General features: G+C 44.1%; 4 protein-coding genes across 8 annotated transcripts; 1 reads left to right on the forward strand and 3 right to left on the reverse strand.

Moving 5' to 3' along the window:
• Window positions 1-310: 310 nt before the first annotated feature.
• On the reverse strand, window positions 311-38650 carry mapk14b (mitogen-activated protein kinase 14b). Of its 2 annotated transcripts, none has more exons than XM_088640217.1 (12): window positions 37984-38650; window positions 23687-23816; window positions 20807-20865; window positions 14980-15091; window positions 14211-14240; window positions 13564-13611; window positions 13150-13264; window positions 12531-12602; window positions 9010-9089; window positions 6512-6590; window positions 5063-5236; window positions 311-3910 (listed from the first exon to the last, which is right to left on the reverse strand). In XM_088640217.1, exons 1-12 carry the CDS (start codon window positions 38100-38102, stop codon window positions 3843-3845), a joined length of 1086 nt encoding a protein of 361 aa, XP_088496343.1. In that variant the 5' UTR covers window positions 38103-38650; the 3' UTR covers window positions 311-3842. The 2 variants fall into 2 exon arrangements, with proteins under 2 accessions (XP_088496343.1, XP_088496342.1); XM_088640216.1 differs by lacking the exon at window positions 9010-9089 and adding an exon at window positions 8311-8390 and having other exon boundaries at window positions 37984-38649.
• A 5702-nt stretch (window positions 38651-44352) lies between these two features.
• LOC148658690 (colipase-like) lies at window positions 44353-47030 on the reverse strand. Its single transcript, XM_088640221.1, has 3 exons — window positions 46872-47030; window positions 46508-46630; window positions 44353-44675 (listed from the first exon to the last, which is right to left on the reverse strand). Exons 1-3 carry the CDS (start codon window positions 46956-46958, stop codon window positions 44520-44522), a joined length of 366 nt encoding a protein of 121 aa, XP_088496347.1. The 5' UTR covers window positions 46959-47030; the 3' UTR covers window positions 44353-44519.
• A 1115-nt stretch (window positions 47031-48145) lies between these two features.
• Window positions 48146-64906, forward strand: lhfpl5a (LHFPL tetraspan subfamily member 5a). 2 transcript variants are annotated; one of them, XM_088640219.1, is made up of 3 exons: window positions 48146-49539; window positions 60457-60690; window positions 62731-64906. In XM_088640219.1, the coding sequence occupies exons 1-3, from the start codon at window positions 49128-49130 to the stop codon at window positions 62745-62747; spliced, it is 663 nt and encodes a 220-aa protein (XP_088496345.1). In that variant the 5' UTR covers window positions 48146-49127; the 3' UTR covers window positions 62748-64906. The 2 variants fall into 2 exon arrangements, with proteins under 2 accessions (XP_088496345.1, XP_088496344.1); XM_088640218.1 differs by having other exon boundaries at window positions 48157-49539; window positions 60454-60690.
• Window positions 64907-65746: 840 nt separating this feature from the next.
• LOC148658692 (SRSF protein kinase 1-like) lies at window positions 65747-104587 on the reverse strand. 3 transcript variants are annotated; one of them, XM_088640215.1, is made up of 16 exons: window positions 104453-104587; window positions 103759-103813; window positions 84974-85092; window positions 83015-83123; window positions 82018-82105; window positions 81174-81261; window positions 79296-79402; window positions 78807-78972; window positions 77743-77768; window positions 77160-77388; window positions 75537-75956; window positions 74653-74753; window positions 74151-74258; window positions 72195-72264; window positions 68326-68418; window positions 65747-67583 (listed from the first exon to the last, which is right to left on the reverse strand). In XM_088640215.1, exons 1-16 carry the CDS (start codon window positions 104463-104465, stop codon window positions 67399-67401), a joined length of 1977 nt encoding a protein of 658 aa, XP_088496341.1. In that variant the 5' UTR covers window positions 104466-104587; the 3' UTR covers window positions 65747-67398. The 3 variants fall into 3 exon arrangements, with proteins under 3 accessions (XP_088496341.1, XP_088496339.1, XP_088496340.1); XM_088640213.1 differs by lacking the exons at window positions 103759-103813; window positions 104453-104587 and adding an exon at window positions 97162-97309; XM_088640214.1 differs by lacking the exons at window positions 103759-103813; window positions 104453-104587 and adding an exon at window positions 90951-91103.
• Window positions 104588-107078: the final 2491 nt, after the last annotated feature.

The following is a 107078-nucleotide window of genomic DNA, read 5'->3' on the forward strand; positions in this document are numbered from 1 at the left end:
GTGTGTGCATCACCAAGCCGAGGACTGGGAACCACTGGCTCAAGTAGTGCATGGAAAGCATGCTTTCTAGACCTGGAATGATTACAACTGCTCTTCTCTTGAGCTCTCCAAAATAAAAAAAACAATTGCAGTAATGTATGTATTGTAGCAAGGCGGACCAGAACTGCCTAACATCACAAATGAAGTCATCCCTAGTGCATTGCATAACTTTACTGTTTTTTTATTTTTATTCAACACTTATTGCTTCAAGAGCAGGGCAATTTTCATGTTGGAAAGCATAAAAGTTATAAAAAATGAGAAAGACAACAGATTGAAAAATAATAGCCTTTATTTTTAAACAGTGGTACGTTATGGTTACTCTACCGTGCTTTCACAGTTCAATATGGTGAATTGTTTAAGTACACAAAATAATGCGAGTTTTTACTTCTGTACAGTGGAGGTCTATCCCTTCCTCAGAACAAACAAAAACTACATATTGAACTCCAGAGCTTGTTGGCGCACCAGGATATAAATATCTGAATCTAACGTTCTCACCTTTTTAATTATGAATTTACAATTTGTGGTTTCAACATTCCCCTTCAAATTCCTGAAAACACACACACATACACGCACACACAAACGGGCACACACTGAAAGACATGCCTGTTACAGATATTGCTTTTATGAGATCAAGTAATACTATATCATGAAAACACAGTAATAAGTTTTTTTTTTAAAGAAAAAAAATGCTATTATTGATATATTTATGTACATCCTGAATTATTTTATATTTATAAAACATGTTCTGGGCTGAGTTTTGCTGGTTTGGGCATGTTTTGAGGTGGTGAAGGAGAAGCACCTTAATCCTCACTAAGCTCGGGCCCCAGTCCAAACACGAGTGGGTCACATGAGCATTACACCAGGAACAAAGGTTATCCCACTATTTTAACACGACTGCTAAAAATCTGAACTCCCAGAATTCAGTACCAAGTTAATGTAATTAACAGGTCTTCAGAACTGTATGGCCACAGCATCTGCAAGATTTATACGTCTCTTTAAAACAGAAGCACCGAAAGTTTTGGAAGATGTTGTTGAGCTGATCCAATAATGAGCTCATCAAGAACTCAGGTGGACTGACAACGTACAGACACATCAGCCTTCTAGGCCCCGAGTTGGATCATTGTGCTTTACATTACGCATCTTTACAATCTCTCTTTAAGGGACAGAGGTCTGCCCCCATAATCTCCTCCTGTCTTCATTCCAACTGAGACCTGAATAGCTTAACTGAACCAAGCCTTTGCTTAATTAGGAGGAGCTGACAAACTTAACTAAAGCGCAGCTGTGCAATTTACTGGAGTGAATTATCATGCATATAAGAACGTAACCCAGTCCCACACCCTCAACCTTCTATTTTCAACACTATAGTCCTAAGAGTTTACTCCACCTTGTGAGATCTGGATGCCTTCTTTATCTCTGCTTGTCATCCGTTGAAGGCAAGGGGAACGACTCCACTTTTCTCCGCAGCTCTCGCGTTGCTAATGATTCAGAACGAGCTAGAGAGCCCGCTGGACTGCGCGGCCTGGTCCCCAGAGGGGAGAGCACCTCTGAGCGGGACGGTGCTGTAGTGCAGTGGGTACCGGCCCTCTGGAGCCCTTGCACCGGGGGGAAGCAGGGAGCTGGAAGAGAGCTTCTGGATGACCAGGGCTCGCACCTTTCCTCCCACGGCGGCTCACTGCCCATGCGAATGGAAAGACACGACTGACAGCAACAAGAGGCCGTCAAGCTGAGAGCTCTGGGAACAATAACCTCCTCCCCACGCGCTTAAAATAACCTCCCCGAGCGAACGTCTAGCACAGGCTAGGACAACAGCTCTTCAGGCTGGCGGCTTTAACGTTCACGCAGATTTCTCAACTTCAATCCTGGCAAAAGAGAAGGGATTGAAGGGAAACAATCAGGAGGAAGGGCACCTCCGCCCAACCAGGGGAGATTCCTCACCACTAAGGCCAGGCTGTTGTTCAGTAACCCAGAACCAAATCCCGAAAAAACTACTTGTTTCAGCATAATTGTAGTTTTTCAAACTGCCAATCATACCAGGTGTAAAATGGGAAAAAAAAGATGAAAGCTAAGATGCTTCTCCTCAGGCCTTGTGCACAGGTCAGTATGCGATGCAATGTACATTAAGACAAACTAACAGAGTGCTTGCAGAAGCCTGAAGGGGGCGGGGGGATTACATGCCTAAAACTCATAGTGGAAAGCTACAATAAATAAGGTACTGTGACAAACTGAATTGGTAAGTTATCAAAGGCTTCTCTTTAACACAAGGTCACACCAAAAACAGAAGGTAAAACAAAAATAATAACAAATAAACATGACCACCCTGCCACCTACACTGGAGCTGGTACCAAGTCTTGGCCATGAAAGTCCCACCTGCCGGTGACCAGGCTGTCCAAAGCTATCGCCACTCCAGCTGCTGTTCAACGGGCTTCAGGTGAACTCGAAATGACCCAGCAGCTTAAAGAGGAGGACCTGTGGCTAATGGCTCAGCTGGGTAACTCGTTAGTTCACTCAAGCAATTAAGAGTAGGGATGGGAGACCAAAGCAGGCAGGGCTCTGGGGCACAACCACTGAGATTCAACCAAGAGAAGTTGCCTCTCGGCCTTCCCTACTCACCTGTGCCGCTCTCAGGCAGTGCAGGCACGCCTTCCCCCCTCCTCTCTCGGGAGTCCTCCGCTCCGGTTACTGGAGGAAGGGGAAACCCCAGGCTATAACAATGCCGTCTTTTAACAACCCCCCTTATTCACGGATGCAATGTAAAAACAAAGGCAGAGGGGGTACACTTTATAACAAGGGACAAGTTAAACACAGGCAAAAGCCTTTGCGCTAGCCTTGGTTGAGAGGTGGAAAATTGGCACAATGAACTAATAACCATTCAAGCTATGTATCGCATTGTATTCAATAAAACAAGACAAAGCATCCTGGGAGCCCCTTATAATGACAGAAATAAGCACGCACCAAAAAACTGAGGTTCTTCTCCTCAAAGAAGAGCTGACAGGCGAGCTCTGGTAACAGCAGAATCGGTCAGGAGAAGCCCGTTTCTGTCAAGGCACCGCTGTGTCACTGAAGGTCACGGTCTGGAATCAGCGCTATGGCTTGAAACAGGAAAACTTTGCTGAATTCCATCGGTGACTCGCCATTGCAGAGCGACTGCCGACAGCACAGTGCTCACCCGTGTTGCATAAAGATCTCCCTGGGTACAAAATGAGCCTTTCCTTTCATTTAAAACGAGGAACACCAGCTCCGGGCAGTAAGCTGATCAATGCACACTGTCAACTTGCACAGCCTCATGGGAAACCACCGCTGACTACCGCACTGGCTCACAGGTCTGCGCCTGTTAATTGAACAATTCTCAGCAGCAGAAATGGACAAGTCATGCAACAGATACAAACTGTTGGGAGCTTTTTTTTTTCCTCCCGTTTTCTTTAGAAATACTAAATTTCTCCCAACTCTAAAAAAAAAAAGACTACCTTATTATTAAGTCTGCATTATAAATGGCATGTCTGCTTTTAAACTATAGCTTTAAAAACAGGCAATCCGGCAACTGCTTTTCCTTTTCCTTTAACTGATTATATAAAGGGAAGTCTTGGACTCAGTTCTGAGACCTATCCAGAGTGTTTCCACACAACACAATACTGCAAGCAGGAGAGAAAATAAAACAGTTAAAAGTACAAAAAGAATCGCCTTTGCCCCTTTGCAACCCCCAAGGGGAACCCAGCACTGAGCTACAACAGGCACTTGAATGACGGTGGTTTCAGAAAGTCCGGAGAGCAGCCAGGCGCTAACGGACTGGATGTCCCCCTAAAGCCTCATGACTCCATTTCGTCACCATCGAAGACCGGCGGCTCGAAGCTGATCACCTCTTCATAGGTCAGGCCTGGGGGAGACAGAAGATAGCACCCCAGTGAGCCCATCTCTACTACAGGGGCACAGTCGCCCTTCTGGAGACAGCATTCTCTAGACGGCCGTTTCGCCTTCAGACTGCGCAGCAAACAGAACAGGAAATTGGATCACCGGTTAAGCTCCTGGAGACTGTTTTTCTCTGCAGGAAGGTTGGCAATATTTTAAGACGTCTTTGATTTCGCAGCTTGAACACGACTGCCACCAGTGACTCTGCAGTACATCAGTAGAAGTGTGAGCCTCACCACCCCTGCTTAAGCTGTGCACAACTCCACTCACTTTTCCCAACGAGCTAGTTACTACTCCTCTGTTCTGTAAGGACTTCTAGATGCACTATACTGTCAATCTCATTCTGCAATTAGACACGTTTGCAAGATTTTACAATGCACTTAGTTTTCTGTTGTTTTCCATTCTTTGTAACATGCGCTTCTCAAAGCCTCTGTGATATTACCATGCTTTATCACCTTGATCAACTTTTACAGCAGTATGCCACAGTAAATCATTATAAGAAAACCTTTAGTTAAGTATTTAATTACCATGTTCACACCAATACCCGAAACTACTGCAGAAAACATGAAGAGAGTGATCTATTCCGAGATAAAGCTGATAGCCTACCGAGTGGCTCAACCACCGGAATGCAGGCTGAACTCTGAAGTTACTGAGATTCGAGCCTGGATCATGTGACCAGCATAACCCAGACAGCAGTGCTCAGCCAGCTGTGTGTAGGAACAGGACTGGAGTAAGGATGACAACGTGGAAATTAGTCGGCCAGGGCAACACAGCAACCCCCTGTGGCCTTCCAGGCACTTGCAGGCATGTGGTGATGTCAGCAAGCACATGCCTCTCCTCCAGTCAGTGCTGAACCTCCTGTATGAGGCTGCGATTTCTGCAATGTGTTAAAAGACAAGAGGCTCGAAGGTGGGTGGATCCAAGAAGTCTGCCTACACTTCCTCAGTCTCTAGGGTGCAAAGTCTTGGGATTCATAGCTGCAAACAGCAAATTGGGTTTGCAAATGATTGGCGAGTCTAAATTAGAAGAACAAGCAGTCTGAGCACAGGTGGAAAAATTCTGCGTTAATGCCCCCAACAGGGGAACAGTGGAGAGGGACGGATGAGTGAGAGATACTCACGTTTCCACTCCTCGATCTCCAGCTCCCGGCTCTCAAAGCTCTGGTCGTAGGGTTCAGCTTCAGGCTCGTCGTCTGGGTCGTGGTACTGAGCAAAGTAAGGGTGGGCCAGCGCCTCTGCTGCGGTGATCCGCTTGTCTGTGTCCAGAACCAGCATCTTCTCTAGCAGGTCCACCGCTGAGAGAGAAGAAAACAGTGCAGCCTTGAGAAACTCATGCTCCCAGTGAACAGCACACACCTCCAAGCTCAATTTGGGCATTTCTGCACAGAGCAAGAAACACTCACGCATGCTTCATAAAAAGTGGTGCGCAACCTGTTGATCCACATGAAACTGTAACAGGAAAGCAGTTCATCCTCTAGGCCAGCAGAGTGTAGTGGAGGAACCTCTAGCTCCAATTGAAAAATTAATAGGAAATATTTCTATTACAAATTTGTTTTGTGTTTAAACTGGGGGTCCTTAAATACTTGGACAAAGGAACCGGTGACAGCTCCTCTCAAGGGTGCAGGACAGACTGTTGTACATTGTGCTTAGCAATGATTCTACGTTCAAGCACACCATTGGTGCCGTGCAGCTCCAGTCTGCTGGCAGTTAGGTTTGGAGCAGTTGTCTCCTGCCGACAGCACAGGCGAGTTGGTTAGACACATTCGACAGGACTCAGATTAGGACAAACGCCCGGCCAGAGTCACGCTAGTGTTACAAGAAGAACCAGTGTAACTCAGCACTGAGTGATCTTGTACCGTGCTGCTGGAAACTTAGCATTTTTGGATTTTCCACTTGCAGGAGTGGAAAAACTGTTGCCAATACCTGTGAAGCATTCATGACTCAAGAAGGTTGGCTGTGTCTTTCCATGTTCTTGTCATTAATATGAAGATCAAAATAAATACATGCACTTGGGCAGGGCTGTCCCCCCCCCAAAGAATCTAAAGATTTAAATTGAGAGGGAAAGAAGACAATCATAAGTAATTAAAACTTTAAAAAATTGCATCCATCAAAACACGATCGCCGTAGAATTCTACAACTACTGTATGTAACAAAAATGTGAGAAAGTTCCAGTAACATCTGCCACCAATTAAGTGGAAACCACATAGAAGCTTGTAGTTTGTTTTTCCACTTTCAATGCCTGTTTTTTAGGTTTCGTAGCAATTCATGTTGACACTTTTAACATGCCAAACACCGGGCTTTGTTTTTGATGAAATGACATGCGTTTAGTTTTTTTCTATCCTGAAAAATATCACTGTTCAACTGGAAAACCCATCTCTCTACTATCAAAAACATGGCCCACTGCCCAAGAAGCAAACGATGAGTTGTCTTTGCATATCAGAATACCTCAGCAGTGCCTTGGACAATCACACCCAGGCTGCAGTCACACAGGCTGGTTGGTATCGGCAAAGCTTTCACCCAAGTCACCCGATTCCTTACAGGAACCAGTCCCTCTCCGCCCCTGTCCTTACCCAGAGGGTTGGCTCCGATGAAAACGTCAGCAAAGTTCCTCTTTGGCATGTGTGGCAAGGAGTTGATGTAGTTCCTCGCCTGTCAGAAAAGTTAAACAAAACTCAGACGTGGGGCAAAAACCTTTAAAAAAAAAACACTTTCTCCAGAATCATACAGTATCAGTAAATGTCACCCAAACCCTGCTCACAGTGTTCAAGTCAGGAAAACGTGTGATTTTAAGCATCATCCCTGCACTTAAAGCAAGGTGCGTTCACATTTGAAAAATTTCAGCGTGCAATTCTGCAGTCACAATCCTATCAGACACAGCACGGTCACTCTTTAATCACCAAAAATTGTAATGCTGAGGCATTCATAAATTAAAGCCCTCCCACTGACAGAAAGTCATTCAAATACTGGCAAAGAGACTAGTTTTAAACAGGGGTGCAGTGCCCGTTGTTCTGCTGTGCAATTTCAGCATGACGTGTGACCACAGTGTCCTGGGTAGAGACTGACCCAGATAGAAGAGAGAGAGGGGGAGAAGTGTGCAGCTAGAGAGGAGAAAGGCAGAGCATGTTGCCAGAATGGAGATCGCCGATGCGAAGGGCAGGTCGTCAGGAGAAATCATTTTTCTTCACTTCAGTTTTACCAGAGGGAAAGCCAGTTCAATGAAACTAGACAATCTCTCCGCCTATAACTGGGAGTTGCCTCAGGACAAGTTCTTCGCCTGCTTATTTAGCATTAGTAATGAGCTATTTCTTCACCCTTGGGGAAATGTGCCTCTGACATCTGCCCTAGCTATTGTTCAGCTGTGCTGTTGCATGTTGGAACCGATGTAAACTTGTATTGCTCAAGTTCCAAATGTATTTTGAAAACCAACCTACTTTCCTCAATTCCTTCTAAACTGAAATGCATCTTAAAACTAACATGTTAAAAATGACTTTTCCTAAAACATCTTTGCGCAGTGGTTGTTCTATTAATAACATTTTCCTCATTTATGCGACTTTGAAATGGAAAATTTGAAATTAAGTGTAAAGGAACTTGCATTTAATGGCAATTTTAAAGTTAAAATAGATTAAATCAGCAAATTAGATTTCTGGGTAACCGTGCTATGCAAATCATGGCATTGCAAGATCCAATCAAAATGTGGGTGCATCTCCTGCAGTGCTATAATTTGCCTGTATTGTGCAACAATACCTTCATCCGTTAGATACTCACACAAACAATGGAGCATCTCATGTTTAACCACTGCCAGCACATCAACGAGGTGAGATGGTGAAGATTAAGTGCTGCTCACTGCTCCTTGTAAACATGCCAGTGCAAGTTTGCAAACATGCCGTCGAGGTTTTCTGTGTTGCCTGGCTAGTCAAAAACCCCGAACGCCAGCAGTCCCAAAATGCCCTGGAACCCGTCCAGCCAAAGAATCAGCTCTGTTCTGTTCTCATTTCTCTGAATGGCACAGGAACCCTCAGTGTACGCCAAAGTCTCCAGCACAGAAGATTTAGAATGTGCATTCACATGTCTGAAGGACAGCCCGGCCCATGTTCAGCAAACGAAACCAGAACCGCTCCCTTTTTACCAAGGCCATCTAGTCGCTGGGGTTTAAAAAAATAAAGGCAGGCTCTGGGCTTATCCGTACAACAAACGCATGAAGTGTGAAGTGTGAACTCAGCCGCTGTTTTGTTCCCCAAGACTAGTTCTACAGCAGCAGTACAAGAGTCTTTTGTGTCCCTTCCCAGCAAGGCCGCAGTGCCAGCCTGCCCCGTGTGCCTGGTGTGTGGTAACGTGGTGCATCTCTCTCGGGGAGGAGGGACTGGCTCACCTCATGACTTGGCATCCTGCTTATTAGAGAGGCAGGAGGGGTTCCTGTCAGCCGCATTATCTGTTGAAGCTGGTTTATATCTTTAAAACCCAGGTCAAGGGGGTTGTCGGCAAACACACAAGTTAAAACAAAACGCAGAACGATTTCTCTTTCGCTCCCCCACCCCTCCACGGTCACCACGATGGGGTGAGGTCCTATATAAAAGGGGGTATCAACCACTCTCAAGACAATGGGGGTGGGGAAAGAGAGAGGGGGCAGAAAGGAGGAGGAAAAAGCTCAGACCATGCAGGGTTAGAATAGCAAGTGTTAGGAGGAGACATGCGTTAACAGAGAGCAAGGTGCAGAAGAGAAAAAACAAACGTGAATGAATTTATTCTTCGGGGAAAAAAGTCTGAAGAGATCACTGCCAAATACGTTTAAGTAGTAATGGCAAGAAACACCAATGCGATTTTTAGTTTTATTCCCACTCCCCTGCTGGCTTTGCATATCAGGGGTCTTCTCGATTCTGTTACTTCTTTGCAAACAAAGTGCCTATCTATACAACCAATAAAAACGCACAGACGCCGCTAGACATGCTACATAGGCACACAGACTGATAAGATGATCAATGAATCAAATAAGTAGTATTAAATCACCAGGCCTTTCACTACATGAGAAAAACAATGCAGGCAAAAGTGACAAAAACACAAAAAAACTCACAGACTCTGAAGATATTTTCATCAAGAGCTCTGGCCCTGGTGTCCCGACGAGCATCATAATTAGCTTCAACTGATCAATATCTATCACACCAACATAAAGGAAAACGCAGGGGGAGTGGCTCCGGGGGTGTGGCAGAACCAATACTGGGATGAAGACAGGCGTGAGGCGCACACGGTGAAGCAGATTGGACTGGTGCATTCACATTATTCTTACTGATGCGGTCGCCCTTTAATCAAATCGTATCTTTATGCAACTGTGTCAGGCTTTAAAACAAAAACACTCATGCTGTCCCACTACCACAAACGCCAAGCTGTCACTGGCGAGTGCTGCAGAGAAAGTCTGTGGAGAAGAACACAAAGAAGGCTTAGCTGAAGCTTGTTTCTCACCTCCCCCCCCAAAAAAATCACCTTGCAAACTAAAAAGAAAATCTACAGTTGGGTTAAACGTCAAAGGTGGCAGTTAAGGAAGCAGTAAACAAAGCCAAAAAAGCTAAAATGCCGACAAGAAAGCACTGCAATGGATCCCTGCCCACCATCGCCTGCAGAGAATAGCTCTCCTTTCCCTTGGCTTCAGCTTCCCTTAGCTCTCCTTTCCCTTGGCTTCAGTTTCCCTTAGCTCTCCTTTCCCTTGGCCTCAGCTTCCCTTAGCTCTCCTTTCCCTTGGCCTCAGCTTCCCTTAGCTCTCCTTTCCCTTGGCCTCAGCTTCCCTTAGCTCTCCTTTCCCTTGGCCTCAGCTTCCCTTACTCGCGCTCTGGGAGTCTGATATCGGCACGTGCTTGCTGTGTAAAGAATAAACTACGAACTCCGAGGTGTCTTCCTTCAACACAGGACAAGGTGCAGGAGAAAGGTGTTTGGAATCCCTGAATGCATGAAGCGGGAGAGATACTGGGAGCCTTTGGGAAAAACTAGACAAGACTGCCGAAAGAACTGGCGACAGTACTCTTGATGACGGGGACAGCCTAGGTGAACAACTTCCCTGCACAGGGAAGACGGACGAGTCGAATGTACAGAAGACACAACAGCCGCTCTTTTTTAAAAAAATGCATCTGTCATGAAGAAGCCACATTGTGTCGTGTCTGCTTTTACGAGTTTAATTTAGAGCACATGTACTACTGTGGAAATGCAAAGCTGACATCAGCACACAGTGGGGTAAAAAAAAACATTTTAAATAAAAATTCTTCTACAGAGTGATTTTATTTTAACTGTGCACAGCTGCTGCTACCATCAGAAAGTCACTTGAGAATCAAGAATTCTAGCATCTACATTTAAATTTCTAAAAAAATTGCTCAATACATGCCTTTTCACACACACTAAAAGCCACCTAACATTAAAAACAGCTCGAACAAACATCTTGGCATGCTGAACGCTCAGTTCAGTTTTTCATTCATATTTCAAGCCTTTGAGAAAGAAAAAATAATTATGGGAGATGAGAGAGCGGTTAGGCACAGTGGGTGTTAGAGGCGGGTCAGGAAGCAGGATTAGTGCCACACAGAGGTGAAAGGTGAGAGGTGAGAGGTGAGAGGTGAGAGAGCAGGCAGGCCCATGTGATTGTACTGGCATCTTCACTCCTGGCTGCAGGCAGCGCAAGCTGTGCCTCCGGTGTGCCCAGGCACAACCTTCTGCTAGGGCGTGCACAGCTACAGCACAAAACACAGGGGCACAGCGATCCAGGAGTTCACACAACCATGCATGGCACCACCAAACAAAATCAACAAAACACCACACAGAGGTGTGCACCCAGATCACAGCTGAGGAGGTGAAAGCACTACCTGGCCTGGGAGGTTCGCTGACTAACCTTGTTCCTGTGCATTTCCTGTGTGGTTGATTTTTTAACTTTTAGAATAGCCAATGACTGTTATATATGGAATCTATTCAGATTTTGTGATGGTGTGTTCAAATCAGGGATCATAGGAGTGACTCCTGTGCCAGCAATGGCAGGAAGAGGAATTGCAGAAAGAAAGGCTCAGAGCTGCCCACTGGATGAGCTGCCTTCTGACACTACGAGCTCTGTAGGGACCTACAGGAGGTTTGGCACCATCCAGAGATGGGGCAAACACCTTACATCTCAAGGCCCCAGTGTTGTTTTTGAAAGAACAGCTCGTTTGCCAAAAAGACTTGATTTATTTCCCCGTTACAGGACCACTCCTGACAAACGCAGCAGCTTCTTGCTGGACTGCACTTTACCATTGAATACAGAATGAACCTGCCTCGTGATCTCAGCTGGGGAACGTAACATGTGGGGTCCCGAAGCAGACAGGTGTCCTCGAGAAGTGAGTGGCACAGCCACTGCAGGGCAATTGCAAGTGCTGTCCTCGCTCCCAGGCTGTGATCTGAGCTACTCAACCCAAAATCATAAGGCTGGGAGAAACATCCCATCATTTCACCCCAAAAGAACACTTAACAGGATCCTTTCTGGTTGTATTTGCACAATTCCCGATTCCCCAAATCACAACACTGTCATTTTGCTCATCAACACATTAAATTAAGCTGCTTCTTTTAATCTTAAAAACACCAAAGCAATCGCTGATGTAGAGGGAACTCTTTACCTGAAGTATGAACCCCTGACACCACATCCCAGCAGAAAGGATTCCATTTGAATAGTTTAAACCTGCTGTTTTTAAATTAACAACTATAGTATGTACACAAATTGCTTACATACACTACAAAAAAAAACTAGTAACACCGTTCTCAGGTTCAGCCTGTGGGGAAAACGCACATTAAAAATCATATAGATGGAAATTTTCCATAGCTCTGTCAGTTCAAAAAACCAATAAACCATCTATTTCAGGTTTACATTGACAACTTGCAGAGAATTTACTATATTTTACATTACAGGCTGTAAGCCAAGAGGGGCTGCGCCCTCCCCAGATCATCCTGGCATGTTCAGTTCAGCCTGAGTTCACAAGGGCACATAGGCAAGTCAGAGCTTCTTCAACACCCTCCTTCAGAGCTCTTCAGTAAGGTACAAAAACACACGGCACAAGGCATCAGCCTCTGAAAGCAGGCCTGGGGGACAGTTTGCAGACTCAACATGTAGTGTAGTCCGCACAGTGGCACACCACACGCCTAACAGGCTACAGGGAGCAGTCAGAACAGCGCTTAGGTTTGGGTTTCAATGGAGGTGACCCACCTGCCAAACAGAAGGCAATGAATTAAGCACCTTAACCTGCACAATTCACATTAACCAGCAGGCCATACTGTAAAACTGCTCCTCTTGTTTGCGCACTGAACTAGCTGTGCCACAGACCGTTCCTACAAAAGACGGTCAAGGGTGGGTGGCGAGAGAACAATTCGGGTTCAGCTTGCGTGACGGTTTTCATGCTGGGAGGTGGCATACTGTCCCAGAAACAGAAGCCCAGGACAAGCCCAAGAAGAGCTGCTTTTCATCAGGAGCACATTCAAGAGACCCCGTCTGTAAGGCCCGAGGCACTGACCTGGGCCAATACAGCAAGAAAAAAACTCAGCGACATGAAGGAATAGCTTTTAAAGCCTTGAGGTACTGATATATGATTGAAAGGATACGATCTGTGCCAGGAAACAATGTCCTTCCAGTCAGCAACTCAGCCATTATGCATCCCACAGACCAAATGTCCACTGCAAGAGAAGAACACACACAGTGGACACAAATCTTAAGTCACGGCTGAGCCAATCCAATCCCATGGTGATGCCACCTGGAGCCCAGCTGATTTCGAGGTGGAAAGTTTGCAGTGCCACACAGCGCCTGCTCTAAACCAGAAGTGTGAACCTTGACAACCACACAGAAGAAACTCCCTGTGTTGACTAGATTAGATATTCAAATTGCACTTGTCAGTCATAGTCTGTGAAGGACATTATACCCTCCCGGCTCCACTTACTGGACTTTGAGGTGAGCCTGTATGGGGAAGTAGAATAGAGCACTGCTCTGCAAATCTGAGGGCCCAATTCAACATCAACTTTTTAAATTAGAACCAATGACATTCAGCTTAATCAGTCAATGAGGTGTTGCCAGCCTTTAATAACAAGGTAATGTTTGGAAGGAGACTCGGGAAGGGATAACTAGATGTGTAGTGTATTACTTTGAAAAGGCTTATTTTGTAAGCCGCTCTGATTAAAAGCGGGCAGGCTCCACTGCCCCCTGTGGATGCATCTGTGTGAGCCCCACCTGTCATGTTGTAGTGCATCCAGTTGAGCATGATCTCGGGAGCCCTGTACCAGCGCGTCGCCACGTAGCCCGTCATCTCGTCGTCTGTGTGGCGGGCCAGCCCGAAGTCCAGGATCTGGTGGGGGGGGGGACAGAAAGCCCAGTCGTTCAGGCTGCGCGATTCCACAAAGAAAAGGCAATTTCCTGTTCTTTTCTGACCGCTCAGCAGCACGTTCTCGCTCCAAAGGCCCGGTCTGGAAACAGACACGGTCACAGCGCCGATGCCTGGGCTCCAGATCCTACACCCACACGCTCCCCATCTACCTTCACGGCGTCCCCCTGCCTTAGCCAGAGTGGGAAAACGCAGGACTACGAGCGTCTCTCAGGTTGCCGGCAGAAAGGAAGTAGCTTCAAACACAACCGCTGCTCTCTCACCTTCAGCTCACAGTCCTCGTTGACCGCTAGGTTGCTGGGTTTCAGATCCTGCGGAGGAAAGCAAAGCGCACGTCATGTCTGTGCAGAGCAGCACTGATTTTTCCGCCCCACCTCCCCCCACCCAAAATAAACAGTATCTTTCGGGCTCCCGCACACAGGGAGGAAATGAGCTCCACTTTGTGTGTTTGTAAATGGGGTTAAAGCTCCTTCCATGGCCTGAGCTCAGTACCAGTGCAGGTAACAGGGCGGCATGCAAGAGTCAGGGCCGTGCCCGTTGGCTTAATTACCTGGGACAATATTGACAGAGGGAGGACTGGCAGAGGTACCGAGCCGACAGCCAGGGCAAGCCGGTCCAAGCCACTCTGTCCCTTCCACAGGAATCGAATGCCAATTAAATCACATCATGCAGATGGCAAAAAAAAAAAAACACCACCAGCTTGGCTAGCCAAGACAACAGCCAGCCCTGATGGGGGAGAGGGGGAGGAAGGCCTAAAATAAAAAAAAACTGTTTGCTTTTAGATAAGAATGTGGTTTTGAAATTGCCTCTCATCTCCACTGGAGTAATTACCAGGTTTAAAAAAAAAAAGCTGTAAGTGCTTTCATAATGTGCACATGGCTATTGTAAAACTGAAAAGTAAGACACTTACTCTGTGAATGATATCCGCTGAATGGATGTACTAAAAGAGAAAAAATAAAATAGGCAAGTTGTGCATCAAAAATACAAGAGCGTCTTTCAACTGCTGAGTCCAGTGAGCATTAACCGTGATGACTCAAAGGGCAGACTTTTTCCTGCATTACACATTTTAATATATTTCTGCAGTGAGCCTGTTCTTAAAATTCTCTCTCTTGTGATGCCGAGCACGGTACAGCACTGACATACCACACTGCTGCTCCAGGCAGATAACCCCCAGAGGGCTGCCAGGGCAGAAACAGTGCTGCTTCTGCAGAGCTCCCTCTGCGGTTAAAGATCACATCATTAAAATATAATTTGTGTTTGCTACCATATGATTATAATAATGGACTGCATGATCCCATTCTCATGCACGTATCCCACTCACCAGAGAGTGAAATGATAAAACCTAGTTAGATTTTTGCACAAACTGTGGACAGTTTTGGACTGGCCCTACAACAACTTCAGCTAAGGTCCGGCAAGGTGCTGTACCTGCCTGAAGTATGAACCCCATCATATCTGAAATCTGCTTATTGACTGGGTGGTCAGTCTCTATGGCTTGCAGATTCAACTATTCAAAATCAAACTGGAAAGTATGTGGAAGTGCATTCCTTCAAGACAACTGGATGAGTAACTAATAATTCTAATAATAGCAACTAATAATAACTATCAAACTATATGGGCTGAAAGGCTTCCTGTCATTGGCAACTGCTTCTGTCCTTCCTGTATGTATCAGGAGTCTGTACCTTCAGGCCACGCAGAATCTGGTAGATGAGGAACTGCACATGGTCGTCTGTGAGCTTCTGACACTTGACGATGTTGTTGAGGTCGGCACCCATCAGGTGAGTCACCAGGTACCTTCAATGACAAACACAGAGTTCAAGAACCAGCACTAAATCTCTATGCTCATTTACTTTTGATGTTTTCTGAAAAAACAGATGTCTGACAAACAACAATACAATGAAGTGGACTGTAAACACAAGAGGATAATTAACGCCTTGCATTTATGGTGCACGTTTCCCAGAGTGCTTTGCGTATGGAAGAGGACCCACTTCATCGACCTCCATTATTTCAAGGGAAGGATTAACCTTCTTGGTCTGGGTGAATTCCATATACAGGACTTCAATAGATCAAGTAGTGCAGCCAGACACAAATTTCATAGACAAAAAAGGAGAAAAGTACACCATGTCAGCCCCAGTGTACTACAGCATATTCCAATACATTATGCACAACAAACTGGTACTCTCTGAACTGAGCTGCCGGCCTCTTGCTTTATTTCCTGTCCTTTCCAACTGCCCTTCAAAGCTTTGATGAGCATTCTTGATTTAAGAGATAAGATCACTTTAATGGCCATATACAATTTCTTGCATTAGGAATTTGTCTTTTCGCATACCCAAGCTTACTCTCCATGAGACACACAGACAGGGAGAGAAGCTTGGGGTCAGAGCGCAGGGTCAGCCATCTATACGGCTGCTCAGGGGCCCAACAGAATGGGATTCCTCCGCCGGCTCCGGGATACAAACCGGCAACCTTCCAGCCACAGTCGCAGATCCTCAGCCACAGAGCCACCCACCGCCATATAGTAATTGACTATTAGACGAATTACTTCACCAAACACTCATTAGTGAAAAACTAGCTCAGAGCGGTTAGCAATACTCTGCACTTTTCTGAAAATGGAAGATTTCCGTCTCCTTCCTTTAAGCCCTTCCTTCTTCAACAATCTGAAGCCCCAGTTTTCAATGAACAGCCCCCTTTGCTGTATTTTAAGCTGCACCTTTTCTGAAGTTGTTTTCCCAAGACAAAACGATTCCTGCCTTCCTTCTTCTCTCTGGTCTTAATTCTCCGACACATGTTTGAGTTTAGTACAAGTATAACCGTAGGTGATGTACATCGAGAGTCTTGTAATCAAGAGTGGCATGCAGGAGTGCTTTACTGTATTTGTGCATCAGGTCTGTAGACAAGAATTTATTCCCAACTGCATCAGGGCTGTTGCTTTTCCTCGCTTGTGTGCTTCAATTTGAAAACAAAATGCTAAAAGGTCAAATATTTTCCCAGCTAAGTATCCACCAAAGTCAACAATTTTATTACAACTGCAGTTACCAATCAGCACTTATTTTATAGAACAGATGTTCCTGTCTGACGCTACATTTATTGCTAAACATCCCGAACAACAACATCAACAAAACAGAAATGGAAATGAAAAAAATCATGTGCTTGCTTTAAAAAAATGAATTTGGTTTAAACTGAGATTCAACATTAATTGTTGAAGCTTTTTGGTCAGCTCTGCACCTTTCTTATATTCAGAAACCATATAGAGAACAGAGGCTCTCTGAAGTCACTGTTAATTTCTTTTGGTCGTATCAGCAAAAGCGTCGCTTCAAAGCAAGCAAAGTTTTGCAAAGGTAAAGACTATTTATGCCTACAAAAACTGGAAGAGAAACACTTTCATTTACCCATTTCCATCTGGGAGTAAAGACTTCCAGGAACAGAGTGGTTTCTCAACTCAGCCCAACCTTTGTCTCTCGTGCCTGTTCCCACTCCATTAACAGCACCTATCAGTGTCCCCATCGCAGAAGGAATGCCATTAGGTACACAATGTACACCTATACACTGAACAGCTGTGACTGCTCGTAACTGAAGCCTTGTGAAACAACTCATTACTTGGTCATTTGTCTTCCCCAGAAAAAAAACTACTTTGCAAAAGTAGAAAAACTGTGGTCTACATACAACAACAAAAACTTGCCTAGCTGTTGCACTGAAAGAGGCCAGGAAGTAATATCACCTTGCACACGCAATATTAGATTTGTGGTTCTATCTTAAAGGGCACAAGCTAGCAAGGTTTACTGTAACAAACGACCAGACTGCTGCATAGTGTGCTTGAAGCAGTTGTACTTTCCTGTTCCTAAATAGTATAGCTCTAAATACCCTCTGTCCCAGCATCCCCCGGGTGGGGTCCAGAGGTCTCCAAGAAATTTAGATAGATTATTCTTAGCTGTCGTTTCCGGGCAGTTCCCACACCGGCACAGACTCCACGACAGGCCTGGCTTCTCCTCCACCTTCATAATTCTCCCTTCACTCCAGTTAGCTGAGCTGCAGCCGAGTAGTCAGCACACAGAAACCACACCACTAACACCTCCTGTAACTTAAATGACACCCAACTGATCAGTAGCTCCCTAGGCCTGAACACTATGGTTTCAGATTCCTTCTGTGCACACAGCTGTCTTCCTGCTTTGACCTCAGATGCCCTAATATTGTGTTGCATTAGTCTGAGACAGTAGGACACTCAGTTTCTATTCTCCCCCTTAGGGCCCAGGGCAACAGTTCAAGGGGAGAGCAAAGCAGAGGGCAAATCAAGGCAGTCTGAAAACAAGTGCCGCTTTTCGTCACATTTTCTTAACCCATTAATGTCTGACCTCCACCGGTAGAAGGAGAAGAATCTCTTTCTCCCCCACTACAAGTTCACTAATGGGAGTCCACGAAGTGAATGTAGGCTGACCACAGCAGACATGGCCAAGTCCGACTCTTTGATAAACCGCCTCACCTGGTAAAACATAAGTGATATCCTGATTTCAGAAACAAGCTAGGAACAATCATACGTCACTTCACACCGCCCGTACGTGTAACTTTGGCTCACAGCACGAGCTCTACAGCACAGGGGTATCACGGGATCAAGCCCAGGCTGCATCATTAATCACACGGGACAGGGATTCCCAAATGGCGCAGGGCTGGCCGCTTCCTCCAGTTGGAGAAGGCTCTCCTTTAAGGCACTGCCGAGAATGCTACCCGTCACATGACGAATGGCTTGCACGCTGTGTAAGCCAAGGCCAATAGTAAACGATCATACCATACTGTGAAGGTACAAAAGAGCTGTGGGAGTCTGTAACAAGCTATGCAGCCATGTTGCTGTATCAAAGACCCTGGCTTCCTTCAACAAACTAGATCCTTGGACAGATTAACTACCGAACAGACTAAAAACAAATGGCCTCCTCTCGTTTGTGGATGTGCTTTAAAAACAGATTAATAATTTCATAGTGCTACTCTTTGTCCAAGTAAATGTATTTTGGCACCAAACTGGAGGTCAGCATCAATCGTTGCAGGTTCAGAATGCTGCCAACTGGATGAGTTTGTTTCCATGGAGACCGTAGAAGAATGGATGCAGTTTTCCTGTGTAGGTGCAGCTCCTCGTCCACACTGCGGACACCCACACGTGCTTTACACTGCTAGCATCCCGAGACTGAAGCGGCACAGAAACCAAATCAACCAGCCTGCCGCAGGGAATAACGCTGAGCATCTCCCTAACAGCAGAATCATTCTTGCACCACTCCTGCAAACAAGATACAAACAAGGCCCCAACAAAAGAAAATTAAAAAGTTATCTGCAGAAGTCACTTAACTGAAAGCCTAACAATGTACAGGTGAGGTGCGAGACACTTTCCTGAGGAGTTTAGGGTGGAGATTAAATTTCTAGGCTTACCTTGCCCCTATAAATATATACAATATACAGAGCCCTAGCCAAGACACACGCAAGAAACCTGTGGGACTGTTCGGCTTTATCGCTCCCCGCTGCAGTGTTATCACAAGCCTTCTGCGGGAGCATCTAGCTCAGGCCCTGCAGGAAGCACAAAGCTGGGTTGCCAAAAACTGCAGTGATGGTGCCTTCTCCCCTTTCTGCTTGGTGCTGCATGCCAGATTCATTACCTGTGCCTGTTTTATAATAACAGGAGGGTTCTATCGAACAGTTTTAACCAGGGGCTAACGAAGGTCCTGGCGCTTATGTCCACAGTCCCACAGTCCTGCCGAAAGGCGTCCGTGGAGAAGGTCCCAAGTGTGCGAGCATCGTGCATTCTGCCTCAGAGTGGGCGGCACTGAAACCTGAGTCATCTCTACTGCTGCATGACCGCGATTAGAGCTTCCTGTTAACACTAACACAGAACGCGGCACGCTCGGCCACAAGCAAGGAGACCAGAAGAAAAACAAAAACCACACAACTTTCTTGTCTCCACTCCAGTGCCCAAGCGCACGCACATGCTCAACAGGCAATCCTGGATATAACTTTCAAACACAAAATCTGCACTGCACAGCCTGGCATGATGCGCAAACCACTCGCACCTGGAGACTTCTAGAGTTTCACATGGAAATCAGGACCAGAATATAAAATAAATGAGTATCGGGTCCAGGTTCACAAACTGGGCCCATCAGGCTTAACAGTGACTGGAGTCCAGACACCCAGAGCTCAGGAAAAGCAGGCAATTAGGAATAAGGTCACTGCTGAAGCTAGTCCATGGGACAATACAGTATATGAGATCACAAGAATTCTGACCTCAAAACTCCTAACCATCAACCTTCTTAAATTTCCTTAAGTTCAACACTCAACTTGAAGTTCACAGAGTGCACCTGACCCCTCGTAGAGGGAAGCACATGAAGCTGGTTCTGAGTCCCCTGTGGGCACCTCCTCACACTGATAGTGGCAGGTGCCACTGATAGTGGTCATGTTCTCCTCTCGTTTGTGCATTATCCTCAAGAGGGATCATCCCTGTCCACCTGTACTGTTAGTAGGGGCCGGTCCCCTGGGCCTGGGCCTCCGACAGCAGCAGGAACAGATCTGGCTGGGTGGTCTGACTGCTCCAGATCCCCTCTCCTGGCGTCACGGCCTCCTGGCCTGTCTTGAGATCACCGATGGGAGGATTGCGACTGTGGGAATCAATGGTGCCAGTGTGGGCTGGCAGAGGCTTGGAGTGCTGCTGCTGGCACAACCAAACCTTGCTGCAAGGAGGCCCTGCTGTAGCTTCAACCACAATTAGTTTAGAGTCTTGCTGTTGCTCCTCAAAGTCAGGCTGAACCTACTCTTGTCGTCACTACAGGTAGCCCAATTTACAAAAGGTGCATCACGCTATTTAAAATGGAGCTAGAAAACTGAAACCCTCAACATTTAATTTAAAAACACATCCATATTGTCTTATAAAAAACACTCAAATCAAGATAAAGAATGAAGGGGCGTTGGTGGACTAGGAAGGGGCCCTGCTTGTAAGTAAAGGGATGTTAACCTCAGTCTCCTGGCTCAATTCCACTCTGGGCTTGTACCATCTTGCCTCCCGAAATTTCTCCCTTCATTTTATCTGCTGGTACATAAATACAGCCACACCTGCACTTCAGGGGTGGATGAAGTGGATCCCCTCCTGTAAGTAAAGCTATTATTTACCTATTATTTCTTACCGTTATCGTACATGGAACTGGAAGGCAAAGGACAAAACAGGTCCCAGGAAAAGGTAAGAACTGTGAAGGCAGCTGTTACAGGAGGGCACGTCTAAAGATAACTGGGCTGAGGCAAACCACCTGCGTGTCAAGACCATGAGAAACATAGGGCCACAGCAGAGGTGACCAAGCTCGACGCCTGTGCAAGCCATCGTGAACACAGACAGCGAGCACACTGAACCAATAGAGCATCTCCTGAAGAGCCCACGTCACTTTTCAAGCACCTTGTGCCGGAAATGGCATACCTGCTACCAAATCCACATTTTCTAAAAGAAGAATGAGTAGAAAAGCAACTCTCGCAGTCTGGCACATTCGGACTTACACATCATTGAACTCCTCCAAGCTCGTTGCAGGAGTGAAAACATCCAGGAGCCCAATCACCTGAAAGACAGAGAGACACAGTAAGATCTCGAGTACAGCACATAGTGCACCAAGATCTAAAGTGTAGAAGGTCAAGCAATTTTGGATTAATAGAAAACTTGCAGCCAAGTACGTTGTTTCTGCACGTGGACTATAAACAATGAACACTGTATACTACACTTTTTCCTTCTGTACAGGAGAGACGTGCAGTAAAGAAACAAAAGTTACCCAAATTCAAATGCAAGAAAATGCAAGCACTGAATTGTTAGCTGAAGCAGAAAGCATAGTTTAATTTCATTTCTCCAGGGTACTGCTTTCCTGAAAGGTGAATTAATGCTTTTTCGTGCAATGGCATCTTCTGCTCTACTACATTTTAAATTGCACTGCTGGTCAAAAGAAAATGTGTGAGTAGTCTTATCAGTCCTGACGCTGGTGTTTCTGCATGGAATTAAAAGGAAACAGTGCCAGAAGTCTGACATTTTTCAGGAGTACTCTGAAAAACAGACAGAGACACTTAAGAGAAACAAAGAATCTGACAGAAATGTAAGTGGGGTAAATTTCAGAAACCACCACTTGATGCGGTTATTCTTTGTCCTGTGTGAATCAGGCTTTATGAGACCACGTGTTATCTTTATAGTGGTTTGCAGGCTTGACATAACTACAAGACCTCAGTGTGTGGTCTTGGTCCAGTGCTGTTCTAAGTAGGTTCTTCCTCCAACTGTATTTCACTAAGCAGGACAGAAAATCTGGGTTAAGCCCTCTAAAACACTATGCCAACAAACTTTTAAACCCAATGTGGACAAGCACTTAAGTAATTTAATTTTAGGAAACATTACAGCACTGTTTAAAGGCACTTCTCTCTAAAACAAAAGTTACAAACAAGAGTTGGTTATATGAGCCTTCTTGCTTATCTGCTTACTGTTTGCTTATGAATTTGTAGATTCCACACTGCCATTTAAAGGATCCATGGCTATCAACATGCAACTGAACAGTTTACTCAAGACCCCCACAACCCTTTGTGTAAAGAAATTCCCCATTACTTGTTGTCCTTCAAACAAAAGTAGAAAATAAAAGTTGAACAATGAGCACTTACAAAATTTTAAACTATTCTTTACTGTGCGAAATCCTTCAAAGCAAGACACTTCACGAGACAGACAATTTGGAGACTGTAACTGCCTTGCAACAATTACTCTAATTACCAGAAAAGTTTATAAGCTGATGACTTGCGTTTATCGATAACCGAAACTCTCAGTATTTATTAAACCTCCTCACGTAAACTGTTCCAAAACAAGCAAAGGATCACGATACACACTCTTAAATCTCTGAAGAATCTCTGTAACACTTCTAAACGCTTGGTGAACATGACCTTTTGTGTTCGCATGTTTCTTGATGTTCAGAAGAAAGGGAAATTAGCTCAACTTGTGGCTTCTGAACATCCTTTAATTTCAGATGCGTAGGTGGGCATTCTTGAAGGTAATTTGTTTTAATTACTTGACAGAGGGCACAACTGAATGATATATAATTTGAAACTTTAGCAACTCAACTGGGCATGGATCTTCAGAAGGCATTTTCTTTGTTTTCAGGTTGTGGTGTCCTGTTTCAAGACCTCTCTTCTCAAAATTGTAAACAAATTGAGAGCTTTTTAGGCAAAAACAATTACACAGCCTGGCAAAGGGATTAAACAAACTAAAATAAATTCAATGCAAAGGCCCACTATTTTGAGAGTTGTTTAAATAAATGATGTTTGGGATAAAGACTGCCTTCAATTTGTACTTATTTGCTAGTGTCCAAACATCTGCATTGCTATTGAATCTCTGGCTCCATCTCAATGTAGGGAGTTTGACAACAAGAAATGCAATGCTGAGAGTGGCTGACACAGCACTCCATAAAGCCTTCCTCTTCTGCTCCAGACAGCTCAGTCTTGCATTGGGGCGATAAACATCTATCAGTTGTGCTGTTTGTACGTTAAGCAGCCATCAAGCCTGCTCGTGACTCAACAACAACATTCAGTTTCCCAGTGCTGTCACTGTTCAAAGACAAGCTTTCAGGTGTGCAGGAGGCACCCTATTTTCAACACTACCTTAACAAAAAACAAAAGATTTTTCTAGACCACGAGTGTAATATAAAAGCGTGAAATAAAATATTTTTTAAATGTATTTTTAACAAGTATTTTGCAGACTTAACTGAACAGCGTTCAAGGTTTCTCAAGTTTTCATTTTTTTTTACAAGTTGATAAAGCAAAAAAGCATATATACCGGTAGACGAATAAAAAAGATTTATAAGATGCTTGTTATTCAAAGCGGCTTAGACACGAGTCAATGGCTGCGGCTGTAGATACAATCACAATAAGGAGGCCGCAGGAAGCTTGTTGCTCTTTACAAATTAACATTTTCAGTCAGTGGCAGAGTCAAAGCTTCAATCAGGATTACAGGCTTTGACCCCTGTATCCCATCAGCCTCAGGCAGCACAGCTCTCCAGTTTTCAAGACCTGACGAGTACGCAAAATCCTCTAAGGCACTGGCAAAGTCCAGCGGACTTCTTCAGAATCAAAAGTGAAACACAAACCAGAGGACACAAGAGTGAACGATGTGAAAAGTGCACTTAAAACTAAGAACAGGAGGTGCGTCTTTACACAAAGGGCTGTGGGAGTCTGGAACAAGCGACGCACGCAATGTTGATGGGGATACTCTAGCTTCCTTCTAGAAACAACTGGGTGGATTCTGCTCACTGGAATGGCCGAATGGCCTCCTCTAGTATGTAACCTGTCTGGTGTTAGGGAGAGGGGTGTTGGCAGGTGACCGGCACCGAGCTGCCCGGGGGGTTCTCCTCAAGCAGGACTCACGTTCTCGTGCTTCATGTGCTTGAGCAGCCGCAGCTCCCGGTATGTCCTCTTGGCGTGAATGATGGACTGGAAAGGCCTGGACAGCTTCTTCACGGCCACCCGCAGGCCCGACTTCACATCGACGGCTGAGCTGCAGGGAAAAGGAAGGCACACCGACAACGTTATGTCATGATCAGAGAGAGGGCCTCGCAGCTCTGCGTGCCGCGTTCTGAATCACTTCCATTTCCCCAAGGGGTTCTTCTTCCTGTATTCACTACAGAGCAGCAGCACGGTCTTCAATTACAACGGATGCACTGGTTGGACTTCCCACAACGGGTCAATTCTTGTTGTCAGGAGCCATCAGAAATTTCTCCTGACATGAGACCGAGAAGCAGAAACATTTATTCCACTTCAATTGCCAAATTCCAGTAAACCGCTTTCCTAAAAATAGGCATCTCCCTCAAGACAAAGAATCTTTCTTGTAAGAATCCCTGCGTGCGCTTTTTTGGCCTTTCAAATACATTCAGTTGCACAACTTCAGCACAAACTGTTCCTCTCCTGACAAAAATAACATATTAAAAAAAAGGCGAAAGGCAAAGCTGTTCTGAAGTTTCCATAGCAGCCTGGCTGGTTTGTCATGGTAGGGTTTGAGCTCCGGCGACGGACAGGCTGGGGGAGGCTGGGAGAAACACGCGGACCCCACAGCACCAAATCTGGGGTACAGTCTCCCGCAAGAAACACAGACCCAAACATGTGCTCCTCACCAACTTTCACACAGGGCTGTACAATTGGAAAACAAAATCCCAGTACACTTCAATAAAAATCAGCCACAGCATGCAAGTGTCACGGGCCTTCTGTTTACACAAAGACGTCTCTTACTCAGACCTGGGTGCAGCAACAGACCACTGCAGGAGAATATTAGAGTGAGACACATTGGGAACAATCTGCTCAGCACAGGTTTTACAAAGGACAAAGTGGTGTGACGGCCCACAGCCCATTTTTCCACTTGGCCTTGAAAGGTCATGATAAAATCTTGAATGCCGTGACCCACGCAATGACATCTGCCAAGATACTGAAAGCAGAGAGAAAGCTGCAAGGCAGGTAATGACAAAAAGGTTAAAACCCATGACCATATGCTTTCAACAATATACATTACTGACTGAAATTTAAGGTGGCCTTGTATTTTAGGGGCATTTCCAAAAAGGAAAAGTTCATAAAATAAAAAATATACATACAGTAAACAAAAGCATTTTTGTTACCGTAATAGTTTCAGCCTGGAATGTGGGAGACTCTCTTGGCAGCGACACCTCAGGTGAGCTTGACCACCTGATACCGCAACAGGGTCAAAGGTCGCAGTGGGTGAACCCAGGAGGATTGACGATGCGACCTTTGGCTGTCTCATGGATGGGCGTTTGGTAAATACACCAGAAGGCACCTTTGCCAACAAGCAGTCTCGTCCCAGGTTGGAAGCCTCCTCATTGTGGAAAAACGACTAAGTCTTATAAGAAGTCAGCTGTCATGACTAGCAAAGAGTTGTGGAGCCAAATACACCCATCTCTCGATTCACATACGCAACTCGCTCCTCGAAAACAGTTGCTAACATGAAATATTGGAAAGCGTCTATTTCCACGACTTTTCCTGTCGAAACGTATGATTTGTTCCTGACGTCTAGAACATAATCCATAGCTGTTAACTGCCAAGGCAAGAACACTATTGCTTGTGATGATTCCTGTATTCCCCCTAGTACAGACAGATAAAGTGTGCAAGCACTGCAGGAGCACAGAGACAGCGAGGAAGCGTTTTGCTTGATGTCCTGCTGGGAGAATGGCATCCTGGTTCAGCTATAAAGGACATGTCTTTGCTGTAACAAAAATTGCTCCAAGTGTGAAAAACAGATATAGAAATGTGTACAGTTGTCGCTGTAGCAAAACAGGTGAACCGGGCGTTAGTAAATCAAGGGCTGGCTGAGGAAATGGGACAAGTGGTATGCGTCAGATCTTACCCCAAACACCACAGAAAGAGGCAGACACAGACTTCAGCTAATCCTTTAAATGTTCCGCTGTTGCTCGCCATTTCAAAATGAGAGAGAGAGGGGCTGGACTCTGGTTGCCACTGCCGTATTCGTCTGGGGCACGAGAACTTTATTTTCGCAGTTTCTGAGTGGAGAACATGGAGGTGCTTCTCTCAGTGATACAACACGATTCTCCACACCCTGGAAGGCAGTGCACTGTGCCCTGGTGCTCCAACGACATGGAATGATCTGCCAGCCCTTATCAGATATTACAAGTCAGTCAGCACTTTCAAATCCTGTCTTAACAGTCAACATTCATTTATGTACAGCCTCTGTTGGATTTCTTGTTTCCAGTCCAGTTGAGATGTCACGAAAGGTGAGATATAAAAAATTATCTTACATAAAAGTTATACTTTCAAACCTCTTCTGTTTACAAGTGCATTCTATGACGTTTCTGACAAGCACACAATACAACGATGTGCAAATAACTTCTGGGCTGTGTACTTACCGATTCTCTGTTTAATCTATTCCCATCGCTTTATGATCATTTAATTGAACAGGAAATTAAAACTCTAAAGAAATAAACCTTGTGTCCCTGCTGATCCTGGCTCCAATGGGTTATTAACAGTGTTGCTTTGCTGCGGTGCCATAATCCAAGCAGGTAAACAGATCCAGGGAGGCAAACAGATGCGCTCACACCACAAAGACCTGTCACATCAGAGTGAGCGATCCTGACACAGACAATACACGCACCGGGCAAAGTATCAGGAACCTTCAGCAAATAATCTTAACTACAGATGTGCTGTGCCTCTGCACAGGCCAACAAGGTGAGAGGAGTTTGTGACTAAAACGGCCATCTCCTAAGAAAGTCAGAAGAAGACGCACACAAGATGGATTTCCCACAGAGCCCTGAATTACAACAGCGTTACAGAGGGTTTTATAGTCCAGGTACAGCCATGGTCATCCTATGCTATTAATAACATGCACCTATATACTGTATAAACATGTGTTCACAAGTGACCATCACCAATTGTACTTAACTCATAGAAAATGGTTCCACTTATGACACAGTGGTTATTCCTGATGTTATTCCCACCTTTCATTACTCCTTAGGTGCCATGTACAATAGCAGGTGCCTATTTAAAATGCACTCAAGCCTGAAGCCTCAAGAGTAATGACCCCAGGCCAGAGTCAGATTTCTATAGCCTGCCGACAAGACATTCTATTCATTATTGCCAGCAGCCATATCACCCTTCAACTCACAACTAGCAACCTGCTGAAGCTCAGCAGGTGTGAGCCTGTCCAGTAACAGGATGGGAGACCTCCTGGGAAAAACAAAGTTTGCTGCGCGAAGTGGTGTTAGTGAGACCAGTAGGGGGCACTCACCCTGTGTTTTGTGAGGGTCCATATGTACCAGTATAGTGATGGGGACACTATATTGTCATCTTCGGATGAGATGTAAAAGCAAGGTCCTGGGGTTATTTAAAAACCTAGGACGTTTCTCGAAAAGAGTAGGAGTGTAACCCTGGTGTCCTGGACAAAATTTCCCATTGGCCCTTACCAATCATGGCCTCCTAATAATCCCCATCTATGAACTGGCTTCATTACTCTGTTCTCCTCCCCACTGATAGCTGATGTGTGGTGAGCGTACTGGTGCACTATGGCTGCCATCATATCATGCACGTGGATGTAGTGGTGGAGGGGAATCACCATTACCTGTAAAGCGCTTTGAGTGGAGTGTCCAGAAAAGCACTATATACGTGTAGGCTGGGGGTCCTAACAGTCTGGCCTGTCAGTCCGTATATGCAACACAAACACCAAGCACATGAGAGGAGGTACAAACCCTGCAGCACCTGGCAGTTTGCCAAGCCTGACACACTCCCGCAAGGGGTTCAAGCTGTAATGAGCTCAGCCAGTGTTGCTTAACTCCTTCAGACCCAGCACTCCAGTCATGATGACTGCAAGCAACTCTGTAACTGATCCCTGAACCCAGCTCCCAGCCAGACAAAAGAACAAGTGAAATGAGTTCATATCCTAGTGCACCAGCTCTCATTAACTTCTCTGGCTCTCCCGATGAACAGCCAGATCTCATCTCAGCAACAAAAGTAACGGTTGCCACATGCAAAGTCAAAAGGCCAGCTGGTGTTCTTTTTTTAGGGAACGTTCTTTTTAGGCCGCCATTTGTTTCCATGAATGAGTGCAAAGCGATGCTCCCAAATCACAAGGCTCCCAATTCCAAGCTACAAAAGGTGACAGAAAGTGTATTCTAAAAACTGCCTGTGGGGGATAAGGAGCAACTGAAGGAGGGCTACTTGTCCTGCTAGGTGTCGTCATCTTTAGAGCTCCATGCATTCTGATTTGTCACCTACACACAGCTCTCTGGCACAAGCACAAGTGTCAACTGATACAGAAGGAGCTGTACACGGAGAGCTACAACAATCAGTATTTAAGTTCCAGTTATCCTGGCTGAACAAATTCTGCTGATTCCATTATTCTAAAGGCAATAACATCATGAATTGTGTGTTCTGACTTTGAAATTTGCTTGTAAAAATCCTAACGGGTGGAAAGACAATAATAATAATAATAATAATAATAATAATAATAATAATAATAATAATTGCTTACACTTATATAGCGCTTTTCTGGACACTCCACTCAAAGCGCTTTACAGGTAATGGGGACTCCCCTCCACCACCACCAATGTGCAGCATCCACCTGGATGATGCGACGGCAGCCATAGTGCGCCAGAACGCTCACCACACACCAGCTATCAGTGGGGAGGAGAGCAGAGTAATGTAGCCGATTCATAGAGGGGGATTATTAGGAGGCCATGATTGGTAAGGGCCAATGGGAAATGTGGCCAGGACACCGGGGTTACACCCCTACTCTTTTCGAGAAATGCCCTGGGATTTTTAATAACCACAGAGAGTCAGGACCTCAGTTTTACATCTCATCCGAAGTCACTATACTAGGGCATTAGGACCCACACAGAGTTTTAATCCCACTAAAACCTCTTCCAGCAGCAACCTTAGTTTTTCCCAGGAGGTCTCCCATCCATGTACTGACCAGGCTCACACCTGCTTAGCTTCAGTGGGTTGCCAGTTGTGAGTTGCAGGGTGATATGGATGCTGGCATAAAATTGTAAAATTGTACTCATTTTCTTTTAGATGTGAACCTAACTTCAGTTACTAGAAATCAGAAGCTGGCTTTTTTCTTTGCTGTGGCTGTCGTCTTTTGCACTTAACAGCCACTGAACGCCAAGCTTGGAAGGCTGAATTAAAATGATATGCAAGCAGTATTCAGGAAGATCCCTACCAGCTAAATGGTGTTAAAAAAAAAAATCTGCAGAAAAATATTTCCTCAGCAGAAAAAAAAAAAAGATCATATTCAGCACACTTGCACAATGGAACTTTTTTAGAGGCTTTTTAACTGCAGAGACTGAAGTTCTGCTTTCTCTTTATTTCGTTCCACCTCGTCAACCTCATAAACAAGTACCATAAATCTCTGCCTCAATCCCAGTTTTCATTTTCATCGGCTTCCTCTTCAGTTAGAAACGATAAGCAGCGAGGAAACCGAAACGTCCATACCTCAGGGCCAACAGGCAAAAAACCTCCCAAACTTACAAAACCCAAAAATACCAACTGAAGGCTTAAAACTGACATTGAATTGAGCAGTGCGTGAGCTGCAGAATATTTGCCACACCCAAATCCAGCAGCCTAAGATTATGAAATCCTGAAAACAATTCCAATATTAGTCACCTATAGCAGGAACTACATGAGGAATTAACCTTTGGACTCTATTATCTGTGCTCAGCAACTCTCTGGCTCTGAAGAGTACAGAGTACTTTGCTCAATATCTTGTTATAGAGGGCAGAGTTGGATACAAACATCTGGAAAACAAAACACGCCATTCTTTTAACTTTGTTTTTGTTTTCTGGAGACTTTCTTAGAGACGGGACATTGCTCTTCAAAGCATATTAGGGTGAGGTTTTCTACATCAAGCTAGCTCAGAGCTCAGATTTCTGCAGAACATATCAAAGATGAACACAAGATTATTCAGAGACGCACACCGAAACGGAAAAATACTTAAAAGAGAGCTATTGGCTAAACAATGTTCCTGGAAGGAGCCTGTGTCTGCACATGCACGTGCACAGTGGATCAGCTTCACCTGGAATTTGCGGGAGAATTTCTGCAGCCAATCACCTGGAACTGGTGTCGAGTCATAAGAGGCCTCCAGTTTAGCTCACTGTCATCGCTGTGCAAAAGCAATCAATCTTGGTCTCAACTCCCGTTCGCAGGAAACGAGGAATGTTTCGAGAAAGTCTACTTGCTTGCTCCAGAGGCACCAACAAGTTTGTCGACAAAAGCACTGAAGGCGTTCCAGGAAAAGCTTGTCCGAATGCAAAGGGAGTGGATGTTACAGTCAAAATACCATTTCCTGTCACCACAAACCAGTTGGGCATCACCAAGCTCTATCTACTTCCGTGTTGCACAGCAGAATATGGCTTTAAAACATAATAACAACAACAACAACAACAACAACAACAACAACAACAACAACAACACTGTATTAACCCTATACAATTTCTTGCATTAGGAATTTGTCTTTTCGCATACCCCAGCTTTTTCTCCATGAGACACACAGACACACAGATAGAGAGAGAGCCTGGGGTCAGAGCGCAGGGTCTGCCATTGTACAGCGCCCCTGGAGCAGTTGGGGTTAAGGGCCTTGCTCAGGGGCCCAATAGAGTAGGATTCCTCTGCTGGCTATGGGATTTGAACCGGCAACCTTCCAGCCACAGGCGCAGATCCTTAGCCACAGAGCCACCGGTCCAGCCCCACATGAACTGTTCTTGAAACAGTGAAAGCTGTGCGTTAATTAGCACTTAACATCCCTGCATGGCTAGACTTTTAACATCCCTTGCTACACTGTCTACCGAACACAACAGTATTGGTATCCTGTCCCGATACAATGTTCCACACTTAGTTTGTATTTGCAGTGAATCACTGTTTGGCGAGCTGTACTTGCTTCACGATGATCGGGTCAAGTGAACAAGACGAGACAAATACGATGCTGGTCAAGTGAACTAATCCAATGCAGGGTGCCAGGGTCTGCTACTGTAGATATCTAAGTGTTCCGGCAAAACCCTTGAAATTCTGTATGTTTGACATACCGGGCGGTAATCATGCCCCACCTTGAGAACATTCATGGTTACAGGGCAACAGGAAGAGCCTGCTAAAAAAAGGGCAGAGCACTCACTGTTGGCTCCCATTATTACAAACAAGTAAAAAAACACAAAAAATTCTTGATGGCATGCCAAACAAGCAGCTTGATTCCAGACTGCCAGGAGATCATAATTCTCTCGCTCCGGCATTGTTTCAAAAGGCCCAGTTTTTGCAGAGTGGGGCAGAAACTCTTAGTGGCCAAAGCAAGGCAGGAAGGACAAGGCCAGTAGTTCCTAAGCCAGAAAGAGCTGCAGAGATCACAGCAGTCCGAAACAATCTTCTGAAAACAGGCAACATTTCCAATGGTCCCTTGCTCTGAACAGTCTGCTTATAAATCTTTGCCTCACATCCTCAATGCCGCCTTCAGCAGCTCAAGCAGAAATTTAAAAGCTTAGGGTCTGAGCATGCATTAGATTCAAAACACTGACATTTCAAGAACAGACGATTCGCTGGAAAAACTCCCATCTCTGCACATCCCCAGAGCCCTGTGACATCAGAAACATTCCTGGAGGAACAGTTTGGATCACAGGGGCAGATGATCCGAGCCCATCTTTCCAACCACGAGGAGCTCCGTGCCTTCCAGGACAGGCTGCTGTTAAAAGTCCCGAAACACCTTCCCGGGACATGACAAGCTGAAATCCTCTCCCGCTCTCAGAACGCAAACTGAACTTCCTGCGCAAAAATAAACAGGCCCTTCCTTTTCCCACTCTTCATCTCCAGCCTTGTTTGTGTTTACATAGAATAACCTAATTTATGGAAAAACCAGGAAGGAAAACTTTGGGGAAAACACATTTAGTTTCAAACCTGACTGATCTATGCTTCAGATATTATGAGGTCCACAAAATCCGCTACGTGAAAGTACAATAACATTCATGCTCAGTGCTGAGAATGTATAGATTTGAACACCCGAATTCTCTCAGGAGCTCTGAACTGCCCTCCCTCCAGAGGAGGCTCAGAGCTGAACCTTCTCCCGGGAGCACTACGATTGAGCTCCCCTGGCAAGACTTCATCAAGCTATGCTTGAGCGACGCTGTGCCAACACAAGCAATAAAACACTCCGCCTTCTAGAGAATGGAAGGATTTCATTTACAATCTCCCAGAACTTGGCAGCTAAAGGAAAACTTGATGGCGTTGGGGTGGGAAGGCAATGGGCTAACGCCCCAGGGCGTTAAAAACAAGGTTGTAAGTTTTCTTCTGTTCAAAAGTTTATTTATGAAATGCAACAGTTAAAAGTTGTTCCAACGTGTTTAAGAGCTCAAAACAATCACACAGCTCTAATTTATCCTACTATTAAATCAATTAAAGGTTCAATTGTCTAACAGCGCTCAGCTGGAACACAAACTGGCAGGCATGTGGGCCCTCTAGCACCAAAACTCGAAACACATGGACTACGCTAATGATGAACAGTATTATATATAATCTGCATCATTGTCCCAAATGGCTTTATATGTCATGTGGGATGTGATCATATTTCTGTTTTATTTTTATTAAGGATTTTTTCTCTCCAAGGTGGCAAAAATGTAAACTGATAACTTGCTCAAATCTGTTTTTTTGGTACTGAGTAGCACAAACACTAATTCATAAAGAGGTGTTTAACAATTTTTCCATCAGCTATGCATCACCCTTGTAACCTTCAGAGCCTCGCATAACACAGGGCTTTGCTGCAGCATTTTATGATACACCATTTTCTGTAAATCATGCAGCATGTTCTTATATCCCATGTTTCTGACGACTTAACAGAAGGGCAGAAATAAGCATTCAGACCCTGTGTATTCAATCTGATTCACTACGACATCCAACTGCTTCATTCTAAAATGAATGGGTATTCACTAAACCTAGAAGAGGCATCATTACCGCAAAAGGATCATTTAACGAATTATTAAACTTAATGACAAAGATTAACGTGGCAGATGGGTTTCTATTTCACCTTGCCAAATGCACATGCTAAATCCTATACTAAAAAAAATGATGCATGGTTTCAGGAACAGTAAATCATGACTGAGCCAAATACACAGTGCTGCTTTTAATGCACTGACTGCTTATGTGAAATAAAGCATGACTAACCACGTTGCTTAGCAGTGCATTATGAAGGCAATTTTTTCTATGCACAATACAAATGAAGCTTTAATAGAAAGCAATTTAGTGGAAGCTACATGGTCACAAACACTGATATAATCAGGATCAGCCCCAAGGCCTGAGCATACTCAATTTATTAACAGAGATTGATAAAGCTGTATGATTTAAATGTTCTTTCATTTGTCTTCCAACACAAAACAGAAGGGAAAAGGATATACTATCAGAAAGCACTTTGCCTTCTTTGAGGCTTTATTTATCACATACAGTAACTGATTGATTGGCAGTAATAATGCATCAATAGGAACTAAATGGAATACCTCCAGATCAAGGAGCCCATGCTCTGATATTTAGAGATTTTACAAGCATAACCATGCTACTAAGATCAATGGATTTGACAATAATAGGTTTGGTTTTAACATGGGGGATAGGTTTGGTGATGGAAGAATATATAAGCTTTTTGCTGGATTGGATGTTAAAACAGGCATTGCCAAGAGAAACTAAAACATCAAACCCTTAAAAGTAACAAGCCCTCTCCTGCCCTGAACAGAAATGAACGTTGCCAACAAGTGTCTGCAGATCCCCAGATTACGTAAGCTTTCCAGTATGTGAAGATTCTCTTTCTGTTCCTTGCCCAGGAAATGAAGGAAGTGCTCAGAAAGCTGTGATCACAGAGTGTGCACTTCCCCCTTCAAAGGCAGGACACTCTTCTCCTTACAAACCTTCAAGGTATGTTCACAGCTCAGCTTTTTGACCATTCCAAAACGGCCACCCCAGTGCAGTTAATTATCCTCCCATTCAGTTCAATAGTTTTTCTTTCTGTGTTCAGCTGCCTCAATCGACTTCAGCATGACTTGCAAATCTGCAACTGTGTCAGCTGTGAATCTCCGTCACCGTCACCCCGACTGCCACACCCCTGAGTGGGATCCCACGTTACTGCGAGTTTCGCTGCAGCTCTCCAGCCCACCAGAAGGCTGCGTTTTCATGTCGCTGTTATTTTCAGGTACTGACAGTTCAGGAGCACAGAGGTCTCTTAGCCAGTTGTCAGCCTCTCTTGCACAATGCTCTGGCAATGGGTCACTCGAGAATGAAGAACTGAGCAGTTTGTCCTTTTTTTGTTTGGGGAAATGAGCAAGGACGGCAGAAATACAGCGGGAGGAAAACAGACCTAGACATCTGTGGCAGAAATAGCACGTGACTGAAAAAAAACCACCAAACAATTGAATGCACAGCATCAGTCCCATGGAAAGCTTTTATGCTCCTGATTTCCATAAGCAGGTAGATGCCTTTCCCAGCTGGAGTGCTGCAACCTCACATTTTTGCAAAAAAAATGTCAAGGAAGTATTGCCAGTAACAGCTGCCTTTTGCTAAAGGGCAAAAAATCAACTTCATTTTTTATCCTTTCCATATCTGATCTTTAAACTTCCTACTGTGGTGTAAAAATTGGTGAAAACAGAGCAAAAGTGTGTGTGTTGAGGGGACAGATGAAAGATTTTGCCTTGCAGAGAACGAAGAGCTCAGTACAGAAGTATCTGTAACACAGATGTAGCCTATTACTTCCTTCCTGGGTGACTTTTAGCATTTATTCAAATCCTTCTTTGAAACATCTCCAGTGGATCCTTGCTGGCCACAATACTCCCACACCCTGCCGGACTGCCGTGCAGCCCTGAGGCCTGCTGGAAACGTGTGCAGCACTGCCCAGGGGTGCCAGCCGCCCTCAGCCACGCTCTCTCTACTTCCAGTCAGGCTGGGCCTGCCGCTCGGCAAATGGTTTCCTGTAAACCTGTTACGCCATCAAAACGGATAAGCTCCAAATAAATGCAATTAGCTTCCACACACCTCCCGCACATAGCAGCACAGAATGTCACAAAGCCAGGTTTGTCCCCCACCCTCATTAGACACACAAAGCAACAAGTGAATTGTACTATTATTGGTACATGTGTTGACCCTCCTTAGGCCTGTTTAAGAAAAACAGGTGCAGTCGTGCTGCTTGGTACAGAAACTAGTTCTTTAATGTACCGTAAGCAATGGCCTTAAGCTACCAACTGCCTGGTTTTGAAATGACAGCAGGACTGGGCGGGGGGGGGGGGGGATTTCTTGAAAATCACATGAATCAAAGACTGCTCCTAGAGGGGTTCTCCTGACCCCAAGCACAGGTTCTCCCACAGTGCTTTGATACTTTCCTCGAACAAGCCCAGCTCTGCTTAACCTTGTGCGAAGGGCTGAGGCTAAAAAAACCTCAACGATAGCACCTGCTGTGAGCTCTCTGGTGGCACCAGCTGGGGTTCTCCGCTGCGTTGCTTCCACACACAGTGCCTGGCACAGGCTAGAAAACTCCCACGGTTCCACACAATATAGCCCTCGCATCCATCAGCACTGAAGCACGAGCTTCCTTGCTAGGAAAACCTGCAGCAGCTCAAACTACTATGCAACAGGAGCCTTACCGGTTTCTGTGCAGATATTGGCCATGTCCCTTCTTCAGCACTGCTTAAAACAGGGCAGAGTTCAAGCGACAGAAGATACACTTTTAGTCACTAGCTGAGATAAGGTTTTCACTGCAGCAGTTTAGGACTGCGTCCACTTTGACAGAGCCCAGGATCGGAACAAGACTCTCTGCTGACGCAAGACAGCCTTTGAGAAAACGGAGACGAATGGAAGCGAAGACCACCAACAGGAATGTTGCTGGTTTTATTCTGCTACAGAAAAGGGACAGCTAAGTCATGTGAACAGCAGAAAGGATACAAGTGAGAAATAGGCCAGTCGGGTCCTCTGGCCCATATGGTAGTGCTTGGCTAACTGCACTAAGAATCTCATCCAGCAGTTTCTTGAAAGAAGCCAGAGTATCGGCTTCACCCACGTGGCTGGGTAGCTTGTTCCACACCGCCACATTCCCACAAGCTTCACAAACATAAATCCTGCTCGGTCTCCTCAGGCTGCCACACAGCTGCTAACACTACCACGAGGAATGCGTGCACTCCTATTCTCTCACTTGCGTCAAGGCACACTTTGCATGTCATTGCAGCGGGACCCACAGCACACCCGTCCTCTCAGTGAAGGCTGGGAACAGCAGGAGAGAGAAAGAATTCGAGGTGCCCCTTCTCACACACAAGCAAGGAGGTATGCGCGCCTCGGCTGGCAGATCCCTTTCCCGGGGAAACCAAAGATAAAACGATGCTTTCCATCACTCCACGGCAAACTAACTGGCGCGACATCTGCAATTCATTTCGGAAAGGAGACGAGGTCTTGCGCTGTACGTGACGCGCCGAGCAGTCAGTCAGCCGGATGGTTCCAACTAATCCTCCAGCCGGTGACTCATACCAGCAGGCAATTCCGAGGCGACTTCATTATGCAGTCTTACCTCAACCGACGACTGCTGCATACAATACGATCAGGCTACAGAAAATAAAAGCACATGGAGTCTCAGGATTGGAAACCCTGAAGAATGGAGAGGGACAAACGCTTGAAAATTCCTCAGGCATCTGTCAGGCTCTGAACTGTACGCGCACGCCGCGTCATAATATACAAGTCAAAGGCTATGTCGAGGTTTTGGTCATGTGTACACGGTCAATATGTCTTATGCAATGGCCGAGGTAAACCTCAGTATAATTCAAAACATGGGCGGTGCGGTTCAGGAATTCGCGAACTTGACGTTTCATTCCCGGAGAGCGACGTTAACCCAGACTTAGGAAATGAGTTTCGACGCAGTAAAAAAAAAAAGAAGTTGATCGTGTTCCTTTGCCAAGAAAGATGATGAAACCGTCATGTCTACTTGAAAGATATTAGAAAATGCACTGAACAGAACCAACGATGCGCAGTGTCACAATGTTTTTTATAACAACACTGCCTTGAAGCCCCCTCTACATTATAAACCGATTACTCCTAATATGTTGCGTAAAAACATGAAACTACATTTGTGCACTTCAGTGAGAGGCGCATCCTGTTCTTGACAGAATCGCAATGCTAATACTGCTATCTGTAAACAACAGTCATTCTCAAGTGAATGAGAAGAAACCCCGTCGCGTTACTTTTCCAGCTGAGCTGATGCTTTCCGTTACCCAGCCCTGGGAAAGATATGAAAATATCTGGCAACAGAAAGCGGCCTGTCGCTGGGGGTCATGTGCGAGTCACATTTCAGCCCCCAACACGACACAGCTTATCACTCCCGGGTGGTTGGTTTTGTTTGTCCATGATAAAGCGTCTCTTCGGGTCAGTAGACGGGTGCAAATCGTTCTGTACTGAAAGATTAACTAGGGGCTGCAACTGCAACAACAATAAATGACGGGGCTTCAACAAAAAGTCTCCAGAAAGCAATCGTGCTCAACTCAACGTTCTGCAATTGCACCACGACATACAAAGGGCTACTTCTGTCCTGCGCAACAAAATAAAAATAAAAACGATCCGACACAGATACAATCTAGTCAAAAGAAAATACTCCAGACAAGCCCCATTCAACCACTAGGGAGTTACAATTGAGAAACCCTATGCAAAACACTTAAGATTTGGCAGAACTGCAAAAGGCGCGTCAGTGCTTCCCGGAAACTGCATTTTTTTTAACAAAAAGTTTAACGAAACTGGGGATTTGAAGGAGAGCACAGGAAATTCACAACGGGTTATGAGAAAACTCTGACCAGCCGCAGGTTAAAATAAAAAGTGAGACGTGCGATTCACGGATCTCGTGTAAATAACACACGCCATTCAAACGGATAGGGAGCAACACAGTTGCACACCGAGCCCCCAGAAACAACGGGCTGCGGAAAAAAAAGTGCAGAAATCTTTCACTGGGTCAGGGTCCTGAACCTATTTTGCGTAACTCGCGAAACCACGATCTCTCCATGCAGAGAAGGGCCTGCCTGCCTGCCTGTGATTCGTTGCTTTGATTGAGCAAGAATGTACCATCAGGCCTGCAATAAGCGATGCCAAACATAACGCAATGAGTTGTGCAATTACACTACGCTCGAAACACATTAAAATGCAATAATAACACGAAGTGATAAAAGTAAGTAATTTACCACACTGATCCGTAAGCCCCAGAGCCGACTGGGCTAAGACTTTGGTACCGTTCCGGGACCTCCCATATCGTCTTGTTCAGCTCCTGTCGATAGAAAGTGGGTCTTTCTTTCTGCGACATTCCTGCAGAACAGCCAGTCCCGCTGCACCACGCAGTCAATCAAGTTAACTTCTCCTTCCCCCACTTAAATCAAAAGGTGTAAGATGAAGTAAAAATCTAAAAAAAAACAACGTCAACCCAGGAATTAAAGGACCGCACCGGGTTGAGCTCGAATATAAAGGACAAGCAAACAAAAGTCTGGTTGCAAATGCAAATTTGAGCCCGCTGCAATGTTGAAACGATTTGCCCTCTACACTTTCTCTTTTTTTTTTCCCCCTTCAGTCCTCAAGTTTGAGTGGAGTAAAGACTCGTCCGCCGTGGGCTTTCTCTCACAGTCTCCTCCTGCAGTGGCGCGCTCCCGTCACTACCCACAGCTCGGCCCAGACACGCAAGTCTCGCGTCTCGCGCGAGGAGGCCGAGCCGGCGCAGGGGTGCTCAAGATGAGGGCTTCACGCTTTGAAACAAACAAAAAAAAAAAGCGAAAAACGTACTTAATCCCGGAATTTCCCCGCTACACAGAAAAAAAATAACGGTGCTGATGTAGTTATTCGCTTTTGTTTTCGGTGCTTGTTTTAAGCTTCCAATTCTTTTTTAGGTACAGCCAAGTTTCCGACACGAATACCTTCCAGAAAGATCGAGTTGCCAGCCTCTCTCTGCTCGACTACATTTTCTGCGAGGTCAAAGCATGTAGTTTTGTCCTATTGTCATTACTATAATGGCAACGAAAAACGGAACGCGAGTACAAAAACTAATATACCTTCAGATTTCCCCGTGCTTGTGGAAAATTAATCCATACGAAATTACTTTTGACTCATCGTTGCACAGCATTGATTTAAAGATTTAAGAGTAACCGAAGCCGGGAGTCCACATTTGCTTGTTTTCCAGATGTATAAAAAGTGTGTTCCAGAACGATTACTAAGAGATTACTTTTCCGTTAGTCTGTCTAGAGCAGAATTATTCTTAACATTTTTAGGAAAACACGGAGAACGATTTAAATTACATGTTTACAGCCACCAGGGATTGAAGCTGGGGCTCATTCCCTGACGTCAGTTTTAAACTGTGAAGGGGGTTGCAAGTTCAAAAAGGCTCAAGAAACACCAAAGCTCGCAGTTAAGCTTGACTTGGATGGAGGACAGACTGCAACACTTCATGTGTCTTTTCAGTGGGCTGCTAAAATACTCACTGGAGGTCTTGGTTCACTCTTTGCCAGCAGCCATATCACCCTGCAAGCCCCAACTGGTAAACCAGTGACGGTATGCAGGTGTGAGCGTGGTCAGTACCTGGATAGGGGATCTCCTGGGAAAACTAAGGTTGCTGCTGGAACGGGTGCTAATGGGACCAGTAGGGGGCGCCCACCCTGTGGTCTCAGTGGGTCCTAATGCCCCAGTATAGTGATTGGGACACTACTGTAATATAGGTGCTGTCCTTCACCGTCCTATATGAGACATAAAACCAGGGTCTCGTCTCTTCGTGGTAAGTAAAAATCCCAGGGTGTTTCTTGAAAAGAGTAGGGGTGTTACCCCAGTGTCCTGGCCAAAGTCCCCCCTCGCCTTTACCAATCATGGACTCCTAATAATACCCATCTATGAATTGCTTTCTTGCTGATAGCTGATGTGTGGTGAGTGTACTGGTGCACTTTGACTGCCGTTGCATCATCCAGGTGGGGCTACACATTGGTGGTGGTAAAGGGGAGTCCCCATTACATCGAAGAGCTTTAAGTTGAGTTTGCAGAAGAGTGCTATATAAGTGTAAGGAATTATTATTCCTTCTTCATCGGTGTCATCCTGCTGGCCATGAATGTAATTTAACTGTCAGTTGTATTTAATTTTAATTCCAAAGTTTCCATTTGTAACTACAATCAATGTAAAACATTTTGAACAGTGTAAATAGCCCTGAAAAGGGTGTGAACTAATAAGCACTGGCCCATAATAAAATAGTAATAATAATACAGTAATGATTCCAGTTAATATTGGGAGGAGGTCGAAAATTCCTTTCTCATTCTTTAGACTTCACAGATGTTTCCTATGGGATGATCGTTACACGCACAGCCCGTGGGATAAGATCGTGTTAATTTATTTGTTCAAAAAAACATTCCTCCCGACGCACAAAGGATGTGTGCGTCCCACAACGGAAAGGAAGGAAATGGATAACCTGGGAAATTAAAAAAGACGACGACTTCGGTTCACCTGAAGACTTCAGTGAAGCCGTTCGGGGCGCAACTTCGCCCAGCTTTGTCTGTGAGAGACAGAAGCACGCCCGCCAGTTACAGATTCACCGGAGGTCCGGGGGACATTCCGAACATGCCTTGAAATGTACTGATGGAAAAAAAAATGATCTTTTGGCTTCGTATTTTGAGCGTGTTATTAAATATTACTCAGGGGTGGTTCGGCACAGCGAAATTGCAAGTCTGCCGCAATTTGAAAGCTTTTTTCTGTTTGCTCATTTTACTTTAGTTCACCACGTTTCTCCACATTTTTATCATGGTTGATCAAATCTCTCTGTTTTACCTTGTTTTTTTCAGTATGAGCTCACAGTGTTTTCTTCCTTTCACTTTTTTCCCATACGCGTATTTCCTAAGGAATCTTATAAATGACACGAAAAGGTTTACGCAACTATACGATTGGTGGTTGGCACTTTTCGTTGCACGTTTATGGGGAACATAATGATAGTGGAAATGGAATTCAGTAACTGGATGCAAACAGTCGAGTGAAGTTGCAGCTAGACAGCACAGCCCGAAATCCGCCAGTTTGTAAATAATCTTGTTTGCTGAAGAGTTCTTTTACCGCCACTTGAAGAATGAAATTAATTGTGATGAAAACGTCAAAACCTATGACATGTATATCACACAACAGGGAACGGTCTCCGAAACATTTGATGAGACATCTGATTCTCCGTCTCATCGTCTGGGATACACGTCCTGCAGATTCCTGTTATGTTAAAGGTGACGTCTTCGAATACCTGGAGAATCAGGAGTACAGTATGTTAAAGCTAATACTCACAACAACAATAGAGTCTACTGCCATCTGCTGACGAGACATTACACTCTTCCCAATTCTGACAATATCTGATTCAATTCACGCTTTATTATCCTCTGGGGAAAATTTGTTTTAGGGCACAGTACAATACAACAAGGAAGACAAACGTTTAACTAACAGAAAAGAATACAATAGTGTTACAGGAGATAAGATAAATCATTTACCTTGTTTCAAAGAGATATTGTATCGGGGATAAAATATTTCCTGCTACAGTATTAATTTTCCTCAGTACTATTAAGATGGCTTTTGCAGGTAAACTGGCAGTTAGTGTCACCTACCATGTGAAATAACTGATTTACTTTGATGTTTTCTTATCCGTTTATAAGTATAATATGCCGGCAAATGTAGCACTGTGGTGAAACGCATCAGCGCTAGTTTAAACTTTGTAAGTGTAAACTAGCACAAAACTAGAAGCACAAATATGTGTTGTGCCTGAATGGATACTTCATTCTTGAAGTGCAACAGACACATACTCCATAATGCTCTTGGCCTTCTTTACAACCTGTTTTTTTTATTTCCCTAAATTATTTTGCTACTTATTTTCACTAATTTTACAAACCTGTTACAAGTTACAGATGGTGCCAAACCAACAAGACCGACAGCATATCTTTCATAAAGCAGATTACAGTATGAAAGGCATTCTTGGGGTATCACCACATGGAGAAACATCTATTGCTTCATCATCGCTAACAGGCAATCAAGTGCAATAAATATCATACTGACAGCATATGTAAAACCAGACCCGTATTAAAGTCTGGAAATGCAACATGTCATTAGTTCCAATACACCCAAAGGCTGAGACTATGAATTGGAAGGGTAGACTCCTAATTTGTTTCTACAGGGAAGTGCATTTAAAACTGAGAACTTCTTTACACAGTGCTTAGTGGGAGTGTGGAACATACTTATTTTAACAAACAGTGGGTAAAAAAGCTTTTAAAAAATGTAATGGACCGAATGTGCTGAGTAGCTACTGCTCATTTGTTGACATTGTTATGTTATTTAAGGTTAAATTCTGTTTAACTTTTTTATTTACGTACTGTACCAGCATGGAAGGGGTGATTTCAGTAAGACAGAAGAAAAGAGCAGCTCATAGATATTTAAATTTGTCTACGCCCAGTTCACTATCTTTCAGTCCTGTGAACAGCAAGCTAGCACATTCAAATATGGTTCTCATGGAGTAGATACATAAACCAGGCAAATAAAAGACAGTATTGAAGTTTTCGTATCAGGGAGTGATCAGCACCTGGTGGTGTTGCTGGATGGCCACGACTCAGAGGTCAAGCCCAGGGGTAGCCAGACCCTTAACTGTCTAGCTGGACACAGGCTGAGCTAAGCTGAAATACAGGTAAGAACTGCCCTCAGTCCTCTCCCCATCTGATTCTATGCCTCTTAATCTCCCAGTCCTAGCAGTACTGCCCATCACCATCATGATGCTAGAAAAGAAGAGATCTGGTTTTCCACTGTGGACAAGCCACACTCTCCATGTTAAATTCATTTGATGTGGGGGATTTTAACCTTGTTACTGTATTACATATGGACTGTGGAGGCTCCATTGTTCCAGGAGTAATTAACACACCTATTCTAGAAGCCTCACTTGCCTAGAAAGCAAGTCACAGAGGTACTTCAGTTCTTTAATACTTTTCAATGGACACTGAGAGCTACTGAGAGCTTCCACAGGTTCCACACGGTCGGTGTATTTTTCTCAAATCAGAACAGTTCTTAAATATTTTTCTGTTATCACGCTTTCGTGTGCTCACAAGATTACCTGCGTTTGTAGCACGTATTTCTATGCATTCCTGTGTTTACAACGTTGGCATTGTTGCAAAATCACGCACATTCTCCTTTCTCCCTATTTGCTGGAGATACAGTAGCTTTTTTTAAATACAATTGGTCACTTGCATCCATAGCACGCATTCCTATAGAGTGGTATAGAATTACAGAGTATCTCTTGTGTCTACTGAAGTATTAGCGCACACTGTATAGTAGTACGTAGGCTGCGTATTCGACACGTATTAAAATAGAAAATATGAAAACCCGTCCCAATTTTTCAATGCACATGACACAGTTCCAGGGTCATTTGGCGTACCACCTGGCGGCACTCCACGTACCACTGCCGGTACGCGTACCACAGTTTGAGAACCACTGCTGTAGCAGAACTGTGTCATCTTCTTTTACTGAGGCAGACAAATCTTTTTGACTAATAGTTTTGGACTAATTTCCTGAATGACGGCTTTAATTTCTAGATATGCCTGATGTTTACGTTCAGAAGGGATGAAGGCAAAGAGATCCCCTTACCCAGGTGTTTATCTTTCGTCCTTTAGATGTTACCTGCATACTTTTATCTCCAAGTAGGTGGCTGCGTCAGCATGCGTAGGCTGCAAAGGAACATTTAAAGGTTTATTCCATGCTGAAAAGAGAAGAAAGGAAACACAAAAAGAAGGCTCCACGGCCAAAACGTTGTGTTTCCTTTCTTCTCTTTTCAGCATGGAATAAACCTATTACATGTTACTTTTATCTCCAGTCATGCAGTGCTTTCATCCACAGTTGTGCAGTTTGAGGGGCTCCATACCCTCTTTGAGGTCGTTAAAAGAGGGTGCTTGTTGTTTTTCTGTTGTAGCTGCCCGAGGAGCATTGCACTCCTCCTGCGTGAAAACAGGCGCCTGACGCTCGGTCTGCCGAACTGCCCAGCCGGAGCAACGGCCGGCCGGCAGGGAGCGCGCCCAGCAGCGCTGTCAGTACAGCGAAGAGTCCTGCGTGTCTCCAGCTCGCAGCCCCACAGACCGTCGCGGCTCGCATCGCCTGCAGGTCCGCTCTTTAGCAAATACTAAAGTACTGGCAGAGGGGTAACAGCTTTTACTTATACACATGCCAGCCTAGGCAAACAATTAGGCCTTTAATCGGATCGTCCTTTTCTGGGAATGTTTTTTAAAATGTTCATAACCCTTGCTTTCAGCAATCGTTCAACGGAAAAACCTGCACAGTCTCTTTTTCAAAATCTCTTCAATGCTATATGGTATTTACAAGCATGGGTAAGTAATGTGTAGATCATCAACCCCTCTAAACCTCGCATGGAGCACCTTTGATCAGGTACAGTCATAAATGCACTGGGAGAAGACTAAACACACAATTCTTTCCTTATAAAATGCTACAAAAAACAGCTGTGATTCCCTTCTCCCCAGCTGCTGTAAAACTACCGACTGGAAAAACAAATGTTGTTTCCGGCTAAAGAAAACATCTGAGTTCTGAAAGCTTTATTTAAACGTCATTACAACATAACAACGACATGCTTTTAAAACAGTCTAGACAGGAACAAATGTCATTGCGCTAAGAAGGTAAGATGCTGTTTTATTATCGTTGTTTCTCGTATAGGGAACTCATGATTTTGTAAGCGAGTTTTTTTTCTTCAGTTGCTGTCTTCGAGGCTGCCGGAAGTCTTCTTCGCGTTGGGGTCCACGCAGATGCCAAAATTGCTGTTGGTGATTGATCCGCCGATGTTGAAGTTCACGTCACACTTCAGCCCGCTTTCACACGTGCACCGGTAGTAGGTTCCGTACAAGGACTGTGAAAGAAATTCCCGAGTGCCCTTGTAATTAAAACTCCTTTACGTTTTAATGAATACATTTAATATTTAGCTTAAATGTTAAAATAATTTAGGAGTAAAATTCTAAGCCCGGCGATGCATGCTTTCAAAGGTTTAATTAAAGAGGTGGTTTAACTGACCCCTCTTTGCCAGCAGCCATATCACCCTGCAACTCACAACTGGCAACCCACTGAAGCTAAGCAGCTGTGAGCCTGGTCAATACCTGGATGGGAGACCTCCTGGGAAAGAGCTTATTGCTGTAAGAGGTGTTAGTGGGGCCAGCAGGGAGCGCACACCCTGCAGTCCATATGGGTCCTAATGCCCCAGTATAGTGACGGGGACACTATACTGTAAACAGGCGCTGTCCTTCGGATGAGATGTAAAACTGAGGTCCTGACTCTCTGTGGTCATTAAAAATCCCAGGGCGTTTCTCAAAAAGACCAGGGGTTTAACCCTGGTGTCCTGTCCAGGTGGGGCTGCACATTGGTGGTGGTGGAGGGGAGTCCCCATTACCTGTAAAGCGCTTTGAGTGGAGTGTCCAGAAAAGTGCTATATAAGTGTAAGCAATTATTATTAATATCTGAAACTTCTCCATGCTTTATTTAATACCAGCCACTGGGTGGCGGTGTTGTCTGTAACACGTGGTTTTAGTCGCACCTCTGCTGAACATATTGCTGCTTTGGATAAAATTATTGTGGGGGTGGGAGATTTTTGTAGATCCTTAGTTATTTTAACGATGCAGTTTGATGAAGTTTACATATTTCGCTACCAACAGCAGAAATGCTGCTATAACATCAACCTCATAATGATTATCAGCACAGATTTAATTGCTAGCTCTAGGACCTCTGCTGGTGATATTTAAAATACCAACAGAATAAACCCAAGTAGCAAAGCGATCACGTATTCAAGTGACCCAATTTTCCTAATACTAATGGCTCCTGATCAAACACTGCGTTTTACAGCCTTTTGATTGCGCAATGTGAGATTTACTTTAGCTGACTCACATGAAGTATTTAACTGCCCTTAACATGAGGCAGAACCAATTACAGAGTACTGCTGCTCTTATCTCCTGGTAACACCTATCAAACCTGCTCTGTGTGTTTTTCATCGCCTCTAACAGGACTGCAGGTTATCTACTGGGACAGCAGACAGAAGCTCAGCTGCTTGGCTGTCTCTTGTTTCACACGGCTCACTGTGAGAGGAGTGTTGATTAGTGGCACCTCTTCTTAAAGGAGCTGGAGTGGCACACTGCTTTCTCCTCACCTCAGCCCTAATTTGGAGCTAAAGAGTTGTGGCAAAAAAAAGTTTTGCGGCATCCATAGCAAAGTGAGAGACAGAAGGAAAGTTAAAGATGAATACAGACCCTCTGCTTCAGGCAGCTGGTTGGGTATTATTGCTATTATTTTTAATCCATTCATGCATTTCCTAACACACTTTATCCAATATAGGGCTGCAGGGAAGCAAATCAGGTCATTGCAAATTTCCCCAGAAGCTAATTATCCTACCAGGTTGTCTTCGGACTGTGGGGGGAAAACCCACTGGAACATGGAACGAATATACAAACAGATATCACCCCAGGTCCAGAACTGATCCCTGGCCCCCAGCCATGTGAGGCAACAATGCTAACTCCTGCTCCACCGTGCTGTCCTGTTTTAATCCCAACCTCTTGAAGATGTTTTGGAATGTGCATTTGAGAATAGACCATGCTGTTTTTCTTATGTGTATTTTGTTCTTAACGTTTTGCCACCTGTCCGGCCCCATGGTAATGGTGGTACTGCCTCAGCGAAGGCGGGTCTGTAAGTGGGACCTACCTTTGGGGAGCACTCCTCGTTCTCAGCCGCCCGGGGGGCACAGCGCGCCAGACTCAGCCCGTCACGGCGGTGACAGCAGGAGCTCTTGCACTGCATGCTGATGAAGCACAGCTCGTTATTGTCCTGGGGCAGGAACACAGCCACAGGTATGCAGAGGGGAAGGGAGAGAGAGGACAGAGACACGCTGTTAATGCCAAATCAAAGCCCCCAAAACTCCATCAGCTGTCCCATTAGCCCCAAAGTATTAGCAAACACTGAGAAGAAATGCCGGCTTGTTTTAAAGAGAAGTTGTATGAAAGCTGAAAGCTGCAAGAAAATGAGGAGCAAATCAAATTTTAAAGACAATCTAATAATATTTTTGCACCAGGTTTGTGATCAGCCCCTTTCCCTGTGGGGGTGCTGCCAGTGCCACAGATAGCACACACACGCCAATCAGCAGCAGGGTCCTCATCCTGGCTCTCCGATACACTCTTCTGCGCTGGCACCCAGGGCCCAGCGGCACTGTCTTATATAGCCTCACTACACCCTATTACACAACATCACTCCCTTATCACAGGAACTCCCCCTTCACAGAGGAAACAGAACAGCACTCCAGACAGTACAGCTCACACCAGCTGCACCTGCTCCAGTCTCACAGCAGGAACGCACCTGTTTCACTGGTTAGGAAAGTCACAGTGCATGTGTCTCAGTGCGTTCACCAGTTCCTAGATTCCTGAACTACCTCCTTTCGCCGTAGTGTAAAAGTCCCAACCTGTACTAACCTTTGTTTGTTTTTCAACCCCAACCACAGAGGACACTTGTTTTAGAAAGTGGCCCTTGAATAATGCTTGTTTTTCTTCACAATTGTATTTGCTATGGGCATATAATATTTAACCGCAGGGATAGGAAAGACTCCTGTTTGGAGAAACACTTCCCACAAACAACATTTTTTTTTGCCTTAAGGAAAACAGATGCATTCCATATCATCTGCTTCCTGACCTGCAGTATTAATACTGCACACCAGTACTTTTTGCTAGTGGACGAGTAGAAAGCACTCTTTGCACTGGAGAAGAATTTCCAAACCAATTTCCAACAAAGTAACAGGGAACATTGTATAGCAGAGAGTGTCATCCTTTGAATGACGTTTTAGAGGTCTTGATTAAAATAATCATCAAAGATCCCTCTTTGTGAGAATAGGAGATTTAACCCCGGTGTTCTGACTAAGCCCGTCTATAGGCCCACACACTGAGGCTTCCCTACACTTCCCCCTTCATTCAGACAGCAAAACACTTCTCCACCTGATCTACTGTGCTGGTGCACAATGGTTAGCAGCTGTCACCAGTGTGGTTGCTCCATTCCAGTTTTAAAAGTGACATACAGATGTTATTCTTATTATTAATAGTGTGCACTCATTAATTTCATAATTAGAAGGCAGTGCACGAGCTCATTCTTTCTTCCAAAAATATACTTGTATCAATGAGATGATAAAATATAGAACATGTAATTTATTGCATTACTTGGGATAATTAGGAATCTTTCTAAATTCATTGGAAATCCTGCAGTGCTGAATGTTTCTTTTATGTGATGGTGAATGAATAGCTAAGCTAAAAGCACTTACTAAGCTAAGCATGCTCACCATCACTTGCAGTGTTTCCTAGAAGAATGAGATCATATTCAGTGGTAATTATAATTCATAGGTATGGTTACCATTGATTATGTATTTTTTGTAAAGGAGTCTGTTAACTCTGACAGGATTCTAGTACATTTCTAAAGTCAGATACCACCACCATGGCAGACAGACGGACACAGTATTAACTGTGACTGTATCTGTTCATGTCCATTTAATACACTACTTACCTGTTCATACACATGTACGTCTGTGCTTACAACACACTAGATTGATAGGCTTCCTTTTCACCGAGAATGTACCGTCTACAGTGTGCACACGTGTCTGGAAAGATGCGAAGACAGCCAGTTCCTGGCCTTGCCCAAACGTTCGAGTACAAGCGCCACGTCACGAAGACGTCAGCAGTCCGGGGAAAGAGCTGTCCGCGGTGCTGAATCCCTGGGCAGCTCGTTGACAGGAGCCGAGAGGAGGGGCAGAGCCGCAAGAGTAACAGCACGCCAGCAACAGATGGCCTCCGGTATTACCAAAGTGGATAAGGCGGCGTGCATAGCCTGCTTCTGTCAGCTTCGAGTAAAAGGAAGTAGCGTCTTCGGTGTCTATGCATAGGCACTGTGCAAACTGTTGTCGGAACGATGAAATGAAGAACGGACAGTCAGGTTGGAATAAAAGGCTATTTTTTTTACTGTTCTTGAAGACCCGCAAGACTAATGAGAGAGAGAGAGGGAAACAAAAGAGTGACGGATCAAACAAGCAGAGCCAAGATAATTCAATCTTGCACCGATCTGCCGTAATAAGCTCTGCCTTCACCTTCTTGCAGTAGTAGCGTACAGACCGGCGGATGGGTAGCTCGGGGACTCGACACCACAGAAGAAGAAATAGCGAGTGACTCTCGACCACCTGGGCGCGCTGTGTTCGCTTTTGTGAAGGGGTTGGGGGAGTTAATTGTGCGTACTTGTGTGTATTTCTTTCTTGTTTCCAACTGTGTCTGAGCCCCCGCTCCCCCAAGGTGCCGAGATGGAGAAAATGCTACCTGCCCAAGAAGCTGCTAAAATCTACCACACTAACTATGTCAGGAACTCTCGGGCGATCGGAGTGCTGTGGGCGATCTTCACGATCTGCTTTGCCATTATCACTGTGGTCTGTTTCATCCAGCCCTACTGGATTGGGGACAGCGTGAACACACCACAAGCAGGGTACTTCGGGCTGTTCCATTACTGCATCGGCAACGCCCTAACGTCCGAGCTCACCTGCAAGGGGAGCGCTCTGGACTTCGGCTCCATCCCGTCGGGGGCTTTCAAGACAGCAATGTTCTTCGTAGGGGTCTCGATGCTGCTGATCGTGGGCTGCATCGTCTGCTTCTCCCTCTTCTTCTTCTGCAACGCCGCGACAGTGTATAAGATATGCGCCTGGATGCAGCTCGCATCAGGTAAGTAACTTTGCGTCTTTCAGCCTTACGAAGAGCCCAACGGCACATGCGGAATTGAAACGATTCTTAATTCGCATTCGAAAGTTCAGCCTGAGGTTTCTCAGAAACGCGTTGGGAGAGTGCTGTCGTAATTTGAGACGATGGCAGAGGTTAAATAAATTATTCGCTCATTTATAATGCATCCTTATCTTGAACTTCGTTTTAAGTTCCAGAAGTTACCCGAGTAAATGTGTTCCAAAATACTGAAAAACGTTCTCACTGTGGCTGATGCGTTTTGTTTTTAGTCACTCATAATAATGTTCTAAAAGTACACGTTGTAGACAGACACTGCGCACAGAACAGCGTTCTTAATTCTCCTTTATTGCAGTGCGTCGTGCTTCTTCCCAGAACACTTTAATACTCGTGTCATCAATATGCTTGTGCATTTCAACAGCACAGAGATGACTAGCAGGATCCGACAACAGCGAGAACAGCATCCGAGTCTTACATGAGGTCCTGCAGGGCCCAACACGGGAACCAGAAAACTAGGGACGATCAGAGCGCATTCCCAACAACATTGGGAAATACGGTTTGATAAGCAAGAGGCCACTATTATTTTATAAAGGTAATTCACCACTAACAAAATTTGTACACTTTGAAAACTCAAACCTCAACATCTCACGTCTTGACTAATATTCAACTAACAAAATGCTGAAAACTAACATAGGTTACTGTGCTCTATCATATTAAAATTATTTGCCTTGATAGAGACCATTTCTATGGGGCACAACACAAAGCACAAAATGGAGCACACACACTGGTTATATGCTATTTTTTCCTTTGAACCGTATATAGAACATTCGAGCGGGCTGATATTTAGGGGTCACTCAATTATTTGTAAAAAATAAACAGTTGCGCAATGGTATATGCAATTTTCTCTTTAGGATGTCAAAACATGTAACGTGTCTGCACACTAGTTTCTCCACTTAGAACACATAACTGTTTGATTTGGCATATTCAAAAGCATTATTTTCTTCAGAATAAGATTATCTTGTTTATGGATGACCATGTGTTGTACCTTTCAAGCTTGTATTTGCCACACTGTTCAGTTTGGGTTCCATTCAGTCTGCAATCCACACATCACCAAGCCTAATCTTCTCACACCTCGGCCTGCTAAAAGCAGCTTGCTCTCTTAACTGCCAGGTCAAAGATTTCAGCATTATGACGCTGAAAATATGCACGAGTGAACGATAAAAATGTAGGTAGTAGGCACAGTATATCGATATGATACAAGCGTAAAACACATGCACACACACTGACTGTTCTATGTCCACTGCCCACAAAAGCAATCCACTGTGTAACAGAATTTTTATAGCAAGACCATGGTCAAATTCTCCTCTATGTGCACTTCATGGCTTTGTATTTTAAATTATTTATCAACTGACTATGCCTGACTATCTTCTTAGCTATACAAGGATACACTGTCTTTATTAATATTCCACTTCAAAGCACAGAAGACATCATCAAAGCTCCCAATTAGCTGTACTATTTTTTGGTCTGCTTTGTTCCAAAACTGAGAATTAATTACACTTCCCCCTCTGTTGGAAAAAAAAGAGAGATACGAAAGAAGCCTGAAAACGCAGGCAGCATGAGAACTGTTGTTTTGGGAAAAATGATTTCATCTGCAGCTCTGGGATATATGCCGATTAGCTCTGTTGGTAGCGCATGAGATTCATAATCTCAGGGTAGTGGGCTCGTGTCCCACGTCGGGTGCCAGATCCTCCATGTTGGAGTTTGGGCACAAGACTAACAACCCTTTCCTGGAAAAAACAAATGGAAAAAACAGGATGTTGCTGCCCCTACATGCTGAAAGGCATAACGGACAAACATCCATCATTCTGGGATATATTACATCTTTTAAATATTGAGAACTGTGAGCCTTAGATGTTTCTATCTTAAGAATGGTTACAAAAGACCAAAATGACTGTTTGATCCATCTAGCTCTTTTGGTTTTTTAGTAGTTTATTTATGAAGGGGTACCATCCTGATGTTTTCTGAAAGAAGCCAGGGTATCAGCTTCAACAGCATAGCTGGGCAGGTTATTCTATATACCTACAACTCTTTGTGTAAAGATAGTTGTACACAGTTTAAATGTACTTGAGTAGTCTCCACTCATGTCGTCCGATTCCTGTTTGAATGATGATTTTGAAGAAAAACACTGCCAATAAATAATAATAATAATAATAATAATAATAATAATAATTGCTTACACTTATACACTTATATAGCACTTTTCTGGACACTCCACTCAAAGCGCTTTACAAGTAATGGGGACTCCCCTCCACCACCACCAATGTGCAGCATCCAAGATTCTGAATCAGCTGCCCTCAGAGTCTTCTCAGGTATGAGACAAAAATGTTCAGCTATTCTGGCCTGGCAGAGCAGGCCATTCCTACAAGCACTGTAATGTATCTAGTTACTCTTCTCTGGACTGATTCCAGTGCTGCACTATGCTTTATTGTTACATGGTGACCAAAATTGTACCCAATATTGTAAATGACATTTTACTAGTACATTACACAATTTGAACTTAACACCCTTTGATTTAAATTCTGTGCTTTTAACTTTACATCCTTCCATTCTGTTTGCCTATTTTATTGCTTTGCCACATAATTTAGAAAATGAATATAATGTTCTCAAATAGCCTCTTGAAATTCTAATATGCAAGTACAGTATATATTAGACTGAGCTACCAAGACTTAAATATTTGATGGCCTTATAGAGTGTTTACTGTGGTAATTCAGGTTTAACATACACAAATTGTTCTAAAAGCACAGTGAAAGATAAAAAAGGATAAGGGGATAAGAAAGCACCACAGTGGTTAGATGTTTTGACAAGAATAAAGTCATAAAGTAAGTATGGAGTGCAGTGAAAAGACCAAGTACATTCAGTGCAGTACTGTACACTCACACACGTACAGAAACAGCACACCAATACTCAAGCACCGAACTGCATTGCACTGATCAAAATCTAACCTGTGTGCCTAGCATTGACAGCCAGCTGCAGCAAACAGCTGCCTTTGGGAATGTGAAGGTGGCCATAGTGTTAATTAGGTCCCGAAATGTGTCACCTGCCTGTCTGGAAGAGTGTGCTGAGACATCCAGGAACTGGTCTCTGGGCACATCTGGGTGTAATCGCTGGTTACGACGTTTTAATTAAAGGCGATGAGCTGCTCCATTAAAGTGCTGTGAGAAATTCATGGTCCATGATGGGAAACAGAAGGGTTTCAGTTCAAAGGTGTTGGGCTGAAAGTTCACAATTTGTAAAGATTTTAGAAAGAAATTATTCACCTATGGAGGGATGTGTGAACCCTTTTTAAGGATTATCTTGAGGGAGATGTACTGTACCTGTAAAAGGAATATCTTCACGTATATACATTTTTATATTTTGTGGTTGTTTTAAGTGGCGGTCACACTGTTATCCTAAGAGGTTGATTTTAAACTCCCAGCGTGGTGACTTAAGGGGTTTTCTAAAAAATATTTTTATAGGGTGAAAAGATGTAGTGCAGATGGAGCAGTTGGGACTCTGACGGTGATATTTTTCATTCTTATACCTGACATACCCTGTGTGGCTGTGATTTCAGTACCTGTAAGAACAGTTGTGAACATACAGTACTGTATTTTGTATAGTTCACACAACACACAAAAATGCTTTAAGTGCAAATGTCCGTATGGGACCAATATGTGAGTGATCATGTAAAATCTCATCTGACAACATCCATATTTGAAGGTAGGCTATAGTCCTTTCAAAGAAATTATTAATAAAGACGGACTTGTGTCAGGCCCAGGGTGTAGTTCGGCCTTGAAACCTCTTCTTTCTTATGCTATCTTCACCAATTCAGAGAGATGGAAATTTCGTTTCATTTTTAACACTTGTCATAGAAAAGATAATCCATAAAAAGTGTTCAAAGAGTTCTTCGCATTCGGACACTACATGTAACAATAGTCACAGTGGAACATGCAAGATGATATCCTCTAGGGAGGCCTAATTTAATGGACTTCAGAATCCTCCTCACTCCACACACTGCTCTAACAACACAAAGAGAAACTGTGTCGGAAAGCTAACTCCTCTGAGAGCCTAACTCTGCAGAAGGAAGACACCATTTTCTGCTTTGAATTGCTCGATTAATTATTTAACCTCGGAGCTTATCATGGAGATGACAGCCTTCTTACTAGACCATCCCACTGTTACCTAATGCCTTTGGAAGGAATTGTAAGTTCTAACTTCTAAGAATTTCAGAAGACAATGTTGAGCCTCTGTGACTATTATTCTGCACATCTCAGTTGGTAAAAGCCTGCAGAATGAGTATGGACAAATAATATATAAGAATGTCAGCAGCAGATTTAAGATTAAATGGATTATCTACATCTAGATCTCACAAATTCATTCTTTTAGAACCATGCTTTTCCAATTATTCTGAAATTAAACAATAATTCAAAGCTCTGGTGTGAGCATAATAGCACTGTAATTACGTTTATAGTAAGTGAAGGCCCTAATTATAATTCCAGGTAAAGAATTAACATTACGCACTGTGCAAAGTAATTCCACAGTGGAAACCTTGCTCAGTTTATGTGATGTCTTGGTCAGAATCATAATAGAAATAGGATGACTGACAGTGCAGACAGCTCTGTGTGAATGGGTTTCAGATGGTGAATGAGAATTGTCTCTCTGGGAGGTTTGCCACCTGTTAATTAACACTAAATGCCTTCCCAAGTGGCTAATCGTCCTGTCATAATGCCTATAAGCAATTTAATACTTTTAAAAGCACATATGGCAAATAATTACATTCTCAGAAGACTTCATCTGAAAATGTAGATGCCTCTATGGAAATCTAATGGAACCTGTAAAATGTACAGATGGTGAATGAAAGAACCTTTTATTTCAAGCTCAGCTACAAGTGGGTGGGGTCTATAGGGAAAAATATATAACAATCAATACAATAATCAATGCCCTGGATGGTAACTGTGGTGAAAAACTCTGCTTTTAAAACTTTGCTCTGTATTTAACATGTTTCTGGCACCTGAGGAGTAAGAATGGAGGATTATCCTCTCTCTCTTCATATTTACATACTCACCTAACCTCTCTCTTTCTCTAAAAGCTCCCTGTTTGCATATATAAAGTTAGTTGGCCGATTCAAACAGCTGTCATTAAAACGTCTCACTGAGGGACAGCGATATTTTCTGCAAATTCAAATGAGACCCTGTGGGGATATGTTACTCCTTCACAGCCACAGTACACGCCATTAAGGAAACATTGACTCTAGCTAGTTAGTCTGTGATGGCTAACATGTATTGTCTGGTTTCTGGATTCCAGTAACATTAGAGGCCTCTGGTGTGCCCTATTGTCACACTGTCATTTATACACACACCAAATGTGCAGATCACTGGTTACAGATGTGACCAGTTTTGAATAGACAAAATGCCTAACTTTGTAAGATAAGATAACTTTATTGTCCATATACAATTTCTTGTATGAGATATTTGTCTTTTCGCATACCCCAGCTTGCTCTCCATGAGACACACAGACAGGGAGAGAAGCTTGGGGTCAGAGCGCAGGGTCAGCCATTTATACAGCACCCCTGGAACAGCTGGGGTTAAGGGCCTTGCTCAGGGGCCCAACAGAGTAGGATTCCTCTGCCGGCCGCAGGATACGAACTGGCAACCTTCCAGCCACAGGCACAGATCCTTAGCCACAGAGCCACTGTTTGGAGGAAAAGTGTTTTATTTAAAATAAAATCCTAGTTCCTTTGAAACTGGTTACTTTTGTAAACATTTGGAACAAGTGGGCACAATTAATTCTATGACTGAACACTAGATATTGGTTATCACAGGAGTGTTCCAGGACTATTTTTCTTTTCTATTCATTGCCACCGGTGCTTGTGACCAACCTCTTACAGTGAGAGCAAGGAGTGTATTCACCTTCCCTATAAAACAAGATCATGCACAAATAAAAGCCCCTTGAAGTTGGACATTCTTCAATGAATTCCAATCTCTTCTTGCAGGGGTGTCCAACCCTAAACCTGGTCCAGGTTTTCTAAGTCTCTTTAAAGTTACTGTCTTGTAAAATCCCACCTGAATTATACAACAGCAGCCAGAATACACCAGTATGCTCACCACACATCAGCCATCAGTGGGAAGGAGAACATGGTAATGAAGCCAGTTCATAGATGGGGATTATTAGGCCATTAGAGTTAGGACCTGTTTTACAGTGCCTTGCGAAAGTATTCGGCCCCCTTGAACTTTTCAACCTTTTGCCACATTTCAGGCTTCAAACATAAAGATATACATTTTTTATTTTATGTGAAGAATCACCAACAATTGGGACACAATTGTGAAGTGGAACGAAATCTATTGGATTTTTGAAACTTTTTTAACTAATAAAAAAATGAAAAGTGGGGCGTGCAAAATTATTCGGCCCCTTTACTTTCAGTGCAGCAAACTCACTCCAGAAGTTCAGCGAGGATCTCTGAATGATCCAATGTTGTCCTAAATGACTGATGGTGATAAATAGAATCCACCTGTGTGTAATCAAGTCTCTGTATAAATGCACCTGCTCTGTGATAGTCTCAAGGTTCTGTCGAAAGCGCAGAGAGCATCATGAAGACCAAGGAACACACCAGGCAGGTCCATAATACTGTTGTGGAGAAGTTTAAAGCCGGATTTGGATACAAAAAGATTTCCCAAGCTTCAAACATCCCAAGGAGCACTGTGCAAGCGATCATCTTGAAATGGAAGGAGTATCAGACCACTGCAAATCTACCAAGACCTGGCCGTCCCTCTAAACTTTCAGCTCAGACAAGGAGAAGACTGATCAGAGATGCAGCCAAGAGGCCCATGATCACTCTGGATGAACTGCAGAGAACTACAGCTGAGGTGGGAGAGTCTGTCCATAGGACAACAATCAGTCTTACACTGCACAAATCTGGCCTTTATGGAAGAGTGGCAAGAAGAAAGCCATTTCTCAAAGATATCCATAAAAAGTCTCGTCTAAAGTTTGCCACAAGCCACCTGGGAGACACCCCAAACATGTGGAAGAAGGTGCTCTGGTCAGATGAAACCAAAATCGAACTTTTTGGCCACAATGCAAAACGATATGTTTGGCGTAAAAGCAACACAGCTCATCACCCTCAACACACCATCCCCACTGTCAAACATGGTGGTGGCAGCATCATGGTTTGGGCCTGCTTTTCTTCAGCAGGGACAGGGAAGATGGTTAAAATTGAGGGGAAGATGGATGCAGCCAAATACAGGACCATTCTGGATGAAAACCTGTTGGAGTCTGCAAAAGACCTGAAACTGGGACGGAGATTTATCTTCCAACAAGACAATGATCCCAAACATACAGCAAAATCTACAAAGGAATGGTTCACAAATAAACGTATCCAGGTGTTTGAATGGCCAAGTCAAAGTCCAGACCTGAATCCAATCGAGAATCTGTGGAAAGAGCTGAAAACTGCTGTTCACAAACGCTCTCCATCCAACCTCACTGAGCTCGAGCTGTTTTGCAAGGAAGAATGGGCAAGAATTTCAGTCTCTCGATGTGCAAAACTGATAGAGACATACCCCAAGCGACTTGCAGCTGTAATCGCAGCAAAAGGTGGCTCTACAAAGTATTAACGCAAGGGGGCCGAATAATTTTGCACGCCCCACTTTTCATTTTTTTATTAGTTAAAAAAGTTTCAAAAATCCAATAGATTTCGTTCCACTTCACAATTGTGTCCCACTTGTTGGTGATTCTTCACATAAAATAAAAAAATTATATCTTTATGTTTGAAGCCTGAAATGTGGCAAAAGGTTGAAAAGTTCAAGGGGGCCGAATACTTTCGCAAGGCACTGTACATCTTATCCAAATGACAACGCCTTTTTACAGCATACTGTCCCCATCACTATACTGGAGCATTAGGACTCACACAGACTGCAGGGTGAGCGCCCCCCTACTGGTTCCACTAACACCTCTTCCACCAGCAACCTTAGTTTTTCCCAAGAGTTCTCTTATCCAGGTATTGACCAGGCTCACACCTGCTTAGCTTCAGTGGGTGCCAGTTGTGAGTTACAGGGTGATATGGCTGCTGGCAAAAGTTAAAGTAGTAACACCTGAACTCAGAGGAGCTGTTACATTTGTCTAGTTAAGCCATTAACAATGTTTAACTTGTTAACAGTTGAGTTAGAATGAAAACCTGCACACACAGGACCTCCAGGACCAAATCTGGACACAGCTGGCATGAATATTCATTTCTTTTGACATAGCAATAAACCAGTTGCACGTTCCTTTTGCGCAGCAGTGTTTAACAGCCAGCCTTATCGAGTGAAAAGATACTTGAAATAAAGCGTCTTAATCTGTGGGAAGCCAGTCACCTGTCTGTTGCAGCGGAGATGTTTTCATTAAAAAGCTGTGTCAACAGGAGTGGCGTAGCCGGGGGGGAGGGGGGGGGGACTTTTTTTTATTGCAACAACACAAGAGTATCTGGGAGGGAACTGTTAGCCAGCTGCGCTCTTCCCACAGTTCCCTGCTCCGCGCGTCCAACTACAATCCGTTAATGACCAGGGAGACTGAGCGGCCAACGGAGCAACAGCTTAGAAACCTAAGTGGGGACTCTGCCCTCTCAGGCCCCTCTAATTACAGAGAAGATCAGCAGCGCTAGAAGCGGTTGCCTGGCAACCACAGCCTTAAGTGAGACGGAGTTTTGCATAGTTTCGCTGTGCTGGAACGAGATGAAACCCATCCCTTATGCACCCGGGAGTTTCCTCTGTCGGCCTCTGGAAGCGCAGGGAACAACTCCAGAACAAACCCGAGAAGTCGACTGGTTCCCACTTTGAATTTTAGCTAGGAGGTTCAGATTTAAGGTGTTTGTATGCAATTGAATGTGGGTCCACATTCATGTAGATTTTATTTGTAGTTGCCTTGTTTGCTAAAACGCATTTTCACCAGAGTGTATGAACATAAACATCCTTTTTCTGCTTCTATTCGCTCTGATCCTGTTACTGCCCGGCTAGGTTTTACGTACAACACAGTACAAAGGCTTGCCATATAAAAATAGAAACCTTGGCACAGATCAAGATGCAGCTGACACGTCATCAGACATAAAACGGAACACATTCAAACACTGCTGACTTCTTAGCAGCTTTCTCGTCCACCACAAAGTGCTTAACATAAGATTTATACAAGTGGAAGTGGTTCCGGAAATCCTTTCCAAGTTGACATACGCTATACGTTTGGGAACTTCTAATATCATAGGGTGCTGTACAATTTCCTCAAAAACAGACTCCAAACACCAGCATATATCAACACGTCTACTTAAATCCCCTAAGCGAGGTTAAATGACGTTAAGGAAGCAGCTGACAAAACGAAATCTGGATGTAATGTTTTTTTAATTACCCATTAAGATCAAAACAGTGCGTCTTTAAGAGTGTTGCCCGGGAAAAGTCGGCGTGAGATTTATCGTCGCAGTGTCTGGGGTTTCCGTGGGCAGCCCTGCTGTGAGGAACTAATGATACCCGTGCTTCTGGAGCAAACCCATCCGCAGAACAGGACGACACGTTTGCTTTCGCTGCTCCGCACTGGCTCGGAGAGGGGATTCGAGCGAGCGCGGTGCGTGTCAAAAAACGCTTCACCAGTCCGCGTCTCGAATGAAAGCGGTCCCCAGCGAACGGCTTGGTTTGTAGCTGAAATGTAAAACGTTAACCAGCTGGATTATCGTGCTGGCTAATTCAGTTAAAAAGATATAAGTGTCCATCAGGATAATTGCTCCCAATTTCCACGCCGGGGGGAATCACGCGGTGTGCATAATAAAACAACAAATTGCCATTATGAAAAGCCTGGAGCTTTCTAGTCAAATAAGTAGCTGTTGTTAATAATGACTTGCCATCGAATGGCTAATACACTTGAAAATCACTGCGGCCCCCAAATTGGTGAATTAGCAGCGCTGCCGCCATTTGAGTAAATAACTGTTCTCCGGGATAAAACAGATATCAGGCAAAGGTGGTGAGGAGTTACGAGTTGTCATGGAAACAAATCGTGCTTCTCCTCGAGGCTTGTCAAAGATGTCCATATATATTTTTTTTACTTTAAAATTTGGAAAAAAAGTGAACACTCATCAAGGATAGTTCTCGTTATGAGCAGTGCGCAAGCACACAGCAGCAAGACAGGAATTAGTAAATGACGCAAAAGCTTTTTTCATTTTCAGCTCTCCTCTTAAAAGAAGTTTCGGCATCTCCTCGAGATGCTTTATTTATCTTATATTCCTGGGGGTACAGGGTTATGTTACAAACCTGTTGGGTTTAGACAACGAAGGAAAGAGTAGAAGAAATAAGAATACAGTAACGTCTTCAGAGGAAGTGGGGAAAAGCGCAGACAGCAAGAAGTTATCATGATGTTTTCTTCAGGTTGGTCTGGGTGTAGGAAGTTAATTACTTTCGTGATCTTGTGGTGCTGAAATTGAGATACATCAGCTAATGGGTCTTACTGAACGCATCACCGCGCACCGTGGTATCACCTTTGTAAACTGACCTTCTGTGTGCAATTCAGCTTCAACTGAAAGGCAACATAATACTTCCAAACAATTTAGATTAATGTCAAAGAATCGCGCTGCGCATTAAAGGTTTTCCTAGACGAGGTTCTGAAGAGAAGGGCAGTTTATCAAGGTGTCAAAATAAAGATGGCGAGTTTAGTAAGGAGTATTTTTAAGAAAGTAACAGCAGAGTCGTAATAAAAAGGCACTTGCGACTTGAGGTATTCCACAGCGAATTGTATGCAGCGTCAGTCGCTGTGGATTTGCCCCACAAATTGAGTAAGGGGGACGCCACAGTAATACGGTATGCAAGGAAGACTCTAATGCACATTAACCGAAGGGTTGTGCTTGCCTCCGTATGTCCCCAGCAGCTGGGCTGGTGATGGGCTGCATGATCTACCCGGACGGCTGGGACTCGGCCGAAGTGAAGCGGATGTGCGGCGACAAGACGGACAAGTACACCCTGGGCGCCTGCACCGTGCGCTGGGCCTACATCCTGGCCATTATCGCCATCCTGGACGCCCTCATCCTCTCCTTCTTGGCCTTCGTGCTGGGCAACCGACAGGACAGCCTGCTCCCGGAGGACTTCCAGGTGGAGAGCAAAGGTAAGACGAGTCCCCGGGGAAGGCGTTGTCACAGTGCTGCGGCGTGCTCTATGCTGGCCGGAAGCTACAGTATGTCCCTATCCACGCTGAGCTGCACCGCTCGTAATGCACAGACTTCAAGCTCTGATTTAGATTGAAGATGAAGTCTCGCTACGCAAGGCAAACATTTTCAACAAAGTAAAGTAAAGCCAGGGCACTATGAAAGCAAGAGAAAAACACCCAAGAGCAAATTCACATCGTATGGCCAAGCCACCCCCGGTGACACGGCGATCGAGACGGACAAGATTGACGCCACGTTGGCGTCAGTCCGTCATCTTCATTAGCTCAACGCAGCAGTGTCTCGGAGATTACGGGCATGTTCCTAATGAGACTGTATGCTAACTTCAAAAGACTGCCGCTATAAAAATAAATCACAGTAAAAAAAAAAGAATAAAGAGGATGAAATGAAAGCGGCCAGGACCTTGAAGTGACGCAGGTTTAATTATTGAACTCGGGCTAGTGTTCCCTCGGCAATGAAAAATGTAAGAGCAGGAAAGGGAATGGGTGGAAAGCACAGTCAAGCCGGGTAATTACTCCCTGCCAGGTCATGTGGAAATACGTGGCCTTAGAAATAAAAGCGGTCATTACCGTGCGCTTGTTTCTTCCCGTCAGCTATAGAGGGAGCCGTAAGATTAAGATATAAAGTAAACAATACAGGAGAGTTCCACTCGAGCCCCGCAGACGTGGTAGTTGCGGTGAACCAGGCAATAACCCCCAGGGGTGAAAACTATGTGCATTTGTACATAAACCCCAACCAGGTGATGTCAGCATAATTTAAATAAATTCAGCTCATTACATGAAAAAGATCAAACTACGGCGGAATGGACGCTATTCTTAAACCTGTAAATATGTCTACAAAACTGGCAAGTAAGAACATTTAAAAATGTTAAATATTATTCGAGGTTCCAGTGATTGCTGCCCTTGGTTACCATTTACTTATTCAGTATCAGTAGGAGTACATGGTGTAGCCAGGAAAAGACGCCCTCTAGTGGCCACTGCAATCCCATCACTAAGAACACGAAGGCAGCGAGAGCTCAGGCTGGCTCTTTTGTCCATCTGTTTATTTACGAACTGCTTCTCCCAGTTCAGGGCTGTGGGGGAGCTGGAGCTTATCTCGGCAAGAAAGGGGTGCAAGGTGGGGTACCCCCTGGGATGGGATGCACACGCCAGAGCCAGTTTTCCCAGTCGACAACTAACAGCACCCCAGGTGTGGCGCTCAACCCAGGGCCCCAGCACTGCGAGGCAGGAATGCTTACCACTGCATCACCCTGCCTCTCAGCCCATTTATCATTACTGTTAATCTAGTGTCATTACACTAAGTTAACCCATTTAATGGGCTGCCACCGATTCTTGGAATCCAAATCCCCCGGCTGTTATAAATGTACCCTGTGGTGTACAATAGCAATCGCACAGTGAACTGTGTAACAATGACATCATGGTAAAAAATAAAGATGTATGATGAAGCACAGCAAATTGTGTGGAACCATAACGATGTAAGTATGCTGCATAAACATGGTAACACCACAGGGCAAACTGCAATGATACAGTGCACATTTACTGCAATAACGTTTCCTAAAGGCCTTGCCCAGAGATTAGCTCAGATAAGCAGTTATGTTACTTGGGGAGTGTTTTTCTAATATACAGTAGTAAAGTAATTTAAAGTATATAATCCTCATGGTGTCCAGCAGTTAAAATTCAGTTCTACGCCCAGTCTGTCTCATGACATAGAGCGACAACACTACAGGAACATGGTACCTCTGGTATAGAAATCTTTTTGTTGGTGGAACAGGTGTGACTTCACCAGAAGAACAGCAAAAAGAAATCAGTCAGAACTGACATTAGGTGGTGGATATGAACAGAGGACACTAGACAACAGTACATGTACTGTACATCAGGTTCTTTACTAACTGCTTATTGTTACAGAAAATTTAAGGTTAAATGTCTTTTTAAAATTATTTACAGCTATTAAAGATTATACTAATTCATTATTTTTTTTTACAGAGGGAGGGCACGCTTAAGTTTGGAAAGCTCTGCGACTTTGTAGCACTTGTCTCCTGCAATATGACCCTGAATCTTGGGCTCAGCTGAAGGGTGCAAATCTTTGAACTGTTTTTATTCACTGCAGGGTGAAAGGTTGTTTTTCATTTTAAGGGTAATTTGAGTTACAAGAACAAAGACCCCAAAACCCCCCCAAAAAAGGAGGTCAGTTTAGAAGATAAATACATTTTTCAAGATCACCAAGACAGCGCAGTGACTGGAGGATTCCTGGAGACTACATCAAAGCATCCTGGGAGTATTTCACAAAACTGCTTTTATGGCTAAGAAGGTCCCAGTGGGTGAATCCCAGAATAGGGTGATCTGACAACCAGAATGAACCCTTTAAAAATTCAAAAGACTCCACCTTGCTGCACACTTCCACACAGAGACAGAAGGGGGGAACAGGGCAGTAGCTCTGAACGTCAACCTCAAAACTTCCCATCTAAAAGCAAGACATGAAAACTGCAGTTGTCACCTTCAGAATTTGCTGTTGTGAAGAAAAAATAATAGAAAAGATCCTGAAAACATTCAATGTGTTTATACCTGGAACCTATTTATTTAATGTGAAGGGGTCAGTGGAAATGATAAAAGGTTTGGTTTTGTGCCTGCCTGGGTGCCCGGGCTATAGGGAGAGTCCACCACCTATACATAGCAGGAACTTAATCAGAACTTCTAAACCAGTGTTCAGTTGTGTGAGCGGGGATGCTGAAGGAGGCGTCATCCTTCAGATGGAATCTTAAACTGAGGTCCTGACTCCTTTATCATGAAAAATTCCTAAAACACCCTTTATAAGAGTAGTGGTGTTAACTTACTCAATTCCCTTCTGGGCTTGTACTGTCCGGACTTTGTAAAGCTTCTTAAGTTAGCCGGTGAAGTAATTTCTCACTTCTCCCCTTGCGGTGGAGTGGGGCAACTGTAGCAGAACAAGAGCCACAGGTGCCCCAGGTGGGTACTGTAACTTAGTGGTTCCTCTCCTAACCCACTTAAATTTCTAGTGTGTAAACACTGTGATTATAAGGCTTATACTGTAGCTCGGGAGTCTTTAGTTCCAGTTCTGGTGTGCGTGTTCGTTTTCTAAGCCTCTTCAAAACACATCTAGAACTGGAAAACATTGTTTAATTAGTTCAATCAAACGAATTACAAGATAATGTAAGCCCTTGAGAATGGATTAGGAATGAAAATCTGGGTTGAGACTGGAATTCCAACTGAGGAGAATAAATGCTCCTAATTATTTTAGAATATTTATCCACAGTTTTTAAACATTTTAGTAGACTCAGTTTCTGTTAGTCCTTTCGTTATTAAAATGACTGTGTGTTACTCGTTTGACTTTTCCAACAGTGATATTGTTATATTGATCCTCTAGTCCCAACCAATAGTCTATTTTCAATAAAGGCTCAGATGTAATAACACGCTTGAGATCAGGAAATATGTATATTTTCTCCAGTCAAGCAAACCAAACTATTCAAACAGGTTGAGCCTTGAGGTTGTGGGTTCAAGGCTGCTAACTGTGAGCAGATCTGCCAAGCAGCAGTTGTCAACAGGTGGATGTGACCGAGCTACAGTATCTTTGTACGACTGGGCCTGCGACTTCAGGCTCAGTCTGAACACCCCTGCTTGAGGGAAACAAAGCTGTCTGCCTGCACCTGTCAAGATGCACAAAACTGGCTCCATAGTGAAGAGGCCATTGGGTCCTTAGAATGCAAATGTCCAGCAAATGTGCTAACCACTCCCTCTACTGACCATCCTTGGCATGAAATAGTACAGACTATTGTGATTTGATCCACAGAAAATTTAGAATATATTACATTTGTGCATAATTTACTGGAAATTGTGTAAAAGACCATGTCCCACATTGTACAACTTAAGGTTAGCACTGCCAGATGTTACAAACGAGTAGTAGACACTTGTACTTGTATTGTAGACTCATAACATTGATCATATTTGCTTACCTTTGTAAATTAATCATAAACATTAAATTTAATAAACACTTTTCAAAATTGCAGCCTTTGATGCCGAAGCCCACTCAACACTTGACCTAGTTCAGGCTGCTCACTATTCCTACACAGCATTATAAAAAAAGGATCAAACCTTTTTATACTTAAATGTTCACGCTGGTTTGATTAAACTGTATAAACACAAAGCTACAATCTCATGTGTTACATTATTAAAATTCAGTTTCTCTCCAAGTTTTAACTTACCGGTAATCCTGCCAATGAAAGAACCCCTGGCATTCAGCTGTTACTCACCAGGTCTGCCACAGGACTGACTGAACTTCATCCGGTGCGCTTAACGTCCGGACTGGGACATGGAAACCAGGTGCTCTCCATGTGGAAAAAATAAACCAATGCCATTTCAGGTAACATGACGAAAACCATAACTGTATACACACTCACTGCAGAAACATGCTGCACTCTGGACTTTGCTTATTCGGAGGAAACGCAACGCCTCCATATCTGAAAAATAAAGTCGCACGAACCTTTGAAACAAAAATGAAATTGAGGCAAGTATGTTTGTAGTCTTCACTCCCTTCTTTAGTGTCAAAACCGTTCCTTACTTGCTTTCCCAGAAGTCAAACATTTTTAAGTAGCAGCCTTTTTTTGTAATGATCAAACAAGAGCTCCAAAAATGACAGCAGCACTCTGGGTTCCTGGATCCAGATACCACGAGCTCAAGAGTGGAAACTGCTCACTGGGGTCAGTGCCGTCAGTGGTAGGGCTCCGTCTCACACCTGACCCCCCTGTCACTCCTTGAGCGGGCTCTCGAGCAGGAAGCAGAGATCGCAGTGCATTACAAAGCAAATGGCTCAATGGGAAGTCCCCTCTGGGAAGAGGATTCGTTGCCGTGGGACAACTCATACAGCCACACCTGGCAGTTTCAAACGGGCTGTGCACAAACACAACTGCAGATTACGCAAAAGTACATTTCTAAAGACAAACTGAGGCAAAGTAAACAGAACACTAAAGCTCCAGACTCAGCCAGCTTTTCATTTCAAAATCCTCTTTATTATTTGGGAATAAAGGAAAAGTAATTTCTATCATTTAGATTAGCAGTGAACAATCAAACGCATGAAGAGAGACCGAGCGCGCTGCTGCAGACGAAAAGATGTGCACACTGAAAAGGCTGTCAAGTGCAGACGTCTTCGCCAGAGGAACAAGAGAGAGCTCCATTGAGATTCACAGCATGATCACAACCTGCTCCTTGTTTCTTTTTCTCAGTTTTCCTTTCATTCTGACACCTACCGAACTGTAAGCAACTGCATCGGTGTGAAGAAATCTTCAAAAGCAACTAGACAGATAGCTGACAGATCCACAAGGCATTTTCAGATTAAAACAAACCACTATCCAGCTAAATATTATAGCTAATACATACCAAATGTGGAATTTCTTACTGTACATGGCTGTAATATACAGAACAAGGCCAACTCTTTGGTACGAGTATATATATGTATACATCTCTATACATTTTCACTTTTTTTTTTAACTTTGTCTCATCGATTCTGACAGGCGCCCGCTTAAATACGATCACTTTTTCCCCACGGCAAAACAGAACATACTCAGTCAACAATGTTTTATACTCGCACCCAGGCAATACAATGAAACACAGAAACGTCACAGGAATAAAAGATCTTGACAGATTTAAATGTGGTTCTTTATCAGGAGCCTATGTACTGCAGGACAGAGGACAGTCAATGAACGGGCTGTCGATATCACCCAAGATATTTCCAAAGACGAACAGTGTGGAACCTGTGCTGAGGGGCACTTGATGTTTGTGAAGGATCTTAAGCTGCTTCCAGATGGAGACACTTTCCAGAACAACTAGCTTTCAGAGAGGCACTGAGAAGCAGTAGCCGCACGCAAGAGTCTTTGGCTACTGACAAAAAATCTGGTCATCCCTCTTTTCCAGAGGTGGGAGATAACATGCCACCCAACCCAAAACTGACCCAAAAGTAACTGCTAATTTTCTTCAGCACAGCTGCAAAAGTATTTAAGACAAAACAAACAAACAGAACAAATTATTTGGGGGAAATCACATCACCCCACAGCCCTCCTCCAAGATAAAACAATGGTTTAAAAAATCTTGCAATAGTGTTCTTAAATACTTTTTACTTGTGCAGCAGCAACGACCCCACACACCCCAGTAGTCCGGTGAACCAACCAGACAATATACAAAACATATGGAATTCATATTACAAAGATATTAAGAGAGATCCTTTCAATGTGGAACTGGAAGGTTTTGAGTAAACTGGATGTGTCCTCCTTTCCCCTCTCCCCATTCGTTTGGGCCCACAAGATCAGAAAACGAGCACGGATGCCTTCAAGCAGGAGACCTGACCAAATCCACAAATCCTTCTGACACTACGCTATTTCAGCGGAAAGGAAATCTAATGGAAAAAAAAGTCAAGTAACATCCAGTAAGTAAAATAAAAAAAGAAATAAATAGGTGGTAAATCAGCTAGATTGGACCGCGGTTTCTCCTCCTGTGCCGTCTCCAGCATGCTCCGGGCCTGGACAGCGGCGCCAGGTGCTGCGCGGGGTCGAGTCCTGTCGCTCGGGGCGCCTGGTCTGAAGGGGCCTGTGGTGAGGTGCGGATGGTGGTGGGGGCGGAGGGGGGGGCGTGGGACGCCGCGCCCCGTCAGGGGCTGAGCCAGGCGTGGCGCAGGCACTCTGCCGCTGTGGCCCTCTTCTCCGGGATGAGGTCCAGCATGGGCAGCAGGAAGTCCGCGAAGCTCTGCGCCTCCTCGCGGGGCCACTCGTACTTCTCCACCAGCACCTCCAGCAGGCCCCAGGGCTTCAGTTTGGTGATGTGTCGCAGGTCCCCTGCAGGGCCACAGCACAGGTGTGGGCAGTCAGGAGGGGGCAGGGGAGAGCAGGGGGGCTCAGCCAGAGAGGCAGAACTACAGAAACTCAGCCTCGCCTGTCAGCACTAGGCTACTGAAAGCCACAGGAACAATATGTAGAGCTGGAAGCTGTGCAAGTTAACAGTCAGCAGAATAGCAGTTCATCTGAACTACAAAACGACCTGCTATGAGACAGTGGTGCTCTAAACACTGATACACTTTTGAACAAAATATTTAGTTTATGAACTCTCTGCACAGAGAATGAAAAATGTCAGATTTTTATCAGTTGTGCTCCCCCCAGTAAAAAAATCTATTTGCCTCAGATATGAAGTAAGAGGGATTATGATCTACACAGTAACAATTTCACAATAAAAAAAGACAGCAACTGTGAGCTTCTAAGGTTTCCAGAGTGGCAGGAAATCTTCCATTCAATCTTCAGAGCTACTGCAACAGTTTTAAGCACAGAGACATCTGACTCATCAAAGTTTTGTTTAGAGCTACATCTTCAGCTGTAAAACTGCAGGGATCAAATTAATCCCGGGTTGCACCACACACAATAATTATGATTTCCACGTTTTTTTCAGTCCTAGCAATAATAAACTATACTGCATGAACGTCTACCAAGTCTACCAAGATTTAAACTGGTTTTTAATCTGAAGTTTAGAAGTCAAATTACATTTTCATCTTGGCAAAACTACCAAAAAAAACCTTAAACTCTTTACCTTTCTTGGTGAAAAACTCCTTGGAGTATTTGCCAGCAGCAATGAGCTTGCGTGGTACTTTCCCGAGCAATTCAATGATCAACGCAATGTGATCTGTACGTTAAAGACACCCAGAGAAAGGGGAGGGCAGGGGAGGTGGGCGACAGGAGAGGAGAAAAGACAAGACAGACAACAATTTCATCAACACAACAAAGCCAGGAGAAACAGCACCGCCCTGCTGGCCAGACCAGCAGCAGAGAGACACGAAGAGCTGGCTGAGAGAGCAGGACATGGCAGCTGCCTGCTGGAGGCAGGATCTGACCTCAAATGGGTATAAATAATGCTTTTTTCACTCCCTCACTAAGGCCAAATTGTAAAGCACACTCAATTCAGGGGTGTCACCTCATGAAACTTCGTGAAGTTATAGGATTGGGTGACTCCCCCTCCCCTCCATAATGTTTGTTCTACTTTCAGAAATGCACAGGGGGAGGATGTGAAATTAGACCTATGTCACCACATTCTGTTTGTGGATTCATCTGGGCTGACAAAATGCAATAATGTTCAGTGTCAAGCCAGGTGCTGCTGCACTGAGCTCTATGAAATCTGTATGAGATCAGATTCCAGGGGCGGCAGCCCAGCACACCAGAGAACAAACCTCCAGCACTCCTCCTCGTTTTCAATTCCCAAATGAGACAGACCTGGTGGACAACATTTATCAATTCATCGTATGACATGGGTGGAACCCCACCATGAGAGTATAATCCCAGCACCTTTTCTATTCATAGGCTGGAGAGGTTGATCTACTTTCTATTTTCTCTTACTTTAATTCTCCTCTCTACAATCTATTTCTGTCTCCTTTCCATCCTACATGTGATGCAGCCCAAAATCAGATAATCTGCTGAAAAAAGGCATGTATTATTTCCTTGCACCAGATGTACAGAACAGCACCACACTTCTATAAACAGTCCTTATGTTCTGTGGGCCCGAGATTGGACAGACTACAGATTTTGCCTACAGGGAAGTGGTATTTCAGAAGTGCCCTGGGTGTGTGTGTGTGTGGGGGGAGGGGTGGCCTCTTTACTGCAGCTCTTCAAGCACTCCCATGTGCTGCTGGGAGCGAACCTTCAGCTCCAGTGTGTGCGGCTCTTCTTAAGGCCCAGCTTGTGTCAATCTCTGCTGCCTGCTGTCTCAATGCCAGGTCGGGGCTTGGCAATAGACACCAGTACTGTACCTCTACGAGTGAAGTATTCCTGTGAGTATTTCCCACACAGAGCAAGGTGTCTGGGGATTTTGCCCATGAGTTCTATAATGAGAGCGAGGTGGTCTGGAGAATGGAGGGGGCAGAGAGATGGAGAGAGAGAAATATAGGCAAAGCACTGAAGTGAGTGAAAGATTGATGTACCAGCAGTATCTGAAATCCTAAATCAATCAAAATAATCCTTAATCTGAAGACTGAATACAAGCCCCTAGCCGACTACAGTCTAGTTCTGAAGTCTTATTACTTGCATCCATGTTGATCTGACTAAAAACCAAACTGTGTTTCCAGAAAGGACACATTCAAAGCAAGTTAGGCTACAACAAAGCTTCGCAGCTAAGGAAATGGAAACCTGTCCATCTGATTTGGGTGTTTTCTGAAAACCTTTTGCTTTTAGAAAAATAAAATCCCCTGTCTCGCAATAATGCTTTCTTAACCTACAATCCTGGAAGTCATAAGGCCCTGTGAAGCACAAAACTAATAATAAAAGCTGCAGGATCCAAACCCCAAAAGAAAAATGAATACTGAAAGGTTAGCAGCAAACCTTAGGGAAAATAATTAGAAAAGCACACCAAAGTTACTTGGGCTCATGCACTTTTAAATGGCACCTTGCCTGATTAGTAACCCAGGTGAATAAATCAGACTGTATCCAACTGTTACTGGAGCAAAACTAGTCAATCCACACAAGCACAGCTCATACTGGATGGTGTGCATTGGCGGTGTTGTGCAACCCAGAGCTTTTGCTCTTTCACGCCACGACCTCTGAAGCTTCTCTATGATTGAGACAAATCAGATGTGGGGCTCAGGTGGCAGAGTGTTGAAAGCACCATGGCATTCTGGAAGCTATAATTTCATCTCCATTCGCAGCACAACCCTAACCTTTACAAATACAACTGCTGCAGTCACAGCAATCTGCAATCTGAAATATCATCGGGTACTTTTACGGAACTTTCTCTTTATTATATGGCCAGTTTGCACAATCCTGTAAGTGGAGACTTACAGAATTTGTTTAAAACTATCTAGGTTAAGAGAAGCTTCCAGAAGTGTGACTGTTTTTCTTGGTCAAGGTGCTATTAATCACACTTCTAGTCCCTAAATAAGAATAGCGTCAAAACTGACAAGCTCAAGTAATAGCAGTTATCATTCTGAAATAACCAAGTTGCTTTGCACACCTTGACACAAACTCCAACATTAATGTATCTGGTACTGTAATAATTCCAAGAGTGTGCAATTGGATTACAGCCCTCTGGCATGCACTTTTAAAAGGGCCTAATTAGCACAAATGGACAGCTTGGGTCAGGTCCAGAGTCATAAGCTTATCAAGCCAGGCTTCCAGTGGCGACGGGCTGAGATAAGGATCTCATTTTATCAGAGGGAGGGATAAAATGTCTGTTTAGTCTATCCTGAGTTAAAGAAGAAGCAGGTCAGCTGAGAAGCAGCCATGATGGAGAAATAGAACGGGTACAGTTGCTTTAGAGCAATAGCACGAAGTAAAGAGGGGGTTGATGTTTTAGTTCTACTCAAATACAAAAATATGCATAACCTGTGAACTCCTGTACTTACAAGAGACCTATGAGAGAAACCCTAGATTTCCCCGCTAGACAACAGTCCCCACAGGGAGGAGGGAACTCTGTGAGCTTCAGGTCGATTCAACCCTTATAAAAACAGCCAGCTCTGAGAAAGGCCACACAGCAGGTCGAGCAGGAAAGCAGCTGGGATCAGTGAAACATGGCTGGAAAAGTGAAGGAAGGCTGGGGGAGGTGTGTGAAGACAGTGTAGTTTCAGTGGAGCTGTAGAGAGATTTGTTTGCTGTTTAAGAAAACGAATTATCCAAGGTTGGAGAAATACACACAGGAACAGAGAGTGTGAAATACTGGGTAAATGTTACTGTACATGACATTCGAATGGAGCAGTACACCACAGAAACACAGGCTTCAGTGTTGTCATCAAATATTAACAGCTCAGAGAGGTAATGAAGTAGGGCCAAGCTTTCCCATAGATTAATATTTATCAAGTTCAAATATTCATATGGAATAGTGAAGGGAAGCATTTACATAACTAGGGTGGAAAGACAGTTTTCCCACAGAGTCAGAATCTGGGTCTTCGTCTGATGCACTGTTTGTAAAGCCTGTGTATCGGTGATCTAGTACAACAAGCTCCACGTTTTAAAAACATACTAAAGAACACAGACTGCGCCAAAAGGGACACTTTTGAGTCTAAATTTTTCAATTTCAAATCTGAGTAAGGGCTGACAGTCTGTATTTTACTTTAGTTTCTACCCCACCAGCTTAAGCCTTCTGTCCACTGAAGCAAGAGTAAAATATCACATTCTTTAAAATCACTCATGACCTACACTCAAAGACCTTGGAAACGTCCACAGTCTTGGTTGTCTCTGCAATACTTTAAATTCAGCTGGAGCAAACCAAGTGGACTGCCTAACATGAGACTTGCAGAAGGCATTTTTGACATTTGGCACAATATCGATACCTCCCAGGCTAACTGTAGTCCTCTTTTGAGTTGATAAGATTACAAAGACCTCCAAGACAGCCTTTCAATACTGCTTTAAGCAAAACAGAACTTAAGTTCAGCTTCCATACACTAGAGAAGGTGCGTAACAGGCAGAGGCCCTCCCTACCTTCATCTCTTGAGTAATCTTCTCCAGAATGTGGTTCAAACAAGTAATCACCCGTCGCCAGTTCAAATGCCTGAAACGATACAAGACCCACACACCCCCCAATCAGTGTACCACAGCCACAACCCTTGACCATCAATCAATTTGACCAGCCATCAATTTCCCTTAGGGATCAATAAAGTCTTATCTATCTATCTTGACCCCAACATCTTACAGTGTGCCAATATGACAAGTGTCATGGTTTCAGGGGGTGGGGTCAGAGGATGCTTGGGTCAACCTCAAACCCACCCACATGCCTGACCTACTGCGTGCAGCCCCAGCTGGACCACTGCTCACAGGTGGATAATGATGGATCCAAACCTGCAACATATTCTCTCCGTGACAGAGGAAAGCCTTTTCCAGGAAGGGCAACTCTGGAGTCTCTTATTTTAGCTGATGCTTTCATTTGATCTGGAACTTTCATTTTAAGTTCAAGTTCCAGTTTATTGTCATTATACTCATATAGAGGTATATGGTATAACGAAATGCTATTTAGCTAGCTCTCAGACGATAAGTAGTACATAAAAAACAACAATACAACTGTATGATAAAAGAAGACAGAGACAACAGGCAGTGTTCAAAACAACAACAGATGTGCAAAAACATGCATCAACAGAATTAAATAAAGGATAGAAAATTATGGGGAGTGAGCTTTTTGACCTGTAAGGTAGAGGTAGATTTCAATGTGTGTTTGTGTTTTTGGTAAGAAAGAAGGCACGGTGTTAAGTGAAAGGACTCAAAGTTAATCAAGTCAGGCAGAAATTCTCCACCTTTCTTCTGGTCCTCTTATCAATCATTTAAAAAAATATTTGGATACTTGATGTCTTTATAAAGATTTGGAGACACGCATTCAATAGAGAAACAGCGCATTGAATCTTCGCCTTTTCATGCTTACTGTTAATCAGTGTTTGGGGAGAAGGGAGTTGCTTTTTGATCTGCTGGACAGGTTGGGCTTGGTAAAGATTGTCCATATAGGTTATGTCTCTCTCACACCTGAAGAAGGCTCCACGGCCGAAACGTTGTGTTCTCTTTCTTCTTTTTTTCAGCATGGAATAAACCTATTACTTGTTCCTTTGCAGCCTACGCATGCTGACGCAGCTACCCACATGAACTACATATAGGTTATGTATTAGGAAAAGATCACAGTTACTAAACCCAAACAAAGAAACCAATCCGATTAGGGTAATTCCTGAGTGATGGTCTGTTGGAAGTACTGCAGTCTATTGCCTTGTCCACACTCCATGATTGATCTTGAAAACCACACTTGGAAACACATGTCCACAGTGGAGTACTAGATCCATCTAGTGGCTTACTTTGGGCAAAGTAGGATCATGCGAAGGCTGCAGTTCACATTGGTGCAAGATGTTGAGATTGAGTACAATGGTATATGTACGTTCATCATTACAGCCCTGCAAATAGAGTCAATTTAAAAGGAAGATGTAGGACTAATAGGCCTATTTCAGGAAAAACAAGACCACTTGAGAAACTAGGAATAAAATTGCAAAATCCCACATCAGCAATTTCACTGATCCATTTACTGCTGACGGGCATGACTGCCATCTGACCACCCTGCTTCTCAAAGCCTCACCACTTAGGCCTACAAATTGTGAACAGAAAGAGAAGATGACCATCAATATTTTCACATATTGGTAACAAACCAAGTGTACAATATGATATAAGCAGCACTTGGAAATGTAAGAGTATACACTCAAGGATCCCAGCTGGACTCAGTCTGTCTCTCCAGGCCATCTAATGCCTGGTTCTTTACCTTAATACAGTTTTAAATCTGGTCATGAACCACAATTGACGCCTTCAGACCAGTTTTAAGACCATTTTGAGACTTAAAAGTGTAAAGGCCTAGTGTGGACAGGACCTACAACACACAGTGCAAGGCACCAGCATTTTAGCTCTGGCTCTTACCATGCATGCTGTACTCCAAATGTCCGCAGGCGTGCTGTACCCAGCCCCGATCAGCACCTCCAGCGATCGATACTGTCTCGTCTGGATATCTTCTGTGAAATGCTTGTGCTAGTATAAGGAAAAAAGAGATTAAAAAGCCTTTAAGCAACTACAGCTGTGATTCACTGACTCAGGGGTATTTCGGGATCAGAAAGTGAAAGTTGACTAAAAGCAAGACAGCATTTCCTATTCTCTGTTAGACTGTCTGCAACAGAAACAGGTGAGGGGGGGGAGTCCCACTAAGTCAGAGAAGACCTACAATCACAGGGTGGGGGAATGAACAAGTAGAACGCATCAAAATCTGAGCTTAAAAAGCCATTCCGTAAGAGAACACAAAAAGGACAGCATGCAGTGCAATCTAAGGTGCTCAAAGACAATAATTCACTTACAAGAAAAAACATTTAAGCTGTGCTGTGTGACCATGGCACAGTCCTAACTGGAGGGCACACCAGTTCATACTCACCACCCAGCAGGCGTTCCCCAAGTCAGCGATCTTCACTTTCATCTTGTCGGCGTTCAGGGGCTCTAGGGGATTCACCAGGAGATTGCCTGCTGCTATCTTGGCTGCAACATTTCAGTAAAATGAAAAAAAAAAAACAAACTACTCAGCTTGGTTTTTAAAATAAAACATGCAGAGCAGCAGGAGTAGAAAACCACTCAACTCTAAACATGGTTTGATTCGCTCCTTCTGGTTTGATTGAGGACGACTGCTCAAAAGCAGGAAGACCATCTCCATTTCTCTTCCAGAAAGGATTGCTGCACTGCGGTGGTCTGACAGCCAGTTTACAGGAGGTACATTTCACACAGAATGGCAGTCCTTTTATTACCACTACTGACTGTTAAAGGTAAATTTGAATAAAAATTGAATGCACACAAACTGCGCACAAATGTATGACTCAATCACACTTTGAAAACCAATGTACCTGAACTCTAATACCCCAATACAAGAAAGGCCCGATATGAGAGGTCATTTACAACAACAGCCCGGAGACCTATTTATAAAGCAGGGCATTTAATGACACACTTAAGAGTAAAGCATCTTGCTCAACAGCAGAGACGTTTATCCTGCATGTCACAGGGAGTGTGGGAAGAAACTGAAGAACCAACAAAACCTACATAAAAGTGGGGAGAACGTGCAAGCTCCACACAGACTGGATCCCTGGAGTTGGGATGCAGTTGTGCTAGCCAGTGTACCACTTTGTTAACCCCATTGTGTTTCCCCACATTTAGCAAAAAGCAAGCAGGTGCTTAAGTAAGGCTAGTTAAGTAAGCAGAGGGGGGAAATGATGAAAAACGAAACATATCCAACCCGATTTCTCTTGGGAACGAAAGGGTTGTGGAACTGACCGTTCCTCAGGTTGTTCTCTATTCTGATCTGGCTGTCGGGGCTGTCTTGCGCTCGGCCCATGTCCTCCTGCGGCCCCCTGCCGGCTCGCCCGTCAGGCTGCAAGCTACAACCCTCAGCCTGAGGCTCGCCTCTAAGGCAAGGTCCATTGCCATCGGGGCCCGCGGCCTCCTCGCCCTGCGCCGTGCCGTTGCATGACTGGTAGGCGGAGTTCAGGAGCAGCATCTGGTTCTGAGGGTACAGGTCCCTGGGCACACAGTCGTTGGCGTTGTGGTGGTCTTCCTCCTTCCTCATGGTTCTCCTCTCTTCGTCTTCCTCCTCCGGGGTGAGGCCCTCGCGAACGTGTCCGTTACAGTTTAGCTCCATCCCGTCTCTCTGCCCCAGAATGACCTCCTGGTGTCTGTCCTGTCTGCCGTCGCCCTCTGCATGGCACATAATCAGATGTGGGTGACCATCAGATGCAAAACAAGGGTTTTTATTGTTGAAAATCTATGTACTTTGTCTAACTGGGCTGAACTGGCCCCCTCTTTGTTCTCGCACAGCTACAAGCTACATTCAAACCGTCACATTTGTAAAAAGAATGATCCAGACAGACCAGATCCTTTCTTCCGTCACTTAGCCAAAGGTGAACTTAAACCACATGACTGACAAAATAAAGCTAAGGTCACTCTACTGCTCAAAGACCTTATCCTAATAAAAAAAAAATCAATAAAGAAAAAGTGTCCTGTGTTGTCAGACACAAACACTCAAGTTATCTTTACAATGGGAAGTCAGCAGCAGATTGTTTTATCTCCTTTAGGTTTTGTGACCTGAAGATTCATATAAAAAAGTTTTTTTTTATAACAGTCATAACAGCAGAACAGCATTTAGTTAGCAGCTACATCACCCTGCAACTCACAAACTGGTAAACCACCGAAGGTCAGCAGGTGTGAGTCTGGCCAGTACCTGGACAGGAGACCTCCTGGGAAAACTAAGGTTGCTGCTGGAAGAGGTGTTAGTGGGGCCAGCAGGGGGCGCTCATCCTGCAGTCTTTCAGGGTCCTTATGCCCCATTATAGAGATGGGGACACTGTACTATTGTCATTTGGATGAGATGTAAAACTGAGGCCCTGACTCTCTGTGGTCATTAAAAATCCCAGGACATTTCTCTTAAAGAGAAAGGGTGTTTCCCTGGGGTCTTAGCCAAATTTCCAATTGGCCGTTACCAATCATGGCCTCCTAATAATCCCCATCTATGAATTGGCTTCATTACTCTGCTCTCCTCCCCACTAATAGCTGATGAGTGGTGAGCACACTGGTGCACTATGGCTGCCGTCGCATCATCCAGGTGGGGGGCTACACATTGGTGGTGGTAGAGGGGATCCCCAAGTTCTTTGAGTGGAGTGTCCAGAGAACTGCTATATAAGTGTAAGAATTTTATCTTGACATGCCAATTTACTCAAGACAAACCATAAAGTAGAGATGTATATCGAATATAGTAGAATTTCCACTACAGGCTAAGGGCTACTACTGGAGACCAAGCAGCAAGTAAAAACTGAAACGGATCTAAATGCCGCTCAACTGGAGTCTCATCTATAACCCTTTATGACGCAGACCAGCCCGGCCACTCCAGTCACATGACCTCACCAGCTTCCTGCTCGTCTGCCATATCCTGCAATGTGGCTTCTTTGAGAGGCACGCAAACGGGAGCCTCAGGGGTGTCCGGCTCCTGGCCTTCCTCCTCCTCGTCCTCCTCACCCCCCTCGGGGCCACGCTCCAGCTCCTCCAGCTCCATGATGCGGCGCTCCAGCAGCTCTGCCTGGCGTTTCTGCTTCTTCTTCAGCTTCTTCTTCTTGTTCTTGGACATTTTCACCATCTTAAGGGGGACAGGCAGGTGGGGTCAGACCAGAGCAGACGCACACCACAGAAGGGGAGCCCAGCTCCTATCCTGGTAGGCCCCAGTGTCTGCAGGTTTTCACCACAGGTCAGCTCTTAGCTGTCTAATGTCTAATGTCTCCGATAAAAATCTTTCCCCAGTTCTTGCAGGTGTATGTAAATCAAGAGGAGCTCTGGGACTGGATTAGTGCACCCCTGGGCTACGGCCACACCCCTCTCAAGAAACACACACCCCTATACAATATACGAGAGGTCTGCAGAGCACAACAACGCCCAGTATCCACTGCATGGGCAGCAGGTATTTAAAAACAAGGGAATGTTAAAAAAATCTTACCGGTTTTGGCTGTGGGGCTGTGCTCACTGTGAAGAGAGAGAGCAGAGGTCAGTCTCAATTCCTGTGTAAACTAAAACCCTCAGCAGGTTTTAGGCAGCAGTGCTGACTAAAAATGGAAGTGAGCAATGGTGGTGATCAGAAGAACCAACATGCAGGTGTGTATAACGGCTTCACATATGGCCTGTGCCATTTCTGTAGCTTAAGTGCTAAAGCTTATCTTAAAACTGTGAAGGAGCGCTAATCAAGCAGAGCAACAGCTTTTTTTTTAAGCCCATGAGCAGGATGTGCTTCTATTATTAAAATTCTAAAAACAATTAGGTAGAATGCTTACATTAATTATGACAGCTTTTTGCTTAAGAGCTGCTTTGAGGTACAAACTGTAGATGTTTACAGATGTTCAAAAAGGAGCAAACCCAACAAGCAGCAATGCAGGTCAAACAAAAAAAAACCCGAATACCTAGTCTCAGTGAAAACAGCAGGGGTTTATATGCAAAAAGGAAAGTGGAACATTTTGGAAACAGACAAAAACTATAAAAGAAATCAACTGGGTACTATTTAGCATATGGTAAATTAATAAAATGGTGAAAGATCACAAGGTAAAATTGAATCGTGGGAGCCTATGACTTGCACTTCCAGAAATCTAATAAATTCATATCCAACATGAGGTGGAGCCACTGATCAGTAATCACTCATTTATACAATCATGTCAGGATGACAGCTTTCGTGAACCTCTTTCCAATCTGAGAGATTACATAAATAGATCAGATGGAGAAATAAACACTGCAGAAAAAAAACTACAAGTGAAGAGGTGTGCTGGTTGCAAAGGAATAAGCAAAGTTTCATTCCACACTGAAAAGCAGAAGAAACGCCATGCTTGATTGTTGCTGACGAAGACCCTGCAGCTGCAACGCTGCTGTTCTTCTTTCACCGTGTTTCAGTGTGGAATGAACTTTTGCAGAACAGAACGACACACGTTCTCAGAACGGATGAAGAAGATCAAGGATCAATCCCATCTCCTCACTTCACAAGGGCCACACTGCCACAGGCCACCAGCCAGGGCTTACCTGCAGAGCCGGAGGGGGGGGGCGCCCCAGCTTTCTGCCACTCCGTGGCCTCAGCGGCCAGGCGCCGCACATAGGGCTCATTCACACACATGAGGATATTCTCCGGCTTGATGTCCGTGTGAATGATTTTACACTTGGTGTGCAGGTAATCCAGGCCTTGAAGAACCTACAAGAGAACACATGGAAATCAAAGACTCTTCAAACAAAACTGAACATAAATTGAGGGGTAAAAAACACGTGGTTCAGGGAACCAGAAAATGGGGGGGAAAGCATTAAGGTACTTAGAACACCCAAAACAAATTTTAAACATAAAAGGTCACTGCTGTTACACTTTTAGAAAGCTTTGTAAAATGGAAGAACAGAAGTGCAATTTCCATTTTCTGGAAGCAAAACTTTATTACACGGTCACTTCCCAATAGCTACTGTCTGGCTCATTTGCAAGGGATGTTTGTATAAGGGACCCATGTAAGCTCGGCTGTCCCTGGGTACCTGTCTGATGATGCTCTTGACACAGGGGAGGGGCAGGCCCTGGTAGTTGGACTTGATGATCCACTTGAGAAGGTGGTGCCCCAGGACTTCAAACACCATGCACACATCTTAGAAGAAAACGGGTCAAGGACCGAGAACACAGGACAATCTGGGAAGTGCCCCCAATCCACACAGATGGCCTCAAAATGAAGTCTTTCAGGAGTTTAAACAATGCTTTTACTTACGACAAAACATTAAATAACAGAAGAACTGGACAATAAGGACTGCAGCAGCAAACCCAATATATAAGGCTGCTGATTTTACACATTACTAGACTCTAGATGAAGTAAGCTCCTGGACATGTTGAGCACTATTGCTCGTGTCCAAAGTAGACACAGAGGATTGGAGGAACCTGTCTGCCCTTCCACTTTCTCCTCCCACCTCATGTGGGTACAGACATTACTACTGTGAGCCCAGGTGTAAAAAATCTAAATTGGGTAGAAAAAAGTAAAAGGCAATACTACATGTACTGACATAACAGGTTCAAAAATACGGTACCAGTATATTTACTGAGAAACAGCCACAGAGTAATAGGGGCAAGAAAGTTAAACTTAGAAATAGAAAAAGAAATAGGAATAGTTACAGTCAGAAATAAACAAGAGGGTCATCTCTATGGGAATAAGATTCCAAGAGCATTTCAACATTTATTTAGAAAAAGTAGGTCTTGTTTAACTTACTAGAGATCTTTGGACATGAGCAAACAAAACGTGATAACGTGTATTTATATTTTTAGAAGACAAATATAAAGTTCTTCAAAGACTGTAAATTGTGGTTACAGGGTATTCAAGTTAATGCATGCACTAGGAAGAAACAATGCTTAATGGACAGGACATGGGTTCAGACAAGGGCGGACTGCTGAAATTGGAGTAATTAGTGGTGTACCACACGGATCTGAATTAGGACCATTTCTCTTCCCAATTTATATCAATGATCTAAATTATGGTATAGCTAGTAAACAAGTCTGCTTCACATATCACACTAAACTGGGAGAATTAACAGAACTGTAGAAGCTACAAAAGAAAATCAAAAAGGTTTGGACCAAATTCAAGTCTAGCAAGCAAATTACCTGGCAGGTGACATTTAATGTAAAGGAACAAGTAAAGGTTTATTCCATGCTGAAAAGAGACAACGTTTTGGCTGTGGAGCTTTCTTCGGGTGTCACACGCTTCATTGTCTCTGTTTTCTTCTATTTTCAGCATGGAATAAAACCTTTACGTGTTCCTTTGCAGTCTATGCATGCTGACGCAGCTACCTACTTGAACTACTTCAGACGTTTAATGTAGAGTTAAATTAAGGTAACAAAAAAATGATAACACTGAGCTTAAAGAGGCTACTATTGAGAGATATTTATGTTCATATCATCAGTGGTAAAATAACAAGAAAGGCAAACTGTTCTAGGAATAAAAGGTTAGAGTATAATTCAAGTCAAGGGATGTTAAAATTGTACAATACACAATAAAGATCTTGTTTTGAACAATGAGCACTTTTTTGTTGTAAACCAAATATTAATCATTTTGAAGACAAAGTCAATCGTATGGACTTTTTTAGCATTAATAACTATGAACCAGAGAATGCATTAAATAGTATATTCAAAACTGAAATCGGGATGCACTTCTTTACTTAACGGTTTATGGAAATATGGAGCAAACATCTCAACCATGTTGTTGAACCCTAGCTTCTTTTAAGAACCAAATCTATTCCAGCAATGGCATTTGATCAAATTGTTTCATTTGGTTGTGCTGAGATGGCTGCTCACACACTGTGCCCCACAAAGACCACATTCCAGGCTGGTAAACAAGAGCTGCTGCTGCAGAGGGCACCAGGACCCAGAAAGGATACGGGTCCCATTCACACCACAGATCTTAAAGTCATCCAGCAGCTGGACGACCATCTCTCTGTTGGGATCATTGGGGTCAGTGTTTCTAACCTGTCACAAAGACAAAAACAGAAGGCAATCGATTTAATTTAAAGCACATCTCCCACCCCAGGCCAACCTAAAAAAACTAGCAGGCATGCTGAAAAGCTGGATCTCACCTTGAAGCAGTACTGCTAATCTACAAGCCCCTACCAGCTACTCCATCCAGATTTTCCAAATTGTTACGAATGGGCTTGGTGCCTCAAACATTTTTGACATGCTGCATCCTTGCAATTAATAACCATTCTGTTCCCTGTTTAAAGGTACGGCTAGCACAGAAACTTGGCCGAGCCTCTGGACTTCGAAACAACAGTTTAAGTCCACGCTGCACACACTGCTATTGTACCGTGAGGGAGGTTCTTCACCCCAGATGCTTCACCCAGCTGCATAAGTAAAGACCAGCTTTGCTAGGAGGTAGTCACTGTGATGGACCAGCATGCTGTTAGGGCAGAGGGAAGCCCATGCTCTCAGTCCACTTAATGCTACTGTAACCAGGATGTAAATGTAACTGTGTGAAATTACAGTAGTAATTAGTAACTAGTAAGTAGTAACTATAACAAAGATTACCTTCAAAACCATTTACCAGGCTTTGGTAGACCTTGGATGACCTGATCATTAAATGCAAGATACAAAAATGTGTATGTATGGCCAAATCTTAACTTCTTCATGTGCAACAGGATTTTTTTTTTTAGGAGCAGGCAGGACATGTCTAGTTAGCCCTGCCCCTTTAAAGACACATACAGTGACAAAAGAGAGACAACCACTCACAGATCTGAGCAGCTTGATCTCGTCCAGGGCCGTCTCGGTGTAGTGCTCTGCACTCTTGACAACCTTCATGGCGACGAACCGTTTCCCCCTGTGAGCACACAAGCACAGCTGAGGACAGGGCCTGGGCAGTCTGCACTATTCCAGCCATCTCCACACTACATGGAATTCAGCTGCAGGATCCCGATGTTGGATGAGTTGACTTCAACTCCCTCCATTCTCCGAAAACTGCCCCACAACCCACCCGACCAGCCAATGAACACTTAATTTTGTTGCATGTATCCTTATCACCGGTAGCTGCACTACCATTAGCTACTATACAATATTAGTATCAGTCAACAAAGGCACACGTCTTATGTAGTAAGAGTCAGAGTCTAAGGCTGGAACCCCTGATGAACTCAAATCTGATATTAAGCAGCAGGTGCTGACTTTGAGAGTCAGCACCGTAGAAAACAGGTTGGGAAACCTTTACAACTGCTGTGATTAACAGTTCCACCCCTTGGAAAGGCAACTCTCTTTGGACAGAATGTTAGAACATCTGCTTTCTTTTCATCACCCTTTTCCTCTTCATCCAGGTGAATGAAAAGGAAATGTAAGATAAGATAAAATAAGATCACTTCATTAGCCATATACAATATCTTGCATTAGGAATTTGTCTTCTTCGCATACCCCAGCTTGCTCTCCATGAGACACACACACACAGACAGAGAGAGAGAAGCTGGGGGTCAGAGTGCAGGGTCAGCCATTGCAAAGTGCCCCTGGAGCAGTGGGGGTTAAGGGCCTTGCTCAGGGGCCCAACGGAGTAGGATTCCTCTGCCGGCTGCGGGATTTGAACTGGCAACCTTCCAGCCACAGGCGCAGATCCTTAGCCACAGTGCCATGAATACAAAGACAAGCGGCTACATCTGAGAAAGTCAGACGACACCTTTCTTTCCAAATAAGAACAACAGCCCCCAACTGTGATACACGCCAGAGAAGATGCTCAGACGATAGTGCTTACTGGATATCCCAAGCCAACCAGACAGTGGAGAAGTGACCCCAGCCCAGCTTCCGAATGACATGATACCGCCCATTGAACAGGTCTCCAATCTTCACATGATGGTAGCCACCTGCGAATTGGAGAAGAGGGAAGAGTTAAACTAAAATCATTTCATTACTCACCATTCCTCATTTCACCAAGGGCCAATACAATGTCATTTGCATAAACAACAGAAGAGGGAAGGGAATTCTTACAACTTCCTCGTAAACTAAGACTTTGGAAAAAAACGCAGTGGAATCTACTCTGTTCTGAACACAAAATTAAAACAAGTCTAACCTTTTTACACCTAGCTTATGTCATAAAATTGCACACCATGACAAAATAACAAAGCTATCTGAATTCCTGTAGAGCAGAGTGTGTCTCTGTGGAAAATCGTTTACTCTGCATTGTCATGCTATAATCTGAGGGTGACCAATCCCTGTCCTGGAGAGCCACTGTTAATGCAGTATTCATTTCAAATCTGCTCTTTACAACATGTTGCCTTAACTGGTACCGTCAATGTCCCGCAGCTGTACAGATGCTATTGAAAGAAACCTGCAGACAGCATCCTTACAAGATCAGGATTACACACCCATACACAAGCAACAAAACATTTTTTTCCAAATATTCTTGTTTTATTATCAGCTTGCACAATGGCTCACAATAAGGAAAACATCTGAATACTCTTATTTTGATGTAACCCAACACCAGGTTTCCAACAATTGTTTTCAGAACTGCTTATTAAGATTGATTTGAAATTTCACTGTGGTCAGTATTGTTGTTGAGTGTAATAGTAACAAGTATGCTCAGCACACACTAGCTATGTGTGTTGGGAGGAGAACAGAATAATGAAGCCACAATGAGGATAATTAGGTGGCCATGATTAGTAAAGGCTGGGGAAAATTTGGCTGGACACCAGGTGACACCCCTACCCTTTTTGAGAAATGCTACCACCGAGTCAGGACCTTGGTATTACATCTCATCCAAAAATAGGACATACTTGGTTCTTAAGAATGCAAGAAAGGTTAGAAACAAGATGAGCACATCTGGCTGATCCGTAGCTGGTACAGTAGTGCAAAGGCAGCAACATGAATAAACACATGGAAGGTTTTTTTTTTGTGACCACATCTGAAAAAATGACAATTTTGACCTCCTACCAGTTTGTAAAATTATATAAGATTTTAACTGTATAGTACATTAACTACATTAAGCAAATAAGAAATAAGAAATAAGAAATAAGAAATAAGAACACACACGCAGTGATCACAAAAAAAATCCAGATGACATGACTTTCTAAGGCTGTGATAATGATATACGGGACAGGATCTACAAGCCTGTGCTCATAAATAGTTCCCAATATGTAGCCACTGCCCTTCACAGCAGGCTGCTATACATTTGAGCATGTGCCTTTTATATCAAGATCTAAATAGAGCTCAAGCTCTGCTGGAGCAGGGATTCCTAACCCTGCTCCTGGAAACCCTCACACACCTGCTGGCTTTCACTCCAGCCTGGCTTACTTACCTCATGGACGCCTTAGCTGAACTCACACGTTGCTTGACTCGAACTTCTGCACGTTTTTTTTTCCTCTACTCAAACGTTCAGGATTTTACGAAACTTAAGAAATACACAAAGAATCCTTCAAAAAGTCAAGCATTTTCAAATGAATACGACTACTAAAACAACTGGGTTTCAATGGTGCAGCCAAGAGCTCGCCTGGAATAAAAACAAGCAGATGTGGGGCCTCCGGGACCAGGATGGGGAACCCCTCTGTGCAGGAGCATGTGATTCAATGCTAGTGGTGGCAATACCACTCGCCGAGGCTGTTTTAAGTACGCCCTCTCTATAGATCCTTCCTTAGACACCTCCCTTGACCAGCGTATGATGTAACTTTGCCCAGGTGGAGGCCGTGAGGGGAGAGCTGGGGTCTGAGCCCTCACTCACCCTTGCAGTAGTCGTTCGGGTCCTCCTGCTCTTCGTCATCAGATCCCAGGATCTCCTCCTCCTGCTCGGGGTGCTGGGACTCTGACAGCTGGGAGGGACCCCTGGGGTGAGACTCCGGCCTGAGGAAAGATGACGACACGATGGAAGAGCAGAGCCAGGACCCAGAAGAACGTGCCGGCGGAGCGACTCCAGATATGACAAACCACAAGTGGTAACAGCTCCCTCTCTTGTGCAGGCGAAACACTCCACCTGCTGGTGCAGCCAGGCTCTCCTCTAATTAACCGTCTCTTCTAATCACTCCACTCAAGCAAGGCACTAATCTCACTCATACCTGACAATGGCACAGTATCAGAACCACACAGATATGGGACGGAAACAAATCTTTTTCTACAAAGGAGCACTGAGACTGAGCGCAGGGTGGTTTCAACAGTCCTCCTCCCACCTCCCTAAACATCTGCCTTGGTGCATGCATTTCCCAGCCACACGAACCCGAGATGAGAGAACCGATTCCCCACAGCTTGGGACTGAACAGCTGGGAACGTCAGAGCTGCTTACAAAACACATTAAGTCGACACACAGGCACACAGCCAAAAATAGAGCAAGAAAGAGCCGATGCTATTTTCCACCAGACTTCCATGTCTCTTTGTAGTAGCACTTCACAATGGAAGCCATTGGCGCCCCCACCAGAGACATCACACACATAAGTCATGTCCTCTCCCACTCAAAGCAGAGGTGCTATATGGGTCAGAGAGGACTTTAAACTCGGCAACTGAGAGAACACTTTTCACTCTTTACTCCACTTAGATGAGTAAGAAGTGGGTCAGGGTAAAGTCCTCATTTTCAAAGTTTAAGGAAGCAAGGTGAGTTCCTGCTCCTTTTTCTGGTGTTGTTAAATGATTCTTACTCAGGCGTCCCTGATGGACCGGGGAAACCTGCAGCTTGACCAGAGAGCTGGGTGTCCTTTCCGGATCTTACCATGAGGCTAGCCAAAGCCCCAAGACAGAAAACAGAAAGCCTGTTGATCACATTCTCACTGCTGCTTCAGTGCTGCCTTGTAAAAAGGATACCTCCTGCACAGTGACTTTCATCCAGAAGGATGTAAAAAGTCTTATAGGAAGAATAGGAAGAAACTCAAATTCGTCCTCCACCGAAGTAGAACAGTGCTAAGTGGCTGCCATTGTGAACCAGTTCACTGTGTTGCCAGTGAAGAACCCAGGAAGATCTTCACCAGGAGACTGGTGTTAGAACCTCTGCTCATACCGAGCGCTAGGAGACCTTTAACGTTTGCACACAATCAAGTGATAGTATTATTTGAAGCACAGTGTACTTCTTAACTGTAGCTATAATATTCTTACATTTTTACTAGGTCAACACAACCCTTATAGTAAATATTACGTGCTTTACTCAGTTCTAATGATGAGTTTCTAGAATATATCAACAGAGTTTGTCCGGTGGGTGGGGTAAGAGGGAAGGTGGCTTGGCTGCTTCTCAAGGTCACACACAGCAAGCTACTCACAGAGACTGGAACAAGGCAACACCCTGCCTAATTCTTCAAATCTACTTTGTGTCCTGTCCTGTCCTTCCGCTAAATTTCCCCCTGTGAATTCTTTTCACAAATGGAATGCTGGAATGCGCTCGTCTTTCCAAACACGGAGCGGCAAAACCACTGACGCACTCAGACATCATTCAGAAGCTTTTAAGGAGAACCCTTTGACAAATTCTAAAAGATCGGCTATTTTTTTAAATTCACATCATTCTTGGAACACACAGAAGGCCATTTGCAAGAATGGAGGACTGGATAGCTCTCTAAAACTTCAGCTACTTAAATATTAAAAGCAGAAAATAAATTCGTACTTGACTGCGGACAGCAGCAACAACAACACAAACATCATCCATTCTTCAGGCAGAGCACAGCCCCAGGCAGAAGAACATCTAATTTCCGAGATCGATGCCATCCATACTGAAAATCTTCAAACTGATGCATGCACGCACGCACGCACACACATTCGGGTCAGTCAGGGAGAATATCACAAAAGGCTGGTTTCACACAAATCCAGTTTCTTCTTTTCCTTCAAAACGATTACAAACACCTACTTGATCACACTTTCCTGAAGCACAAATGGTTAGAAGTGTGCTTTTGGAACAGAAACGGGAATTCATTTCGGAAATTCACTTGTTTTCTCAGGATTTTGCAAAAACAAAAACCAACCGAACATTTACATCATACATCTGGGTATGTTTGAAAGTGGCAGTGCTTGTAATGATTTGTCTGTGTTTTTCTGACATTGCACAGTGCATTATTATTTTGCATTTACTTGAAGATTTTAAAAAATCACATTTAGACAGTGGAAAGAGAAAATATTGCGCCTGTGTGTGATTTCTTAGGTTTCATGAGAATTGCAGTACCTGTTCTAAAGTTTCATTAGAATTGCAACAACCTGTGTATAGACAGACGTCGCTGTCTGTAGCGGTCGTGTAAATCTTGTACAACCTCTCTGGGAAATAGAACTTCCTGAGGCGACTCAACTGAACAGTCCATTTTCTGTTTGTAAAATAACCAAGTCCCTCCCTTGTTCATGCTGAAGTTCAGGAGAGGTGAACTCTTTCTGTTTACCAACCCAGACCACGGCAGTTTGTTTTATTACCCATTCAAGCTTGGGTAATGCAAGCTGGGCCGTGCACAACACTTTAGCAGCCAATAAAAGTAGACTAAGAGTGAAAAGAGAAAAGGGGCCTAAGACTCTCGGAACATGGGGGACACTTCATTCGCCGATGGCTTCTTTCCTTGGGAAAAACAGATGGGGGGGTAGCTGTAAAGGAAAGCTGGGGTGTTGGCTGGAAAATGCTGCAGTACGAGTCTGCCATACAGTGCAAAACCCTGCAAATACTCAGGCCGCAATCTTCAGCATTAACTGGCGGCAAGTTGTTTTATTGCTGTGCTGTGTGTAGCACTCAAAACCCCAGCAGAAAACAAATGACCTAAAGCAACCTAAACTGAACACCCGTGTCCCAGTGCCTCAGCAAAAATGAAAGTCTTGCAATGGTGTGCGTAGAAGCTCTTGGTTGCACCAGCCTGTGGCATTTATATCCTTCTGCTAAACAACTACGCTGTGATTCATGAGAACTGAGCAAGCTCTGCCGAACAGTCCCTATTTATGGAAAACACAGATTGCCAATACAATCAACCAGACAAAGTCAAAACTAATTACAGCAATTTGTTTCCAGAGATCAGCTTGCTCACTATGGCCACAGTCATGCCAGATCAGGATTCAGCCCCAGCTATACAGTACAGGGGAACAAGTGCCCGAGGCCCCTAGCTAGCCTGCAGCAGGGCAGAACCCACGTTTGTTACAGAGCTTCTGGCAGGACAGATTAAAAGAGAGTGGGAGTATTTGTTTCCTTATCCAGCGCTTAACGTACAACCATATGGTTTACAGTGAAGTAACTGCCATATGCTGGTTTCAAATATAAAGAGCTTGTCATCATGCAAGACTATCCAATTATATAAGCAGTCTGCATGAGCTCACTGTTGATGATCACCTGGTAGCCATTTCATTACACTTTCTCAAATACAGTACATTCCTGAACTTCAGTATTCTGTTTATGCATCTTCTGTCAGATATAATTCTTGTACTGTTGGCTTGCCTGACTGATTAGTACCCCATCCCATTTTCCCCAACAGTACTGCCAAGATACCATATTATAATCCAGGGGACCAACTGTACTTAGTCTATTCCAGAGGTCAGTGGTTCTGGAGGCAGGGTATGTCTGCAAGTTTCAGTCCAGTTAGGACTGCACACAAACTGGATTTGAAGACATAGGCAGGGCGTTGCGGTGTTCCAGTCTCAGAAATTAGCTTGCCGTGTATGATTCTGAGAAGCATCCAAGCCACCAATCATCTTATTGTCAGCTGAACTGGACCAGTCCTTCAGATTCTGCCAGCTCTTCAGGTGCTTCTGCGTTATAGAGGCCCTCTAGGGAATCCTGATCTACCTAAAAATGTCTGTCCTCTAATGATCCTTCCTTGCTCTGGGGAAAGTGGTGCGCATCGAAAAAAGCATAAGCCGCCACACTAAATGCAAAATTAATTCAACGAAACGCAAAACATCTTGACACCACTGTGAAGGCTTCTAATGAGGTGAGCACAGACCCAGTAACTGAAATGTTTTAAAGCTGTCAAACTGCCATCCTACTGCGGATCCCTTATCAAAGCAACAGTTAGTCTACTTTTTCTTTTGCATTCTAATTTTTCGTTTCCTATGGTTCCTACAGACTGTTCAGGCCATTGTTTTACTTGCCAAAGGCTGCCCTGAGCGGAGCCGAACAGAACCTTCAGGAAAATGGGGAGAACAGAGCAGTGCAGCAGCAGCTGACTGATCAGCACAGCCCGCTTCTCAGCTGCAAGAAGGCTTCAGCTTGCAATGGAAGATTCCAAGTCAGCGCTGGGGTGAGGTTTCATCGTTACCCCAGATTGGCAGAGCAAACCCTCCCCCCCCACACACACACACAAAAAAGAGCTGTTCTCCCCAAGAGTGATGCAAATAGCACCGTGTATCTATATCACCACACATGGCTCTATTCAGACTGACTCCCCAAATACTGCCCCTGCCCTCTCCCCTCAACCAACAGGTGGCTCCTGGGCTCAGCTAGTTATGGTGCCATTGCCGGGATGCAAAATCATCCCCCCTGAACTGACCTGGCATTCAAGACACCCCGCTTCTCGCGTGAATGTGGGGGCGATCTCACTTTCAGACCCTTTCACATGCCCTGTGCGGCAGGAGGAGAAAAAAAACAAGTCGCTCCAGCACAGTCATGACTGTCATTCATTCAAAATCGCTTCTGTTAATTAGATGCTGGTGGACATGTGGGGCTGGCGGTCACTGCTAACCAAATTTTTTTACATTTTATTTCAAATCAGAAAACCTTCAAACGATACGATCAACACCACCGCAATTCCTTCCTGCCCATCATCGATTCGGAGCTAATCAGCTTTTGAATGCCAAAACAACACAACCCTCCCCTTCCCCATTTCTGCCAGCAGGCTCTGTGATTGTGAACGTCTGGGAACTGACGACAACCTGCCTCTGCTTCTTCAACACACCTCAGCAGCCTCTACGGCACACCTGACCTGATGAGAAGGAAATGAAAACCAGCTGTCAAAAGACTTGCCGGCACAGCCACTGAGTGGGCCACCAGCAAGTAGGCGAGAGTTCACAGGAACACGTACAAGAAGATGAGGGGGGAACTATGAGAGAGGAAATCAGAATCCAAATTTCCATTTCAATTAAAGGCTGCCCGTGCACCTGCTGTTCCAATCCCCTTTCCCTGCGCCGCCCACTCCCTCTTTCATCTCTCCGATTGCCCTGTCTGAAGCCCGGCACCCCAGCCCCTCAAAGCACAAGCTCGTCCTTTTTTGTGCGTTTTGTTTTGCCAGCTATCGCAAACTGCGCAGGATGCATGAATCACTTCATCAAAGTGCACAGAACGCCTCACCTCCCCTCGTACCCTCCCACCACCCTCCTGGCCCAAGATTTAAAGTCCCTTTCTAATGCAAGTCTACTGCCAGCCTGCACAACAAACACCTCCCAGATAAACCGCATCTGCTCCAAAAGGCAGGTGAAATCAAGAGATATCACAGGAAAAAGCGGGGAGACCGTCCCTGGGCACACAAAACACACGAAAAGGCAACTCCTAGAAAAAACACAAGCACAGCCAGCACAACATAATATTAATAAACACGCAGTGTTACCCTGCGCACAGCTATTCACTACAGCACACAGATCCTGTCTGCTCCACACTCAGTTTTCAGGCTGGATTCAACAGCACAGGCAACAGGAGCAGGAGAAGGAGGAGAGCACTGGTGCTGAATCAGAAACAGTTTTCAAGGAAAAGCACACTCCTCGCACACAGAGACCGAGAGGGAAGGAGAGAGAGGGAGAGAGGAAGGGAGAGCAGCTAAGCTTCTTTCTCACTTTACCTGCAGGAAGCACGAATACCCATTGCAGACAGCAGACCGGGAGAGAGCTCGCAGCTTTTGGATGAAGCCATCTAAGAGCATTTGGGGTACCAGCGCCCCTCCGGCAGCGCGAGAGGCTGGAGTGTTAGGAGCTGACGACGCTCTGACAGCCCTGACTGTCGTCAGACGAGAGAACAGCCCACCCCCCTCAGTGCTGAGCAGCCACTGGCTAGGGGAGCTCAGCACTGCATTGCAGGTAAAAGCTGAAGGGCTGGGGGGCTGCACAGCTCATTTCACAACAACGCAACATGTTTACACACGCTCACTCCAGCCGGAAGTGATGATAAAAAAGACCTTATCTGCGTCAAGCTCTTATTGGGATACAGTATGCATCTGCCCCTTTTCTTTGATTTCAATCATGTTCACGTACTGCAATTTTTCTCTGTTCTTTCGCCTATTTGTATTCAATTTGGATCATCCGTACCCTACTCTATGTCTTCAAGCCCCAGACTAGGTTCACTAAAGCCACAAGTAACTAATCCTCAAGCTTCTGGTCTTCCCAAAACTCCTTCTCCATTTTCACCCAAACCTGTGGCGCCTCTTCATCTATATTCAGTTACATCATCAGTATCATGTTGCAGATTTTCATGCAACAAAATATTAGTCTGTTAGGATGGTTCATGGTTGTTTTTCAGCATTTTTCACAAATTTCAGTGTTCTTTTTTTCAGTAAAACAGTGGGAGAAGATATTCATTTCAGTAATCCATATAAAGACTGTGGTTGCTGTTCACTGATGCTCACACCAGACATCGTGTACTGGGAATGATTTGACTCTGATTGGAGAAACAAAAAAGTGACTCTGCAAGCAGCACTTCCTGAATTAACGAAGAACTGTCTGTAAACATTAAGTAGTGCTAACAATGTAAAACACACTAATATACTAAAAATGTAAAATACACCAATATAAGCTTCTAACGACATGAAAGCATTAGCATAATTCTTGTACAGACGAAAAACAAGAACATTGCTGGAAAGTGTGTGGTTATATAAATGCTGGGAATGCAGCCAGGTAATGGCGTATCAGAATATTTCTTTTAAGTGAGGAACAAATGACAACAAAGCCATTTTAACCAACAAAAGGGGAAAGTGGCAGGGAAGTAGGCCTACTCCATTTCCTGCTTCCATGCTTTTGGCTAGAAAACGTCCGTATACTGCAGAGAGCAAGATAATGTCCCGATTGAAAAATCGGGATGGAAATATTGTTTTTTTTAATAAACAACTCCTTTCTGTAGTACAATCTCTGTTCTAGCCAAGTCGCTTTAAAATTCAGCCTCTGTCACTTTGCACAGAAGCAACACAAGCGCCCTTCACTGCGAGTGGGGGTTCAGCTCCTTCTTACCATTCTAAAACCAGCACGTTTGCATTCCTCTGGACAAGAGCAGACTACAGGAGGAGGAGCAGACTTTTAATTAAAAAAGAATTGTTTTCTGTCGGTGCTTAGTTGTTTAACTAGATGAAAGTGCAGTGCAGAGTTCTAATAGTGTTAAATTAAAAGGGCATGCCTGAGGGGTGGTGGACTGATAACTGTGCTAGGAAGAGAAAGAATATGCACAATGTCACATGACAAAATTGCAAAAGAACAATATCAGCCTACCAAAATAAGTTCTACAGTCTGTGCAGCACACACCCCACCCCCTTTAGAAGCGAACAATAATATGGTTCCAAAGGATAAAAGTCAGATCCTGACGCTAGCTTGCTAAGCTAATGATAATTACTATAAAAGACTGACAACAATTACACCCCTACAGTCACATGGTTTCTTGGATTCTCCAGCACAGCTGGACAACACGCTAGATAAACATCTAATGGATTTTCTATTTGTACATCCCAAAAACTGCACTAACCGTTCATGATAATAACTAACATTGTAGTTCATAGAACACCCATCCCTAACAACCATCATGCGTGGAACAACCCTAATTTGTCCATCAAAATAATTAACCTCATTTTATTATACTTTGATGTGGCCCCATCCTTCTTCACTGTCAATAAGAATGTTCTTTCTAGTGGCCTTTCTGGTTTAAGAAAGTTTGGCTCAAGTGACACAAACCATATGTCTCAAATGACCAAGATCAACTTTTCCTCCTGGAAATACTTGGCAAATTATGGCAGTGCAGCTGGAAGAGACAAGCAGGTGTGTCTGGTGCATGATTTAACCAGACAAAAAAGGGAAAGAAAATAATTACATGACAATAAAAATGTTTTGAATGTATTTGGTGTGAATAAAGTATCACATCCCGTATCGTACTGTATGTCAAGAATAGCACTCCTGTTGTCATGTCTCTGTAGAAGGACAGTTGACTTCCTAAAAATACCTGCACATTGATGCACTATACAGGAAACAAGCATATTTACAACTAGAAAAAAACACAAAACACAATCAAAACCATCAAAAGCCAAAGATTCCAATAGGTAACTGGGAAATGAAAAAAAAACTCACAGCTTTTTCCTGGAAAGACTTCTATCCTTTGGGGCCATAGACAAATCTATAAGAAATTGATCTTTCAAAGCTACTTTGGATCATTTGTCCAACACCCCAAAGTTTAATCATCATGCTCCAAGGGTTTATTTCTTTTTTAAAACTTGCTTCTCCAAAGATTGAGCTCAGATTAACAGATGTCACAGTGCTACCGTAGAGTCATCAGCGGATGTAAATATTTCCCACTAGATCTTGAATGACTAACCATGTCTACAAGGGATCTCGGACAAACTCTCAACTGACGCACTTCACAAACTCACATCGCCCCCATCCCGGGTGTTCAGAAGAGACACCATCAAAGACTTAAGTTCTGGCATTCTTCCGGACAGCACAGGGAGGATCCCCAGTTCAGTCTAAAGACCTGGACTTGTTTCAGCCCAAGATTGACAGGGCATCAATTCAACAAAAATCAACTGAATCAATTCCAAAGCCCTGACTGCAAATAGTTAGGGAACTGCTGAACTCCAGTATTGTTTTCATCATTTCATTCTCTGCCCTTTCAGATTTCTGCAACAGCTATTCTTATGGAATGTATATTCCACAAAGTTATATCTCCGTATAATGAAAATAATCTTTGCCATACTCATCAGAACTTTGGAAAATGGCAGATGTAAAGATCTTTTTCTTCAGAGATTTAGAGCCCCAAGTGTGAATGTCTTCTGCAGACCATTTCTAGAGGAGAAGAAAACTAACTGTATCCTCCCAAAACTGACCAAGAAGCATACAGCCACCCAGGAAAGTATTGGACGAATTTCTAACTTAATAGTTTAATTTTTACTGGAGAATTTAAAAAACAATACTCTTGGGCCTCCATTATTTTAACAATATTCCATCAGTCTTCAACATTAGCTCATTAGTAATGAAACTGCTGTAAAGTCTTTTTTACCCAGAATCAACAGTCACAGCTAAATTCTGAAGGCTGGAAAACTAGGTGCCCTTACAAGATTAACTGTTTAACTGGATGTTTTTTTTTTCCACCTAGACCAAATTGAACAAGGATACAGACTCTAAACAGAGCATGTTCTGTAAGGAAAAAATAAAACAATTCTAGTTAAAACTCAGAGCCAAAGGGCACACGGCTCTTTGCATGACTCCCAGACGGAACGCTGTACCTGCTGTCGCGCATGAGGTTAGTACTTAGCATCACACCTGCGCCCAATGCTGGGATACAGCTGTCATTATGGTTAATTATTTCAATGACTTTTTTTAATTTAACCAACGGGCTGAATGCAGCACTAAGACACCCATCGCAAGAGGGTCTGACAGTCATTCCCTCCTGTGTCTGCACATGATTAATGTGTAGACAATAAGAGCTGTATCAAAAGTGACATGAGAGAATTTTAAACCAAATGAAATCAACTGTACTACTAACTATATTTCTTGAAATGGCACACAAAGGAGAGTCGCAAGGGTGCGAAAAAATGACGGCCAAGTAAAACTACAGCAATGCATCAGTCTACCAATACATAGGATTGTCTGAACATAATCCCTGCATTAGGACACTGCATCCGAGCCAGAGATCCCCAATCCTGGCCCTGGGAACCCACACATCTGAGACTTTTCATTCAAGCTGAGCCTTTAATTTAACAGAAACCTTAACTGAATCAACAAACTGCTTGGGTTAGAAACTTTGTAAGTTTTTCTACTATAAAGGATTGGAGTTTTTAAGATGTTTAATGCAATCGTTAAAAGGCAACATGTTACATGTATAGGATCTGGAAACAATTTAAGAATTCAAATGAAACCTATAAAGGTTCAATTATTTCAACCGAGTGCAGGCGGAACAGAAACCCACAGGTCTCCAGGACCAGGATGGGGTGATCAGAACACAGAGCTTGCATGCTGTCTGACTCAATGACTCTGTGTGCAACCATGAGCATTTTCACTGTTTTAGCTGCTGTCATATAGCATACAAATCAGCCGGTAGAATTTAATCTACTTCATTACTTAAGGTGTGTGCCAGTTGCTCAGCACCGTGATAACTGGCTCCACAAGTGCTGTGATTTTTGTTACACTTCTATAACATTAATTAAATCAATGCAATTACTTCTTTGGAACTCCATCGTCCTGGCATTGCTTCAACCTTAAAAAAAAAACAGGAAGGCAATCATGTATACAATACAAGCTGGTTGTCCTGAGCTGTGTTGGCAACAAATGACATCAACACGGTAGTAGATTCACGGTACACTTCATTTTGTGCTGCACAATGAATCTTGCACACTGTCGTGTATCAGCCATCAAAGGTGAATCCATCTCTCTCAGGTCACCGGCGCAAGACGCTTAGTTTCTGAGGAACCGAGCAGTGCTGCACAAGAATGGCTGTGTACAAAGTCACTGACTGATGTCATGCCTCCGGATAGCAGTGTTTGTTTAGGAGTGTGAAAAGCACAGCAGAGGCTTGGTCTCAGCCAGAGAAGCCCAGGGGGCAATGGTCAGATACAGAGAGACGCGGCTGTGCATGACGCCGATCACCCACACTCACCCCCCTGCTCCCGGGATTTCGCCCCCAGGCGATGAAGAGCTCACGCTGGGAGCGCACCTCAGCCGCGCTCTGGGGGAGCAGGCTCAAGTACAGCAGCACACAGCACGCAAACCAAAAAGGGAGAGCTGGAGGGTCACTGCACAGGCCTTAAAAAGCACAACTGCAGAATGTGCCCCTCTTGACAACTCCTGCTGTGCTTTACAATCTTCCAGCACCGCAGCAGGACTGCTTCCGCAAGAGGCTTGTCACGCAAAGGGTGCAGGGGCTGAGCACGCCATTTCAGGAGGGAAAGGCAAGAACAACCCTTCGCCATGACACCAGTAACTGTTAAAACCATCCCACTGCACCAGGCATCAGCACAGCTGTCTCACACTAGGAACCCCCTGGACACTACAGCTACAGAAAAGACGAGCGATGCTCACAATACACTTCTTCTATTCGGCTTTGGTATGCATGCAGACAGCTGCAGCCCAGCACCATGGCTGTTCGGACAAGAAGTGCTTTCGGTCTATCTGGTTAATTTAGAGCAAAACTGGAACCTATTAAATAAGAGACTGTCTGCATTAAAACAACACCGCAGTTGTGAAGAGACACGTCTCTTGCATAACAACCAAGAACTCGCTTTTCAGATGAAAGAAGCCCAGTACTGGACCAAGTCAAATGCACAATCAAAGCGAGGAGAGGACAGAAGATTCAATTACACTGTCTGAAAGTCAAATAGCAGGCTTGGTTAATCAGGCATTAATCAAGGCACAACGAGTAGGAGGAAGAGGGAGGAAGACTGCTCCCTGTTAACTGCCATCTCTAGGGGAAAATAACACTGAAGGGCTGCTCCACTTCAGGAGAACATGCGCAACAACACTGCTAGCAGAGGGAACAAAAATTAAATAAGCCCGGAAATATGGGATGCTGAAGAGAGAGCACTGCCGTCACATACTGCACAAAAAAAGAAAAATTCACATATCAGTAAATAAGCATAGTGTCCTTTGGCAACAAAAAAAAAACACAGCAGAGGGTGCTATACATAAATTTAAGACTACAAACACTGCATGACTATAGCTGTAAATGCCAACTGCAGCTCTGCTCAGAAACCAGTGCCATTCTCTCCGAACCCCACTCCCGGGCTGAACCCACTCTGCCGCTCGCTCGCCTTATTAAAAATGAATCAATCCAGCACTACATCTCCTGCCCACCACCTGGCCCTCACTCACTTGCACCTCAAACCGCTGGCGAGCTTCACCACCGCCGAGTTCAGCGAGACGATCCAGTCTAGCAACCACATGCCAGCTCCGCACAGCACAGCCCCAGCACTGGAGCGTGCACTCTCTCCTCCGAGCGCTGCTGTGCTGTGCCTTAAAAACTACAGAGGGAGGGAGGGGAGAGAGAGGAAGGGAGGGGGGGGGTTATTAGATGAATAGTGCACGGGCTGGATCACTGGCAGGCAGTGGTGTCGTGGGACAGCAAGAAAGGTACGCAGGTGCAGGGTTAGAGCAGGGAAGCCAGCAAACACTTTCAAAAACAACATCTATATATATATATCTATGCTCTCCTAATTTATGCGCACATCTCAGCAGGAACGCTTCTGTTTGTGTAGAGAGAGAGAGATCTGCAGATACAGCACACAGGTTCTGCTTACTCAATATCCTCAAAAGGCAAAACAATACTTTACAACCTCACCAGCGCTTCAGCAATAGCCTGAGCAAAGACGCTCTGGGGTACTGTGCCCTGCAATACATTTCAGGGCTGAGACGAAGGGAGGACTGGAGACAGGAGAGATCAAGCGGCATCAAATGCCATCTTCTATTAGGCCCCTTGGCCTGTGGGCAGGCTTATGTAACTCCCACAGGAGCAGTGCTCAGCCAAGCAGACAAAACGGAGAGCAAAAGAAATACACATTTCAGCTGGAATGAGGTCTATTTGGCTTGGGCTGAAGGGACAGCACTTATTATCAGTGCCCAGTGCAGAGACCCCGCAGCCTGCCCATAGCCCTACCCCCCTCATCAGAACAGACACTCAAAGACTGCTAGCAATGCTCACTGGACCTGGAACACCGTGAGCCCTCTTGAACCTCGGAAAGCAGGGACGAGCTTGAGCCCTTGGGAATGATTCCTGCAGAGCGAAAACATTCCAGATTCCCGCCACAAAAATAAATTTGGAGCATGACCTCCAAATGCAATGGGATTTAACATTCTCTTCAAGCTACAAGCCTTTTATACTGCACCACACGCATGCATGAGGGAGATTTTAAAATTTACAGAAGGTAAAGAGCAAGAACTAAGAAAAGGGTACCATTCACTGGACCTCTTTTTTTTTTTTTTTTACTGCTCCCACTTTATCCTCCTGTTATATTTACTTATAACCTCACGCGTTCCCAGGACGGACATGTTTCTCAGGCCTGTCCAGGTAGAAGGGTCGCGATTGCCACACCTGCCGGAGCTCATGAGCACTGGCAAACCTGCAGCCAGAGAACGCCCACCTGCGTCCAGAGAGTGAAAATGGGATGGGCGAGGACTTGCTGCAGCACGACCATACAAGACATACAACGCTTGCGTAGCCGCGGCCACCGCGGACAGACCGCACCTCGGGCCTCGACCACCACCCTCCCGCCAGGGCCAGGTCTCGTGCCTTTCAAGCTCGCGATGCTGGAAAAACCCTGAAAAAGGGTCCCCGAGGTCAAAGGTTCGTCAGCGAAATTTCAACAGCTTTGGGATTCATAATTCAACAGTGAAATTTGTCTTCCCATTTGTGAAACAGCCAGCTGCCCATTATGTCCGTAGTTGAAGCTAGTGAGGGAACACGCCCCTGATATTCGGGAGGTGCGCCATGCTTGTACACAGCAGGTTTCTAGCAAAAATCCTTCTTTGCCACCAACAGAGATGGGAGGTTGGAAACCAGTTTAGATGTATTGTTGCTTCAGTTCTTGAGCTCCGCAGTCCAACATCAGCAGTGCTCTTCTTGACCTCTTTATATGCAAACTGGCCCAGTTAATTCAATAATGAAGTACAAATGGTAGCTCAGGTATAATGAAAGTGTGCAGGTACAGTGGCCCTCCAGGCCACGAGATGTGGACCCCTGATGTACAGTAACATTGGCATACATCAGACTTTCAAGGCTGTAAATAACCGGGCCCTGTCATGCATCTCCGTACTCCGCCAGTAGGCTGATTTCCGTTCAGGCTGCTCCTTTGCTCACTGTGCCCTCCACTATACCACAGACTTTTCTCTCCCTGTCCTATTCTTATGAAATGCCCTATTCTTTGAGAGACAAATTCTTTGACTCTCTTTAAACCTTAACTTAAAACTCACCTTCTAGGAGCCTATATCTGATTACTTACAGTTTATCCTGCATGTTTTTGTTTCATTTTACTTACTTTCTGTTCTTTTTTCTCTTTATCACCATGTATAGCACCTTTGGGTTAGGAAAGGCACTTTACAAATAAAAGGTATTACATCAAGCACACACACAGGAATAACGTTACACAGGGACAGGCAAATAAATAAAAATATACTCTATGATCAAATGTGCTAAGCGCGTGTTTAGATCAAATCTTCCCAAAAAAAAACAAAAAACAACCTAGAATACATGGTCTCAGCTCACTGAGTCCTTTACCAAGCCGTAGCACTAATGTAAAGCCCATGTGGAAAGTGTTCTCTGACAATCCAGTCTGTTCTGAACTTCATCTGGGCATGCATTTATCCCTCACAGCCAGTGAAACGGATGCTGTGTTTATAAGTCATGCAAGCAATTTGCTGTCCAGCTAGACAATAATGTAGCACAATACATTTGATTGGTGGTGATCTTGATCTCCCGGACAGTTAGAAAACAAATACCATGACATAAAGCACGAGATGGACAGGTGGGATCAAAGATAACAGCGAGGAAGTGTTCTAAAATGTTCATAAACATGATTTCAGCTTGAAATGGGTTTTCACATTTTGTAAGGGAGCTTTAAAGCTGAAAAGGGGCATTGAGTTTTCTGAAGAGCTGTATAGACCGACAGTCACTGAGGTGATTAGCACTAATGAATATGGAACAGCTGCAGCTGCAAGAACTGATATTGACTAGGGAGTCCCCAGGAGTAATAAACAAAAGACTGTCTCAACACTTGGTCACATATACCTGTGCCTTAAAGCTTTATTTTGCTTTGTCAATCAAAACAGCTTTGAATTATTAAGCATGGTATTTTCCAGTGGATTTTAAAATATAACTTATATATACTTTATAATTATAAAGTAATCCAAACAGCAGCAGTGTGGGACAGAGGAGAGGACTCTAGGCCAGGAGGGTTGAGACTTTATGCAGTAAACATATTTTAAGAAAAAAAAAAACGAATAAATTGTAAGAGGGCAAACTCTTAATAGCCTATTTTTAACTCTTCTTTGCAAACTAAATCAGAACAGACAAGTAATCGATTTCAGCTGCTCTAATAAACAGAACCCCAGAACGAGGCAAAACAGCTCAGCACCTATGGGAGCAACAACGTTTACCAAGGATTTGCAACTTTTTTTTTTCTTACAGGGCTAGTCCCGCCTTGGAGACAAACCTGAACATCGATTCAAATTTTTTAACCAATAAAAACAAGCCAGTTCACAGGACAGGAATGTCGGGCAGCACCCCAGTTAATACATGAGCTAACATATTTCCCCAATGTTACTTTATACGACCATCATCAATAATTAAGACTGTTTCTGCTGCCAGGCGGCCTGTCCCTATGTGTTCAGCCTCGATGCCACAGGCCTGAGCAAGCTCTCAGCAGCATGGGCTCAACTTACAGTGGCAAACGTACTATTCCAACTCATAGATGAGAAGGAGGGACGATTTGTGCCATAAGGAAAAAAATGCTACATACAGTGAGGCTGGGTCTCGTCATAACCTGGTTATGAGCACCCAGCACTACACCAACACACGAGTCAAGCCTTTGCTAGCACGGAGATAACTTTTTTCCCTCCAACTCCTTCACAGACATAACTTTTTTTCTTCACTTCTGCGTGCAACAAAAGTCGCTGGGGATGGTAGGCGTTAAAAGAGAGCGAGCGGGCACAGCTCGGCCACAATCTGAAACGCCTCTACTATTGTCTCTTGCAAAGCCACAGTGCTGAGCTGTGTGGAATCAGACGGCAGCCTTGCGCAGACTGAAAACATCTAAAAAGCTCGCTGCAGTTACAACCCTTGTCAACCCAGAACCTAGGATATGGCACTGACAATGGTTCCCACAGTCCCTCGAGACCATGTCTAAGGCCACCCCAACAAGCACCTTTATGGGACCTGAGAGACGTGTTTTTGGACTCAACACTTAGTGGTACGTCTCTACAACATGCTGCAAAAGCATGGATTTCAATTTCATCCCAATTGTCCCGGAATTTATGTTTAATACATTTTATCAAAGAATTAGAAACCGATTTGTAAGATCAAAGCTTTTGGTCAGAGAAATACCTAAAGCTCAAGCAAGGCAATTGTAGCTGCACATAAGAGAATATAATCCTAAATCTAAATTTGCACAGATCTACTAAGGCACTAAAACCAAGGCAATTCTCTGCAAAATCCCACATTATTCTGTACTGCCTAGTCTAAAATGGGACTCACATGTTCAGTTAAAACTGAATAAAGAGTAATCCAGAAAGGCTAAAAGAATGAGTTTTTCTTTCACAGATCTTTGTTTTCTAAATTTTAAATAGCTCCCATGTCAGTCTCAAGCAGGGAAAGTACATTTCATTTGTTGTTTTTTTAGCTTACAATACACTACACACACCAAAGACTGAAATAGTGTTTTACCCAGTAAAATGCAGATTGCATGCATTAAACAGGTGATCTTCTCAAGCTTCAAATAAAGGAAAAAAATCTACTCATAATCAATAAGCCGCTATAGTAGTTTGTTTTGCAAAGCTATCTATCCTCAAAACTGTAAACAGGCACTTCCTGGGCTGACAAAGCCCCAAGATCAGGAGCAAACACAAAACAGGGCTGTGAAACTAGATTAATGCCAAAAAAACACACACGAGTGGCTAGGACAAAAAACTAGATCATCTGTGGAGCAAAACTAATTCTGGGTATTTAAATTAAGAAGCCAATCTCCTTTATGTGAAATAGAAAAAAGGTTTAAATGAATTCAGGGACCTGCTCTCCCTAGTGTAGCACTTTTAAAAGTGCTCAAGTGGACCACATCAACAGAAGGAAATGGAATAAGGAATACAGCAAAGTGCAAAAAAAATCCTGCCACTGCCATTAGACCTTTAGTACTTGCTGTCTTCATCACCAAGAGATTGGGCTATTGGGTGCTTAAGGGGGTAGCCCCAACACCAAATAATAAGGTGCAAATAAGCCCAACCTTTTGCTGTACAACATTCACCATTATCAAGTAGTCAAAATGACTCTAGGGTCATTCTTCTCATGACTCAGGAAGAACAGTAAGAGTGCTTATTACTAAATAAAAATAAATTAAATAAAAACAAGACCGAACCTGCAGGAAAACCTATTTGAAAGCATTATATATATATAAACTTGATCAAAACGCGTGCTGCCTAAATTAGCTCTATTTACATGCTCAACACACTCAGCCTCCCCGTTTTGTTCTTTCTGAGGTGAGACACAAGCCCAGTGTTGGCTAGTTGGAGTAGTTGCTCCCTCACAGCTGGCCCACAAGCATGCCAGCATCACCCATCCCCATGGCTACTAGATCAGCACCTCAGAATTCAATATCTGGACACAGTTCCATAGGCAATTACAGCACCTTGGGAACTGCATTCCCACAGTTGCCAGCAGTCTGTTTAAATGAAAAAAGAATCTTTTGAAATGATTCAGTCAAGCAGGTTATTTGTTGGGTTTTTTATCCAGAATGCCCATGCACATTTATAAAACAGGGCACTGTGGCAGTTACCACTACTGTCTTTATAAATTTCATACTACAAAACACAGCTTTCACAATGCCATGGAAAAAATCTGACCCAGCTACGTAAACGTATCTGCCTGCACTCCAACTCGAAGTAACGAACTGTATTTCTCCCATATAATTACGAAGGGGCAGGAACTATCACGATGAATAAAATGCCTTCGTATGTAGAAGTTAGTCTTAACGACAGCCACGTCCCACGCTTGTGAAACTCATGCGAAAGCTGCAATAGCAGGGCCAGAGTGCACAGGCAGACGGATGGAGAAGGGGGGGGGCTATTTCGGACAATTATACAACGCGAAACCTTATCTTTTCATTACTCGACACCTCAACCTGCCACAGCTGTAGGAAAACACGAACAGCCACCACAAAAAAACGAGTCGTCTGTCTCAGTTATATAGGATAAAGCCTTGTTTTGCTTCATTTGTGTACCTGTAACAGCAAGCAAGCACGCACAGCACATGCGCGCGTTGAAAGCACATTTGGGAGTAACCTATTAGAAAATAAACAACAATACAAATTTAAGATTATATGAAATGTCTCACGGCTCTTATCCTGACCTCAGCCTTTTTAAGCAAGTAATACATTTTCAAAGTTTCCTAAATGGAGATGCACTACGAAGTTGTAGCTAAGTCGCGGTTTTATCGTCAGCACGTCACGCTTCTGTCAAACGACGATACCCAACACTGATGGGAAATAAACTGAGAATCATCGCTGTTTGGAGTAAAGTCGAAAATACAAGAAAAATACGATTTTAATCCGAACGCCAAACTGATAATGCAGTCTTGGATCAAATGCATCAATCGGGAGCAGTTCCAGGTCTTAAGGCAGCGCACATGTGTGAGCGGCCTAGTCACACCGCGCTCGATTAGACCGGCCAGCCGGGGAGAGACGCGCACACTCCGGCCAACACGATACTCACTTCTTGTTGGATTTCTTCGCTTTGGTCCTTTTCTTCCTCGCCTGCAGCGCTAGGACTGTCAGCATGAGAAGTGTGGGGGAGAAAAAATTTAGAATTAGCTAAATTTACTCGGATAACCACTGCTTTCGAGTTATTAGGAAACTTCCGTAATCAAAAGAGCTTTGTCTCATCAACAGGCACACGCAACATGGACAATTAGTTCTCGGTTTTTGCAGAAATATGCTTTCTTCATTTTATACACTGCGCTACTGTTGTAACCTCCCTCCTCTCATTTCACACAAAAATAAAATATTAGAATCCAACTAGTAACAGAACAGTTTGCCATTGTTACTGCGAGCTATCCTGCCATTTGCGATAAAAAACTTTAAACGAACAAGAGACCTTTTGTCTTCACATATATTTTTTAAAGACTGTCACGACGGAGCAAGAAACAATAATCGTACGGTAACAATAATAACAATCGCACTTTATTGAAATGATGTACAAACGGGGAAATATTGGAAAATCAATTATTTTTGCTAAGCTATTAACAGACGATGCACAATGCCTGCGTTTTATAAGCAATCAGACAGAATGAACAAACTCTGCTATTTTTACATACATAACCTATTTACGGTAGCAATCCTAATCCTATTGCCTTCACACATAAACTGTATTGATATTTTTTCTTGCATTTAATCATTGATCGGATTACCTTTTCTCTCCATGTTGGACCGGCAACTCTGGGGATAGCCGCTGAGCTCCAGTTGGTCCTGCGCAGGCGCACTTCAGGAAACTTCCACAAACAAAACTTACTGTTAACCACACCCCTCCAGTCGTGACCCCGCCCCCTTCGCATTTGGCCACACCCCGCTCAACCTAGCATAGTGTTAGCAGTACAGTACTAATTTCTTCACCCATACATCAGACAGGGGCTCTTCCAGGATGAGGGTCACAACAACCCAGAGCTTTTCTAGGAAAAGAGACGCCGGGCTAACCAGCGGGCACATAAACAAGCTCAATTTAGAGCCACCACGTAACCTAGGCAGCCCCGTCTTCGAGAGATGGAAAGAGACCCAAGAAACCCCACGGAGACAAGTGGAAGAACAAGCAGACTCCGAAAGTTCAAGCGCGGCGGAGCAGTCGATTCCAGGATTTAAGAACTATGAGGTAGCAGCTCCTCTGTGCCATTCGACTTCAAGTAAATAAAAGCAACGTATGGAATATGCTTTGCATTTCACAACCATTTTTATTATAAAACGGAAGCAATGTCTCAGATATGCCGCTCACATGCAGCTGAAATCCACAATTAAAGACATTCGAATCAAGGTGTAAGCCCTTCTGCCTTTTCCTGCTGATTAAGATGAAAGGGCGACTAGGGGATGTACTAAAGACTGAAATCTGCTAAGACGCAACGTCAGCATCTCAGCACCTCAAAATGTCTGTTACAGATACTTTCTTGTGCCATGTCAAAGCCGATTACCGTCTTCATATGCATGCAAAGCCTTAGGTGTGTATAGGTTTGTGGGTGAAATCACATAAACACTTAATATGTTTGTGTTCGGATCAATCGTTCATATGCCGCCTGGCCCTGATTTTTCGAAAGGCTCCAAAATTAAAACTCGGGAGTCGTTGTGCTTTTTGTAGCGGTGGAATGGAGCAACTTCACTGAGCTTTTCCGAAACCACTGCATCCATTACCTGAAATAAAAAAAGCTGTCATCAGAAAACACCGAAATCCATCTCCAATATTCTGTAACACCATAACTAAAAGATCGGGGCTTCAATCTGCTTCTGTTCAGAGCGCACACATTCAAAGAGATATTTACATAAATCGTTTAAATCGGCAATTTTATTTTTTTTTATGGAAAACGAATGTTGCATTATGAGATACTGTTCATAATACCTACTTAAATTTTATTTCAAATATATATGTATATACCGAGCAAGACAAGTACATGACCCCGCCTGGAATCTGATCACCCGTTACGCCATTTACAATTGTGGTAGTTTTAGACGTGATGACGGTAGAAATATTACACTTCTAATAACTGAGAGCTTTTAGAAAAGACATTTCGATACCAGAACTTAAAGAAAATGCATAGGTTTAAGAGGAATGTCCATTTACATTCACATTGTTATTATTTATTTTAAATGTTACCGGCTCTAAAGAACAGAGGAATTTTATATTTGTAGCAAGTGGGCTATTGAGGCTTTTAAGAAAGTACCTGCGTTGGTCAGGCCCACTTTTTCTTATGCAACCAATATTAATAATGTAACGCATACGGCCATCAGGGTGTGTAAGAGCCGGCTTACCAGAGTGGTGACGTCGCCGCCCTTCCCTGTGATAGCAGGACTACAGCTACTGGGCTGTAGAGAGATCTCTCTTTAGCTCACCGGGCTGGGTCCCTGTTGAGTGACACGGGAGTCCCGGGTTGCGGGGCCGACCTTATGCGGCAAGGGCGCCCTTCTTACGTAAGACGTAAGATTCTACACATAAGAAAAGCTAGACAAAGAGTTACCTTTAACTACAGTATAAGTAAACTTCAGTTTTTAGGTAGGTGCAGGCGAACATTAATTAAACATCCTTATAACGCCTTTATGTAAGACTCGAACTTCAAGAGTTGCAAGTAAAACCACGAGAGGAGGGCGCATGTCGAGGTGTTATAGTGAAAACAAGTGTATACAATCTCAACACCATACCTACCACCAACCCAGACGCCAACAGGCCAATAACAAACTGTGAAATAGCCCGAGCGCGGATTCCCTAAGGTTATGGACGTGTTGAGGAAACAAGTCTTTTGTATTGTTTTAGTGGTTAGAATATTAGAATATCACGTTATATCACATAATAAATTAATGTACATCTGGTTTGAAGTTGCTGGACCGTCGTAACCTAACAGCACCAGGAGACGTTTGATTTACTCTTTCACTGTATTATCATTACTAGGAGATTAGAGACGATTTCTCAACGTATTGTTAGCCTTTAAGAGTATACGTTCTTTTATTTCCAAAATTATTTTGTTTCTGAAATTACTGTCATTGCATTGTCGTAATTGTTGTAAGGGGCGGAGCTGTAGCTCTGTGGTTCGTATCCCGCGGCCAGCAGAGGAATCCTACTCCATTGGGCCCCTGAGCAAGGCCCTTAACCACAACTGCCCCAGGGGCGCCGCGTAAATGGCTGACCCTGCGCTCTGACCCCAAGCTTCTCTCCCTGGATGCGTGTCTCATACAGAGCAGGTTGGGGTATGCGAAAAGATAAATTCCTAATGCAAGCAATTGTATATGGCTAATAAAGTGATCTTATTAGCATTACTGTCATACATCAGCAATGCACAGTGT

Source organism: Lepisosteus platostomus, chromosome 7 (genome assembly GCF_059453375.1).
Source record: "Lepisosteus platostomus isolate fLepPlt1 chromosome 7, fLepPlt1.hap1, whole genome shotgun sequence".
In the NCBI taxonomy this organism is placed as follows: domain Eukaryota; kingdom Metazoa; phylum Chordata; class Actinopteri; order Semionotiformes; family Lepisosteidae; genus Lepisosteus; species Lepisosteus platostomus.

Coding starts and splice junctions, on each gene's coding strand:
- mapk14b (XM_088640217.1), bottom strand. CDS start 38,102: ATGTCGCAGAAAGAAAGACCCACTTTCTATCGACAGGAGCTGAACAAG. Junction 12,603..13,149: donor GATGCACTACAACATGACAG/GTGGGGCTCACA, acceptor CTTCTCTTGCAG/TGGACATTTGGTCTGTGGGA. Junction 9,090..12,530: donor ATTGTTTCCTGGCACAGATC/GTATCCTTTCAA, acceptor TTGGTGTGATAG/ATATTGATCAGTTGAAGCTA.
- LOC148658690 (XM_088640221.1), bottom strand. CDS start 46,958: ATGAGGACCCTGCTGCTGATTGGCGTGTGTGTGCTATCTGTGGCACTG. Junction 46,631..46,871: donor AGGGGCTGATCACAAACCTG/GTGCAAAAATAT, acceptor TTCCTGCCCCAG/GACAATAACGAGCTGTGCTT. Junction 44,676..46,507: donor ACGAGGAGTGCTCCCCAAAG/GTAGGTCCCACT, acceptor TTTCTTTCACAG/TCCTTGTACGGAACCTACTA.
- lhfpl5a (XM_088640218.1), top strand. CDS start 49,128: ATGGAGAAAATGCTACCTGCCCAAGAAGCTGCTAAAATCTACCACACT. Junction 49,540..60,453: donor CTGGATGCAGCTCGCATCAG/GTAAGTAACTTT, acceptor GTATGTCCCCAG/CAGCTGGGCTGGTGATGGGC.
- LOC148658692 (XM_088640213.1), bottom strand. CDS start 97,232: ATGTGGTTGCTAGACTGGATCGTCTCGCTGAACTCGGCGGTGGTGAAG. Junction 83,124..84,973: donor CCCGAACGACTACTGCAAGG/GTGAGTGAGGGC, acceptor TCCAATTCGCAG/GTGGCTACCATCATGTGAAG. Junction 79,403..81,173: donor CTGTGGTGTGAATGGGACCC/GTATCCTTTCTG, acceptor TTTTCTTCTAAG/ATGTGTGCATGGTGTTTGAA.